The following is a 144179-nucleotide window of genomic DNA, read 5'->3' on the forward strand; positions in this document are numbered from 1 at the left end:
TTGCTACTTTAAAAGCGCAACATATTATAGAGATGTCCTGCGAAGTTGCTGTAAAGTAATTTGCTGCGCAGAAACTTTCAAACTGAATATTCGTTAAATAATTGTATTCTCTATTTTTCTAAAATCCTACTTACAGCGATCCACGACTCCAACTTCGTCAACAGCGGTACATTGCTAAAGCATAAAATCCTTTTTCTTCTCTCTCCCGTTATCCAAATACTAGCTCAACCCTATGGAATTTTAACAAAATGGCAGAGGACGCGGCGGCTGTCGGAATTTTCTTTTCCAAAGCTGCGCTAACGGGAATATCTTGCTTCTGCAGGCGACAGCTCGCAGAAGAATGAGAATAATACAGTGCACTACTTCCTCTTCCCCAGCTGAGCCTGGTTAATGACGACGGCATAGCTTGGCATTTCTCCGAACCGTGGCTATTTTTGTTAAAAGCCACCTCCGAATTGCGTAGGAGAAAATGAGGAAAAGTTGGCAAAACGTTAAACAAGCACAGTTAGATGGCCTCCACTGAGAAAAAAGGTCACTTTTACTAGATACAAGTTTGAAAAGAAGTACATTTTAGTGTCAAATGAAAATATTTCTTACGCTTTAACGTACTCTATTACTCTTAATCCCTTGACTTTCTAATCGTACTTTAAAAACGCTTATTCTAAAAACCAGCCTAAAAATGTTTCTAAATTCTAACTTAAAGTGGACTATTAAATTATTTTGTCTTACTTCCATACGATTTACAGTTATTACTATTGCCTACTTTTTACTTACAAAAATGCTCAAACCGATTACTTGGAGTTTTCTTTGTATCAGCCTGCAACCCAAGGCACGAACACAGTAAGGATTCAAAGCATGAGCAGTATGCCCCTGCCGCCATACTGCTGTTGATCTTGAATTTTAAATCGAGAATCTGCGCAGCAACACCAATGTTTTATAATAACGACACATGTACAAAAGCTTGTCAAGGAAAATGCATTAAAGACTAAATAAAGCCCCAAAAATGTATTTGTTACAATAAATGTTAATGCAATAAATCATTTTTAGTTCCGTGAAATTACTTGTTATACCCGTTGTATTTAGCCTGCCTCATATCGAGTTTGCTCCTTCACTGGGCTTTAAGTTTTGATGCCCTGTATCACTTAAATGGGCTTTAAATAACAGATAATAAATCTAGGCCGAGATGCAGTTCACTGGCCTGTCGCACAGCTGTATACACTTGAAGGCAGTGGTGGGGCTATGAGGAGCAGCTGCAGTACGTTGGGAGGGGTTCATTCCCACAGGAGCTGCAGAGCCCTGAGGACCACCTCAGCCTTGCTGCCCTCTGACAGGCTGCAGCCTGGGAATTCAGGGTGGGTTAGGACTGCAGCACGAGCTGTCCGAATTGACAATTTCATGCAGATTATTTCTTTCTTTTTCCACATCAATGCTGCCATTTATCATGTTTGCACCTACAATTATATTTTTAAAAAATCAAGAGCAAATTTTACCCCGTGAATGGCAGAGAAAAAAAAAGCAGTAAAAGACACCAGTAAAGTAGGAAAGTAGGTTTTGGTTGTGTTTTTTGAAATTCCATGTTAACAGCTGGATCACATATCGGTGAAGGTTCCTCATACATTTTCTAATCCACATTTTTATCGAAATCAGTTCTGTTATTTTCACTAAAACTGTTACCACTGCATTTTACAAAACTCTGAAGCCCCAAACCAAAATGTAAAGTATTGAGGCTATATATATTACAGTATATTGTATGTACAGATAATTTTGAACAAGAAGGAATATACTGTACCCTGACCCTTTAAAAGAGTTTAGTAGAGTTCATGGAGAAGGCAATAGCTGAAGTAAAACAGCCTTTAGTCTGGTGAGGAAAGTCCACTCAGCAGATAACAAATTTGCTTATTGCCACTCCCAATCTCTGTCCCATTACTGTGGCTCTGAATTTCCAAGTTCTCATCTGTACACCACAAAGATCTGACTGGGTTCTTACCAGCACATCTCCTGGTCACTGTTTCCATGAAGATCTGAGAATTTTCCAGAATTTATCAGTCACCAACAGCACACCAGTGACTCAGGCCCAAAACCAGCTCCACGTGCTTTAAGAAGCACCCTACACCATAGCCCATCCCCTTTGCAGTTCAATTCCTGCCAGTATAACTTCACCTTATCACTCACCATCCACTCTTTCCACCTCTGACACTTCTTAATGCGTGTAACGAGCAGGCCTGAAAAGGGAAGTTTACTTGTTGAAGACATCTACAGGGTGCTCACCCCCTCTTCTCATGCCTCTACGCCTGTCGCTCAGTGCTCGGCAGAGGAAGGAAGGTTCTAGTAAAAACGAAGGCGTATGAAATGCAGAACCCGGATAGTTAAGGAACTGTTCCACAGATTAATATTATCATTTCCTTCCACTTACATAGCACTTTTCTGGACACTCCACTCAAAGTGCTTTACAGGTAATGGGGACTCTTCTCCACCACCACCAGTGTGAAGCCCCACCTGGATGATGCGACAGCAGCCATAGTGCGCAGAGTACACTCTTCACACATCAGCTCTAAGCTCTCAGGAGAACAGAGTGATAAAGCCAATTCATAGATGGGGATTATTAGGAAGCCATGTTTGGTAAAGCCCAACAGGAAATTCTGCCTATTCAAATAGACAATTTCACTTATGAAGATCAAGGAGTATAGGTTTTTTTCTTGAAAAACGTTTTTCAGTACTGAAAAATAGTAAAAAGAATTAGCATCTGTGCAATTTGAAGAGATCCTTCTCTATGTAAACCCCAACCCCCCCACCATCAGGGAGCGCCTGGTCTACAGAAGGGCCTCTGTTGCTGTGCTTATATAAGGAAAACAAGAACATGACAGAAGCTCCACACACTGTCACAACCCACCACTGGCAAGGGAGTGGAAGCACTTCTGCAGTTTTCAGCAAGACTGTCAAGAAGTGAGACACATGGATATTATTTTGTCTGCTCCTCATGTGTGCATACAAGGTGTTCCTGGCTTTCTCCAGGGTTATGGAAATAATTATAGGATGCATCACAAACTAGTGATTATCTGCAATGAGAATAGCACAAATGATACAGAGCTTGTTTTTCACACCCCCAGAGACACTGGAGCTGTGAAAGTCAGTTTGAAAGAGATGTTTTGACATGGGTGGGTGGAAACTTCAAGGCTCTTAATCTGGTGTTTTGGGGGGTCTCCAGAGGCCATTCTCCGCAGGGATAATCTCAGGAAGCCAGTGAGAAGAAGACATCTTCCAAACTCTCAGCAGCTGAGCCACATCTGTCAACACCGTCAAAAGGATCTCCTACATTATCACAAATGAGCTAAAGCATAATAAAGATAAAATGAAGCCTAAACAAATGTAATAAAGCAAAACAAACCCACTGCCATGGGATTATTTTTTAAATGTATTAAAACTTCAAATCATAGCAATTTCAATCCATAAAAAGAGCAATTAAGTATTTTTTCTGTTGTTCAAAAAACAAACATGGTTTCCAGGTGGTTTTTGTTTCACTGTTTCTGATTAGACAAAACATCTCATCAGCTGAAACATTTGTGACACATTGAAAAACCTTATTTAATGCATTTACAGTAACATTTAACAAGGCAAGAAAGTCTTTGAAGGCACAATAGAGATGTGCACACAGGCAGTGTGGTGGCATAGCAAGCAGGAACGAATTTCAATTCAGGTTTGTGGTCGGGCAGGCAGTGGACAAAGCAGGTGAATCCTTTGATCCTTGGAAAGGTGAAACACATTACGTAGCAAGTGCAAATCCAGAAGACAGTGTAGTAACAGCAAGTAGATAGATAGATAATACTTTATTTATCCTGTAGGGAAATTGATGAAAGTAGGTTCCGTAGCCAAACATACACAGAGAGATAAGCCAAGGGGTGATCCAGGAACGAGGTACTGTAGTTAACAAGACATGTCAGTATTCCAAGCAAGGCAAAACTAGGGAAATAGGAACAAGGATTAGAGGGGCTCCGAGATAAAACTATTACAGAGCCCTGAGAAGTGTTAGAGCAGTCCTTAAATATTCTGCACCACCTGATACAGGAGTGGAAGTAAATTGCTCGCAGGTGACGCAGATTTCCTGTGGGAATATTTCCATGGTAACCAGTACTCAGTGACAGGTGAGTGGCCAGCTACCATGGCAAACGCTAGCTTTCTCTGCAGCTTTGCAGTGGATGTGAGCCTGAGACAATGAATCAATGTTTCTTTTTGAATTACGGTTCCCAGTTGCATTTCAGTACAATTGCTAATATGTGAGCACCTGTGTTATAGCAACAGCTCTTTCAGAATAGAGAAGGCTATGTACCTGTTGTAAAGCATGTTTGAGAAGACTACATTGTCTGCTATCTGTCTTCCCAAAAATCATTATCTGCATTCCTACCTGGGCAGCGGGTCTCATTGTTTTTTGTCTATCCAACCAAATCCGATTCTTCCAATGCTTAAGGTTATGATTAGACAAAGTGTTTACTGGATGAGCCATTACTATCTTATGAGACTGAACACCAGCTTCCATCAGTGTTTTTCTCACTATAACATGTGCATGTCTTTGCTAGGCAGTACCGGGCTATAATTTGGGTAAAATCTCATTTTAGAACACTCATCCAAGCAAAGACACTGGGTTGCCTGTTTTGTTTTAAAAGCAAGTGCCTATCAGTGGAGTATCAGAGACATCTAAAAAATAAAAATGATCACTAAAGGCTTGTTGCAATTCCATGAAGAGTGATCTCCATATGTTGTTTGTGCACTTTTCATGCTGTTCCAATTTTGGAATGCAGCGGTTTTGTTTTTAAAAAATCCAATGGGATATGTGAATATTTTAACACTGACAGTTGTCCTCCGGTTCAGCAATTTTATGTTTCAGACACTCCAGCTTCACACTGTGGGTATTAAATACTTTTGTTGTTCCCTTTATTCATTTGAGATGTCTCCAGTTACGAATTGCTGAATAATTCACATCTGAACATCCATGTTTAGTGCTGTTGCAGCAATCTGTCAGTTAAACAACATCACATCAGCTTTTACAAGTTGTACCCGCTGTTCCATTAGCTGCTCAAGCAGAATGGATATTTTGGCTTATTAATGACAATTAATTACTTTGTCTTCTCAATTTTCTCCCTTGTTTCCTATTTTAATTAAGGAAACAAGGTGTAAAAAAGCAGCCTTTAACACATTTCTGTTATCTGGATCAAGGACACAATATAAAAATGACAAAGATAACAAAAACAGCAAAAAGGGTTGGCGACAACAGAAGAATTAACTTTGGATTGGATCCCCAGCAGATACCCTAAAGCCTTTAAATTTAGACTGGTCTTATGAAGTTTAAATTTGAACCCTGCCTCCAAAATGTGGAATAGACACTGAGAACAGGCACTATTGTAAAACCATCACGTGTACTAAACATATGGGACATGAACAAAAGCAACTTCTAACTGAAGCAAATATAAATATTCATAGATAAGCTAATTTAAAACCCTAGACCGGAGTTATTTGTGTACAGTCCTTTTAAATAAAAGGACAACTCCAACGAGGGGAAATGAAAGAGCTCCCACTCTGTTTTCTTTAATTTGCTTAAAACTTGGTCCTCTCCCCACTCTCAGGAACTTAATTAAGCAACACTGTTAGAATAACTTATGATTCATGGGTCGTATGCCAAGAATATCCTAAACTACTCATTGTATCTCGAGTGGATGATGAGATTCACTTCAGCCTCCCAGCTAAGTGGGAGAGAGCACTCAAGATAAAGGTTCATACAGCCATTTTTCCAAGAGAAAAAGGTTATCGACTTCATCATCCCACACAGTTAAAGTGTTCAACATTTTGAGAGGATCATATCTCCCCTTACTGACCAATAATAAGAAAAACGTGCATGCAATACTGTAAGTCTCCAAATACATAATTTTATAAGATATTAATCCTATATGTAATGCAGTCAGCTATTGCCAGTAGAAAAACAGCATTAGTGTTATAGCAAGATTCCTTAAATTAGATCCACATACTGCACAAGCATTTTCACTGTCAAGAGGAAGTCAGAGTAAAGATCTTTTAGTGTTGATATACATTTTTGTGAGCATCCTTCAGAGATACTGAGTTTGTTAATTGAGATCTCCATCTGTACCAAAAAATAGTTTCAGTTTCTTGCATGATTTTAGGTACAAAAAACATCCTGCAGTAAGCATTTCAAACAGAATACTGATACCATTTAAGATCATTTTATTTATACCAATTACATACGTAATGACTCACTGAATGGACACAATTGACATGACTGCCAAAGTAAAACCTTTCACTGACTAAAGACATTGTAATGTCTAAAACACAGAACTCTCTAGACGTTTGGCTTTTTGGTAGATAAACATAACTGCATTCAGACTACATAAAATACAATGCTCATAAACTCAACAGAACAAACATTCAACCTTTTAATCTTTTTCACATTACAAAATTAAAAATCAACTCTTTTTTTAAAAAAAGTGCACAGAACAATGAATAGTTACTTTCATCAGGAGTGGAGTGTATGATAAGTCTTCACATCCAATGCTAATTCCTATGGTGTACAATTTCTATGGCAAACACGAGTCAGTCCATATAATGTTTTACACATATACTGTTACAGTGAATAATTCCCAACAGGTATTCCCAACATTCTCGAGATGTTATGAGAGTAATTTAAATGTATTATTTAAGAACATGTCAGACTCAGAGCCGTTATTGGGCTTGCTAAGTGTGCAGTTTTGTTCCAAACTCTTCTCAGAGTAGTGCAGAGGAATAGCTGACTATGGACAGGATAGGGCTACTGAGCAAGGGGAGGCAATATCTAAACAGAAATGGTCATCACACAGGAAACTGCTCCTCCTTCTGTGACCAAATGGTTTAATATTTGATTAAAATGGATTTTCATCATGAAGCAACCACCTTCAAAAGCTATGGCCTTAAGTTCAAGAATGAATCCATCTATACCGAAATTCAGAAAAGAATAAGAGTGCATCCCTTTTAAAGTATGTGAAAGGCAACTTGCGTTTTGGTCTTGCTACTTAGTGATAAAAAAAGGAAAAGAGGATATAAATGTGTCAGAAGGTTACAACTGCCCGCCAGGCTCACTGCAGAACTTCTTTAATTGTAAAACTGTAATTGTAAAATGTCCAAATACATGTATAAAAGCTAAACATTTTCTGAGCAAGTCTCAGAGTTCTAAGTTATAGCAATTTATAATATTTAATTCTGGGCAGTTTAACTTATAACACAGCTCTGTTGTCTGAGACATTTGTTTCGGTTTTGTGGGCCTTAAGACTTCATCTTTGTAGTCTTCAAGTTGTGACATACTGTACCACTGGCTTCTCCACCCTGGGCTTCTCATATAAAAGTGTTTAGATTAAAATCTAATCTCATAAAAACAAACCTTATGTAGAATAAGGAGAAGATGGATTAGCCTTTACTAGCCATTCAGAAACTCAAGACTCCTACACCCCCCTGTGCAACAGAGAACTTGAGTGTGAAAAACTGTGGTAATTTTACACCTACATAAATGAAGGAGAAAACCTCTTCCAGAACTGGCAAAACTATTGGACTTCAAATAACTTGCTAGTAATCCCACTGAATCCATGTCCACAGTGATAAGCTATTCAAGAATTTAATGATAATAAAAACAGTAACTGTTTTGTTTTATCTTTCTCACTTAAAATATTTTTCATACACATTTTATCCCTTTCAGCTTTCATGCTAACTTCCCAGACTAAGCAGATCTCCTCCACATGCAATGTACTGTTTGTGGTCTAAAAGTGAGACCCAGTAAGTTTGGCTCTGCTGACCTAGTTCTTCCAGGCTTTGGCGCTCCGCAGTGTGTGGCTACATCCCACTGGCAAAACCCACTCTCACAGTCAGGGCAAGCTTCTCCCAGTAGCAAAGCACACATCACTGAATTCACCTCGTTGACTGAAAATCTAGCTTCCTCCAGGTCTATAAACAACTGTAACATGTGCTAGACTCCTGATATACTTGGGAAAACAGTTTTTCCCAAAACAAAACAGCTGTATCTTCTTCCTTAGTCGCTATCATAACAGCTGCTTCCTGGATGGAAGGAAGCACTTAACAAAAAGGGACTAAATATATAGAAACAGTTTACTAAGGCAGGACCCTGGCTTTCTGCTCAAATCCCTTCTGCTTTGTGTCGGTTACTGAAGAAGTTTGATCCCTGGTTCCAAGACAGTTCCTCACTGTGCTGTTCTCTCAGCAGGAGGAGGGGATGGTACACCATAATATCCCCCACCTTGCAGCGCAGGCTGGTCCCCCACCTCCTCCACCCTGCTCCAGTTTGTAGGTGCAGCCTGCCTTTGAACCGTCTAGCGACTCTTGTTCTTTTTGGAATTTGCCTATATGAAAAATATAAAAATTAGAAAAAAGGAGGAGAAAGACATTACTATACTAAAAATGAATCAATAAAAAAACACCTACATTTAATTGTAGAATGCATTTGGATTTAACTTCTTCCCCTTATTTATACCTTGTAAAAGCCTTTCATATTTAGAATATGTGTATACATTTTCTCCTTGCATTTCAAGAAACTTTGAGATGGACATATTTTAGAAACAGCTTCATCAAAAAGATTAGAATAAAAAATATCAAAAATAGACATATGTGTTTTTGGGTAGACGTAGACACATGTTTAGTTTCCTACATTGTATAATAGTATTGCATTTGGTATTTAAAAGAATGTATTGCCCCTGCCACAAAACACCCCTTAGGCCTTTCAATCATGAAGAAACTAAAAACTACTTTGAAGCTTTGAATGTAGTTAGAGGTGTGTGATAAGGCAAGATCAAAAGAGATAGTTTATAAAAGCTCACTTCAAACGCATACAAAATTATCTCTCTGATTTTGGCATCATTTGCTTCATTCCCTCCCCAAATTTGATAAAGTGACCAACCTGAATTGCTCTCCCAGCAACAAGCAGGTTTCATACAGAAAGAGTCCAACATGGGTCTACACAAATTGTCCAAAAGACCTCACCCATGCACAGAATTCTAAACCACTCCTGTACCTGTGCTGTGTCTACTGGCTCCCACATGTTGTAGACTTTGATCTTTGGATTTAATACACCACTTGTTTCCAGCTGCCCTTGTATAAACAGAAAAGGTTAACTGCTTCCTTGGGGTTTGAACAGGTGCTTTTCACATCAGCTTGCTTCCTGATACCTCATGCTTTCAGGCAGTAGAGTGCTACAGCTCTGTCAGCTTCCATGAGTTATAAAAGGGACTTCCAGTCCAGTGACTAAAACAATCTGTTTTCCTGAACTGCTGCTATCATCTGCACTTCTGGCAAGGGATCACTATATTTCCACTTTTGTTTCTCATTTAGTTAAAGCTTCTACTTATAAACAAGACAGGAAGACAGCAATGAAACTACAGTCATTACCAGACAAGTTATCTAATAGCACATTTTTACAGAAGAATGTCTTTAAGGTGGATTTGAAACATATCTCTTATTGAGAGGCATTTAATACAACAGTTCAGTAACAGTTACTTCTCTAAACATTAACCACAGGTCAGTCCATCAACACGGCACATGAATGAGGACAAGGTTTGCAGAAGAAGGCTTCAGCTTTCTGGTCAACTGGCAATCTTTCCATGCCAAAGGCCATCTGTACAGATTACATCTAAATGGCATGGGCACCAGTTGTCTCAGCACAAAAGATTGAAATCCAGAAACATTTAAACTAGAATGGAAGGGGACTAAATTAAAAAAAAACACTAGGAAGTTACATGGGTAGCAAAGAAAGGAAGAACAACAGGGGGAAAAAAAGGACCAATTAATTAAGTGCTTATATTTCAATGCTAGGAGTATTAGAAACAGATAATGGGCAGAAGATACCACATTAGCAGAATTTATACAAAGGATGCAATACAAAGCTAGCTTCAGTGTTCCCCACAAAACGTTGATGAATTAGTTACTATCTACTACTAGGGGCTAGACAGGCTGACTAACCTCTTCTCATTAGTAACTGTTCTAATATTCTTACCTTTATAAGAAAGAATAATAAGTCTCACTATTTCAATAGTATAATATAATGTATAATTGAAGATTTATTTTTAAAAAGTAACAGAGCTGAATGTTCCAAAGCCTTACAGTAGCATGGGTTGATAATCAAGTCCTAGTTACAGGGCTCTATTAATTCAATACATCTCAGTGTACTCCTGGTACTGTAAAGCTGATAACACACTTCATTTATTCACTGTATGAAATGAAGTGGGGCGCATCAAGCTCTTCTTTCTGGATGTGTTTTCAGGGGTGCCTGTGCTTCACTCTACGCACCTTGCTTCCCAGTTTTAGAGTGTCGATCTCCTCCCTCTGTTTGCTCAGGGTCTCATTCATGCTGCACAAGTGATCACTCATCATGCTCAGCTGATCTTCATAGCTCCTCTTGGTGGTAGTCAGCTCATCCTGCAAGAGTGTTCACAAACTGAGTGCCAGCTTTTTACTGCTGTCACTATTTGCAACAGTATAAAGATGCCATGATTCGGAGAAATACAGGCTGTCCTCTGTTTTCATTATATTGTAGTATAACACATCTGATGTCACATTAGCTAATTCAGAAGCATAACAAACTCATCTGGTCTTCTTTTAATTAACTGACATTTGTTTTCTCATAATACTAGCATTACATTATTTTTTTTTACAAAACTGAGGATACATGAGGGCTATAACAGAGCAGGGCAGCTTGAGTATGAAAAGATCAAGAAGCAGGTTTGCAAATTTTAGAAAATTTCCCTTTGTAATGTGGACAAGTATTCCAGAGCTCAAACACAGTAGGAAAGTCTACTGTTACATTGGTATGCGGAAACCGAATGAAGCCAGCATTTCTGACCTTCTAATCTCCCCACTAAGAGACATTCCTGGCATCTTTCCCAGCATGCCTGTCAAGCTCCTTTTTAACAGAACAAAAAGACGAGATACCACTTTATGGAGTTTTGGAAAAACAAACACAAAATCTTCTCTTCTAAGCTGCGAACCTTTTTTTTTAAACCCGACTTTTAACAAAAATAAATGCCACAAGAGGTTATAGAAGTGCAGGACCAGATATTTCCCATTTGTTGGACAGGGCATGCCCCAGAGGACCCCACACAACAAGCAATGAAGAATTCCCCCTTTTGAAGATTTTTTATAAGGCTTTTTCCCAAGGTGTTAAATCAAGTTTCATGTTTTTTAAAAACTTTCCTATGCTTGTCACTGTTTTTGCTGGGTTAAATGTATCAGGTTTAAAGTACCATTGATTCAACAATATCATCTTTCGTTTCAAAAGGATTCCTGCTGTGGCTGTTATTTCACGGGTTATAAATTCAGTCTGTCACACTGTTTAGTCACACTGGGTCAGTGCAACAAAGCTCACAACTCCACATTGTCCACAGGGCCTTAGTTAACTCATAGAGCGTTTACAATTTGTTCAAAGTGCAAATAAGACCTAGATTCTCTTCTTGCCATTTGGAACATTGTCAGTGTAAATGCAGAACCACAAAAGATGATGTAAATAAAAAATAACTGTTACAGTAATGTTCTGTGATTCATGTTTGCCAATTTTTATCACCATACCTGTAAACGACTGATATTCTGATTGGCCATTTTCACCTCCTCTGTCATCGTTTCTCTAGATTTCTCAGCCAGTGCCAGTCGCTTAGCCAGTGCTCGGCACTGTGAAGGAAAAACAGGAGAGATGTACAAACCTCAATTCCTTCCAAGACATTCTCCATATTCCAACAAAAATCCATAATGTTGGCAAAGCAAAGTTCAGATAGTGTTGAGGAATTTGTTCTCCACATGGGAAGTGCCTAAAGTTAGTGATCCCTTCCTTACTTCCATCTGGCATCACTTCTATTTCCGACACAGTGAGTAAGAAACAGTCAAACAATGACTCCAGTGATGCAATGCATACAAACAGACCATGTGTTTCCCAGCAACAAAGCCAACAGACTCTCCGGGTATGAATATATATATATAAATCCTTACGTACTGATGCCTGAACAGTGACCTTCCCAGAATACTGCAGATGCTAAACTGAACCTTCCCCTGCTTACTAACTTACAGTGAAACTCTGGAGACAATTAAAACTGATCTTTTAAAGAGAACTGACAACACAATGACACATCTGGATGTACAATCCCCAATGTTCTTCCCATCAGCACATCCTCAGGTTTCCCCACTTTCCATTCTTCTCTTGGAGAGGGGCTTAAGGAAAGAATCTGAGTCTGAACAGGGGGGTGAAGATCTTAAGTACTGACCTCAGCATGGAAATGGACAGCCTTGCTATCAGCCACTTGCAGCTGCGCAGTGAGATCAGCCACGCGGCTCATGTAGTGACTCTTGATGAGCTGCTCCCGGGATTGCTCGTCACCTGCCTGCATACAAAGTACAGAGGTGTGTTTGTCAGTCACATACATTGTATAGCCTTCCAAACAGCTCCCAGGGTGACTGGATAGTGCACATGATCACAGCTGGGTTTGAGTGCACTTGCTTTGTTAAACAATTTAAAATAGATTTGTTCCCAATGTGACACCGAATCATACAGGATAAGATCAAACTGCTCGGAAACAAGAACACAAGGTTCCAGCCTGGCTGCCTGATGCTACTGTATGTACCTTCACATGCACAATGATTCTCTACCATAAAACACCTCATGTTTACATGCACCTGACACTGACCATTGTGGGTCATTACACTAGATAACAGGTGTGAATAAAACATTATTAATGAGGAGTTAGAAAGGGCATGAATAAGCCATGTAAAAAAAATCAAGTGAATAAAGAATGACCTAAGCAAGCTGACACACATCTGTTGCATAACCCACTGCTTATCCCTTCGGGCATGTGATTAGGAAGAGCACACTGCTGTTTGACTTATGTCAGCTCAATCACATTAGAAGTCAGATTCATTGCCAGCAGGGTGGGTTAAGAAAGGATTTAATGTGCCTGTCAAGAGTTAAACAGATGATTAAGAAAATATTTTGATATTAATAACTATAAGTTAGTATTCTCCTAAAGACAAAACTACCTACAATAACTGTAATGATAGTAGATGCAAAATCCTAGATGAAAACAGACATTTGAAAAAATCTAAGTTTTTATTGTTTCAAGGTGAACATAGTAAAAGTATGCATCCACAGATAAGAGAGAAAACATTTATGAAATCTAAATCACACTGACAGAATAATGAAAGCATGCTTTTTACCATTTTACAGGTTATCAAATCCCCAAATCATTTGGTTTTATTACAATATTTATTACCTGTTACTGAGCTTACTTTGGGTGCTTCTCCTTTAACATAAGCATTAGACTAGTGGAAAACAACAAGAAGAAAAGTCTAGTTGCAGTAATTATTAACAAACTGACTTACTTCTTCACTAATCTGTGTTGTAGTCAACATGCCCACCTAAAAATAAGGGGGAGAAAGGGTGTAAAGATTTAATACAAAAACAAACTTTATGTTATGGCTCCAAGATTAAAAATGACAAAACAAGCAATCAATTATAGACTAGCATTTGCTTGCTTCACTTTATAATTTAAGAACTACTAGCCCCAGTTGACAAACTATAGCATTCCTTTATGGTTTGTAAGTAAGAAAATAAATTACTACACATTTTCCCCTTACTTAGCTTTCACTGTTTCACGATAGAATTGGGGTTCTAGTCAGTCAGCAGTTTCGTACAAGATAGTGAGCTACTGAAAAGTTAAAGCTATTTTATTCATCTTCCTATTACAGAACTCTGGATTAGATTAGAGAACATGTCCTACGACACCATAAAACTTTCTCTTTTCTACTAGTAAACAGATCAATATCGTTTAGCTCAACTTTGTACATCTGTCAAGATCTAACATTTTCTTAGAAATCTGTACATTCCCATTATGTGTTGGGTTGCTCATGTTAAGTTGTCAGGACTCGCCAAATTAAAGCAATAAAAAGCTGAGGATGACAGAAGGCAGGGCAGCATTCGTCTCTAACCAGGCTAGTGGTGGGTACAGGCTCCTTTGGGTCACACTCCACGGACTCCGCCCCCTCCTGGCCAGGCCTGGGAGCAGCAGGGCTGGACTGGGCAGCTGAGGGCGGCTGTCCAGCTAGGGCCATGCTCAGCTGCCTCTCCAGGTCAGCAATGCGCTGGGTCTCCTTCTCCAGTTTGATGCGGCTGAGCTGGGCCTCCAGAAGCCAGTGCTCCTTCTCCTGCTCCAGCCGAGCGATCTTCTCCTGGTTCTGCTGGACCTGACAGGAGCACCCCACCAGTCAGCAAACACCTAGGAGCTGTAGCCTTACAACACGAGGGATGAATTCTCCAGCAGCACGTTTCAGTTTTCTTGTTATAGTACATAATATGGAAGCTTGCAGGCAGATTTCATAGGAGGCAAGAGCAACCATAAAGCAAATCTCCTACAAATACATTTGGTAGTATAAAGACAAACATCTAATGCAAAGCTCATATCAGAAGGAGAAATAAAAGAGATAGAAATACATTTTCTTTCTTTCAGGGTTAGCCAGGAGCTTTTTAGTATCAGTGAGAGAAAGTAAAATCCAGGACGCTGGGTGTGTGTCGGGACTCAACTGCACAACTTGAAAACGAGAAGCAAGCACTGGAGTTACTGTAGGTTGGGTGTACCCCGAAAATGTCTTGGCAGGAGCAGGAAGCAATGAAGGGAAGCAAGAAGGGGTACCTGCTGTGTGAGGCCTTCCCGACTCTCCGTGGAGCTGGTTAGCACTCTGCGGTTGGACAGTGCCTCCAAGTAGGGTACAGACTCTGGCCTTGGCTGGCGCCCCAGAACAAACACAACAACAGGGGGGGGGTAATGAGTCAAGGATAAACTGTTATTCAGCAGAAGACAGGATATCTTTTTACATTCTTATGTACTTCAATTATTGCTGATAATGTGTACCTAAAGATGAGATTCACTTAGGGACACAGCACTTAGACTTGTCACACTTCCTCAGTCGATTTAATACCAACACTTTGCTGTAAGCCAGAAACACTAAGTAGGTTAGTAAAGAAGGTCTTATCTCGCCTTAACACACCCCCAGTCCAACTAATGAGCTCTAACTGTTTTAAACAGAAGCCCAGCTTGGATGCAGGCGGACAGGCTGACTGACCTTCCTGAGCCTGAGGATGTAGGCTGCAGCTCTCCTCTTGTTCTGCAGCATGCACTCTGCCTGGAGAGGGTTCAGCAGCCCGAGGCCGCCCCTCGGCCCGTACCCTGCCGAGGCCGTGAAGAAATCCAGGTTGTTGCTAAAAAATGTGGCAATCTAAATAAACCAAAAGAAAAACAGCACATTTTGTTTCTGCCACAATCTGGTTGCAAATAGAGAAAGAAAACAGTAATTCAGCTAGATTAATTCTATCTAGAGCTACTATACCGCTCAGCCCATATTTCTGCACAGTGAGAAGTTCAAAATCTCTTCCTTTTCAGACTCAAATTGTTTATCTTTTTTAACACACTACATTTTTGCACAGTTCTATCGCAAAATCATGATTAATCAAAAAGGAAAACGGCAGGTTCAGTACTTCAATATAACAATGTGCTCGTTTGCATGCTTAATTTCATACACTGAGCAGGTGATTGGGAACTGACTTGTACAGCTCAAATATACAAACATAGAATTAACTGGCCTGCAGCTACTGTATATCACCCTGTAACTCACAACTGGCAGCCCACTGAAGCTCAGCAGGTGTGAGCCTGGTCATTGTCTGGATGGGAGACCTCCTGGGAAAGCTAAGGTTGCTGCTGGAAGAGGTGTTAGTGGGGCCAGTAGGGAGTGCCATCCTTCAGATGAGACATAAAACCGAGGACCTGACTATCAGTGGTCATTAAAAATTCCTGGGTGTTTCATGAAAAAAGTAGTGGTGTTACCCCGGCATCCTGGACAAATTTCCCCCTGGCCTATACCAATCATGGCCTCCTAATAATCCCCATGCACATCGAGAGATAGCTACACTGGATGCAGGATACTGGTTCATAGTACAGTACTCCAGTTAATATAGCTCAGCTATTGGGTTGGCAGTACATTGTTGAAGTCACTGGTTTTTGACACATTCCTGGACTTTAGACCTTCCTTGCACAGGACTGTGCACAGCCTATTCCAGTTACCTTTCCTGTGCTGTTGGTGAGGGAACCGAGGGAGGACAGGATGCATTCGTTTGTTGTCCTGAGTTTTTGTGTTACAGTTGGGAGATCCTGTTCCAAAGTGGCTTTCTGACTGTAGTGCTTGGAAACATCTGAGAGAGAGGAGTTGAGGAGTTACAGAGAGCTACGAAACTCACACACAGTGCTCTCTCAAGCACCTCAATAAAAAAAAGAAGTTGTGGTCCCCTTATCAATTGCTTGTCACACAAGGTTCATCTAAGGATACTTTAAAAGCATGTTATTAAAAATGTATTTTTATTTTATTTTATATGGAAATTAGACTCTAAACTGTATGTCTTGGCTCCTCTGCTTTTTTAATCTCCGTCTAAACATAATTAATCGTGTTCTGCAGTGGCAGTATTTGATGCCACTTCAAACAAATAAGTTTAGAACACTTCCCAAGCATTTCAGTAGAACCTAATAAGGGAATGTTATTCTGCATGGTTATAATCCTTATCAGCCTTCATTATGTATCCTACTGTGCTATAACTTTGCTACTCAGGAGCACAGGCCTAAGCAAAGCTGTTGGCTTGTTTACCAAGAATACCACTCGATCCCTTAAAAAGGCAAGCTTGGCAAACACTTCTCTACACCGCAAGATGTCAAGTATCTGAAGTAACTAGGTTTAATAAATAAAGTTAAAAGATGAAGGGAATCTTACTGGCAAAAAAAAGAAGGTATGGACCAAGTGCCCTGACAGCTTCCAGTCAACAGAAAACAAAACTGTCATATTAACACCCTGCTAAACAAGATACCTATTGCAGCAAGTAAAAAAAACACTTTTCACATCTGTAGATCATTGCAGCCAGGCAGAACTATAGTCTAATGAGTGATTTATTTGTTGCTTGTGGTTTTTTTTAAATACATTTTGAATTAAACATACTGTACTAATTGTCATGACCTCCTCAGCATTCTAATGTCAAGAATAAAATAAGAAATGAAACTGCAGGCTTGTCCTTCTGCATTGTTCTTTTGGGAACTATCAATTTTTGTTACCACAAAGCATACGAATGATTTAGAGAAGACATCCAGACTATGGGGTGAAAAAAAAAGTGAAATGTGCATCTTTGCATCTCTGCCTTTGCCATGTGAGAGGGCACACTTACCTTTCATTGCATCCTGCAGGCCATGGAGACATGCAGCTAACTGAGTAAACACAGCACTGAAGCTACTTGGAGGGAGAGCCTCTGGTTTTGTACCTGTGAACACACTGTACATGTTGTAATATGGCCACACTCTGGTCTACACAAACACTCAGACAACTAGCAAGCAGAACATAACAGAATAATATGCAAGATCCCTATTAATTATAAGATAAGAGAGAGATAAGATAAGATCACTTTATTAGCCATATACAATTTCTTGAATTAGGAATTTGCCTTTTCGCATACCCCAGCTTGCTCTCCAAGAGACACACAGACAGGGAGAGACGCTTGGGGTCAAAGCGCAGGGTGAGCCATTGTACAGCGCCCCTGGAGCAGTTGGTGTTAAGGTCTTGCTCTGGGGCCCAACGGAGTAGGATTCCTCTGCCAGCGGAGAGATACGAACAAGCAACCTTCCTGCCACAGGCGAAGATCCTGAGCCACAGAGCCACCGCTCCACCCCAATTCACTCTAATTTCACATTCCATTAGTAAAAACAATGCTGAAACTTCTAGTAATTTAAAAACCCTTGTTGCTAAGGATGTGAGGACTACTTTCAACGCATTCACCTTTAGTGACCTTGTCCATGCTTGCATTAAGCTGTGTCAGAGCAGGAAGTGTCCCCTAGTGATAAGATATGGTAACAGACAAATGTTGCCAAAGAACAGACACTGTGGAAGAGTCCGCTCTCCTTATTTGAAACAACAGTGCTGGCCACTCACTTGGTAAAGACAGAAGACTAATATAATTCTGCAGCTTTTCAAAGACTGATGTCATCTTTCTCATGTCGTCCTGCAGCTCCTTGTTCTTCGATGTTAGAGAGGAGGTGCAAAGAGGAGATTCACACTCCTCCTCCAGACTGTACAGACACAAAAAAAAAACATCATGTTCAGGAACTCACACACAGCTGAGGAAGCCTCCTAACAATGAACAATCTTTAAAGATTTATTGCATTTAGCTCTGATAACATTATTCTCAAACAACAACTGTATGAAGACAGGTGATCAAACAACTTTGTAGAAAAAAGTTGAATAACATTTTACATTTTCTGATAGTCCAGTAAAATGAGGGGAAACTAAACAATGCCTAGACACAGAAAATTACTTTCTAAATGTGCAGTGTCCACTGTCCACTGTCCTTGCTTTTCAATGATAAACTACTCTCATCCTACTGGTGAGCCGTTTAATAAATGTGAACAGCAATAAGTTACATAGCTGTCTTTTATAAAGACCTATTAAAAGACAACGGAAATGAGCAATAAAAAAAATACAGTACAAACAACTAATGTGATAGAAGACTCTAAGCACGGAAATCTTTCTTTTTAGAAAAGCAATCATAAAGACCTTTTCAACTGGTATGGAAGTATCTTCTGCAGAAATCGGGTATAGGAGGTGAAATGGTCAGAAAAGTCTTTAAGTTTCACAGTTGTTTCCTAAAAATAAATAAGACTGCATTGTCAGTTATTCATTCCAATAAACCACATGTAGCATGAGAGAACACAGGGCTGTGACAGAGCAGGGAAGTGTTACATACCAGCGTGGTGATGGTCTCCTCTGTGATGCTTTCGAACAGTTGCTGCAGTCCGTCCTCTAGGGGGCGCACATAACCTGCATTCTCATGCAGGTACTGAGAGAACTGCCAAAGAAACCACAGGCAGCTTTGTCAGGAGCTCCATTGAAAGCAGAAATTTTAACAAAGCAGAGAAAACATGCAAGTTTTTATTTTGGCCGAGGACCAGAATTTTATACATGGTCAATGCATATCTTTACGGATTCAGAACTTCAAAAAAGGCAAAAAAAAAAGGCACTTCAGAAAGGTAAGGCAAAAAAAAGTGTTTCAGATACAACATTCATCAAGATATTTCAGACTACAGAAGACAATGCTTCAAAGGAACACCTTGTGTAACTTGTACATGTATTTTTCACTATTTCCAAGTGATTTAACTACATACATCTACATGCATGGAAACATTTCAGTTGTACTCGGTATCCCAAAACCACGCTCAGCAGGGATTCTCCCTGTTCAGCCCCGGACCCACTTGCCTTCTGGTTGAGTGGTGAAATGGGCTCAATAGCTGAGTCCCGGGGGTAGATGTGGACCCTCTGCTCAGTGTAAGTGTGGAAATTGAGCAACGCAGCCACAAGGTCCTGGACAAATCCCAGTGCCTGGCCAGCCACATCCTGAGCCTTCAGCTGGAGAGAGGAGAGGGCAAAGGCAGTCAGCACAGGGCTCTTCTGGCTGATACCTGCACTAGACACAGCTACTGCAGATAGCACTGGCTTTAACCACGACACTGAAGCTGATTTAAATCCAATCTTTAATATGCTAAGCCATCACAAAATAGCCGTAACAAAAACCATGCCCCTTATCAGACACTGTTACAAGTCACACCAATGTACTGGGGGACTTTGATGGCCCATGTTTTTTTCTGTATTTAAATGATACAGCAACTACCCTGAAAATAAAAAAAAATATGGTAGCCTACATTGCTGTTTAGAACTTACGGGTTCCATCTATAATAACTGTTTTAAAACACCTGTTATTATGTCACACTGCCAATGTGCCAAATAAGTATCATCAGCGCAGCCTTCAGATATGTATTTTGACTGACATCAAAGATGCAAATGAGCTCTTGCTCAGTCAAGAATCAGGCGTGTTCATCATAAAATCCCTGTGGAAACACCTACTAGGTATTGTTAAAACATAATATTCCACCAGCGCTGTGTTAGTGGGTTTAAGGACAAAAATGAAAAGAATAAAATTGTTTTAATTTACAAATTGAATTGGGAAAGAAATCTGTGCAATTCAAATCCCTCTTTGTCTATAAAAGCCATCTCAAGGACATAAAGTGACATACACACACAAATACATTTAAAGTACAATTAGACTGCCTAGAATAAAGGAAGATCAGCTTTCTTGCAATGGAGAATCCACTGCTGTCTGAAGAAGCACAGTGTGGTTCAAGAGCTCCAATAAGCTTGGGAGATAGGATTCAATCAATGGCAAGGAACAAACAGTGCATTACTAAATATATAGTACATGTACTTATATTAACACACACGGTGAACATGCAGTGGTGATGTAAAACACCATTTATTAAATTGCTATTATTTTAGAGAGTTCACAACCCATCCCTCAGTTAAAAAAAGAAAATGAGATTCTGAGCATGACAAAAATACTCTTTGTGTTACATTTAAGAATGTGTATGACTTCTGAATTCGTATTGTAGTTCATGCAACAGCATGTTCTTATAATATTAAACATCTTGTTCGGGATAGTAAACTGAGCATTATTGCATTATGTTTCTGGCGTTTAAATTTATTAAATTAAAGTTAATTACAACGTTTCAAAAACTGCTTGTTTTTGGTACTCAGAGCATATGTACAATGTAAATATTTAACGTTTAATGTATATTCCTTTTCTTTCAAATTGGAACTAAAGTCCATGCTACGGTGAGCTCTCATTACACAACTACTTTGAAACATTACATTTAAGCACAACTGCATTGTGTTTCCACAGTTTTAATGATGCAGCTTATTTTACTTTGAATTAAGTGCATGGTTACTTTAACAATTTATACAACTTACTTTTTCATGTCTAGAGAAATGTGTTGTCCTTAGTCATTTACAGTAGCAACTTCCCCAACCCTCCAATACACTACAGTCTTTTCTCTGCTTTGACACATAGTTAAGCCACACCTTCATGCATACACTTCACAGAGCGGATTTTCTTGACCTCACGATAACAGCTGCCTTCCGACACATGGCAATTCTCTAAATTGTGAAACCATCTGACTAATCAAATAAACCCAACCACAGAGAAGAGAAATAAAACTAAACCATAGCTGGAACTAAATTTGCTTTTAATTTAGAGTAACTAGCAATTCCTTATTCACTCCAAGAAATAAAAAGGTGGCATTTAGCACTTTTTAGTACAAAGTACTACTGCTACATCAGAAGTTTTCCCAGAACACATTTTATGGTCGCACACATAAATATAAATTAAGTGTGGGGAGAACACTGAAGTCATTATGAAAAAACTACAACCATTACCAAGCAGGAAATGAAAGCAGGCTGCTTACCTGATGTCTTCGATTGTGAGGGGGAACGTTCAATGTGTTATAGTGGGCATGCCCTTGGGCAAAGACAAAAGGAAAAATAACGTCATTCCAAAATCAGGAATATTTAAAAAAATATTTTCAATAACCTTGTCAATGACTGTTTAAAAAGAATCACCCAACCAAAAGAGAATCCTGCCCTACAAATACATCTGTAAGATGCATTTTATTTTCAACTTAATTATTACTAATTCAAACTGCAAGAGATGATTGAAGGGCCGTACTTAGATATAAATGCTGTATGTGTATGTAGTTGTGTATGTAGTTGAAATCAACACAAAATGTTGAAGAGTTTGGAAATCAAATCTCTGTTTTGGAAAACAGACAAAGCACTGATCAAATTCTGAATTCTAAAAGAACAATGTACATTAAGTGTTCGGATAAGTGATGCAGAAATAAGGACATCAGCATCTTATGTCAATTCACTTTTATTACATCCGGAAAGCTGGCTTCTTATTTATAGACACGTTGCTCAACAAGGTCTACCAATATAATTTTGGTTCCTATGCAGTAACCCACAGCCCCTTTCGTTAATGGAAGGTAAAGTTACTGTATCAACCCACCCAATACAGCTACAGTTTGACACTGTGTATGTGTCTGATACCAGAAGGCATTACCTTTTCATTAAACAAAAACAGAATTACAAAAACATGTCTTCCACTCTAATAATGTCAGAGATATATTTTTACTCTTATCTTTTACTCTCTCTTTATGAAAATCAAAATTTGCTACATTAGAAAACAAAAAGCTGAGCAGTGTAGCTGTGTGCAAATGTTACTCACTAGTGTCATTGAAGGGCACTTTTTCCTTAATGATGTTGGTGGTGTGCTCCAGCTGACTGCTCAGCTCAGTCTGGAACTTCCTCAGCTGCTGCTGGCTGTTGGCAGAGACAGCACAGTGTAGGCAGACCCTTTGTATCAACATGTAAACTCACTTTAGGAACAATTCACATTTCAGTAGTATTTCAATGACAGGAGTCTTTCCACTGTAGTAAAATAGCCTAGAATACTGACTTTCCAAACTCCCTGCACGGGAGGAATAAGCTGTTCTATTTTAAGATCAAGAGCTTTCAGTCTCCTTCTAAATCTGTTGAAACCCAAACTTTATTCAAATACATTGATCTTTTTTTTTTGCTATTAAACTAGGCTGCAATAAATCTCTCATCAGGTCTAGTAACACTCAAGAGGTCCTGACATGTTCTGATCTCACTACAAAGCTGAGACACCTGCAGCACTTTAGCAACTCTACCAACACCTGCTCCATGCAACTGCTAGATGTTTAATGAAACTACTAAAAAAAACTGTTCCACAGGATTTCCAGCACTATTGCTCCACTGCAGTACACAATTCCACATTATATTGTAACAGATTATAACTTTCCCATCCTGTGATTGTCTTGTCTTCTGTTCTGGGAAAAAAAAAAGAAAAGAAAAATGCGTTTTGTTTACCATTCTTCAGTTCGGAGTCTGCATTCCTTTGCCTCTCTTTCCAAGGTCTGGGATTTTACCTGTAATAATTTTTTAAAAAATAAGAAGAATCATCTAATCCTTTTCAGTCACTATTAGTTGAAAAATGTTCCCAAGACAGAAGAAAAGTTACATAATGCTGAGGTGCTCAGAATGCACCTCCTAATACCTTAATCCAGAACATACATTTAATCCAGGATCCCATCTGAGTGGTAACGCACAGATGGAAGGGTGACAGACAAAGGGTGTGTCAGTGGTGTAATTACTGCTTTACTGCGACTCATTGATTCATGTATTAATAGGAAAGTGGATCCTAGATCCATATTTACTGCCTTCAGTCGACTCCTAATGGTTCAGGCAGGCCAGCTGAATTCCCAGCCCTAGCCCTAGTCTCTTGGGAAAGTTGAGAAAACAGCAGGTGTTTTTTTGTGTGTGTCCGCAGGACTAACTTCCAGCTTGGCCTTGTCGTTCTGCAGCTTCTCGATAGTCTCCATGTACTTCTGCGTCAGTCCGTCCACAACCGCCTGGTGCTGCGCCGCATCCCGCTCCAGGACCTCCAGCTGCTCCCTCAGCTGGGCTTCCCTGTGCCGGTGCTGCTCGTCCGCCTCAAAGAACTGCAACACAGAGAGGCCGCGGCTCACTCCCGCGCCCTGCCGGCAGCTCCCCCCCAGCGGGCGCGGCGCTCACCTGGATGTGCAGCCGCTCGTTCTCTTCGATCTTCTTCTGCAGGTCCTCGTCGAACACGCTGGGGTGCTGCAGGGCATGCTGGGAGGGAGAGTCCCCAGTCTTCTGCTGGCAGGGAGCAGACGGACAGAAAGAGCGATTTCACACCCAGGCCCCACCACACCAAACTAGCAACCAGACGGACAATGAGCCACCGGGGGTCAGGAAAGCTCCAGCTGCTGGAACGTGTTCCCCAGGACGCCGAAAACAATAAGAAAATCGGTGCGTTATCCCAGAAGCGCTCTTACTTATAATCAATTTATCCATTATAAATGTTGATATTTTCATCTTTAATATCACAGACAGTAACAAAAGATATCAAATACAAAAATTCGAATAAAGCATTACTATAAAAACTTTCTACTTAATTAAACAAAATCACAGCAAATAGTACTATTTCATGTAATGTAATAAATAAGTAGAATTACACCTACTCGTGCACGGGTGTAGTGATTGGTAAGGGAAGTGTAAGAGTCTGCTCACAGTTCATTTACATTTGGAATCTCCTTTCTCTGAGGCCATAACAGCTCTACATTAATACATTAATGACTGCAGCTGCATAGAAACAGCCTGGTGCAGCCCAGCAGGACTGCTCCATTCTGCACTCACTCAGACTACAACCGCAATCCCCCAAATTCCACTTTTATTTGGTCATAAAATATAAAGCAATATAATGTAATTTAGGACAATCCATATGCTTTCTCTATTGAACGGGCATCTACAGAAAAACATTCTGTGGGAAATAATTCTTAACTCAGGCAAAGGACTGTATTCTGCAGACTTTCCGGTTTATAAAGAGACAGCTACATCTCTTGCAAATCTACATAAATATTTATTTTAAAACATGCCACGATACAGATAATAATGTTCACATTACACAAACTCTAAGGGTTGTACAAGTTTGTAAGGTTTCTACTTAAGAGATAAGAACAAGTGTACACTCTATGGGTAGTAAGGCTTTTCTTTTTTTGCTATGCCCCAAAGCTGTGGAAAACCATCGCAGAAGAAATCCTTATTATTAGTACTACAAGCCTGAGAGGCTGTGAGAGCTAACTATAGTGATTCTCTGACAAAATTGATCAAATTCCATACTGCTAATATCATACTGTGACTATATTCTTGGTTAACAAAGCCCAGAATCCTGCAGTGAAGTACTCTAGTCAATTTAGAAAACTACTACTAAAACTTTAAAAGAAAACTAGAGAACAGCTCTGCCTTAATTACAGCAGTAAGAAAAAGGAAAATTTAACTTCAGCTTAAAAGAATAATTCCTTTTGTTTGCAGTTACCAATACACCTGAAAAACTAAATCTGCCTGGTTCAAGTAAATCAGTGAAGTAAAGTCAAAATTCAGAAGACAGTTATTATACTAGCCCACATGTAACTGCAAGCTAATCCTGTTGCTCCTTGAGCTGGTCAGTTGTGCTCTTTTGTAGCACTAAGAACTAAAGACCTGTGAAAACCACCTGCTCGGGCACCGGAGTGCCTCAGAAAGGCAATGGGCTTGATTGGCATGCTTAGAAAAAGACCTTCGTCGATCAGATGTCACCAGTTTGAGAGTATGTATGACATCTGAGATATGCATCTATCTAATGCAAACAGCAGCACACAACAGAGTATCACGAGAGTAAAACTGGGATTACAAAACTATATCAATGGAGAAACAGCACAGCAGAAGGGCACGTTAGAGGTATGTCAGAAACTCAGTCAAGTTTCAGGCATAGGATTCACTGCAGGACAGCTGAGTCTCAAGTCTTACCTCCAAATTGGGTGGATTTTTTAAAAGAAAAAAATAAGCAATTTTACATGTGAGAAAAGAAGGAAAATATCACTCATTTGACGTATGAATATCTTATGAGAATGACTCGGTACAGAACAGCCTTCACATCTTGAATGGTTGTACTTCTTTTTACACACATCTATACAAACATATGTTTTATCATATGCTTCCTCGCGGGCCTAGATTAATTTGAACATTTTTCAGCCTAGAGCACCTAATGTAAGCTGCACTGTACTCTCCCAGTACTCTGCCCAGGACTGCGGTGTGTACACTGGGCGGCCACACTGCCCTCAAACCCTTCCCCCAGGGGGATGCAGCTCTACCTTACTCTTCTTGCCCCGCGCCTCGCTGTTCGCCAGCTCTTCCTGCAGCAGCTCCACGCGCTTGGCCAGCTGCTGGTTTCTGAAGGACAGGCTGTCCATCTCCTGCTCCACCTTGCGTAGGCTCTGCTCTCTCTGCTTCAGCTGCTCCTGCGAGTGACACACAAGGGAAACAATACTGTCTCCTCACTATCCACAATGTGATGCAGCCTAACCTAAGAGGCACAGTACACATGGCAGGGTTGAACTCTGGACAGGATTTCAGTCAATCGCAGGATACGCACACATGCACAAGGGGGATTTGAGAGGCACCAGTTAACATGGACAGCATGAAAGAAAAACTGAAGTCCTCAGATCTGTGATCCGTCATCCGGGAGAGAAACAAAAAACAGAGTTAAGCTACAAAAGAGCAGTAATGCACCCCAGAGCAATACCGAGTACTCCTGCAGAGGCTGCCATTGGCTGCCATTGTAAAGCCATGGACCCTTCTGTAACAAGGGTGGCAGGCCAAGAGTGGTGATGTTATCGCCTACCTTGAAAGAGCTCGAGTTGGCCTGCTCATCCACCACTGCCTTCTTCAACACCTGGTTCTGTGCACGGAGCTGGAGGAAACAAAACTACAGTGAATCCCAGGCACACATACACACAGGCATGACATGAGTAGTTCAAGCAGATAGCTATGTCAGCATGTGTAGGCTGCAAAGAAACAAGTAAAGGTTTATTCCATACTGAAAAGAGAAGAAAAGAAACCCACCCGAAGAAGGCTCCACAGCCAAAATGTTGTTTCTTTTCATTGAATAGACTTTTACTTGCGACACTACATAAGGCTGCACTCAAACAAATGGCTCAGTGTATATGGGCAGATTTAGACATTTCAATTGTTTTCCTACAATTTATTTCTTAACCATTTAAAAGTGTAAGTCTGCTAAACTGCCTAACACCGTAAACTTCATTGTCTTTTGCAGATGATGCACATTCCTCTAGCTGTTCAAGAAACACTATCGAGGCCTCATTTGCATTAGCTCATTAACTAAGCCGTTACTTGTTAACTTTTTAACAAGTAACAAGGCAAAGGTAAAATTACTGTAGCAGAAAAGCAGCACTGTATTTCATAAAATGAACAACAGATCCGTAAAACTTTCGTGATCGGATTCACTAAATGAGATAAATTACAAGAGACTCTAATGTATGTTTAGACCTAATGGTTTACTAAGGTTCAAACATGGGCTTGACTAGACTCTGGTGTTGCTTTTCTAAAACAGCAACAGTAGGCCTCCTGAGTGACAACCTCACCAGTCACGCTATTCATATAAGACTGTAAAACAGTCTTCTGGTGGACAAGTGAAGGAATGTAGACTGTCTACTTAAATTTTAAAACGTTCTGATTAAATGGATGAACTGCAGCTTTTCTGTGCTGCTCTGCCCTGTCCTAAAGAGTCCTAGCACTCTGTAACCCACTGAGCTCAGAAACTGTACACATGTGTGACTGCAGGCATTCCATCACCCTGACCTGCATGTCCTGAGTCTCCAGGCATACTACATACATATAACACAATGCTACTGCCTGAGCACTAGGGCCAGGCAATAAACTTCATCTGAACAGAAAAAAATCAATATCACTTTAGTTAGGGCTGGACTTGCACATTTCACGCACCTCTACTACTGATTAACTGCCTAAAAAAAGCCTAATCCTGACTATCGCCCGAATTTAGATTCCAATTGTTATATTTACAATACTATTAAGACATGTATGTAAACAGATATAACCAAGACGCGAACTAAAATGTTATTTAAATAAGACCTACCTAATTGGGTTGGGGAAACATTTATCAAAGCGCGCATATCCACCAAGTAAAAAAGCTCTTAAAAACAGCCACAATTCTTAAATCTTCCATCACTTGGTTCTTATTTACTCTGCGAAAGTGATGTATATCCTGCACTTCTATGCATAACTTCATTAATGCAGTCTGAAGAGTGAGCCAGTAAATAAGGAAGTTTCCATTCATGCTCGGTGCTTTCATTACAGCGCTTAACCAAAATGATTTCACGGCACCGTTAAAACGTTGAAGTAAATAAAACATCATCAGTTAACATGAAGTGGTAATGAATGTTAGCTCTATACAGAGAGATATCAAGTCACCCGACTGATCCTATACTCTCCACACCGGTAAATTAGCTCGTAAACTAAATGTTAAAGTATATACTAAACGTATGCTCACCTTTGAGTACTCCTGAGCCAGCTTTGTATATTTGGCTTGCAAATCGGTGGCCATCCTTTCCCCCTTTAAAAAGCTGAATATGAATATCAGCAGTCTAACGAGTCAATCTGCGCTTTGACAGCAGCCACTGTCACTCAGAGAATGTACGGCGCTGACAGTACGTCTACCCTGCTTCTTATCGTCCTGTCACGAAACTCAGACAATCCATCTTCATAACATAATAGCGTCCAACAAGAGTTTTAAACATTAATACCGGAATTGCCCTGCAGAATGGCGTCTCCTTTCAAGCAGGGTTCGCCTCCTATGTCGCTAGGACTGTCTGCCTTCTTAAATCTCGGCTAACGAGTGCAACGCGTTAATATCAATGACAGCTTTTCTTCTACTGTTTACGTTTTTCAGCGCTAAAAAGGCATTTACTAGAACTAATCACACATAAAAAAAAATCCATCATCACTTGCACGATCAGGCTATCCCAAACATTCTCATACAAATTCGCTCGGCACAACACTACAGGCCTCAGCTTCCGGCTTCTAGTTCAAAGTTCAACAAAACACACGTGTGAAACCACGGAAGCCCGTCAGGCTCTATAGGTGGCTAGTACGATTCTGCCCCCTAGTGGACGGGTGTGTAAAAGACACATTTAATTCATTTCGATGTACCATTTGCTGTTTACTAATTTAACTTTCCTCGGTTTATTTTTATTTATTTAGAATAAAAAGTTGACATTGTTCTGAATCCAGCCTCATCATCAGCTGAATGCCAGTTACAAATGAGAATAGGTCATTTGGGTTAATTGGGTTCATTTGGTTTCTGAGGAGAAGGATATCATGCCTTTTATGAACAAATTAGGACCTTTTTTAGTCACCAGTAAAGTTCAGACTGTGTGACACAGCAACTATTCCATGCCAGAATCTGCACTACATAGCAGATTGGGAGGAGAAGTGAGAAATTTCTTCACCAACTGAATTAAGGGGGAACTTCAGACAAGACAGGTATTGTGCAAGCCTGGCTAGGCAGCAATTTAACCAGGGCACAGCAATCAAAATACTAGCTCTTACAAACAGTGCTATAGAATTATTAACAACTAAGCAGTCTCTTTAATGCCTCCTCCAAAGAACTACCGTTCTATCAGCATACTCATTGTACTGGTGTATTAGCTTGCCAATTCTGGTCCAGAGAGAAGAACACCATCTAGTGGTTCAGCAGCACCATTTATAGAAGCTATCTGGTTCACTTTACAAGATTTTCAATCTACTGATCCTTCCCAGCCTTGCTTAGCTTCCAGATTAGATCAAGCTATAGGGTGGCAATGCCACTGTACCAGCTAGTAGATTCAAGCTTCATCAATCTATTTCCTGAAGGATCTAAAATCTATACCTTTGGTACCCAATTCGAGCTGACTTTGATGTCAGTCCTTTTTTTGGTTAAGCTACCCACAAACAAAATCATTTGGTTGTGCTACTGTTCACTTTCCAATTTATTAAGGTGAAACTAAGGTGTTGTTCAAAAGCTGTTACTTACATGACCATGTCAAAGAAACCCAGGTCAAGCTCCATAGAACCAAAAAGACCGTATGACAAAAACACGTAAGCAATGGTACCTTATTCTGCTGGACTTATAATGGACTTATCTCACATATCCATGAACCAAATCTGGAACAAGAGGCTTTTATCATATAATTATCCAATAAGACCTCTGTAGAAGACCATTCACACCTATCCCTCCAAGACTCTCACAGCAGACCTGAGACTGGCTTAGGGTGCAGAACCCAGCTAAAATACGAATCCCGCTAGTATCTCTTTCCTGCATAGATTTTAAACCCAGAGAAACAAGTTTAGTAGGATCAGTGTTAGGTAGCCCTTGTGTTTATTCGTTGCACTTGACAGTGTGCAGCGAGGGCACTGGTGACCTGTGTGAAAAGATAATGCATACCTTTACCTGTGTGAGCCTCCGTACCCGATTGATAAATCTGGAATCAATGCTAATAGGCTACCATAAGATTAATAATCTGCATCTGTCTGGGGCATTATTACAGCCCCAAACTAATCAGCAACAAGGAAATCCCCCCAGACCTGTCCTGTAGCTGTTAGTAATGTGTATCCTCCTGGCTGTCATGCTGTCCTTATACACACGCCACTGCGCTGCCGGGGGCTCTGTCTGGTTGCCTGGTAACTGTTGGCGTGGTGCAGTTGCCAGGGCGGTGTGTGGGGGGAGGGGTGGGCTGCACTCCTGCGGGATTGCGACTGTTGGTTGAAGGAGAGGCCGGGGTGGGCTCCACCAGCAGTTCCGCTAAACTAAATAATTTGGGTTAGATAATTGGATTTAGGGCATGTCTGGACAACCAGCATTTGGAGGTTGTGCTGTTCAAACATCCCCCACTGATTAACAGACGCACGTGACAACTAACGAAGCCACTGTCAAAGGCCGTCTGCCATTGACACAAAGCAAATAATGAAAAAAGTAAAGCTCAGTGGTGTCATCACAAGCCATGTTAGGTTTTTTTTTACCATTCGGGCATTACAGTGATTCTTCATTTATTTCTACTGTAAAACTAAAACATGGAAAATGCTCTTCCACATGGCTGGGCAGGGTTTGAACACATCCATTAAGTCGTTCTCGGGATTTTCTTATACACTGCGGACCTGCTGCGCCTTTGACAAGAAGTGATTAAGAGCGAGTATATGCCATCTTGACATTCTCACTACACCACTCTGAAAGCTAAATGCAGGCACATTTACAAGTGAGAACAAGGGGACGCGTTGATTCTACACAGGGCTGTGGGAGTTTGGAACACGCTGTGCAGCCATGTTGACGACAGTGGTTCCCAACTCAAGCTCATTCTCACCAGCCACCAGACAGGCCAGGCTGAATGGGTCCCATCTCTTTGGTAACCTTTCTTGAGGTTTCTTTCTTCTTAAGGGGTTTTCCTTATTGCTGCACACAGCACAGGGCAGGAAACTGTTGTGCTGCAGTCGCACAGTATCAAAGAGCTCCTCAAAAACAAAGCTCCGACATTCTAAAATAAGGCTGTTTTCTTGTCTTTTTGATCATGCATGTCAGGCCTCTTCACACCCCTGTTTTACCGTATTGGTCGAAAGCTGGTGCGCCTTATTGAAAACATCAGTGCTGAAATGTAGCTGAAGGAGGATGAACATGACAATTCTAACTCTTGTCACTAACACATGAGTTAGATGGCTTGGCACAACACCACACATCAGCACAGGAGGCACGGTGGGTGAGCTTAGCTGAGGCATTGCTTCCTGAACTACTATTCTTGCTGGGTTCAAAAGAAAGGGGAACTGCAACAGTGCTATGCGGGTTCCTCTGCAGATTGTGACTCCTGCCCAGTGAATATCAAAAGCCTCTGCAGACTCATCAGTTGCCATGGACAACTATCTGACAGAAGGTTCTGATAGCTTATTAACCCCTCTGTTCTTTTCAATTGCTAAGATTTCTTTCCATTCCTTTTCTTTAAGGTAAATGTGTCACTGCTCACTATTCTTGTGCAATGTCCTCCATTAAATAATGGGAAATGAACAAAAGCACACAAAATGTGTTCGGGATATTTACTTTTTCAGGCATTTCACTGAAATAATTATTTCTCATATTTTCTTATTTCCAGGTCCTTTTGATGTTACAGTTAATAGGGATGCAGTCACGCTGGGGCTGGTCTCAATATCACTACTACTCACAGTGTCTTTCATTGTGTCACTTTGGATCTTTCTCTGCTTGTAGCCGTCTAAAATTACAAAGATACCTCTTACAAAAGGTGTTAAGCTGTTTAGACGAGCCGTCATTTAGTTTGCAGAATTGAGTTAGTGCAGAACTTGTCTCAGCCCTCACTAGGACAAGCAGTGAATGGATCGTTTGGTAATTCAGTCTTAAAGCAATTTGAGTTGGGTGATTGAATGGAAAAGAAGTGCTGAAGATTAAAAATTATTTCTGAAGAAGCACACTTTGCTTACGTGTTAGTTACTGTTTTTAACTCCACTAAACAGTTAAAATTGTCTCAAGTTTACACTGTGGATGGGGTGAATTTGCTGTGTGATTTTCTTCTAAACTCACTAGGATACCAGGTTTTTGTCAGGAGCCTTTGAAAACCTCCAACTCCGGCCCTGACAGTGAGGCTGGGGCTGACCATCCTGGGAAACCAGCAGGCTTTTACTACTGAGGCTCACTGAGAAGGTTACAGCTGTGCAACTCCAAGAGAAACCATCACTGTGTTTTCTCCCCAATAAGAATGATGAAAGATCACTGAGGAAGACAAATATTGGAATGCTCATTCCTAGACAGGTTTCTTCCAAATCCTGCTGATTAATGACTGAGCGAATGAAGACATCAAGAACACGAGAGACATTACCCAGGGACTAAGAAGTGAGACATTGATTTATATATCAGAGACTTTCGCAGGCACATTCCCTTCGAGGCTCGATGTCTGCGTTTTGAGGTACACTCTACCATGGCTGCCACAGCACTGCCTCCTGTCAACCAGGCCTGTTTCTGTTACAGTTTAGTCCAAAGGCAGCTGTGTAAAGAGGCTCTGTCTCTGTGACACTGACCTGGCACACAGCAAAGCTATGACAATACGCTACTGGTTTATGTTTCGCTATTATTTCAAAGAAATACACTTACAACACCCTGAAGGGTGTAAGAGTGTATAGTGTGGCAGTTAATGCTTGAGAGCCTCTCCATTGACTACGCTTGTTAGCAAATGGGAGAACAAAGCTGCTGAATAATACATAAACCACTTTCACCTGATGCACTCTGGCTAATTAAAGGAAGGCCCTAGTTTTTACTGCCCATATTCAATGGCATTAATTATGAATACTGCAAGAGAAGACATCTGCATATTTCTAAATGGCACTGTTTAAAAGCACTTCTTTGTTGACAAATAAGACAAACACATTTAATTTTTCTATATGCATTTTGTATGATACAAATCCATCCTCGTGTCCCCTAGGTGGTACAGTGCAAAGGTATTGAGAGATGTCTCTTTGGTAACAGGAGCAATTTTGGCTCAGTGTTGCTGCTTTACTTACCACAACACTTTCTCTTGCTTAGATCAAGAGCCCCTGATCCTCGGTGGAGTATGACAAAAACACTGGTGAAAAAACGTGATGCAGTCCCGGTATTTGCAAGAAAATGTGTATTTTACTGTATAGCTCTGGCCATTCTTACACTTTGAACTTGAGTCCCTCACTGTTCACTATCCTAACTGCAGGTTCCTCTACAACCAAGTTCACAGAAGAGGGACTTTTAGCCCAGGCCTAGAAAATGTTCCAGGCCTAGAAAAAGTTGTATTAAAGTCTGGAAAACTCCACAATTGTGAAATAATTTGCTTTTCATCATTAAACAGAAGTATTTGTTTCAGTTCCTTTGTAAAACTGTACCATTCAGCCACTAGCAAAACCACTAGCCCTCAGGTTGAGTATTTGTTATTCAAAAATTCGCGATGTAGTTTTTGTTCAATACTCAGTTGAAATTAAAATAATTTAAGTTATTTTCAACATTAACATCTATATAGTTGTCATGAGAAATGCTAGACTCTACCTACCAATCTGTTGAATCTATTAATCTATTAAAGTAATTAATTCACTCAAGTACATTAAGTACATCTTGCCAGAATGAATGAGGTCCTAATAAATGTAGAAGGTTATTAATAAAATAAGAACAATAAAACATTTAATTATTTAATAACTATATTTCAGATACAGTGTGTCAATTCTTGTGTCTGCAACTATACATTATTTATTAGGTTCACAAAGGCATCTTACAATGAAAATATGATGTGTTGTAAAGAGCCTGTTATATCAGAGACATACATTACTGCATGCTGATGTGTGAATAAGTGCAGAAGATGTTATAGCCCAGTATAGGAGATCACACAAAGGGCAACAAAAAGAACATGCATAAAAATGATAGAGAAAGACAAATATTTCAATGGTTCCCAATTGCTGAAATTGTCTGACACCACTATTAATAAATGTAAGGCTATTGGAATTTTTATTTCCCTGCTTGTTTCAGAACAAGAACAGTCCTTTAATTAAAATGTGGAAAGAAGTTATTAATCATAGTCATGTTAAACTGTTTCTGGTTAATACCCCGATTGAATTTGTTTTTTCAGAGTACAGAAAAAGAAGGCGTTTGTCTCAGGTTCGAACAAGGTAAATGTAATTGTTTTGAACAAAATCATTAATCTACAGCTGCTTTTTTATCATGTAAAAAAAGAGTACGATGGCATGCAAGTACAGACAGACAGGTGCAGGCGAGCAAACACAAACACTTAAGCTCTTTTCGGTACCCGGTCTAATTCAGTACCACACACTTGACATTATAATCTTCAACCTTGCTAGCTGTATAAATCTCTATGTTTTGCTAGTTTGCTAGTTTTTTAATATACTTAAGACTCAAAAGAGTTTGATATTTCCAAATACACTTTGGCATCTTCCTCAAATTTGTAAAGCTTGCTAATTTTACAAGGGTCTAGGTCACAGATGCAAATTCAGACAAGCATTGGCACAGTGATTCCTAAATACCTCTATTAATCCTAAACATTTGTAACATTTTTTTCCAATGGTACTTCATACCGTGCTTTGGCATTATCAATGCTATATACAATAGTACCTTAAATGTTGGTTTGACAGTGTTCAGTGCTATATTGAGTGGTACTCGGAGGTATGACAGGGGTTTACAGTGTGAAATTCAATGGTACTTTCCTTAATAAACTGTATTGTCTTCTACATGGTATGTGTGATAATATTTTCAATATAAAATATGGTATTTTTCACAGTGGACTAAATGATAAACTAAATGGGAAATGATATATGTGATTGCACAATGAGTGGTATTTTTAGCATTGTGCGTTGTATTGTTTAATTAGCTAGAGACAGAGAAGTGTGGGGATATTTAAAGCTGTTCCTGCTTTTGGGGGACATGTGCAAACACATATAAAGTATATATATGTTTCTATTTGAAAATATATTAAAATGTATTACAGCTTGATGAATTAACCAACCTACTAGCCAAAGACAAAATAAAAACTTGATAGAAATAGCTTGTGGCCCTAGCTGTGACTGTCAAAGCTAGGTGTGTACAAACAATGGTGGAATTGTTAATTTATCTCCGCAGTGCACAGAAGACAAGCAGCCCACATTGAGCTGCAGACAGAAACATCACTGTTTTCCACTAGCAATGCAATGTCATGAAACAAATGTGTTAACAAACTGATGGCACAATAACTAAAGTGATATGGCACAGATGTCTTTTATTAGGAAATGGAAGTCCGCAATGACAGTGGTACAAGACAAGATGCATGGTAAGTCAATAAATAAAGTTAATTTGAAAATTTTGTGCTTCACAGTCAGGGAAGACTTAATTTCTCAACTTAGTACTGTTTCCTATTCACACATATATAATGGGTGCCTTCATAATAAATTATCCTGAGCAATTCATGCAACCTGATTTGGACCCCTTGGTCATCATTGAATTTCTGACCTCAGCACAGGTGCTGCTCTGAGGAAGAAAGCAGCCCTTGTAGTTATAGAAGGACATAGAGCAGCAGGACAAGAAGAGTGCCTATATACAGTGAGCTTACGAACCTTGCGGTGTGGATCTTGTACTGCAGATTTGCATATTGTGTGGTAAAATTGAAGGAGTTCTCCAAGGTTAAAGTATGATTACAAGGTCATGTTGTGGTGCAGGAATGGCTTGAGAGAGCAGCCAATATCATTTTATTACAAAGCCCTAGTGAAGCAGTGGTGAAAGCCTAGTCTGGAAGACATGTTGAAAAATGAAAGTTTTACCCACCTGTAAATTTGGCCAATACTTTACAAATTATCTTTGTTTACTGACTTTAGTTTATGCTGGACACTACAACATTTTATATGGGTTTAAGTCAGGATTGTTACTGTTGTAAAATACCTGAATATTTCCATCAACTGTCCACGATACTGTTCATTTCTTTCGAAATATAAGGCATTGTGGGTAAATGTAAGTGATGTGAATGAACTACCACAGGTAGAGAGCCAAGCTTCATAAGGAAATAAGATACTGCCGAAAAAAAAAATGTATTTTAAGTTCAAGAGGGAAGATAGCAGCTGATTTCATTTTATTTGGTGTTTTAAATGTTTTCATTTGACTTAAACAAGTCCGCTCTTTAAATTTCGCATGATTTTTTACCTGAGAAGTGTGGCAGATCCCTCCTTTAGGATAGCTGTTTCAACAGCACTTCAACAAACATATAAACTCAGAAATTCCTGGGTCCTGTATTTATCAAAGGTTGAATTGAATATAATAATGAAATCATACAAAAGTCTTTTCTCTTTGCTACCCCCACCCTTACTAGGTGTGTTTACTCTATATATAGGTTACCTACTGTATATCTGACTCCACCTCTACCTACTATATCTTACTCTACTAAGCACTATTGACAAATAGCACACATTGTCTACTGACAACAGGGAAGGAAAGACTCACCTTTTATGCACAAACCCACATGTGCAAATCACTTTCAAAACACTTAATAATTCATTTATATACAATTACACACTGCAAGTTAACTATTTACTGTGAAGTGTATAAACCACCTCACTGGCGGCCTCTAATGGCGATCCCATTGTCATTACAGCTTCTGAGCGTTATTCAATGGATAAACCACACAGGTCAGGCATAATTCTATAACACCACCAGAGCTTAATAATGACAGAAATATGTTGTCTCAACATTTAATCTGGGCTGATTCTATACACTATTTTTCATTTGAAATATTGTCATAACTTTTACCAATAATATTTTAGTAATTTCACATCCACAGTACGTTTTTGCTAATGGCGTGCACCGATTTAACTTTTAAGAAATTTTACAACTGGAGTTTTTTTATGCAATTTTAGCGCTCATGTGGACAGCTGGAATATGTATAAATGAATATTTCACAGCTTCTGGATATTGAAGGACTTTGAAACAGTTGAAAAAAAACTGCAGATGGAATTTATTGATCATACTGTGTATTTCTGAATTTATTAAAAATTTGTGAGAAGTAAAATCACATCTATTTCTACATTGCATTAAGAGTATAAAACTGCCTTGGAGGAACCCTTTTTCCAATACAGCACAGCTGTATTATACTAAAATATTAAAAAATAATTATAAAAACAACTAAAGCGACTTTAATCTGCACATTCTCTCATCATATAAAACTGATTATTTGACGATATTCATTATATAACGCCTACCGCTGCAGGATTTTATGAGCTTATCCTTTTTTATTTTGTAGGGAAAAATCACAGAATTTAAAGCAGATTACAGTACATCTATATACTGTACATGCCACATCACTACTCACTTTAAACTTATAATGCTCGATCAAACTAATGACGAATGCCATTCTTCTGAAATTAATAAGACAAACCGAAGAGTTGTGGGACATGTTACTTGTTGAATGTCTGGGATCTCTCCCGTATCACCTGTTGGAGCAGGGTTAGGATGAGGTAACCACATTGTCCTCGCATTTCGTCAGAGAAGCAGCAATACCAGCAACTTCCCAGGCACCTCCAGGGACACCGTGCAAAAGGCACCCCAGCTCTGATCACTGCTAACTTTCCGCTCGTGCCCTGAGGAGCTTGTTCTCATTCTCCATGTGTAGTACAGGAGTTGTATCTGAGCTGAGATGCAAAGAAATAAATGGAGATTCCACAGGTGGGAAATGTAAAATGAAAAAAAAAAGTCTGCTCACTATACACCAGCTATCAGTGGGGAGAACAGAGCAATTTCATAGATGAGGATTATTAGTAGATCATAATTGGTACAGGCCAATGGGAAATTTGACCAGGACCAGGTTACACCCCTACTCTTTTCAAGAAACACCCTGTGATTTCTCCACGGAGAGTCAGGACCTCAGTTCTACATCTCACCCAACAGTGACTTTGTTTTACAGCATAGTGTTCCCGTCAATATACCGGTATATTAGGACCCACACAGACCGCAGGGTGAGCTCTCCCTACTGGTCCCACTAACACCTCTTCCAGAAGCGACCACAGCTCTGCCAGGAGGTCTCCCACCCAGGTACTGGCCAGGCTCACACCTGCTGACCTTCCGGGGTTCTGGGTGATATAGCTGCAAGCTTGACCGTCTCAACATTAACTGAAAGGCAAGCAAATATCCTGGTCACTCCCTTCAGAGAATGTACTGACTGGCAACAGCTGTTTACTTGGTAAAAGTGCCCTACTTTTTTATTCCACACCGTCACAGGTCTCAGTGCAGTAGGTGGAAAAACCTGATTTACAAGAAAAGCAGAGTAAATCACATGAGAATGGAAGCTAAAAAGAGCAAACAAAAAAAAAACATACAAAACGTGTATAACAAGAACATTTTATTCAGTAATACCATATATAATGCAATTGCATATCTTTGGCGAAAATAAACTTTATAAACATTTTATTAACAGAGGTTAGCATACAAAAACCAAAGGTTTGTCTGTCTAACAGACATGGCAGACAACAGACGCAAACTGATACTGGATTGGCAGCTTTTAATTAAATGTTAAAAAAAATATCAATCTTTGATTAAATTATAGAATAGATTCAAAAGATTCAGTATGCCAACCCTATATCACTTAACCAGCTTCTAATGTCACCTGGCAAATACTGTCTATGACAAAGTCACCCTGGTTCTTCTGGCTAGTTGGCTAGAAAATACTCAAAGCTTACAATACACTGGTATGTACCACCCCCCCACACACACATGCCTTCAATATCTTTTCACATTGAAGTCCTCTGTGATGATCCTACAGAATGTTCTTCTATAATCTATAGATTTCTACATTTACATTCATAGGGATATTTCCTATTATGTAAATTAACCCTAGAATCATAATGAATATTCACTGTATGTTCCAAAGATAACCAAACTTTCTACTTTTACCTATGGATTTAAGGCTGGTATCACCTTGCTTAGGCAGTCATTTTCAATGAACTTTTAATGAAAACAATAACTGAAAGAGCTTAAGCTCAGAAGTCTGTCCAGGATCCTCATCCTCTGATGGCACTACAATCTGATGGATACTTAATACTAACCCTGGAAGCCAAAATCAAGACCTGGGATGTCTCCCCCACCACAGATGTCCTGGCCAGTTTGGTTTAATTGTTCTAATTGAAAGTGGATTTCTAGGTTGGCAGCTTAAAACTGAAGTTGTGCGGTTACACACATTTATCTTTTATTTAAGTACCCATAAGGAACTAACAATGATTATTATACTTTTCATTTCAAACAGTTAATAAGCAGGTGCACAACCCCAGTCCTGAGGGCTTACATCTCAGACTATCATAAAGGGTCTCTTTATACCTCTAGCAGAACGGTGTCAAACTGGTCCAAATAAGCCTATTACTTTATTAACTGGATAGTTCAGAGTTCAGATAGAAGAAAAACCTGCAGATACTGAGGCTTTCCAGGACTGGACCTGTGCACCTCTGACGTATAAAAGTCATCGTCAATTCTTAAACACGAATTTTGATATCCATAGTAATGACACAGATAGATACAGCTCTCTTTATAAGGGTTGGTCGGTAAGTTCAAGCAACACATCTACTTTGACTTTTCAGCAGATCTCCTTGACTTCAGTTCACTTCACCTACTTCTGAAGTTATCTAAGTCAGCCAAACAAAAGAGCTCTAGAGGTTGCCCTCGCTTGCCTCTTCGTGTTTTGCCTGGAGCACAAACGGGAGTTTTACAGTTGTGTCTCAGGGTCACAACTAGTGGTGAACACTGGTGATCTAGTTGGCTAGATGATAACCAGCAGCTGAGAGTCTGATTCCTTTCATTGAAGCAAAATCACGAGCACCGATATTTCATAGCACGCTTTCTGCATTCTTGACAATACTCATATCCACACCAATTATCATCAAAACTCTTCCAAAGAGGCTTCTGAGATAATCTGGTGACACTAACCCTCCACACATGAACTCAGCAGACATGATGACGTCAAATATAAGGGAATTCCATCACTACATACAACCATCCTATATTGATACATTTTAGTGGGTTTGCCATCTTCTTTGACAAGGGTCAGTTTGTAATGAGCTCCACATTTTATACGGGTGGCAGCTTTACCTCGAAATGTGTACTGTGGCCAAGTAGACAAACATCTCCCATCTCTACCAAATGTCATCTAACAGCCGTTACAGACTTGATGAACAATGTCCGCATGATTCGCACATTTCAATTTATACTTTATCAATCGTTTCCGTCTATACATACAGATCTTTAAAATCCAGGAGAATGGCAAATATAAATATACAAAAGGAAGAGCACCCTAAAAATCATATGAAATTAAAACAACAGCAAATAAAAAAAACATTTATACATAATGTTATCACCCATCCCACCTCAGTAGAGGTGAAGTATATGGCAGTGAGAATGTCACCGACAGCTCTAATCAGAACACTGTCATATCCGTTCCTCGGAGAGAGGGCCAATCACCCCCTGACACACAGGGGCTCAGTAAGTGCTGCAGTCCTCCCTGTGTGATTAATCACCTGTCTTAGCTCAAGCACCGGAGCTGCCAGCTCTTTCTCTGAACACGTTATTCGCCCCTTTCAGCAAAGGGTCAAGGGCAGTATGAGTTATTACAACTTCTGCATCTTCTGTTACCACACTTATGTAACCACTTGGAAAATGTAACAAGGCAGGAAAACAGCTGCAAGGGTGGAGTGGACAGAGGGGTTTGTGGCCTAGGGAAGCCAAGAGGATAAAAGGTACTTCCACTGGGGACCTGGTCAGCTACCAATGGAGTTTCCACATTTGGGCTCCTCTGAGGGACAGGGGTCCACAGGGAAGGGCTATTTCCTAGATCCAAAGCATACATTTTGTTACTCACACTGCTTAAGTACTTCGACCCTGTTTTCCCTGATTTCCTTTATTTTTCTCTGCATTTCTGTTCAGAACTGACCGTGTAACAGCGAGCTGTCTATACATCGTGCAGGTAGTGCACTTTGTGCCATTTCCTCTGGCACCTCAATGACACTATTCCAAAGCCCACGTCAGCTGGCACCTGGGTCTGCATTAAAGCACATGCCGCATGTGACCTCCAGCTGACCGATTCAGGGCTAGTTTCACCTGACCCTCAAACAGTGGGGGCAGCTATATGCGTGAGATGCTTGTGCAAAGGAGAGGAGTGACAACCTACTACCTACACTGGGACAGAGTGCAAAAAAGCTTTCACATAAACTGAAAAAATACTGCGGTTTGTCACGATTTGGCCTTAGAAATCAAAGAACAACAGTAAAGAAGACATTAGCGCATATGAACACAGCTTGTTCACCTAGGGAAACTAAAGAAAGAACTGAGGTCTGCCATGCATGTACAGAATCAACCTGTGGGAATGACGACTTGCCCTGGAACCTTTCATATATTTGCATATATTACAGGCATCCCAAACACTCGAACTGCATGATGGGTAGACAACTAAAAGAAACTTCAGTGAAGATCAACACTCAACCCATAACTTAACTAAACTTTCAGAATTTTTTGTGAACGGGAGAAATCAACAATTGTTTTTCTGCTTTCGACAGTGTCTTTGTAAGCTCCTGTCACTATCTCTGTGGTACTTCTCATTACACCGGGATCTCTGCGTCTCTTGTCCATGTATCTCGCTCTGTAGCCCACACGCACACACGCACAGTCACACGCGCTCAAAAGGCAGAGGGGCCGGCGTGTTGTCACCACAGGGATAGCCACTCCACCTCCAACACACCTTGCATAGGATCTGAGCTGAAATCGTCTGAAAGGCTGCCACGATTAACCTGTTTCAGTTTGCACAAAGAAATATGAAAATGAACAAAAACAATGACAACAACAGCCACAATAACAGGGTCTGTTTCTGCTGAAGAAGTTGCGGATGGCCCGTTGAATTCTGAACAGTGGCAGACTCGCTCCCAAATGCACTTTCCAAGATTTGTTTTAAACTTCCTGCTTTAAGTGTCAGGTTTTCAGTATCCGCACGTCCGTCGGGTTATTTCGTTTCTGCTGCCAAGTCCACTTGTTCCTTTGAAGTTCAAACATGAGGCATTTAACTGCTGAAAATGGTTTTGTTAGGAAGCCGAGGTTTAATTGAGGTTTCATTCCGTCTGACAAAGTCCTGCTTCAAGTCACCTCTGCTGCTTCTCTATCATCAGCTCAGACTTTGCATCAACTACCAAACTGCATCTTTCAAGAAAAAGGAAACCCAAAAATTACAATAAAAAAATAAAACGAGAAGTTTTGGAATAATTATTGCATTTCTCTTTGTCTCATAATTATATAACAAAAGTCTTCTAACAAAAACGATGGCAATTGGCAACTTTTTTTTTTCTTTTTTACACCTTGGTAGAAGAAACCGAACTACGACTACAAGATGGATAGGTGTTCCAATTTGTATTTTACATCCATGCACTCATCCTTAGTATAAATATTTTCACTTGTATACGGACAGACTTGAATGGGAAGGAAGCATGCAACTGTCCAATTTCTGAAAACTCCTTTAGGTTTCTGAAGCCTTGAACTGCTCCGACTTCTAAAACCAATTCAAGTCGGCAGCGTTTCTGGAGCCGTTTCCAGTAGCAAAAGTCTCAATATGGCTTTGATCTCCTGTGTGAATGATAATATTGCCATGTGGGGGATATTTTGTGTCAAACAAATGAGATTGATTCACCAAACGTAAGAAAACACTGGGGGGAAGGGAGGAGAGAGGCGCCCTATTTTTTGCTTTTTCTACTCTTGCTCTTGGCTGTGCGTCTGGAGGCATCCAGGCAGGTGCGGATCCCAGCCAGGTGAAGCAACGACCCAGCGGCCTCCTTCAGCTCCTCGTCGATCTCTGGCTTGGCTTCCCTGCGGGCTTTCTTCCCTGGGGGGCCCTTGGCACGGGGCCGGGGGGCACTGCCGCCGCCGCCGCCGCGCTGGGACGCCCCGTACCCGCTGTCCCCCAGCCGCCCCTGCGCCTCCTCCGGCTCCTCCGCCAGGTCGGAGTCCTCGTCGCTGTGGAATCCCTCGCTGCCCGCCCGCCGGGCCTGGGAGGCCGGCTGGTAGCCCTCGTCCAGCGAGGAGAGGGAGGAGGTGCTGCAGCGCGAGACACAGCGCTGGAAGGATGCGCTGTAGTTGTGGTCCTCCTTGGGGTCGCTGCTGACCACTGCCACCTCCGGCCGAGACAGGTCCATCGGCCGGTCCTGTACCGCTCGGCCTGCAGCACACAAACACAGACAAAGTGCGTGTGAGCGCTCGCCGTCTATCACTCTCACTGATGCAACGCTTTCTATCCCTCAAGGAACCCACAGGACCAGAGTGAGGCTTAACAAGTGGCAATCCTTACTGTCCAGGAGTCCATCACAGGTCAAATCAACACACAAGCACTCAGGGAGAATTTAGAGACACCACTGGCTAGCACGTTTTTGGAAGCTGGAAGCAAACTGGAGCAATAGCTGAAAACTACAGGGGTAGCATGTAAACTTCTCAGGGTAGGCACCCCAGTCTGGAATCGAGCCCTGGACTCAAGAACACAAGCTATATGAAATAAAATGGATGGCATCAATGCATGTGCCAGCACCAAAGATAACATATTCAACTTCTCAATCTGTACCAGGCCAAGAAGCAGTTTGAAGTCAACCAGCACAAACGGAAAGCTTGCAAACCCAGTGCAGTAACATTTTATTCTCTCTGCCCTTGATCGGTGTCTATTCACTACAGAAAGCAGACAGCTATTATCCAAGACAGATTTGTTCATTAACCAAAATTACAAAGAGGTCCACATGAACTATCAAATTAAATATGATCAAATTATCTTTCCATGGTTTCAAAGAGACAGCTAAGCTGAAGACCACAAAATGAAGACAAAATGTCTTAAAGCTCTTTCATTGATATGCCAATAGCCCAGACTGTCTGTAAATAGAAAAAGCTTTAGTTAAAGTAAGCTACATAGTATTATCAGAGACGGTTTCTCTGTAGACAGTATGCAATTCACTGTCAAAAAGAAACGTCTCAAGGGTTTATGCAGTAATATAAAGCGGAAATATTTTCAGAAAAATTAAGAAATAGTCAAGTGACTCCTAGAAAAAAACCTATGTAAAAATATTTGCTTTAAACTCAAGACAAATTCAAGATATAAACATGATAAAAATCATGTGGAGCACCCTAAATCAGTTTTGGCTTTCACTGTGGATTTGGTCAGGAGGTGAAAACCAGACAGTTCATTTCTCTTTCGATTCCCTCTCCCCTGGACTGCCAGCTATGGCAATGCACATGGACAGTGTGGTACAGACTGTAGCCCTTGTAAGCTAAATAGCGGAATACAGACTAGAATATTAGGCAATGCTAGAGCAATTACCAGGCTTTCTCTTTATCTCTTCAAGGAACAGACACTGTCAGTGGATTAAAATGACATTACATCCAAACAGAAGCAACATAGACCCCTGTGTGTAATATCCATAACAACTGCAGATCATTCTGGTGAGAAGAGTAAAGCTATGGCAGTTAGCACTTAACATAATCACAGGACAGCTCATTTCGTTCTACATAAATAAATACAAGACAACATCATTCCTAAGTAGCACTACATTTTTTTAATCTTAAAGAGAATGTACTGGAAACAGCCTTCTAATACAGTGTGCACCTGAAAATCAGTACTGCATTCTTCTGTGGATGCAATGATTTTAACATTCAGGAATATTGTTTATGCTTTCAGAACCAGAGGACAATGCATCTTTAATAGCTATAGTAACAAAGGCCTTACATTCCATTCTGTGCTGCTCTGGGGCTGAATTTAAAAGCATCATGGCTGTGGCAGCATCAATATCAGACTCTGCAAAGACAGGGAGAGAACATGCATTAAAGAATATTTACTGTTAGCTCTTAATAAACTGAAGAGAGCTGCTATTCTGTCATAATCCCCAGCTGTGTTGAGAGCTCTTGGGCCCCACGGAGGACAGAAGAGTATAAATTATTAATCTCTATCTGAAAGAGCGAATATTCTTCACTATCAACACTTACACTGGCTGGTGGTGTTCCTGTAGTCAAGGTTACAAAAAGGATAGAGAGAGGGAGAAAGATGGATAGAGTGAAATTCTATACCATAAGGGCTGCTCTGATTGAACTTGGAAACATTGATTATTTGATGGAAGGTGTTGTTATAGTGACATAGGATACATTTTATGAAAAAATATAAAAAACAGATTTAATTGTCACCATATTTAATGTTATCAGTGCACATCCAGTAACTCTGCAGAAAGTATATTACACATCATGTTTGTAGCTGCTCATTTTGAAAACACTGTGCAAACACCATATCTATATGCAAGTTAAAACCGAGCATGTGTGCGAGTCTATTTCAGTTCCCTGGCCAGGTAAATCCTTTGCTATTAGCACAGAGGTCTTCTTAAAAGTGACCTGATGTGCCAATGTACTAAATCACACAGCTCGGACTCATCCATTCCAGATGTGGACAGTGTGCATTTATTTAAAATTGGCTGCCTTGTGGACTGTCCCTTACCGTAAGCTACCAATTCAGTCATGACCTCCTGAGTCTAAAGCTACAGACCTAGTTTTTGTGTTCTACCAGAAGCCCACCTAAAGGTGTATGAATGTATAGGAAGAATTGTCTACAATAGAGTAACCAGGTCCGTGTCTCTTATCCACTAAATCTTCTAGCATTACCTATAACACTATCAATTTAACTTCAAGCGAGATTGAGCACAACTCTGCCCATTTTCAACTACAGCTGGATGAGCAGGAAAAAATAACACATCTCAGGACCAGAAGAACTTAGTAAGGTAAAAATGGCATGTTCCCTTGTTGAGCTTTATCATGTTCAATATCTCAGATGTGCCACGAAGCGACCAGCCTTGTAAAGTGATGACAGAGAAATGTGTGTGTTGGGGCCTCACCTTTCAGAGAGCAGCTCTGGTCCTGAGGGATGAGGTGGCGAGGAGGTGAAGATGCACTGCAAGATAAACAGGAAACACAAGCTATAAGGCAGGGTAAGGTTGGGGTAATTTACAAAGACATACACACTGGTTCACTCCAGCATCAATTACTTACACTCAGTGATTTATTCAAATCGCTTTTTACAGTTTTTTGGTTATTTGCATGCCCATGAACTTATAGACAACCGACAAGACTGTAAATACCCAGATCTGTGCCCAGATCTGACAGCAAGCAGTTTTCACCCAGACCTGGTTTCTGAGCAGCAGGCCACAGCCCCACACCCAGGTCCTTCTGCATGAATGAATGCACAAGGGAACACACCAGCCTCAGCACTGCTCTGTCCCTGCTCTCACACTGCACTGCCTGACACCCGGGAAGCACTGTACAGTAGCTCCCTAATTAAGATGCATTTTTGTCTTATATCCTATCCTTTGAAGACATGTGAAAGAATGTCTCTAAAGCAAATATTCCTGCCTTTTGTAAATTGCAGCAATAACACTTAAAGTACTACAGACAAGAATTGAGTATCTAGTACCTACAGGGTGCTAGTAAAGGTAGCTGGTCTAATTAAAGAGCTATAAAAGGGGAAACTGCAGACTGTGGACCAATGAACTTTGGCACTCGTGTGAATGGGACCATAGAAAAAGCTTCCCCAGGGACAATAACAGTAGAACAGGGCTCAGTGTTCTAACCAATTGCATCCATGATGGCTTGCAGAGATGAAAGGATGGTAAACAACTATATGACTGCGTTCAGTGTTCACTGTCATTGTCCACATGTTCCCTCTGGTCCTATCTGTGTATGTGCAAATTTACAAAGATCCACACTTTTCCGTCTTTAAGACTCCCATATATGTTAGAGTTCAAATTTTTGACTCCACCACAGTCAGGAGGGATCTGCATGTCCTCCAGGCTAACAGACCAGTCAGTTTATTCTAATGTGTACAGATATTCGACAGGCAGTCAAACCACAACCCGTAATGTTGCAGATGAGCAGAGTTATTGATACATTTTATGTTAGAGTATTTGATGACTTAAACAACTGCAGCCCTGACTTGTTATACTGCCTTAGGCATAAGCTAGGTGGTTGGGGTCTATCCTACAAGCATCCTGCATACATTAATAGAATGATCGACTGCACTGAGAGCACAAGATTAGAGCCTCCTTTACCTGTTGCTCCTCATGCAAGGTTTCTGGGGGAGCACAGTGCAGCATTATTAAACACTGCCACTGCAGCTCACTCTCCCTGCTCCGCACGGTTCACATCAAATATACAACAGAGACACAGCAATAGGCAGACACCCGTGCATTCTAGTGAGCACAGGCTTCAAGTCACACAATACAAGATGGTGACAACATGTATACAGACACCTGCCAAAGACACAGGAAGTCGACCCCAAAGATGTGTCTGTAGAGGCACTGTGCTTCTCCAACCATCAAAAGCAGCTTTGCATTCTCAACCTGGGCACATGTCTCACACTAGAAATACATTTCACACTATTTCTTGCAAAGACCATAATGAGGAAGATCCTACATGTACAAACTGACATGACCACATTGACACATTAATACCAATTTACAACAAGACTAACAAGTCCTTGGCTACGAACACAAACAGATAGCATGACATTTCCAACACATGGAAACTCTATGTGACAAAACATAAACACCTACAGAAAAAAAGATAAACAAATCTTAAGCTGGGCCCAGACAACAGCCAGATATTGTTCTGAAGAAAATGGAGGCACATTTCTACAATACTTAGTATTATTTAAGCTTGTTTTTTTAAAGAAAACAACATGATTTAGTTACAAAAGGTCACACAGATTTCAGGATACAAAATATCAGACTACTTGTAGGCTGTTTCAAGGTGTTGTTTCTTCATGTCTGAGCCTGTGCTGTGGTGCTGCAGTACCTGGGTGGGGAGGCAGGAGGCGTGCAGAAGGCATGGGCACTGGGAAAGTGCTGCTTCTTCAGGGCCTGGATCAGATTGGGTCGGTATTCCGGGTCCACGCACCACAAGGAGCCCTTCCCATTCGCCTGGAAGACAAAAGATAGAAATTACGAGCTCCTCGACAGCAGGAAAGGGCAGCTGTGCACTGTGAGAGCAGCATGACCTGCGATCTACAGTAACGCTGCTTTGCATCAGTCCGTTCTCCGTCTTGGACCATACCAGTGAGGCCTCAGTAGTGGGATTGTTCCACTACCTGGAAGATAAGTTGGAGTGAAGAACGGGCATGGCCAAGACCACAGCCCCTGTGTTTACCTTGCAGCTGCTACCCTTTGCTAGCTTGACTGTCTGGAGGACTATGGGTAGCTGTTGATTAAAGGTAACGCACTGTGAATGCTAAACAAAATCTCCTATTATTACTCCACACAAACTGCATACAAATAAGGGCTATCAGGTGCCTCCTCGTTGGGCAAGAGGGACACGCTCAGACGCAATTTACACACAGAAGGGGCCACAGAGAGAGGGAAATCTGGGTTCACACACAGGACAAGCAGGACAAAAAAACGGGCACGGTGCAACAACCTTGCAAAATAAATGAACACCAGTTTCAGGTACGCTACTGCAGATTAGACTGGAAAAGACAAGCTGAAAAACAGATTCTAGTTCTTGTTGAATAACCACACCAGTGAAGCAGAAATGGCAAGGTTGCAAAAATGGAACAAACTGAAAATGTCTCTGTGCATGTGTAGCACAACCCACTTAAGTTTCCAGCCCAAAGCAAAAAAAAGACTCACACAATGACACCATTATGGTGGTAAACAGTACTGGAAATTTCCTTCACCCTTCCTCTCTGACACAGACAGCTGAGCATCCTCTCCGCGTAGCACCAACCATCACACCACAGGGTCAATTAATCGGTTGAGCTTCTACTGTACTATATTTGTTCTATAAACGTATATTCAGACCCATACTGAAATAAGCACCCGCTAAATATGCTACTTCTGTTTCACATTTCACCAAAACGCTGCTATGATCACAACTTAAATATTCATGTTCTACATGAACATCAACATTGCGTATTGCACAAAGATTAAGACCAGGTAAAGAGACTACTACATCTAGGCCCAGAATGTCACCTACACATTTTATATTTAAACAACACAAAAGGGGCTATAAGTAAGTAAATGCAAACATAATTTAAAATATATAATGGCCAGAACACATATCTCACTGTGTTCTGATATTTGGTTTGACTGTGAAAGACAGGAAGCGGGGGGGATTGTTTTTTTTTGTTGAGCAATCTGAAAGAGCCCTGCAGATGAAGAGGAATATAACCTTGACTCATATTACCAGCCGCTCATAAACAGGAAGGAGGAAACATCACCATGGCAACAGAAACCAGGCTGTCATCTGACACCAACGCTGCTCAGACACAAGCTGACTGCTGGGAAACTTGCTGCTTTCAAATTAAGGGTAAAAGAGCTGTTCAATTAAACAGCTGTACAAAAATGACTACGCAGGGAACATGTCAGCTCTTCACTGTACTGGAAGTCACACAGAAAACCAAATGCATTAGCATCCTGGTATAAGATGAAGCCTCCAATTATTATTAACTTGAGCAATCTGATCACAGGGAAAGCCCCTGCTCGGGGTTGGCCACTGCTTCACTGTGCTGGATGGAAACCAGCCACACATGAAATATAAACTGATGAATGTCCGAGCCATGGCCTGTGATTTACTGCACACTGGTGACCTGCTGCAGTCTGCCCTGCCTCACACTGTGCCTGCAGTTCATGCTGCAGCAGCTGCAAACACATGGGAGCAGGGGCGATCCTATTTCAGGCAGTTTCACAGATCCGGGCAGAAAACCTCACGGTGCTTTACATAACTTAAATCATTTGTAACAGCGGTGTACTGAAATACTGCCGTAGTCATTTTTTTTAATAAGGAAGTTGACCTTGACAGAATTCCTTTGTTATCGGGAAGCACTGAAGTCAGAGGCATATGACTTATTTTAACACTAAAAGGCATGTGAGACACAATGGCACCGGATATAGTGGCACAGATGTATCTCCTGCTGTCTGTTGCTGTTCACAGCAGTCACTAATCACTTTCACTTTTATGTTTTTGTTCATTTTTCAGCTTTCAAAATTACCCACGTTTTCTCCTGGATTAAATATTCATATGATGAATATTCAGAAAGATTGTTTGGAAAACTATTCCTTTTTTGATAAAGGTATATATTACATTTACTTTTAACTGTTTAATAATGTAATACAAAAATATTAATCTAAAAGCACTCTTGATCTCTCAATCACACCAAATAAGCTAAGAAAGCAGCTGCACAGTGCAGTGGTGCCTCTGGACTTTGCAAATCCTTCAGGCAGTAGCAGCCCTGGAGAATGTCCTGTTTAAGACAGGTGAAACTACATCTCTTTTGTCTTGAGGTTAGGACATATCAGATATCTTTAGAACACAAGAGAAAGTTCAAAGGAAGAGCATTTAGGACTGAAAACGGGAACTTGTTATGCAGTTGAGAGTGTCTTGATCAGATCACCTAGCCATTGCACAATCTTTCAGAAAATGACTTAATGACCTCCCCAGATCAATCCCAGCAACTAAATAACCAACAGAGGCCAGGTGGGCTCCTCTCAGTAACACTCTTTCTGATGCTTTTAAATGAGGCACAGAGGTGTTGCTATGAGCTTAGCAAGCAGCCCAATGGACCGGTACTGCGGACTCTCTCCTCACCTTTCCCAGGCTCCTCTCCACCTTGCGGAAGCACTTGTTAAGGGACAGGTTGTGACGCACAGAGTTCTTCCACCCCGTGGGGGCGCTCGAGAAGTAGGGGAAGTGCTCTAGGATCCAGCTGTAGATCTCCTTCACGGGCAGACACTTGTTGGGGGACTGCTCGATGGCCATGTAGATGAGCAGGCTGAAGGAGTACGGGGGCTTGGATTTGAGCGAGTCCTTCTCCCTTCCAGCGAGGGAGGAAGAGGAGGAGGAGGAGGAGGAGGAGGAGAAGGAGGGAGGCGGCACTCCGTCGCCCTCGATGTCGAAGAGCGGGCTGACGCTGGGCTGAGCCTCGGACCCCAGCGTGAAGTTCTGCAGCAGGTTCTCGTGCAGCCAGTTGAGGTTGGTGAGCTCCTCGTCGTCCCCCGGGCCCCGGTCCAGGCTGGTGGCGCGGGGGCTGGCGGCGCTCTCGGCCTCGGGCAGCGTGCCCGTCCCGCAGGGAGCCGGCCGCAGCCCCGCCCGCTCCTGCAGTCCCGGCGTTTCTGCTTTCTTATCTGGAGTCATTCCGATTATCGGACCCATTAAACCAGGGGGCTCTGCAAACACAGAGAAGGAAATGGGCATGCAGCAGAGATTTAGTCCACATGCTAGACTGTTAATTTCATTGCCTGCACTCAGATCCTTTCACAATCCTATTAAGCATGCAGGAGAGAAGCAGCTGTAGACTAGACAGACATAGGGGCCGACAGACCTGCAGAATAAAGCTTCTGATGATAAGAATGGCAGCAGGAGCGCTGCTCAGCCACAGTTCAGATGACACTGCCACACCTTACTGGAGAGTTGTGCTTAAATTACACTGCTCCTCTACAGCTTCACACCGGCACTCCGGCAAATGCACAAAGTTAACTAACGCACAGCACAGTTCGACTCCAGAGGCCGCACATACAAAAACAGGACTCCTCTGCAGAGCTGGTATCGAGGAGCCTAAGTAAAGAATCCCAACCACCTGCTGCAACTCTCCCTGTCTGAGGACTTGATCACGCTCTCAGCTCAGGCTGCTGTCTGATCTCACAGTTGCTCTGACTTGGGATCAAGAGGCACTTCATTTGGCGCGGCTCTCGAAGTTCAAACGAAGGACATCTGAGAAATGTTTAAGTATCTGAGATAATATGCATCCTTCAAAAACCCTCAGAACGACTGACACGAGATATTATAAGAAAACAATGTGGTTGGGAGACGATTTATATACGGAAGAGGAATGCTAACCAGAAGACGTACAAAACATATGAAGTGACAATTGAAATCACTTGCAGCTAATTGAAGGCCCATAAAGCATTTAGACACAGCTCTCATGATTGAAATGGAAGGGACAAATCACTGATATTCTTCTCACTAAATCAGATTTCAACACTGAGCTTTGTGTCAAATTTGAATTATGACTCAACATCTGACTCATAATTTCCACAATGACAAGCCATGTCATTTAAAAAAAAACCTCAGGATCAGGTCCCATTTCTAAATGTTAATTTCTAAAAGAAACACCCACACTTCGACCCCAGCAGCCCTTCAATTTATTTTCTATTAAAGTCCCCTGAATGGAAGGGATCCTCGTGCCTGCAGTCCAACAGTATTTGTGGTAAATGAGAAGCTATGAAAAGAGTGGTGCAAGCTGTAATCGGTTACGTTTTTATCCATTTTTGAAGTCCGCTCAGTTTTCAGCAAAACTGAAATAAAAGTTAATAACTGAAAACGAGTCTGTAACCATGGGAACAGCACACACCATAACACCACTGTATACAACCATGACAAATATGCAGAATACAGCAGTTTACATACTAATTACTTTATAGAAGTAGTTATAGAAGTAGCCAACAGCAAGGTAATAAAATAAAGTATTAGACAAACATTTCTAATTGTTTTATGTCTCTTGTGCACTTATTTGCTGCTACAGCTCACTGGAACATGTAAATCACACCTAAAATATGTCTGAATAGAAATGAAGATTTACCAATGGCGTCCTTTTCTGTACTTTTAACTTAACAACAGTCTACCTGCTTTTAATACTACTACCCATTAATCAGAGCCTTTTCATCTCTGGACGTCAGTCTAACTTGAAGTGCCAGTCCCAGCTGAGATCACAAAACACAGTAACACTCCCACACGACTGATCACAGCCAGCAGCTGACTTGTGCTGATGAGCAAAGGTGACGGAGAATCCTTCCCTAAGGAATGCCCCCACTCCTTTCCTCCATTCACAGCGACAGTGCATTCCCTTTCCTGCGTCACCTGGGCCCACACCACACCGACATACAAGAACGGCAAAGAGGGGGGGGCGGGGGAAACACGCAGAATTTAAAAAGCAAATCTCTCTCCAGCCGTCTTCCAGGAAAGGAGAACGAGTGCTGTGTCTAAAGAAAGGCCCACATGGACCGCGTCAACAGAGGAACGGCTTCAGCTGCGGCAGTGGGGTCCGTGAGCTGCCTGGAGCCCAGCCGTGCCGCCGCGCAGCGCGCATCTCCACCGCAGGGTCACACAATGCACAGCGGCCCCGCCGGCCCACGTGGCCCTGCCCCACTTCTCCATGGCAACCGCCTGTCACTTTAACTTAAAAACGGCAAAAGGAGAGAGAAAAATTAAAACCCTGAGAAGTGTATGATAATAATACTATCAGGGCTGTCTGGCAGCAAACCAGAGTGAGGGCTGCAGTGGGGGAGGGTGGAAGCAGGGAACAGCGCTCTGGAACTGGGTCAATCTGAGGCCAGACTGGGAGACTGCAGAATGGACACCGACAGACAGGACGCCCCGAACACATTCGGGCAGTGTGCAGGGAGACACTGGGGTAGGCCTCTTAGCAAGGGCGTTTTGAAGTACTCCTTCAAAGTTCAAGGTTGAGCAGCGCACAGGACAGAGGCAGACACACAAACTCATTTTTCATTTTGTCGGGCGTATTCCTAAAAGTTCATAAACAGGCTAAAGACATAACCAATACAGGGACCACAGTGCAGTGGGTCCCTGAGAGGACAGAACATTGTGAGCGTGCTCCCGGAAGACACTCTTCTAACCCGGGCAGGAAGCAGGAAGAGGAGGACTCCTGTTTCTCTCTTCTAAACAAACAAAAAGGCTCCGATATGACTGTGGCAGGTATCGAGAAGCAAAGCAACCACAAACAGCAAAGAGCAGTCTCACCCAGCAATGATTCATAGCACTTAGAAAATCAGAGCAATCAAGATGTCATCTACTGAAAGGTTAACCTGGACTCCACTTATAGCACAACCAGAAATTCTTTTCTCCACAGAAGGATCATGCCTCTCAGAAAAATTGCAATAAAAAATGTATCTAGGCTTAAAATGCCAACCCCCCAAAATATTACCAGCCTGTTTCATGAAAAGGAGTGAAGTGCTTTAAAATATCACCGAGGAAAGATTAATTTACCTACATAAATACCTAAGACACATGAGATGGATGGATGTTTCTTGATCAAAACGTGAAAGTTGGAACAATGACTACAACAAATCAAACTCCCGGGAGGCTTCAAAGTCTTTCTTTGAGTAGTGTTGAGTTTTTCTTCTGCCCTGGCATGATGAAGATGATTCTCCAGCACAGACATCTCGTTAGACCTACTGTGTGGGTGCTGTACTGCTTCACTGGTTCCAGTCAGTTCAATCTCAGGCTGCCTTCTTCTTCAGAGCCATAATAGCTGAGTTTCCAAAAGTCACATATCCAATACTGCGAATATTTCTATCCAGTTCATGTTGATTCATTTTCCCCATTATTAACTATTTGTCTTAAGTAAAACTTTTTTTTTATGTTACTGTTCGGCTTTATATGAACTAACAATAAATGTACTATACTGTTCTAAAAATACATGCTGTAAGAATATATACCTATGCTTCACAAAGTCAACCATTCAATCAGATACCACCTACAATAACTGGTACACAGAATAAGGAGAACGTGATGATAAGAATTGTAGTGGGAGTTGTGTGTACCTCACTGTAGATAATGCGTCTTAGCTGCCACAGGGAATGTCACACAATACTGAAATGTTTAAGAGTGTTTATATGGCACTTTAATTTTATATCTTACACACACAAAAGAGCAAGACTAAGCCTCTTCAGGCAGCAGTTTACAGATCGCAGCACTTCAACATTTTTAAGGTGATATTGTCATTTATCATGTATTATAAACAGGTGATTTAAGCAGCATAGCAATTTAGTATGGCAAAGAGTCATAGCAGGAGCTGTACTGCACAAGGCCGAGAAAGGAAATTTTAAATATTAAGTGCCATTAAAAATGGTCTCAACCTACATAAAATGCACCCATCCTATAAAAGACACAGATTCACACAAATACTTAAATGTAAGCTGAGGGCTGTGCTGACACAGCTGTCCATCTGAGACAGGTCGAGTACCATCTCATTTGTGGGCTTAAAAACAATGTGGTTACTAAACAATAGAAAAAAATAACTGGTTAAATTAAGGATTAAGATGAGAACTAATTTTAAAGGTTATGTAACAGCTAACAACAATTGCAGGCCACAGCTCTATACTCTCGCTGGCCAAGAAACTAAGATCTGTCCAATGAGGGGATGGGTAATGAACTCCTGTTCCAACTGGGGTTTCTCCTCACAGGGGGCCAACGCAGTGTTCAGTGTGTGATTCACAATGTGCACCACTGAGGGGAGGAGAAAGGATTTGTAAACTGGGAAACGGTGTGCAGGAACACAATGCCTGATACAAAGCAGCAGTGGGAAGCACAGGATCGGTCAACACTCCTCCGGAACCCATTTACAGACACTTGGACATTTACTGGGTACAGTACCGAAGTGTGAAGAGCCGGAGCTCCTATCCTCATCTATGAAGACTAAGCATACAGATTATCCACTTATACCCAGCAAGGTGCAAGCTGGGTGGTGGCTCACATTACCAATGCATTCAGCCTAGCAGACAGCTCTCAGAATGGGCCAGGCGGAGAGCTTAATTAACCCCAATTACCAACACAAAGCTCACCTGCCTCAGCCTCTCCATCAGCCAGGGCTTTACAGCTAACACACCCATTTCATTGCAAATTACACAGGCTGGGGGACATTAAAGAGCTCTCAGGCCAACAAAAACACACAGGTGATTTGAATATCTATAGAAAGCAGAGAATTCAACTTCCCACTGAAGTGTTTAATATTGTTACTGGTATTGTTATGCCAAACATCAAAGCCACGGCTCTGAAATGATCCAGTCTTTAATGGCCCACTCCAGGGAAAAAGAAAGGGGATAAATTTAAGCCAAAGTGAAAGCCCAGGTTACTGGTAGTCCATTCCTATGCCTTTCCACAGGTGTCTGCATATTGCTGGAATGTCATTCCAGAGAAACAGAACACATGATAAGAAATGACTTTAAACAAGTCTTAGTTCTCTGCTACAACTGAACATGGATACTAAACTAAAAAGGGTTTCCCCTACTGTTCTTCCCACCATTATACTGCAGTTCCCAAAATGCAATGTGATACATATTAAAACTGGTTAGTATCAGTTCTTGGACTCGGAAGTGTAAAAGATTGTGTATTATCTGTGGCAACTGAAAGACATAAAATATCTGGATTTGTGGTACCACTTATTCTGATCTGCTGCCGGAAAAAAAAAACATTTGTAATTTTTTAATTGAACATCAAACAGAACCATGGCCCAGTTCAACCCCACCTGCAGTGCTGCAGCCCCTGACCTCTAGAGAATGTGGGGGCTCTCCTGCAGGAGGAGGCAGAGCCTGATGTGCTGCGATCAATATCTGCAGCGAAGCGCTGAGACCAGCATTACAGGGAAAAGTACGAGTGAAGCCTGATCCTCCTCCTCCTCTCCCATCCCATCCCCAGGGCCCTTCCAGCACGTCGGAGGAACGGAGTGAACTGGACAGAACATCCGCCGTGGAAAAGCTCTCTTCCCAGACTAGGGTGCACAGCTCATCACATGCGTCCGACACAGTTAGGCTCAAAACTACCCTTCTTGTGAAACCTCTGAAAGCTCTGAAAACACCCGCAGCTAAAATCAAAATTAGAGCTGGCAGACTTTCCAGAAAGTTTTCACACTGAGGTAATGTCAATGTGAAGGGGGATTACTAAACAATTGCATGTCGTGTGAAACTTCTGACTGAAAAGCACCGAACCCATTCATCCAGATGTAGCTTGTATCAATATCTATGTTTCATTTGCACGTATGGGTTCAAGTGTTTCAGGAGCAAATGAGAAGAAAAAAAACATCTGAACAATATGCTGCATCAATGCGCAATACAGTACAGTCAGAAACAGCACGTGCATTAAGAAAAGCTTTCACACAGGCATCTTAGCTAAAAGTCACTTTCACTATAAAAGCACCAACCTCATCAAACCAGATCACACTACCCTTGGAAAACAGAGATGTGCACCAATACTCTCTGGGCCACACTGAGAAAATCAGAGCCTGATGATAAACACTACAATCCGCTATCTGTGACCACTGTGGCTCAGGACCTGCAACAATCGAAACGCAGGGCAAAATCAGAACCTATTGTTTTAGTCGTAAATGAAAAACAAGGATCATAGTCAAATATTTCTCTTGTTAACTTCCTGAAAAGTGCATGAGATGCCCCGTCATAAAATGAAAACCCGTGGTCTGTGAATAGTCGAGTGCACTCGTACCTAGGAATAGTGGGATGTGACTGACAGGAAAGCGCAGTGGTGATAAGCCTTTTTTACTGTGACCAGGGCCAGTTTCAGAACACTGCGCCATGACTGCAACTGCACCCGGGCCCAGCCTCGAGGTGGGTCCAGGGATGGATCGTGTGGGATGATCTTTAGCCCTGACTAACTCACCGACCCCTCCACCCCTCCAGAAAGTGGGGCTACATTAACAACTTCAACCAGAGCCCATGGAAATGTAGCCCCAGCTCTAAAGTGATTAACGGGGATTGCGACGCGGGAGCCGTTCACACTGGCCATGTGCTACAGCCTGAACAGTGTCTGTTCCCGTTCTGCAGTCCAGGGTCTGTGTCAGCGCACTGTTTCTCCCGGTCAAGTCTCGAAAACCCTCGGGTGGGGAGGCTTGCCATCTGTTTGCGCGGGAGTTTCCAAACGTTTGTGCACCGCTGCCTGTAAATAACCACCTTGAGGCAGGGGTGGAGCCCCGTGAATTATACATTAGAGCAAGTGCTATCGGTTAGGGATTGAAAAGCATGCCATTTGACGCATCGCGGCGTGCTAGTGGTCCGCTCGCTCACGCCCCGCACGCCACGTGGGCGCTGCGCAAACGAGCTGCTGGCTGGCTCAGCGGCTCCTGTTGTGAGCAATCTGCACTCTTCCTCTCCCCGGCCTGCGTCTGTCTGTCTGCCCCGCGCGAGCCCACGGCGCGAGCAGCGACCGTGAAGAAAGCACCCCGGCGCTGAGAAAGACAGCGGTGCTCTTGCCGAATTCTGCAAAGTCAGTCACCTTTAGGCTTCCCCTATGTGGGCAAAAAGTCACAAACACCCAGACCGTGCAAAGAAACGCACCACTCAGTTTGAGCCAAAACCCCAAAAAACACATGTCATGAAATCAGTGCTACCTCACCCATTCTAGAAACATGAGGCCATACCATATCAACTCTGGGTGTATAAAGATGCCAGTAAGTTTTTCGACAATTGTTTTGGTATCCGAGCCCAATAAGCATATTTCTTTTCTCAGCCTTCTGAAATTATATTAACTTTGAGTGCCAGTACTGACTCCCGAGTTGCATGCTGTGTCACATTTCCGAAAACAAACGTAGTGTTTCAGACACGGTGAAACTGCAAGTGGAGACATTCTGACAGCCAGACAGCAAGGTCACGCGGATTTGTTTGGAAACATGGGGAAAAAGAAAAGAAAACAGAACAAAACAAAATAACCTGTTTTACTTTTGTGTTTTTGAACCCTGAGACGGAAGAAATGATACCTGTATGAAATGCGAAAGAGCAATTTCACAGACAGTAATTAATTTATCGAACACTAGTTAACAAATGCGCCCAACTCTGATTTTAAGCTAAACTTAGGTGGGGGATTGCAAAATATTATCCATTCTGTGAAAAGAGGGATTTTTTAAATATATATATATATTTTCAGTCTCATTTCTATGTGATAAACAGAAAATGAAAACAATAGGACCAAGGTGTGCAGAAGTCATATTCCCAAAAAACCCAGAATTATCAATGAGTCCCACTAACTCAGGCTAGAAATTGCAGAGATATTTGCGAGAAATGTTTTAATGGAATTAAAACTGTGAATTATCCTATCATAAGCAAACATGTTTTTTTTCCCCCTCACATGCAGACTTAAACAGACATGGAACCTTTGGTACACGGACTTCTCAACTTCCCGAGAAATCGAAGGCACAGGGAAAACAGGGTAAACACTGACTTCGTAAACATTTTTGGACAACCCTACTGTTTTATGTTTCAAATCCAAATACTGAAGCCTTTCTGCTGAGAATTCAAAAACACATGAGGTGTTTTGTAGCAACTGTAGCAGAGAATAAATGAGTGATTAAGTGAAATAAAATGACTAAGAGTGGGAAAAGTTAGGCAGTAGTGTGGAGTAGTGGTTGTGGACTCATAACTGGAAGGTTGTGAGTTCAAATCCTGGGCAGGGAATGCTGTTTGCACCCTCACACCAGGCACATCACTCAAAATTGCTTGAGTAAAAAGCTCAGCTGTATAAATGGGTATAAACATGAGCTTATCTGTGCAAAAGAATTCAAATAAGTTAGGGATAATAAACTCAAAGAGCTGGGTTTATTTGCCTCTGAGGAAAATACATAAAGAATCTCTCTGTGAGACGGTTTGACAGTACTGACTGTGGAGGAACCTGCTCTATATGCTCTCAGTCACTGATCACCCAGGCAGAGAGGTGATATGATCTGCACCAAAAGTACCTGAGGGGAACATAATTTTGAACAGTGGGCACTTCATGTTGAACACAGACAAAAAACATTTGATTTCACTAAAATGCTCAAATTCACCACTGAATACCAGCTCTTGTTATTAAGTGTGAATGCAATATGTAAACTTCACCTGAGAATAAGATGTAAAATTTTTAGCTAAATTCAATAAACTTTCAGGGTATCTGAATTACATATAGACTACAAAATGAGAGCTTCCTCTCATACCAACAAGTTTTTTTTTAGTTTAGACTGTCATACAAAAAAAAAGAAAAAAGGTGTTTAACACCCATTTAATTCAATTTCCTCTTTGCAAAACCCAAACCGCCTTCGTTTGAAAGCAGAGCTCAGAAAAACACAACTGTAAAACAAAAAACTCACACGTATTAAAAAATCTATATGTCACACACCATAAGAATCCCTTTGTGTTGGCCTGTATGTCAATATACAGTGTGTTGTGTGACAACTGCTTGAGCACATGTAGGACGTGCCAGGAAGGACATGCCTCTCATATCCTGAACTGTCTGATCGCCTGTCAGTCCTCCACTGCCCAAAGCCTGCTTAACTGTAACACTGCCATCTTAATTAAACAAACCTCGTTTATTTAGCCAGGAGTGTCCCACACAAAGCTCTATTGTTTCCCTGACACTAGGAGTTGGCAGACCTCTTTTCTCAATTAAGGCCAGGGACCATTAGCATCCTTTTCAACACAAAGAAGACTCTAATGGCACACCATTAACTGAAAGGGACTTTAAATCCCTATCCACAAAAAAGGAGGGGGGAGGGGGGAGCTAGAAAGACTTTAGCACAATGATTCTGACCAATTATCACCGAAACCCAAAACCACGCAGCTTAGTGGCAGTCAGTAGGGGTCAGTGTGTGGAGCTGTATTCACTCCCTTGTCATCCCTCTGCGAGGAGCCCAGGGTCCCCCCTCACGCCCCACAGCTCCACTCCATCTCCGAGTAAAGAGGGGGAGGGCTAGAGGGAGGCTCCAAGGCCAGATAGGAGCTCACATTTGCAACCCAAATTCAGAGCAGCCGCCTATATTTGATTACCACGCTCTGATGTCACGTATCCAAGACAACTAAAGCATTATGGTCTCCTGGGGATAGTCCGCCTCCTGGTCACAGCTTTAGGCACAAATAAAAGTGAGGGGGAAAGCGAGCACGAGATGTGTTGTCTCCAGATGAAAAATGTGTGCAGCTGGAGTCATTATGAAAAAGCACAGTCAGAAAACAAAGGCCATATAATTATTTAGCAAGCATGGAGACGCGGAGAGCATGCAGGAAAGGGGCTAAGGGAAGACTCGAGCTATTCAATTCAAACCACCAACCAGGCTTTCTTATGGATCAGAACCAATCTGCTCACAGTTTCAGCACAGCCGCGGGAGGGGACAACAAAGGGAAAAGGAGCCCATGAGAATGTTTTCGCTGCATTAAAATAAGCTAAATGTGCACCCAGTGGTCTTGCTCCTAAATGATAGTGCAGTGCCTTTCTAAAAACAGCCATCTTCATCTATTTTTAGCACCTTGTGCAAAGCGGAATTGTAAAATGACAGGAATTTCAAAATACAATATTCCCAGCCCAGCATTTAAAACAGACAACCTCTACAGCAAGGGCCTGTTTTGCTCAACCATTTAGCTGATGAGCACAGGAGATGTTAACAACAGGAGAAGCCAGCAGGAAAAGTCCTGAAGAGAAAGCAGGTCACACATTCACTCTACCCTCTGTGGTGGAGATGACCTCCCAGTAAAATCTCTAATTATTCTCTGGAAATCCTTACTCTTCACTTGAGTCTTAATCGGTATAAGCAAATGTGTGGAAAATGAGCAATATACCCCTGGATCTCAAGGGGAACGTGTGCTGTTTATGGTAATTTAACAAACATCTTCCTTCATTTAAAACACATCTGGTACAGATTGGTCAAGGTCTGTGTGACTAAAGCTCAATTAGCAAGATAGTCTGTGGTTTCTAAAAAAACAAAATCTAAATATTTAAACTGGGCAAACCTGGTATCAAAAACCTTCCAAGCATCTGTAAAGTAACACACAAGGTCTCATTTCACTGATTGTCCATATAAACTAGAAATTCACACCACCTTAACCATGTTGACAAAACAGACTGGTTTTCTTTTTTTAGAAAGCCCGAAAACATGTTGTTTAAGATGTGTCCCACAAATCTTTCACAACAGTTTATCATATATCAAGGAACTACAAACAAACAAGAGACAAAATTAAAACTCAGTCCAGGTTCTGCTGAATAGGGTCTAGTTGCTTGTGCTCTTTTTTAAGAGAGGAAAAAAACACATTAGTTTATGCCTAAAATGGATATGCTGGGAAGAAATGTTTCGTTTTGCAAAGTTCCCCTTTTCAAAGAATTAAAGCCATAATGACAAATCACACACTTTGTAGCTGGTATTTTCACAGTTTTACCATGAAGGAAGATGTGATTTGCATAATCTGCTATGAAGAGAGTATGGGGGCCAGACCATTTACACAATTAAAGTGGCTTCAACTACAGTTTTATACCATCTTGGAGAACCAACCAAAAAAAAAACGGATCCAAAAATGACAAAAATTACACAACGGCCAAAGTGCTCACAAAAAGTACAATTTCACTTAATTTTAATTTGTTTTTGTGCCATATGACAATGAATGAATCTGCTTACAGTGCCAAAAACTTACTTTGCTAAATGCAATACAGCTGAATTCATTCGGGCCAGCATCAGCAAAAAGAGCATAACTTACATGGCATGTTTTATTTTTAGTATTGGGACAAACTAGGATAAGGCACACATTTTGTTCCTATCTCTGCAACGGCTAACATTTTAACTTTCACTGGTACACACCTTAAATAAAATAATTGACTGTTAAACAAGGGCACACACACCAGACAGTAACCAACTCCACTGATGGTTGAAACGAAAAGCCATTCTAGTCTATATAGCATTCTCAGAGACCGGATTCCATGTAATTAAAAGACAGGTTGTTATATTTTCTGGCTTCTTTGTTTTTATTTATCTACGTAGGTGCCAGCAAACAGCATCTGCTAGACCAACTGGGTGACTGAGCACACCTGATGCACAGAAACTTCAACAGAATAAAGAGCAAACCAGTCTTACAGTCCAGTTCAAAGGTATTCCAGTAACTGTCTTTACGCAATCGCTACAAACATGACAGTAAAGAGACAGGAGAATCCCATATTGATGCAATTCTTCGAAAAGACACTAAAACCACTGGTAACAGCCATGCGTGGCAATGAAACTCTGCCAATGTGCACAGGCCATCTACCACACAGCTCAGAGAGAAACACTTTGATTGGAATGCACTGCAGATCTGGGACATGCTTTTGCTGTTACCTACTACATCATGTGTTCAGAGATTACCCACTTCCAGAGCTAAAGATCAACCTTTGCACTGCTTTTGTGGGATCACCGGGCCTGTCGGCTAAAACCTTCACAACACTTTTGCAAAAGACAAGAAAAATAAACCGAAAGTAAGCCGATTAAACTTCACCGCAATAAACAGCCCGTTGATGCATGATAGTGATTGTTCACGTACTTTCCTGAACAGACAGACAAACTAACGGGATGATATCATCTTGTTACAGGACAGAGGCTGTGGTGGACAAATCTGTTGGAATGTGGTCAGATCCCCACTCCGAGTCAGTGTGACACATGGGGACATACTGAAAGGTACATTAAGTGACGGAATCGGGAAAATGTCGAAAAAAAGCCCCTGGAATCCTTACTGTAGCAGGACTGGGTGCACCATCAATTCTTGTAAACGAGCAACTAAGGGACGCCCAGTACACTTTCCGAGTTATTATCGTCTTTTAGTTTATGGCTATTTCCATACAAGTTCAACAAAAACGCAATGCCAACGGGGGAAAGCAGACTTCGATCCCGGCTGCCGCTGCCTCTCAGACCCTCACCGGGGCTCGCTGATCTTCGCACACAAATCGAAAATCCATTGTTTGGGAGGTGGGGGGGGAAGACAGCGTCTACCCGTCTAGACTACTCCGCGTTGTGTTTATTCGAGAAAAATGCCTAAATTAAAAACACTACGCCGAGATGTCGGCCAGTGCTAAGTATAGAATCGTGTGGGATTCCTCGGGTCCGCACGGCAGGAGCTCTCGCTCTGTGTCTGGCACGGCGCCCTGCAATTTTTTTTTTTCGAAGCAGGGTGCATGGGCGACAAACAAGAGCACCGTCAAACCAGAAACACACCTCATGTGACGAGCGCGACGGAGAGAAGTTGTCGGTACAGCCCTTCCCGAAACCTTTTCTAGCTCGGCCCGGCTCCCCCTGACCACGTGTCTCTGTCACTCAGCGATACAATCTAGCCCCCGATTCACCGGAAACAATGCGCACGGCTCCCTCCTTATACCCACGTTATCTTTATTGGATTTCAACGTGAAATAAAAGTTAAAGCTGTGCGTTCCGGAACGGCCGCGCCGCAGACGTGAGCACGCGAACGGCTGGTTTGCCCACGCGGCACAGCTGCCCTACATTCGAGCCGAGGCGAGTGTTTCCTGATTCCCGTACCGTTTGAGAATGTGCTGGTGAGCACTGCGAGCATTTTCCAAATATGAAGTGCATTCAGCTCGGCTAGTCCTCAAGAAAGTCTCCCAAATAAATACAATGCGAAGCCCGACCCTGCCAGGACTTCTCGGAATGGCATGACTCGTTACAGGAACACGATAAGGGCTCGCTAAGACGAAACGCATTCAATGACCCTGCCTTCTGTTTTGTGGATATACAATCTATCTACACAGTCCATTCTTGGGTAAGGAAGGGGATTACATATAAACGATCCTTTGTGTTTTGTATTACTGGTTCACAATAATACTGTATACTAACAAAAGAACGCTAAGACAGAGGCGTTTCAACTATCTCCCCAACAATGTTGCGTAAACATGTCAAATCCGTCAACTTTATTTCTTCCAATACACCACATTAACTTGCTCTGACCGGGACCGAAGTTAAACCAAATCGAAGCCCAACTCGGAGAACGAAATAACTTACACACAACACACACATTTTTCTTTTTAAAAAAAAAACTGGACCACAGAAGTGGGGAGTCAAGTGTCCCTCCAAATCCTACCATACGTCCTTAAAAGATATATGGAGGGGAAATAAATATTCATCGCGTCACGTTATTAATTCATATAACCCATTTTCTCTTCAGTGCACAGGATAAAGAGGGAGAACTACCCAAAGGCATTGTTAAGCATAAAAAATGAATTCACGTTTGTACTTACATGCATGCACGCTGTGCCTGTTTAGCAATATGGCAGTGAATCTGTATACAGTATGTGCATATAGATGCCTGTCTCTCTCACTGTGTCAGAGATCAGCAGCTGCTTCCTCCATCCACGCAGCGCAGAAATCACACCGCACGGCAACGCTACCAAACCCCCTGCCGTCGCCACGGCAACAAGGCTACTTCAGCCAATCACGCCCCCTCCCCTCCGACGTCCCCTGGCAACTGCCGCAGCGCAGCAACATTTTTAGAAAAGCGCAAGCAACTGCGACCCCTTCCGTACGCCATTTGGGCTCACCGAGCATCTGGCCTTCAAGGGAGAAACGGCCGGCAGTGTAGAAACGGAATGGCGTCAGTTTCAAATCCTGTCCCACACTAAGAACCCCAGCTAGGTAAGGCAGCGCAGAGAACCCGTTTTCATTCAGTAACTTTTCACTTGAGATGCCGTCCTTCACCTTGTGTTCTCTTTTTAGTCTGCACTGAACTCGCACGCTGCAAATGCTTGCGGCGCCGGGAAGGATGGAGCGATGTAGCAGAACACGCTCCGCTTCCCGCGGAGGGAGTGAACCCGGCAAGGGAACGGCGGCGCGTGGCAGAATAGAGGCCAATCGAAAGGTGGGATTTAGAATTTGTGTGCGTCATTTTGGCGGGGAAGTCCTGCCGGCGGGTCTTTGAGCCGTGCGGTCTGCGAAGCGGATGACAGAAGTAGTTAATCTGATACAATGTCGAGCAGTTCACTTATACAGCGCATCTCAAAGAAGAGCCTGATGTGTAACGTACTCGAGTTTATTTAAGATCAATTTCGCCATGCCAAAATAACGAGTATGATAATTACTTGAGTTTATATGGCGCTTTACATCCTAAAGAATCACTATTCCCTTTGCATCAAGGAAGGGACTGTTTTCGTCAACCTCTGAAAATTATGTCTAAAAGCTCCACTAACTATACTGTAGATCAGCCAGAGAAGTGAAAAAAATGCTTCTCAAATTGAATTAAGTGATAAGGAGGCTAGGTGGTGCAGGACCAGAGTATTCAGTTATCCAGGGCATCAGAGCTCATACCCCTACTCTTCCACACAGTGCAGTGCGAACGACTACCTACTGCTCCACAAAACAACCCTTACAGGAGCATTCTGGTTTTCCTTGGAAGTCTCTCATCCCAGAACTGACTAGCTTTTCCTTGATCCTGAGATCGCTCAAGATCAGAAGAGAATTTGCTAACACTGCTGTTGGAATAAGGCTGTGAACAAAAAAATAAAGTGTTTTAGTACATTCCCTTAACCATATGTAAAATGTATTTGGTTCTTTTTCTGGAGACAGTTGTTCGCATAACAGCTACAACCTTTGTCCTGGAGTTACTCAGTGACACAATGGGGCATTTTCTACTGTTATGTTTGCGTTTATACTGTGTTATGAAATAACTGTAATTAATCATGGGTTGCCTTGGTTAATGTTGTTAGCAAAATAAATATATAAATAATTATTCATTCAAAAACCCAAATCCCTCAGGCCTTTCTTGGTATTATAAACTAAGCCAAATCTCTCAAACATCAGAGAATCCTGTTCTGTTAGCTATGAGTCCTAAAATGTTCAGCTTTTCTTCCCCTTCAGACAGATAGCTACTCCTGAAACTGTATCTGCTCAGCCTACAAGTGGTGCACTGTCAGGTTCATTGATAACTAACACGATTATTCTCTGATTTTATAACCATTTTAATAACCCATGAAAAATTATTTTCTGAAATCTTTTCCTGCTCTTATATCTGGGGACCTACAGAGATAGTCCATGTCTCGTTCCAGTCTGGACTGTATTAGTTCACTCCCTGCTGTCTTTCCACCTATTTTGCTTATTTATTCATCTTCAGCCTGATTGATTTCACTGGCTTGTTAAAAGTGACTGTGGACTTTGCAGTGCAGTTTAAGAAGCAGTTTAATTGCTGATGGGGGCTGTTTCTAGGCAGCAGAGCACCTCTTTTGAAGCTGGGGTGCTGAGCTTTGTTTGGTGAAGCCAACAGCAGAAATCATTCACACTGTTGCTCACAGAGGATTGCCAGTGCACCGTGTACTTTTAGTGTCCTGGCTGTATTCATGACTATATTTCCATGGCTTCGATTTGCTATGGTTTCTTTTATACTTTGTCATGTGACTTGTCTCATGTTAGGTGGAGGAGGGCAGAAAAAGCAGCAGATAATACTTTCTGGTTCAACAAAACACAAGGCTGCTTCCTGGCATAGCTGTGTTTATTACAGGAAAGACAAAGTGTTTTAAGGTAGAAATTGGTTTGAGAATCAGACGTGTTTAGAAATTACACCACTCCAGTCAGACAGCTCTACAGTGCCGTTTAGAATAAAACTCCTGTGATAAAATGTTTATTGTGTAATGTAAATGTTGACTGTATGTTATAAAAATTATAATATAATGTAAAAGTATATATATATATCAATACCAGAGCAAGGCATTGGGCCAGAGCTTATCCTGGATTCTGTAGTGTTAAGCAAACTGGGAGCACTTGATGGGACGGGACACTGGTCTATCACTCTGCACAGTAATGCATATAATGTTCCCATTTGTACAGCTGGGTGGACTGGAACAACGGGGAGCAGTGCCTTCTCACTCTTCCTCACAACTGGATTGTATCTCACAGCTGTTCTTCTGTGTCTGCGTGTGCATTGCTGGTGCATGTCAGGGTGAAATCATAGCAGCAAAAGAGTCACACATGGGTGTCATCTACCTGGTGCCCCAGGGAATTGTACAGGTCACCCTTCACACTTCACCACTGCAAGAATCATCAATGTCCAGCACATTTAAAAGGCTATTCAGCAAGCTGAACTACATGATGTGGCAAATCATGTAAGCAAATCAAAATGGTTTAGGCCCCGGTTGAACTTTCCAATAGCTATGGAGTATTTCTGATCTTGGCAATTGGGTGCAGGGATACATATTTTGAACTAATTACACCCTGGAATTGTGTAGGGGACGATGTATCTTTTCAGGGTTTCCATTTGAGGTATGCAGCCTGTTGTATTTCTGTCATATGCCTGGGTAACTGTCAGGAATTCTGAAAGTAATTCTCAAGCCTCGTGTTTGATATTGTTGAATGAATAGATATATTTTTTAAATATCCATTATTCAGTTTTTGAACAGTTATGTAATGCCTTAATTACCTTTTACAAAAATGAACACCTCACCACACATCCAGCTCAATAAATACATTAATTGCACAACATGTATCAGATTTATAACTACAGATTTGAGTGGCTTGAGTTTGGTGAAAAGCACTCATAAAATTGAATTACTAATTAAGATGGAGAGATCTATCTATCCAGGTTATCTACATACAGTAGACAGATAATTTTATGTTGTAAACTAACTTACTCAAAGGTCAAGTTAACAATAAAGCAGGTACTGGAAGCATACTACGATGCATGAATCATGTCAAAAAATCCTTAAATCCCTGATAATTATTTCCTTTAGTTGTGCTCATTCTAGTCAGAACAATGTTATTTAGACAGAGCTATTTATAGAGGCAGCATGAATGGAATGGCAATGGTTCTGATATCAGTCCTGTAGTGCTGAGACAGCAGGTCATGCAGAAAAATGAAAGACAGCACTCCATGAAAACAGTCAATTCAAGTAGCCTTCCTGCTAAAATGATTTGTTCTGTGCTACTGACAGTAATAATGTGATTTATGTGCTACAGATGGAGGGGATGCAATTTATTTTATCGCGTGCTAAATTGTTAATGATCAATACAACCAGCAGATATTCCAGAGTGTCCTGCATTGGCTGCCATTCGGGTTTACTGGTTTAGCTCATCCACAGACATTCTCTCAGCGCATTATTATCTGAAATGAAGATGGATACTGCAGCCTTGCTAATGCCATTTAATCTCTGAAATTGGTAGGCTTTCAGAACGAAAGGGAAGCGACTGATTTCTGGGAGTACCATCTCCTATGAGAAAGAGAGCGAGTGTTTATGTCTGTGTTAGCTTGCGCCAATATGTAGAAAGCATATAAGAAGCGCACTCAAAGTTTAACAGCATGGCAAGCACCTCCCTGGAGACTGCACTCATTAATGGATCAGAGTGGCTCATATGAATGTTTGCTTAAAGTAGACAGATCAATAGAAGGGTGATGCTGAAGGGGGGCTTATACCCTGTGGACTACTGGAGGAGTGTGTGTTTGGCTATATTCTGTCCCTGCTCTCATCGCTATGAGAACCCCAGCTGTTTTTTTAGCAGAGGCAGGGAAAGAGATACATTAATCTGTGATTTCTGTAAAATGACCATCTTTATGTCCTGTTTATTTTCAGCTGTTCTCAAAAAGGAGCTGGTGTTGTGTGAGCAGTTTGTCATTCCTGAAGCTGATGCACAACAGATCCAAAGCAAAATATACATGATCGGGAGAATATAGTTGTGCATTTCATTTGTGCAGGAGGGCAGACCTCCGCTACCCAGGTTTGCTGCTGTTTATCAGGATTCTAATTCTCTTCCTCAGTGCAGATGGATTATCCAGATTCATTGCAGCCAAATCCTTGCCCATCATTGTCTCGAGAAACAGTCTGCTGGTCGGGGGTTCCATTGAGATCACGATGTCCTCATCTCCTGAGAAGGGGTTAAGGAAGAAGATGCCTCTGTCCATGCTGAGCACAATCACAACGTAAAAAACAACAATGAGAAATTCCAGATCCTGCTTTGTATGGTAGAAAAATGGACTGATGAATAAACAGACAAACAGTGGCTCTGTTAGCGTGCTGCTCGGTGATGGAAAGGGAGGTGCTTGGAGGAGAGGGGGAGTGTGGCTCTGAGAGACTCACACAGGCTCAGCAGGCTGTTCCATGGCGGCCAGGAGCCCTGCTATTTTAATTGCCAATAAATCAGCATGTCCTCCTCCTCCGCCTGCCAGTTTCCTACAATGAGCTTTTCAGGCAGAAAATGAAGCGGCTGATTTTTACAGTGTGTATGAGTGCCTCCGCTCGCCCTGCCCGGGGTAAGATAAGAGCAGTGACACATGCAGCCTACTCCATTTCACTGCGGCACAGCTAATAAAGCACTCTATTAATGACATCCTCTATTTGTTCACAGGTTACCCCCCACCACCTCTTGTTGCATTAGAATAATATCCACATACACACACGCCTGCTATTGTTGAAAGCTTTGCATTTGTCCACTTGCAGGGCAGTAATTATTGAATTAATCAGAGGATATCGCTCTTTATTTAGGATGCCGTAATGGATTTCTGCTCAAGTCTAAAGACTGCATTATTCTGTTGCTGTGTGGTAATTTTATTTCTAGAAAAATAGTCCTGCATTCCCAGTTGTCGGGCACTCTGCTAATTGCAAAGAGCAATATAATTAAGGCACGTTCTGGAGCTCCAGTGACATAAATGAGAAATCATTGCTGTTTGGAGGCAAGGCTGTTCCCCAGCCCATTTTTGCAGCTGAAGGGACTGGGAACTGGAAGCCCATTAAAGATGGGAGAAACAGGCCAGGGGCTTTTCCCTGTGGAGTCTCTCCCTGTCTTTATTTAGATCCAGATTAACATTCATCTTTTTTTAGCCATTTCCAGTTGTCATTGACTTATCATTCCTCTACCCCCTTTAAAGCATTTTGTGGTGAAAGTTGAATAGGCAGACTTTGACTTTCTTTCAAGAAATTGCCACATGTATAAATTGTTTTCTGGAATTCCATTTTTGTTTAATAACAGTGATCTACAGTGTCGGAGAGCAAAAGAAACCATTTTTCTTTTGGAAGAAGTTAAGGGAGAGCTGCATTGAATGTGGATGTGCAAGTGTGCTTCAGATCCCTCAGATCTCAGACAAGGTGGTCTGCTTCGATAAAAGAGTCCATCAGCTTGTGTGAACCTTGCAAGATTAACTTATGTATTTAAAGAACAATATTTAGATGCCGGAGTCATTGCAAAGATAAGAAGCAGGAGCTAGGGATTAAAAATATACCAACACGTGATTGACTCAAATGAGCTTTAACTTGTCTGTTGACTTGTCCCCTGAGGTGGACAGGTTAAACCAATAAATGATGTCTAACAAAACATGCAATTTTAAGCCTCTCATTCACAGCCCCACATAGTCCTAAGCAATTTTGGCAGCCGACAAGACAATTGCATGCTCACGGTATTAAACAGGCACTGTGGCATTATACTATAATTATTTTAATGGGACGGGTGGTTTCAGAGCAGGCTGGCTGCCAAGACCATCACACTACAAGTGCTTGTGTTAAAGCAAACTAGGAGGAGCTAGAGGAGAGAGTGAACCAACAGGAAGGAGATGAGATGATCTATCCCTCCTCCTCAGGTGTTTTTTTTATTTGATGTTATCTACAGAAGTACTCCACTTCACTTCATAGGCGATATACAATTTCTTGTATTAGGAATTTGTCTTTTTGTATACTCCAGCCTGCTCTCCATGAGACACACAGACAGGAAGAGAATCCTGGGGTCAGAGTGCAGGGCCAGCCATTTATACGGCACCCCTGGTGCAGTTGGGGTTAAGGGCCTTGCTCTGGGGCCCAATGGAGTAGGATTCCTCTGCCGGCTGGGCGATATGAACTGGCAACCTCCCACCCACGGGCACAGATCCTGAGCCACAGAGCCACCACACCGCCCCATGCTCTTTATCCTAGAGAATCATCCCTGAATTGCTACATCCTCTTGTTTTTACCCTTGTGTGTCTGGGGGAGGTCACAATGGCAGCAAACGTCACCCTTGTCTTTCATTAAATATCACACCATGCATTCAGCAAAATAGCACCTCTTGAGGTACATGACATACATTTACATTTTATGAGCACGGGTTTCTTTTAATGATAGTATGGACAATATATAATTCCAATAATGAGGACACTATCCTTGATATTGACTGCTCAAACTGTGCAGATGTGTGTCATCAAGACTGAATGGAGCCTTTAAAGGTACTAATTACACTAAGATTATAAATATAGTCTAAAATTAATGCTATAAGTACAGCAGACTAAGGAGCTGTTGCAGGTTTTATGTAGTTCATTTTAGTGCAGTTTGTGGCCTCAGTCCAGAGTGCATTGGGTTCATTTCCATAGATAAGAACCTCAAGGACAGCTGACTGTGTAAACAAGATATGTTTGCATTTAACCCAAGGGCAAGTACCATGTGTTTGTAAAGCAGCCATTTACAAAGTGATAACTTGTCTGCCATGTGAGAATGTTACTACATAAGCCTGAATGCTCATTTTTCAGTTATTTTCTTCATATATGTTAACTAATTACCACTTCTATTCACACAGATACATTGGGTGATATTGTATAATATTGAAAAATCAGAAGCATGCAGTGCACTACGTTTCCTGAAAACGTTTTTTTCAAAGTAATAGATGATTTAAAATGTGCACGTTTGATTACGTATGACTAGATTGCAAGGAGGTACGGTGACTACTGTGTCCTGAGTTCAAATTCAGGTGGGGCTGCACATTGGTGGTGGTGGAGGGGATCCCCATTACCTGTAGAGCTCTTTGAGTGGGGTGTCCAGAAAAGCGCTATATAAGTGTAAGCAATTATTATTATTATTATTATTATTATTATTATTATTATTATTATTATTATTATTATTATTATTATTATTATTATTATTATTATTATTATTATTATTATTAATTCTGGCCTCAGTCATCTGTCTGCCACAAGACCTTTAAAAAAGGAATACAATTTCTTTTATCTCTTTCCTTTTCCAAGTACTGGCCAAGTAGCCCTGGGAGTGTGATTGTGTGTAAACTGACATATTACCTCTAAGGTAGAAGCAAGGGAGCTGACAATGAAGTAGAGCAGAATGATCTAATTAGCTCTGTCTCTTCTCTGTGTGTAAACCAGCCTCTTTTGTAAAGGTAAAAGGGACTACAGGAGGTTGTTTGGAGACATTAATGCACTGAATGGGACAGAGAGACTGGTCTGTATAAACTAGTAAATGTTTGTGAGGTCTATCGGCACCTCTGCAGACAGGATTGAATGCCTTGTTGAGTGTGTTTGCATACAGAATGACTGTATTTACAGTGCATTTGAGAAAGGCTGTGTCTTTATGAATTGAGTCAATAGGTCTTTTTACCTTATCTCTGAGTGATAAAGGCCCTCATCTCTTCAGAGCTCTGACTATTTAATAAGGAAGGAAAGGCATGAAACAGAGGGGGAAGCCAAATAATTTCATGCTGTAGTTATACTGCTTTCACTCATTTAGATTAAATAAAAGCATGATTGGTTTTATGAAGTACCAATGTGTTTCCACAAATAAGCATGCCTAAATAAAATAAATCTACAGTGTTTAGGGTGGAAAATGTGGTGTGAAAATATAAATCAAAATATATAAGTGTTTAGTGCTTATGTTTAACATGATTTAGAAATGATAGTGTATTATTTGGATTATAACATATATACCACAATAGTTTATTTCAAGCATTTAGAGCACGTTGATTTCAAATATTGATGTATTATAGCCACTGTTGTTTTCAACCTATTTGGGCAAATAAACATTTGTAAGGAAAGCTTGCAAAGTCATAACTAATATTTGAACATGGGCTTATGCATTTGCTAACCATTTTGAAAGCGGGAATTATGATTATGAAGTTCCAAGCAGATAATCCATTTCAGACATAAGATGCACTCAACAGAGCACAAGATGGTAAGCAATTCAGAGGTGCTTGGTCTGATGGGGTAGGAAGCCTTTATTTGAGTGCATCCCTCTATTCACAGCAGAAATGCTATTGTCTAGGCCAGCAAGGCATGACTGATTTATCAATAGATAAGTCAGGAGACGAGCACTAATGAAAGGGCTTTATACCTAATCTACTACCATCAAGCGCTGGGGAGACATGCAGGACAATCTGTAAAAGGTGTCCCTGTTTCGCTGGGCTACTTAGACACCACCGCCCTTTCAGCACATGTACTATGTCACGAGAGCAGTACTCCATTTTTAACACAGGCTGAGTTCATTGTTTTGTAAACTTGCTGGTGCTGTAATGACAGGAATGACAAAGCCAGAGTTAAGGCTTTGTCGTATGGTATGGTCATGAGTGGTTTTGTGTAGCCTTAGGTATTCATTTGTAGCCCTTTGATGCAGTGCTTGTTCTCTCATTGCTAACTGTGTGTGGAGCACAGGGAGGGGACATGTTTCTCTGTGTGGCAGTAAAAAAGATAGCAGAACCCACTCTGTTCCCCTGTCTTATTGACAATTTTTCAGTCTCTGGCAAGATCTCTTACCCATGTTGGGCATTATGAAGGGCACAAACTATTATGCTGTCTTGTACAGAATGTCAATAGTGTGGCAAAAATGTTCTGTGTTTAAGAATGCCCTTTAGCAAAATAAACTGTTCTGATCACAAAATGCCTTTCAGCTGGCAATCTTACCATTTATTTTTAGGACAATGCACAAAGAATTTCTATTCCTGTGCAAAGTTTGCACCATTTTTTCTCTATTTTTTAGAGGCCATTTTTAAATCCCAAAACTATATTTAAGAAAACAATCTATTTTGTTTTGCCTGTTTTGCCAGGATCTTGTTTGACATATTTATACTATAACATTTAATATCAGAAAATTTGACTCTGGAGCAAAACAACTTTGATAACCCTGTTGTATGTGATTCTGCTGCAGTTTCAGTGTGATGTTTGAAGAACTGCAGTGTATCAGTCTTCACAATGTGAAGGAATTGTATTTGAAATTTGAAACTGTGTTAACTGTGTTCATAATTGTCCATTTTTAAAGGGAGAGTTCCAGTATAGGTGCAGGGCATTCTCTTAGAAAGTTTCCAGATTTGACCTCAAGGTCTAGCATGTTCACGTATCAGTTTCTTTGAAATAACAACCAAAGTAAATATTGTTTATTGCCTTTATAGTTTTTAAATTATGCCTTAAGTTGAAACTTCCCTGGTTAAATCAGACAATCAAACTATCAGCACACAGATGGCAGAGTTATACTCTTTGCTTAGAGACTTGATTTACAATAGTATAAACACAGAGACAAATTGCCCTTACAACTAGTCTCATAGACTCCAAAGTGCTTTTGATGTTTAGACTCCATCCTATAGGCAATGAAAGCTATTAAGAATACAAGAATAGTTACAAGTCAGAGGAGTCTATTCAACCCATTTGGCCTGTTTTAAGAAGTCAATAAAAAATTACTGAAAGAAACAAAAGCCAACAATGACAAAAGTAAAAGTCATGAACTTTAATGAATTACCTTGCAAAAGCCACTTTAAAACTAAACCTAAGACTCTAAACCAAACCTGAATCTTAAGTTCTGGATTTTTTAGCCCTTGCAGTTCCCCTTCTCCTTGATGATAAGATATAATGAATACATTTTGTTCTTGATATGAATTAAAATAGTGTTTCTTTAAAACACACAATGAATACAGTTCTCATGGATGCAATGTGAATGTGTGATGAATCAGTAATACTCAAAAGCTCAAAGACCAACAGTAAGCACTTTGTCAGAGCAAAGCTTCCTTTGCTGTTTTCATTGCTCTGGCAGCATAAGTGAACTTTTGTTTAGCAGACAATTAGTGTGCTGTACCCAGTAATGCAATCTGGCACCAACTTCCCTATTGTGGGTTATCACACATGTAGAGAGAGGCTATTGTTCGGAATAACAATTTATACCACAGTAGGGAGTCATGTATGAAGTATCTAGGGGCAAAGAGGAGTAAGTTTGTTAACTTCCAACTGAGAGAGTAGAATCATACAAGTCTCTGCCTGGTACTCAGCATGGCACTGCGAACAGGACTGCTCAGAGACTCAGGATTTGATGAGAGTAACACAAGTTTTTGAAGGGGAATTAAGAAACGAAATGAGTATGCCCTAAACACACAATGTGGAAGAGATAGACTAGTGGTTACCAAACCTTTGTGCTGGGACCCCTTTTCAATTTTCCAAACATTTCACATGCTGCTAGTTGTTTTTTAACCTCTGTTATATGTGGAAATCTAATGTAATAATGAAGAATTATTATTCACTCAGAAAATACTCACCATACATTTTATGACAATCGTATTAATTACCTCAATAAAAACTGTATTTTTGTAGCATACTGTATTTATGAAGCATAGCAGTCCAGGGGTTGAGTAACTAACCTGATGAGATGGCTGATACTTTTCCTTGGACTACAAAGACGGAATGTCAAGTAGGAATGATTACAGTTGTAGCTTAAATCTGATTCCACTTCACATTTGTCTTTTCCATGAACCTACTGTAGTAGCTTCATGGAGCCCCAGGTCCGTCAGCGGTCTGTGGACAGCAGGTTTGTGGTAGACTCAGTGCTTAACAACAACTGAGACCACCGACTCCATGAAAAGATATATATATCAGTAACATCCTAGACCTGTAAAGGTTCTAAAAATGAAGAATAATTTCAAGAAGGTCTGCCGTTTTGTTTGTAACACACATTCTCAATCTGATTTAATTTGGCAAAACAGGCGTCTTTTTCTGTACAGCATTATTAACAAGGCCCAACTTTTATATTTAGACAGCTTAAAAATAATAACACCTGGAAGACTTGGAGCTTTTTTGCTGCACTAGTCCCTCTTACTCAAAGCAGTACTGGCCATTTCAACAAAGAACACACAGAAAATAATGTGTAGACACAAATCTGTCCCTTGAACCATCTTCTGCATTAAAACAGTTCATAGTCTTAGTACTGGACTGTATAGAACTGTGGAAATATAGAAGCACAATGCAGAGCCCCATCTAACAGATACCACAAAGAGCTGATGATGAATTCTCTCCTGGTAATTTACAGGTCTTCAAATGGGATGGTACTTCAGGAATATCACTACTTACCATTTTAATAGTAACAAGCTTCAAATAGTGATAGCATAGCTATGATGAAGCACCAGGTACAAAACATCCGGAGACAAAAATAAAACATTTAGTGTCGCACAGAGCCTGATGTAGACACTCATGCAGAGCGTTGATATTTATAACATGGGTTTCGAAGTACAGTAAGGAAACTACACATCACCTATATTTCTGGAAGGATGAGTGTGCTCATTTTAATATGTCAACTATAAGATATTACATGTCAGCTTGGGCTACAATTCAGCCTTTTTAGATCTATAATACGCTGAATGATTTAAAATATGAAAGGGAAGATGTACAGCAGAGGCAGGGGACTGGCCTTTACCACAGTGAGCTCTGGTTTCTGTTGCTGTGATTAATGAAGCACAGCTTTTAAAGCTGTCCACTGGGCAGACCAGGGCCTTGTTCCTAAGCAACCAGGTCTGAGAGTCCATTACTATAGCACAGCAATTCAAAGTGCAAAGAGTCTCCTTTCTTCCATTATCTCCTCTCTACCCATCTCCTCAGGACTTGGCAGGACTCAGGACTCAAACCATCACCACGTCCCACTGCTACTACACTAACCTGTTAGATATAATACACAACACTGTGAACCGATACTGCTTTAAAAGTGGGTAATGGCTAAACGGGCTAATTCAATGTCCTCATTTCTCCTGCTTCCCAACATACTTCCTCTTCTAATATGTTTTATTTTTTTTAGTGAATGCAAAGTACCTGAGCTACACAATAGCTTCTGGTTGGACTCTGTTGAGGGCTCTCCAGTCAATCTCCACTGAGACTGTGGAGCAGCCAGTAGTCTAGGATGTGCTGCATAGTTTCCTCCATCTCAATGGAACAAATAGAACTTGCACGTATTCCCCACCTAGATGCTTGGCAAGTCATTGACCATGACCAGTCCCAAAGCGGCTCAGAGTGGACCACTCGTTTCGTGGAAGGTGAAAGTGGAGTGGCTCCTGGGTTGGGCATGTGATGAGGTGCTTTTCTGTTAAATCCACTGATTCCCAATCTTGAGCCCAGGTGAAATCTGCATTGAAGTCTTGGAAAGGGGTTTTTCCAAGTTGGTGTTGTTGAAGGCAGACGTGTCTTTGCTGGATTAAATATGTCATTGTATAGTGACAGGTAAGGAATGTTTTGGACCTTTTTGAGCATTTTATGGCTTATTGGAAGTAGCTGAATGTGTGGAGGAGGGATGTTTGTTAGGACATGGAGCCAGGGCAGTGGGGTTGGGTGTTTGGTCAGGATTGCACAAGTAATTGAAACACCGACATAAACAGAACTGAGTCATCAATGATACCATCTTGATGTGATAGGGTTGCATAAATAGGTTATGTTGCAGTATAAAAACAAGTTGCTCCTTTTAACATGTCATTTGTTCTTTTTTAACTGAGCACCTAGTTGAGTCCTTGTGTCCTTTCCTCCCAACAGTGAATTTCCTATTCCAAACACTTACATTTCCTTCTTAATCTAGTAATGCTGATAATAAGTTAGGTGTTTTGGTAAGTGTTCAGTAAAAATATATTAAATATATGTATCTCTTTATGTTTGAGGGCGAAAACAGTGCAACTTGCTGCACCTGAACATTTCAGTGTGTATTAGTTGAGGATGTTTTCTAGTGGTTTTTACTGCTATGGTAGATCTCAGGGCCAGTTAGAAAACAATGTTTAACAAGTGTTGTTCTATTCATAGTTCCTACAGAGAAAGAGTCCTCATTCCCCCTCCTTCCTCAGTCCTGTCAGAGAGGTGCTAAATAATTCTTGACAGAGGACTAAGGCTCCGGTGTGGTACAGCTGTTTCTCAGTGGGGCCATCGGCCATCTGTTCCCAGTGATTCTGCCTCTGTGCTGAATCAGTTGAATGCTGGGAGACCCGGGGCAGAGCTGCCTTGCCTAGCTACAGCTGCACTCTGCTTGGTTACGCCGGCGCCTCTGCTCGGCTCCCCACGCAGGCTCCATCCTGTTTATGGTAATTAGCCATCTGCCGGGGCCCATTGCAATTGCAGAGTGGGGAAGGTGACAAGTCAAGCCAAGCCTAGGATGAGCCGGGCCTTGTGGAACAAAAGCTGCAAGTTTTATGAAGATTCCCCAGTCGCTGTTGGCAAGCATGTGTGTGACAGAGGAGTCCCAGAGCTTCAGATCGGGACACAAAGAGAAGGATCTCTGGAAGTGTGGTCCCCTCACCCATTTCCTGACAGTTACTGAAAGACATTGCACAGTAGCCCACTGTCTGTGATTGTCTGGCTTTCTGTGTGGGCAGCGGCAGATTACTAACACAACTCACAGTAGGGTGAGATCATGTGGGTAGATTTACTGGTCTTGTGCAAAGGTTTCCGACAGATGAAGTTTAAAATGAGCTTAATATCTACAGTTATAGAACTGTAGGTCCATACACGCCAGTCTGGTGAACCCTTTATTTCCATCCATTCACCTGCCTGAGTATGAGATGGAACACACAAAGGTGTGTTGGTTTTATTCCAGAACCCGTCCCTGAGAGATGAATGACAGCTTTTCCCTTTCAGGCACTCTTTGGCACACGGCACTATTTGCTCTTGATTCAAAGAGACCTGAGTGCCATTCTAGCTTAAAGGCTCTACACATATTTGCAAAGTCCTTAGCACTGTGCAAAGTGTGGAAAAAAGGGCTTTTGAATGACACCCTGGAGCCTTCAATTAACTGTCATCCCTGGGTCACTGAGCAAGAGACAGAGCAAAAACCCTTCTTTGGCATAAAGAGATACAGGCAACCTGTGACCTTGGAGACATCAGTTTAAAACAGTTTATCTGATAAAATATACTTTAAAGTATTCAAATTACTCTGCATTTTATCTACTATGACCCTTGAGGGTTTGTGTAGCTACAACCCATAAATTGTTCCCCTCCAGACATTTAAGGTTGCTCATCACTAAAAGAGATATAGGAAAGAAGCAATTAATTTGAATAAAATGGCAGCGAGTCAAAAGCAGACAGTTCTTCTGCAATGGTGGTGACATCTTAATGCTTTAAATGTTTCACTCCACGCATACAAAAGCTTTAAATGGTTGAAACCATTGACCACAGATAATCCTGCGGAATCTGTTGAAGGATTTTAAACGTGGCACTGGCAAGAGGACAGAGAAAGAGACTGAACTGTAGCAGTGCGAGAGACTGTCATACAGGCTGAGCTTCATACCCACCTGATCAGCAGCAGTTCTCCAAGGGGGCTGTATCACTGGGAGGGGAAATTGTCCAGATTGAGCAAAACAAAGACTAACATGCTTCAAGTTCAAATAGCAGTGCTGTTAACCTCATCTGACCCTGCACAGCAAGAGCAGTGCCGCTGCGAGCAGGATCTGATTGAGCCCAGCCCTGCAGGAGGCCGACAGAGGATGCCAACACTACAGCTCTCCAAGGTGCTGGCAGAAAGCTGGGGGACCCCAGGACCTTCTCAGAAAATAGACGCTCTGCAAAATACAACTGACACAATGTTTGTATTATACCCGAGAAAATAAGAAGCAGTGTAGAAGAGGCTCAGACAACACTGACACCTCACTGATCACTGGGATGACATCTCTAAAGGGCCTGCTTCACAGGTGAATAAATATGAACACCTGCACTGACCTCTGAGCAGATTCAGAAGGAAGAATATTAGACAAATACCCCTCATCATCTCTGACATCCACATATATGCATCCACACAACCTGAATGTAAAGTGAAGATAATTTTTGCTGTAACAAGGGCTGTCATGAAAGCTGCTATATTCTGTAAAAGTATGTCATCAATGATTTTTTTTTAATCAATAGGAAAATGTGAGTTCAAGATGCATTTCCCCATAACAGTACACCCATATTAATGAAGACAATAGAATAATAACAGATTTCAAGGGCTTAGGCTGGTGAGAAACTACCTTACTACCTTACTGGGCACCTGGTTCACAATCTATGCCAGCCCACGGGAAAGTGAGTTTGTTTCTTGGTCTCACTCATTCCTAATTAGGCAATATGATTTTTTTTAAATAGAATTATGTTTCAAAGTCACCTTTTGGCGCGGCACGCAGATCCCGGCGGGATTTGCTCCGGCCCTGTTTCAGGCCGGGCAGATGCGTGCCGCGGTTGTCATGGAGGCAACATCTTCCACGGGTCAGCGGCTGCGCCTGGTGGGGGGGGGGGGGGAGGGGCAGCACGCAGCCCACTCCTGTGTCTGCCAGGGGAGGAAAGGGTCAAAGAGGTCAGGTTGGCAACACGCCCTGCAGTCCCCTCCCCGGGGACGAGGCCGAAAGAGACAGCGCGGCCGTCAGCAGGGAGGAGGTGGGGTGGGGGGGTCCTCTTGAGGGGAGGGTTAGGGTGCTGACCAGGCGGTACAGCTGACGGGGAGAGCGCCTGGAAGAGAAAGCAATCTGGAGAGGCACTAGCAGTGTCTCTGTGGATGTAGCACACACGTCAAACACCTTACCTCACCTGTCACAACAGCACACCTCAACTCGCAGACACAGCGATGTCAATTCCAGTATCAGACACCAAACGGGATTTTAAAAGTAGGCCCTGATGGTTTAAACAGGCACAACTGCACGCCCAGCGTGTGCTCCCAGGGTGCTCCTCAGAAAGGAGCACTGCTCGGTGAGTAGGGCCAGCTCACCATCACAGACACTTGGGACTCTCTGTCACCAGCACATCCCACATGGCATCCCACAGCTCTGCAGAAATTCCCTTGAACTCACAGATGTGGTTTGTCAATTTCAATGTCTCCTGCAAATCTGAATTGTTGTCCCTGGGGAAGAGGGAGAAAATAACACTAAACTCCAAAGCTATTGATGTTTGTTTGCTTTGTGTGTCAGATGTTGATTACATTTCTGACCCTTTCTCCTGTGCTTGTGTGCAGCAGGTCTTTTGGAGTACTCATACTACCATGCTAGTCAGTATTGCTGAATGTCTTCCCTTTTGGTCCCCATTCCTTTTATGCCTAAACTAACAGCCTTAAACTTGTTTTCCATTAATTCTATTGATTGCAAGACAGTGATGTATTTATAAAGCAAAAAAAGATTGAGTTTCAAGCCAGGTACCTACTAATGAGTAGCAACCCCCCCACCTCCCAGTATCAACGTCTGGATGGAATCAATAGATTTAATTGCAGAAATATGTTAAGTAAAGTCATAAGTGTTGTCAACATTGACCATTGAAATAGCCAGAGAAGGTGCAATATGGAGTTGAGTAATACAGAGCAACACAATGTAGACTGAACTAGCGAAATAAAGTGTGGAGTGAGAGAAGGACTGCCTGACAGTCAGTGAATTTGATCAGCTAATGTAGAAAGGATTAAAAGTCTTTGAATGTTTGTGTCATAAATAGAAAAAAAGATCGTTTCATGGTATACAGTAGGCCAACCACAGCAGAAGGCTTTGACATATGCTGACATGAAGATCTTGGGAGGAGAGGAGAGGGAAGCAGAGACCAAACTTTGATTATCAATAACATAAAAGCAAAAGGAGAGCCGGGCCTAACATTTAATATCAGTGTCCTCCTATGAAAAACACGTGCAAATAGCACATTCTACCACACGTTCACAGGAGCTTTCCTGAATATGCACTCAGTAACAACATCAATCAGCAGAAAATAAAGAGTACATGTAGTCTGAAACTGCTGCGATTTTAAGACTGCAATTCATAAAAGGCTTCTGAGTTATGAATTTCTAGACTGTGGATGAACATTCATCCATCTTCTACTCACTTTATCCAGTACAGGGGCATGGGGATCGCAGGGCACACACAGACACAAACACACACGCTCACACCTGGGCCAATTTACAACCAGTATGTCTTTTGACTGTGAGAGGAAACCAGAGCATTTGGAAGAAACCCATGTGAACACAGGGAGAACAGGCTTCAGTGCTGTGAGACACAAATGCTAACCATTGCACTGTCATGCTGCCCTATAAGTGGCATAATTAAAAATGTAGATGTTAATCGGATACGTTTATGGAATGTAAATGCATATTTCAGAGTTAATATCGTATGAAGGAATCCATGAATGAATTAAATTATCATGGATTCATAAGTGATGTTTTCCTTTTACACATCCAAGAAGTGCTTGCTACAGTAAAGCATATTTTGTTCAAAAGGAACTGTAGTTATAACTTTCTTATACAAACAGTACTGCATAGAGCAGATTTTGAAACAACATTCAATGAAGCCCAAACACCCACTGAAGTCATGTCTCCACTGCAAATGTCTTCTCTGAAGGTCTCAATTATTGCATCTTGAGAGTTTGACCATTTCCTGAGCCCTGGCAATCCACAATCCATTTACAGGATGTTGAAGACTGAGCATGAGTCACAGTGCAGTCATGGATTTTAATAACACCACAGTTATTTCTGTGGAGCTGTGCCAATATTTTTTGACCTAAATTCTGCAGTTTTACATAGTACAGAACAACCGGGAGATGGATTTTTGATTGCTTGGTTGACCTATTATAAGACATCGCCACCTACTGAGTGGTTACAGTACTACGTCTTTGTAACTATTCTTGGAAAAGAGTTAAGTGAAAGAGTGCAAACTTTTCTTAAAAAGTATGTAATTATCTAGGAATCTTACTTACCATTTTCTACGATGAATTATTGTTCAATAATCTTAGCACTGTTATCATTGTCAGTGGGTAACCAAATGAGCCTTTTTAAACCAAATTCCCATTTTGAAACTTTTCTTACGATTTACATCACAATATAACCCAAAGTATGAATTGCTTATATTCACTCCACCCAATGTGTCACCGAATAACAATTTTGGAGACGAAGTATATAATAAATTGATAATTACACGTGTATGCCATTTTATTTTTCACTCGGTTTATTTCAGACAGGAAGAATTAGAAAATATATAAATTAAGAAGCCACAGAACATACTGCAAAAAATGCATACATAATATTGCAATGCACACAGCAATTACAGAAACGCCCGTAACAGTACTTTAATTTTCCTTTTAAAAAAAGCCATTGGAGTTGTGAATTCATATTAAAAGTAAAAACTGCAAGACCTTACATTTCAAACGCCACTGTCAATCCCACCATTAAATCGAAGGAATAGAAGATACATTCAATTTTCCCCACTTCGTTTTTCTGTTTGATAATTAAGTTTGTTTCGTCTTTACATTTTTATCATCTATAAATTTTTTGACAAATTATCATATTCAGTCAAAAACATTTCATAACAGAAAGAGGTGGGGATAGGGAGGTCGTAGCTTTCATTTGACAAAACGCCTGCTTCTCAATCGCAGTGTCACGGGAAACATCGCCCTCTAACGCGCTAGATAATTATTTTTTTTCCGAGGCTGTGGTATGTGGGAGAGGCCTGGATATCAGAAGTGTATAGACAGAACCAATCGTAATATCCCATTACGTAATTACAAATGTAGGAAGATGTTTAGGTATAGGAGTAGAGTTCAGGTGAGTTGAACATGTTTTGTAAAATAACCCAGCAGCATATATACTGTGAAATTGCTCTCCTTACATGTACTCTTTTGCAAGAAGCCATACATAAACGTATTGTATTATAACTGCATTACACTTACACATCTGTTTGTTTTTATTGTTCAAGTTAATGGATTTACTTAAGGAGCTGCAAAAAAACAGACAACAGAATGACTTTCGTTGTTTTAACCCTATGACAAATACTTTTCCAGCAGAAACTATAGTTACAGCGGAAGTATCACTGCTAGTTATAGACAGGAAAGCGTCTGCATCCTAGATTGTTTATACACAAAACATACAGCTGATCCACTGACGGTCATTTTTAAAGCAGAAACTTCCCGTTCCTGTTCACTGTGACAAAAAAAAAGCTGTATTAAGGAAAACAACTAAATTTAAAAGGTGAGGATTCTGTGAAAAATGTTTTTTTGTGCAGCGAAAATATAAATGTCAAAAAATACCAAACCCAGTTATGGGTTATCATTAGGTTAAGTACTGCTAGTGTAACCTTTTCCTTCACTCTGAATGTAATTAAAGTCCAAGAAATAAACTGTAACTCTAATCAGCAATTAGGATCCTTAACATACATGGGTAGGGTGTGTATTTGAGATTGTCAGAAGACAGCATTCACATTATTAGTGTTTGATACTGAAAAGAAAGTGTAGGTTAAATAAACAGTTCAAAAGTAGGTTTTAAATGGACATACATCTCCTTTTAAATATATTAGGGAGTTGCATATGACGGTTTAAAAGGGGTTTAAAGGAAATTTGTTCAGAAATCCCTTTAGCTATGGTCTGTCCAACCTTAGCAACTCTGGGTCTCTTGTTAGGGTCACAGGTAGGTATCAGGCTGTAGAGGGGGGTTTATGGCGGGACAAGGAAAAGGTCAGGCTGGGCTGGGTTTAGGATTACAGTACATGTCACTTCTCCAGGAAGGATTAAGGCTAGGGACAGGATAAAGCCCAAAGTGAAGCTTAAGTGTTTGTTCACTTCCTGGGGGAAAAGGCAAGACTTCCTTTGCCTTGTATCCAGCGATGTCTAGCCTTGGGCTAACATCATTTTGCTTCGGTGCTAATGTGATTTGGACTCAAGGCAAAAAAGGACTTGGAATAAGCACTAATATGGCCTAGTCTAATATAGTTGGAATTTGGGGTTAATGTGATCTGGATTTGAGGGTGGTGTATTTTGGACTTGGGGTCAGGGATAATGTGATTTGGATTTAGAGATAATTGGATTTGGACTCGGGACAAATATTATTTAGATTCAATGCTAATATGTTTTGGACTGTTGGCTAATGTGATTGGAACTGAGGGCTAACAAGATTGAGATTTGGGGCAAACATGATTTTGACATGGGGCTAACTGGGCTTATTTTTTTGGTGAAAGTATGAAATAAGGGTGCAATTTCTTGATTGTTTACTTTCAGTGAAATGGGTTGAGACTACTTGTGGTTTGGATTCAAGTCTGGATTGGCATCAGGGCTGGGCTTAAGATCAGTAGAATTAAGTTTAGACTTTGGGGTTAAGATCTGAATTAGCATTTGAGTTTTTTTAACAGTAGGATTAGTGTTCTTCTTGAGTCACAGGTGTTAAGGTTTGAATTAGAGCTTGGGTTTTGAGGTTTCATGGAGACTGTCTTGGGTCGTGATTGAGCATATGTATAAGATTTTATGAAGTTAACAACCATCAATTACAGATAACCTCCACTGAGTTTCAGGTGTTGAACAAGTGAATGAACCAGCAGTTTTGTACACATTTAGGTACTACAGTTACATACACAGACATATCACCTAGTTTCCTTCTCAGCTTCTGTCTCTCCAGACAGAGTTTTACAACATCTAATTGGAATTGGCTGCCTTTATTTGGATGTACTAATCAGAAAAACAATTACAGATCAGATGTAATTTAACTGACTTTCTGCAGTGAAGAATTGCGTATCATGGACCACAATTTAGACAATGTTTTGATAAGGCCTTTAATAGGTGTTTCATTAATTATCAGTTTATTATTTACAGATCTTCTGTATAATGTTAATGCAGCATACTGTACATAGATACACTGCAGTGCTGAGGTTAGACAAGGATGGATGGATGTGTTATTAATAGAATATCTATTAACCCTCTATTTATCCAACTTAATCTAAGGAGTTACTGTAACAGGAAGTGTTAGGAGAGATATCAATATTTCCTTAACCCATCCCAGAATTATTACTAGGCTGCCTATGTTCCAAGTCTTGGTACATGTCTCAGGCTCATAAAGTCTAACCATGTACAGTGATCAGATACTGAGCTGTTATTGCGGAATATATGTCTATTGCAAGACATGCTGGCATATTGAGTTTGAATATATATTTAATTTTTTAACTTATTGGAGAAGATTAAGGTTGAATTTTAAGTACTTTTCTGCTACAGAGTACAGTTCTGTGGCTTCTGAAATCTAACAACATGGATATGGATATTAATGACTAAGTATTGATACAATTAATATGTGCCGAACTCAACTAATAAAGTGACAAAAGTTAAATCTGTAGAGTAAAGATTTCCATTCTTCAGAGTGTTAGTCAGAATACTAACACTCTGAGGTCACTGCAGCCAGTGGCACAAGAATAAAGAGGCATTGGATGAAATTCCTTCATGGAAAATTCATGGAATGCTGGTACTCACAATTGTGTCTTTCATCAGCACAATCATGTAAAGAAAAGATTCGCTGGTAGGCAGCAGTAAGTGTACACTAGAATGCTACTCTGTACTTTAATGCCAATGAAATGCAAGGAATGAGTACATAGTTGGTGCTGTTCCCTGGTTTCCCAGCAGGTGGTACTATTTTGCAATGACAATGCTGCCCAGTTGATCATGAGTTGGAAAGACAATTATTGTAACTGAAACACAATATGTGTCTGTAGTATTTAAGAAATGCACAGTAAATGTAATTAAAGGATTTATTTCTTTTTGTGCCAAACAGTATACTACAAATATTTACACTAATATTGCAATTACTAGCTTTAGTAGTAGTATTTTAAAGGCTTGCAAGTTTAAAATTGTGCAAGAAAGCCACACAGCATATGCACATCAACAAGAAAATGTATTACTTTGGAAAATAGAATAGTTTATTTCATTGATTGTCGAACCACGCTTATTTGTCACTTAAGCAGGGTATTGTTTCAGTCTCTTATTAGAAAATAACGTGGCCGAAGTTGATGAATATGGGTGGCTGAGCTGTACTATGACAGGAAAGCAGTGAGGGTGAAGGGTGTGTTGAGAGAGGAGAGACCAGCAAGGTCTTGGTGGTGATGGGGGGTCGAGGCAGTACAAACGTTTGATCAGCAGGGCACGGATCTTTTTCTTTTTAATTGCTGGAGTAGGAGGGCTGCGCCCAGTTAACCCACGACAACAGCAAAGCCACAGTCAGCTCCTGATGACACGGGCTGACTTGTTGCGAAGGAAACGTGTGTGAGAAACAGAGTGGTGGCTTTGTGCCAGCCCAGAGCCACGGAAACGCACACTCTGCAGGGGCAGACAACCGAGAAGCAGCTCTCCTTCACAGGTGCAGTTTGCCAGTTCTTCCAATAATAAATTCCCCAGACGTGTCTGAATGTATGCAGCTTCAGCAGCCTGTACGCACAATTGAGAGCCAAAGCTGGGGTTATGCTTAGGGATAGAGGTTAGGGTTGAGTAGTAGTAGTACAGAGGGGGGCTTCTGGAAAGTTAGCAAGCCATCATAAACAGCTTCTTAACCAAATTCCTTTTACTGTCTGGAAAATTCACAGCATATTCTTTCACTGGAAGGGCTAATCAGTGTTTATTTAACTTTCAAAAGGGAGACGTTAATCTAAACTGTATGAAAACCATTCTTCATTTTTCAGACAGGAATTGACTTTATTATACTGTAGAAAAAGAAATGAGTGCCTGAGAGATTATGCAATTAAAAACTCTAATAATCTGATAATCTAGATATCATCCACTAATGAGAATCCCCAAGTGGCAGTGTGCATTTGGGCAAGCACTGTCTGGGTTTTTGAAAAAGAGAGCTGCAGCATTTTGAGCTGCACAGTTGTGTCTACCTGTGCTGCATACACTTGGGTTAACCTGTCAATAGGCAAAGTGAAAGAGTCGGGCTTGTTATCATTTGGCAGATCCAAAATGTGGACAATATAAACAGAGACGTAATAGGTGGTTCCCAAAATATGAAATGATAAAAGTAAGCATTCAAGGGGTCCTCCTTCACCAGAACGTTTGTTTAGGGGATAGCAACCTGAGCAGATTTTTTTTTCCCTAAAAAGTCTCTGCAATAATTTACTGAAAGGTGCACCTCTGTCTCTTCTACCATGAAGCAAAACTCTGTGGTTACTTGAGTTGCTGGTTTAACAAAGGACACACCCAAAATGTGATGCAATCAGTGTTTTGCTGTATTATATTTTGGGAAAGATATTGAGTATTCTACCTGGATCCCACACCATCATCAGCTTCTTTTGGTGCCAAGATACAATTTAACAAGCCTGTGAATACTGTTATTTGCTTTAAATTTGCCCCCCAAAAAACAAAACATAAATATACAAGATCAGACTCACTGATAAATCATTCATTCTAGCATTGTCCCAGAGGTTTTAATTGTGACTCTTTAGTAGTGGGATATAGTAAACCGTTCTACATCTAGGACCCAAAACAAGATAAAAAAAACTTATTTCTCTCACATGCTGAAGTTGGAGAAGTTAATTTGTGTCTCTAAACTATCAATGTTTATACTGTACACACATGCTTTAATATTAGTGTGTGTCCTGCAAAGGAATAGTGTTTGGTTTGGGACATATATATTTTTTAATCATTCTATGCTTCTGGGATAGTTTCCCAGATAAGTAGCTTCCTGATAATGGATAGATGTTTGGATTTCCTTATTTTTGGATCGCATTGTAACACATACCTTTCCAGAAATGGGAAGGGCTCAAATTATGGTATGGACCTTCGTGAGGTCAGCCCTGTCATAAATTGAGCAGTCAAATAATAATAATAATAATAATAATAATAATAATAATAATAATAATAATAATAATCTGGCCATAGCGCGCCAGAACACTCACCACACATCAGCTATCAGTGGGGAAGAGAGCAGAGTAATGAAGCCAATTCATAGAGGGGGATTATTAGGAGGCCATGATTGGTAAGGGCCAATGGGAAACTTGGCTAGGACGCCGGGGTTACACTCCTACTCTTTTCGAGAAACGCCCTGGGATTTTTTAATGACCACAGAGAGTGGTCATTAAAATTTAATGACCATTAAAATCCATTGGTCCACATATTTCATACAGGTGTGAATCAGGTATGAATTTACAGTGAGCATTATCAATGTCAAAAAAAGTTAAAACAATATGTGATGGAGACATTTCACCAAAAGCTCTTACATACTGTATTTATACTGTTTTTAAATCATGTAAACAACTGGAGATTATTAAACCTGTACAAAGTCACTGAATATATCCACTGTGTCTATGTACCAACTACATGCTAAAGCTATTAGCTATTAGTCTGGGAAAAGCAGCTGTAATTAAAAATACATACTAGAAACACAGGCAAATTGCCATTGGACTGTTAAGATAAGTGCAGTTAATGTTTAGCCAGATATTAACAACTGGGACAGTTGGTTGGTTGGATTAATAAGAACCTGGTGGTGTTTTAGTACATGCAAGTAATTTCAAACCTATGAGTCTTTAAACAAATGCCCTTGGCACAGAAACCATTGTAAAAACTAACAGAAGAATTAAACTGAGAAAAATTAAATGAAATTCTAACTCAGCCCCATAAGGGTGAAGTGCAGAAAGCCATTTTGCAGAAGGGTTTGGAGTGGAAAGAGGCTGAAATGGCTCAGGATCTTCTTATCAACTAAATCATAATCTTGTAGTTTTAGGGTTGGGCTTAGAGATCACCTTTCAGGGGAGAAGAAATGTTTTCTTGCATCAGGCCTTCTATGTTTACAATTAGAAAACACAAATCTCTCCTCATGTTTACTCCAGCATTTGTGTGAACATGTTGCTATTAACCGGTGCTTAGTACCCATTACACTTTGTGTCATTCCAGGGGCTGTGTTAGTGCTACACTTCACAGTACAGTATGTACAGTACAGAGTATTACCATGGGAGGTGCAGTGGATCTGTGGCTGGAAGGATCTGCACCTGTGGCTGGAAGGTTGCTGGTTCAAATCCAGCGTCCGGCAGAGGAGTCCTACTTCGTTGGGCCCCTACGTAAGGCCCTTAACCCAAACTGCTCCAGGGGTGCTGACCCTGTGCTCTGACCCCAAGCTTCTCTCCCTGTCTGTGTGTCTCATGGAGAGCAAGTTGGGATATGTGAAAAAGACAAATTCCTAATGCAAGAAATTGTGTATGGCCAATAGTGATCTTATCGTATCTTACATTGAAACAGACAGTGAGGAAACAACATATTTTTATTTTAAGAAACAAGTTAAGGTTTATTTCATGCTGAAAAAAGAAGAAAGGAAACACAGCATTTCAGCTGTGGAATCTTCTTCAGGTATCAACGCTCTTCAATGTACACCCAAAGAAGGCTCCACAGCCGAAATGTTGTTTCCTTCCTTTTCTTTTCAGCAGGAAATAAACCTTTACTTGTTTCTTTGCAGCCTACGCATGCTGATGCATCTACCTACTTGAACTATATTGATTTTAATTTGAGTGACCACACTTCTTCAATTCATTGTCCTTCATTACATTGTATTGTTTGTAATTATTTTCTACAGTCTTTATCAAGGCATAAAAGGTCAAGTGACATGGTGTCTACTCCTTGCCTCCTGGGCTTTATTTCTGCTTGGGCACCTGTCTCGGTAGAATTTGCATGTTCACGTGGGATTTCGCTGGGTGCTTCAGTTTTCTCCCACCTCACAAAGATTTCAGGTTATATCAGAGTTTTCAAATTGTCCCTTTAAAGGACAATGTTACGGAGGAGTTTCAAAGTGATTTCAAACAGCCCCATTTCATTTGTGATCTTCCTGATGTGTTTGGCCCAGGTGAGTGAGTCATCTTATAGGATCAAGTAATTTTTTCAAGTTTCTTGTATAGAATATTGTTTTGTAGATGGAGATTCTAAGTAAATAAAATGAACAAAACCAACAACCCAAAATAAGCTATTATAAATACTGGTGCCTTTATTTCCTCCGTGACTAAACCTTTGTTCCTATTATTAAACGACCCCCCTCCCCCCATACTATGAAATGGCTGTATTGTTCCCTAATGACTAATTATTATGTAGAGGCATACCAGTAAAATAAATATTGCATGCGTACAGAACTCATTAAGACTTTCTCATACGTCATACTAATTATCCGTGGTTTTGGTCAGCATGCAAATATTTTTTTTGAATATACATAAGGAAAGCATACATCGCATTATCTTATTTAAAAAAAAATCCTTAAATCTACACAGACGAGACATAATCTAAAATGATGAAAATATGGAATGCAACGAATGCTGAGTCTATGCACCTTTAAATGCAACAACGGTTTGTGCATTAATAACATGCAAGTATATCATGGCTGTAACTAATGATGACTCTTTCCACGCATTTGATTTAGAAATCAGTTTCCTGTCAGCTGAAAGTGATAACAAGACTATATTGCCTAGCTGGCCCAGCTAAGGCGATGGTGTATTTCACCGAACTGCGCTTTAACGATTTTGTGGTACCTTTTTATTTCCACTCTCCGGCATCCAAGTCAGAACCCTACTAAGTATTTTAAAAGAGGCATTCCTATTTGCAGTGGCTTCTAAAAACTATGAACCGTTGCCTGCGATTGGTGGAGAGTCTTCCCGTGTGATATTTTTTTGTGAGTGTGTCTCTCTGTGAGTAAATGGCTCCTCCTGCCAGAGTGAGACGGAGCTGAGACAGAGGAGTACAGGGGGAGCATTAAGAAAAACATAAATAACATCCAAAAAATAACGATTCCGAGACGGGATAAGCATTTTTTTTACATTAGGGGGAAAACGGAATTTTAAATTGGGTTGAACGTTAAGAAAATTTAGGCAAATTATAGGGAAGGGTTCGAATTTTTTAAAAAATAATAAACTCCCCAAATGAACTCCGTCAGAGCAACCAACAGAAGACCCAGGCGAGTGTCGAGGCCGCGCCCGGTGCAGCCGGAAAGGAACAACGGAGAAAGAGGTAAGAATTAGTCTTTATATATTACCGGTGAAAGGTTGTGTTTTTGAAAGATATTACTGTAGTGTTACGTACAATGCAAAACGATTTCGCCTTGTGCCCTGTTTACAGCCGGTGGGCTGTGGGCCGTACTGTTTGGTAGACTCACATTAGGAAAACGCGAGGCTTCGCTTTAGTGGCCGATAGGATAGGCCGCGCTTTGTTTGGCTTGGCTTGCTCCTAATCCCTGCTGATGTGAGTACTGTTTGGGGATCGTCGTTTCCAGTGTAACTATGATAACATTTATTTTAAACAATGAAAGAATTTCTCCCCCCCAAAATTATTATTAACACATCGTGTTTTACTAAATAGTTACTTGCGTTGTGTTTTTCGTCTTAGTGTTCTTCCCTGTTTGAGGGGGTGTAGTGTTTAATGTTAACTTACTTGGCAACCCCCTTAGCAATCATTTGTCTTTTAAATGGTATCCCTGATAGCAAGCAGTACTATGGTGTATGTTTACGGTGGGTTTACTGCGTAGTTGAGGCTGTACTTAGCTACAGGAGCTTACTAAACACTAGAATCGACCTAGTGACGGGTGGAAATGTTAATAATCTAAACATGTAATTGATTTGTGTTTGGTTTATTTTTGTGCATAACCGCAGTATATCATGCCTTTCATGGGGTCTTTCGTATATTCAGGCCTTGGGTTGGGTGCCGATTGGCATCTGTGATGATCAATCACGCACCATTGTCTTCAGAAGTAGGCATTTTAAAACAACGCGTAGACAAAAGTCTGTTTTTTTACGTAAACACATTTTCGGTTTCGAAGTGACGTACAGTGAGAGGCCCAGTGTCTTACATTACGCAGGAAAAAAAGGTTTTTTAGTATATTGGTAAATGTTGATCAAGCTATTCCTGAATATTGGGTCATGTCTTGCAACTCAAGCAGGAGGTGTCAATAAGGGATTTTCATTTGTGCAGTTTGACTTTTAGTGACAGCAGGGCCGAGGTTGATTAAGTTCTCAGGAATTTCCATGTTTTTCAGCCTTTTAGTTTCTTGAGAGGTTGTTACAGTCTGATCATATAGACTCTATTATATTATTTATCTCTTCAGTCATGTCACAAAAAGCAGTAAAATGTTATGAAATTCCTGAAAAAGAAACATGATCAGAAAGCACATAAAAACTCCACATACAAAGTTTATAGAAATTTCAAATTTAGGTCAACTTTTACAAATGCTTTAGGAACATAATCCAAACTGCTACCAGTCTACCAGTAGTCTTTTACAGACATGGGGGGGAATTATATATATTTTTACTTAAAATAATTTGTAAGTGCCAATACCTGCTAATGGTATGTTAGTTTTGCTATTTTTTATGCGGGCACATGTTGATTTCTGGAAAACAATTTTTTTTTGTTCTTGTGTGTATTTCTCCATAGCTAGAGAGAGATCAATGTACTGGGGGAGAGAAATAAAAACATGTTTTGACATTTCCTGTAGTCCAGTGTCATGTTTTGCCAAAATGTAAACTATAGTAGTAAAACTGTTACTATGACACAAATGGGCAGTGAAATCTGTATGGTGACACTTGCTAAATTTGAGTCTGTCAGGATTTAAAATGCTTTACCAAACAATTTACAGTTTAGAAAAAAATCAAATGGTGAACGTCTTTTGTGGTGGCTGGCATGGTGGCTGTAGAAGTTGGTTAGCATAGCTGTTTCGCAGCAGTGTGGCCCGGTGTTCAATTCCAGACCTAGGCTGCTATCTGTGTGGAGTTTATATGTTCTCTCTGTGTTCATGTGGGTTTCCTCTGGGTGTTCTGGTTTCTTCCCATAGCCCATAAACCTAAAGATGAGTTAATTGGCTTCTAGAAAAATTCTGGTGTGAGTGTGTGCCCTACAATGGACTAGCATCCTGTCCAAGATCTATCCTGTTTTGCGCCCCCTGCTTGCTGGGTTAGGTCCCCCCGCAGCCTTGAACTGGATGAAGAGGTTAGAGAATGGATGGGTGTCTTTTGTGCACAGATGGCGCAGTGGTGCAGAGGTTAGCATTGCTGCATCATAGCACTGGAGCCCTGGGTTCAGTGTCTGGGGAACTATCTGCATGGCGTTTTATATTCTCCCTGCATTCATGTGAGTTTCTGCCTGGTGCTCTGGTTTCCTACCATGGTCCGGGGACATACTTGCGTCCCGTCCAGGGTATATCTTGTCTTGTGTCCATTGTTTGCCAGATAGGCTATAACTCCGTTGCACATCAAAGTATGGAGGAGCATTACCATCTTGTAGCCTGATCTCATCCTATCTTGTTGGACATTGTCAAATTCGGGATGGAAGACCAGGTTGCCACTGTAAGTGGTATTGATAGACCAGTAGGTGGCACTTTTCCTTCTGTACAGTGATGTCAAAGCCTATTATGGCAACTGGACAGTGTAATGTAAGAGGTGCTGACCTTTGTATAGAGCATTAAACTGAAGTCCTGACTACATGACTTTTAAGTATCACGTGTTGCTGTTTGTAAGAGAAGTGTCATTCTGCTTTTGGCTTGCACAATCGGCCCTCTCTGAATTGCCCCCTCAACTCAATTGAAGTCATTTTCACTTCTCTGCCTCATCTGCTATGTAGTGAGCCTTCTGGTGCATAATGGCTGCTGCGTGTCACTCAGTTGGACGCTACATTTTAGTGGTGGATGAAGTGGTTCCCCTGAAATATGTGGAACACTGGGGTTTTGGGGGATGAAAAGCACTGTAGAGATGTAAGAAATTGTTTAATACTTTCCATCAGTTTCCATTGTAGTGAGTGATGCTCATTCAAAAAGATGGGGGGTGGGGAGGGAATAGGGATGTAAGCATTGTTGACACTATTTCTGATAAGAAATAACCAAAGATGGCCCATCCGAGCACAGCAGACAGTTAACGTTTTGATTGAGATAACTGCGTAGACAGTGTGTGGCAATCCGTCTTGGCATGGTAGGCCTTTGTCAAGTTTCCAGCAAAAGCCAATCAAGGTGTCATGCCCCACACCCCATGCAAAAGAGCGTGTGATTTAAGCTGCAGGAATGCATAGGTGGTTTTCCTTTGTGGGAGCGGCATTTGTGCTTCTTATATCCATTTTACTCTCTGACCTGGTGCTGTTAATGGCAGGTAAAGGACTCATGAAAGCACAGCAATGCTATTCTTTGCAACTGAAGAATTAACAATGTTGGGCTAAAGAATAATTCTGATTTGAAATACAATTATTGAATCTGTTGGTTAAAATGCATCAAAACATCAAGGAAGAAATAGGAATGTCTTGTCTAATTGTTACTTTTTAGTTAGTTCCTAGTCCTGTGTTTTTTTTTAATTCATTTACATGGCCGAATACAGATCTCTTTCTCTGTTTTCATGATTTGTTTAATTGCTAACATTGCTTTTCTTTACAAGTATAGTTGGTACAAGAGCCTGCAGCCTGGAATACCTGATGAAGCTGCAAGCAGTGGGAGGCTTTTCTTCACCTGTTTATATGTAGTACATAGTATTGGTGTTGTACCATGGATGTTGACATTCTTGTCAGATCATTATCTTAATGCATTTTATGTGAACAGGACATTTGAATTAATATCAGGTTTGCTGGAACGTGGATGAGAGTCTAGACTATATAGTTCTTATGCGTGCAAACATCAATGTATTCTTAATATTACTAATTTGTCTGTTTCTTTGACATCTTATTGTTGTACTACAGTCTACAGAGTGGTGGTATGGCCTAACAGTTGAGGCAACTACTGAAGTGCCATTTTGGTGACCTTGTGACATTTTCACAAAATGTCTTCAGAGCATCTTAATTGTTTGTGCCCCAGTCATTGTTTTATATAAGCTTCTATGAGAGAAATCCAATAATAGACCTGTATGATGAAATTTAAATATGAGCTTTAATTCTGCATAACAGTAGAACAGGGATTACCTGATTGGCTGTCAGTAAGCAAGATGCTGTTGCTTGCTTGTGCTCTCTGTGTGATGTTACCATAGCATATAAAATGAGCTACTGGACATCTGAAAGCAGAGTCAGAGTTGGAGCTCGGAAAAGTTCATTGTTAAGGAAAACTTGTAGGATGTGATTTACTTACTGAGTCTGAAGAATGGTGGTCCTGAACAGGCACCTTTTGATTCTTCCATAAACAGTTTTCAGTGGCTGTCAAGACTTAACATAGAGGGTTCCAGTGTGAAACGTGATTGGAGTGCATAAGACTGGTTGTGGTGGAGAATAACACATCTGCTGGTAGATCCAAAGCACAGCCGGGCAGTTTGTGCTCGAAATACTGTACTATACACAAGCAGACGTAAATGGAACAATTCTCTGAATCTTTCAGCATTTCAACAGAAATATCTACAGTTTATTTCCTTGTCATGATATTTCCCCTAAAGAAATAAGACTGGTGTCTGTATAGTTTCCTCTATCAGGATGACTGGGTCATTGGTAGGCCTTACCAGGGAAGATGATTCAACCTGAGTATTGTATTCTAGTAAGCATATTTGTTGAGCACTACTGTGAAAATGTGCTATGCAGTTGATCTTTTCGATTTATTTTTGCGCATAACAGCAACGTATCATGATTTTCATGGGCTCTTATCAATAACCAGGTCTTGCTTTGGGTGTTGATGGGCATCTGTAATGATTAATCTGGCACCACTGTTTACATCTCTAGGCATTTATCATCCTAGACAAGAAGTCTTTATTTTTATACCTATTTTCAGAGTGAAATTTAATGGTAGCCAAAACAGCTTATTAGTTTGTAAAAATGTTGAGATATTTTGAAATATGGAATGAATTTGACATCCTCAGTCTAAGTCAAAACAATACTTTGGGTTATTTGACATGGGTTAGATTCATTAGGATCTCAAGAAGCGTCAGTTTTGTTTTTTTAGATATGTGGTCTGCAATTGCATTGCTATTATCTGATATAGGCTATTGCAGCATATTAATTAACATCTCTCTCACTATTTATTTCAGTCATGTTATAACGGACCATAAATTTCCTGAAATGAGAAACATGATTACAAAACAATGAAAATGTCACACACAGATTATGCTGCATAACTTCCATTAATATGAATTAGTTGTTCTGAGTGAATATTTAAATTTAATACAAATGTAATTGATTTCAATTTGTGTACATTTTATTCTTCTGTTGAGTGATGCAGAAAAGAACTCCCCAGATGTGGTTTGGTTGTCTTATTTTATTGATGGGTTTAAGAGTGTTAAACCAGTCACCATTACATACTGACAGTTTACATTGTTCTGTTTATTAAATTTACTTGCTTAATTTTGTACAATGCAAAAATAACTTAACCATATAATGTGTGTGTGCCTGGGGCTGATTAACCAAAGATCTAAGCTATTTTAAAACAATTATATAAAGTAATATGTCACTACTTGATATGTAATCATGCTACACATAACCTAATTAGCAATTTTCTGGTGAGTGTGATTGTTCCTTTGTTATGGCTGATGTACTCATGTTCAGATAACTGTAGTTCAAGGGTTGCTTTTGAATATTTTGGAAGCAATTTTAAAACCTAAGGGTCTAATGACTTTCTGTAATTGAAATGTTCCCTTTTATTACAGGTGAAGGCATGTATTTGATTGCTTCCTTACCATGTGATCTCTAGAGAGCACCAATATTAAGCATTTCAACTTCAGTACCATTTTCTACAAGAAGTTCTTGTGTAATTTTAAAAAATGCTTTAGTGGTTAATGGTGGCTCCCTCAGATTATCCATTTAAATGTTATGTTAATGTAACTGATATAAAATGCATTAAACATCCTCTCAGAGGGCACCAAGTAAGTTTAATTTCTAAAAAAATGAGTTTTATATAGAGCCATAAATATACAATGAATATATTTAAAGAATATGCAGAACTTTAGGAGATGAACACAGTGAATTTTTGTCAGCAGTATTAAATGAAACTTGAAGGGATGCATGCTAGGGGTTTATTTCATAGTAAAAAAGCAAATACTACAAAACAGATTTTATCATCAACAGTGATGGTAGTATCATTAGCATCCAAATGTAAGGATATTTGGTTTTAATTTTACAATAGTTAAAAAACATTATGGCAATTGTTTATAGTCTGCCTGTGATCTCGACATTTGCTGGTGAATTGCTTTCTAAAGAAATTATGTAGTATGTATCTTATTGAACAGACTTTTTGAATATGAGTAAAATGAACATGAATGTAATTACAATATTTTTCAAAGTAATTTGTGTGATAGAAATAGCATGTAGCATGAGTGTGTACATACTGTATAGTTAATAACACGGAAGTTTTAAAAGGAAATATAACATTAATGGGAATACTGGGGTCCCAATAAGAACTTCTGTATTAAAATCATGTGGACTCATGTAATTGGATTATCCTTGCTCTAATGGGAATCTTTTTAAAATACTTGAAGATTATGCTCATGATGAAAATGTGCTGTATAACATGAAGGCTAATCCTTGCAGACTGTATGGTTGTTTTATCAGTCCCATTGGATTTATAAATCTGTTTTTAGCAAAGGAAACACTTTCTCTATTCCTCCATTGTATCAGAAGACATACTGAGTTTTTCCACATGGATTTTATGTTTATAAAACAGGCTGTTATACATTGAACAAATGGTCTGATTTACAAGAAACTACTTTGTTGTTTTAATCGCAATGTGTGGCCTTTAACATACAACGCATTAAAACATGTTTCATAAATATTTGTATTCTGAGATGCTTCTAACCTAATTAATCACTTTGGTTCAAAGATTTAAAAGTAATTGAGAAGGTAAATATGCATGTTGACATTCAACTTCAGGACCAAATTAACTAAGGTTTTGGTAGAGATTTGCTGCCATAGTGTTAGTCATTTAGTAAAGCACAGTTTTGTTGCTATGCTATTTTTGGAGGAGTACATGTCTGTCCTGCTGATATGCTAAAGCATTAAAAAAAATCCAAAGTCAAATTAAACTGAAGAGTCTTCTTTTTGGGTACTCACTGCTCTGTATGGCACATGCATTAAGACAAATGCAAATTAAAACACCCTAACCCCTCTCTGATTAACACAAGATGACACCCATTACAATAATCCTTTGAACCAGAGCTGGTTGTCAGCCCACTAGCTTCTACTGAGAACTGTGCCAAAAATAAATGAAATGGCTCAGTAACTTGACTGAGATTTGACCCTACTTTGATCCACTTCTTTAGGTTTAGGTTTAAATTCACTTCTCTTAGTGTAGTTTACTAGTTGTTGCCTTCTTCATGATTGTGCATATTTTAAGTAGGCTGACCCTTTACCTTGCAGACTTGTTTTGAAACCATGGAATGTGGTGGTCTTTATACTCTTTGCTGGCCTCTGCTTTGTGATTGTTTGAAGTAGCCAGCCATTGTATTATCATTTTTACAAGTACTGTAATTCATGAATGAAATGCTTCTGGAAAAAACAATTTTTGTAATCTGTAAAAATAAGATATGTAATACGCTGTTTTAAATAATTTTTCCTCCGTCTTAATTTTGTCTAAAACTTTACTCTTTGTACTCTCAGCTGCAAAGACCTTATCTGTGTACTGTGTTCAAATGATCAGGGCCATTATTTAGACTTGTCTACCCTCTTGACTTTTTTTCATGGAACACTTTGTGTTTTGCACTACCTAGCAGATTGTCCAGAAATTTAGAACCATAGCAATCAGATTTTAATAACGTTCAGCAGTGTCACACTTATGCCACAGCTGTTCAGTTAATAAAATGTATAATTTGTCCAGTTTGCCTTAATAGGTGATATTAAATATTTTTTTCTTGTGAGTTTGTGGTCTAATATAAACAGGGGCATGTTCATGTTTTGAAAAAGTTTCACAATTGTCTTGTAGGGAAGTTGTGTGTGGGTGTTTTGCTGATGAGGTAGGAAAAGTAGTATGGAATCCAGGAAACAGTAATTACTGTGTGATAGGACAAGGTGAAGTTTCATCAGACCACAAGGTGAAGCTGTTACAGGATTGTGTGTTCTAAAGGTGAAGTAAGGTAATAGCCTACATTTTTATCACACACAGTCAGGGAATGCTGTATCTATAGATTTTAGAAACCTTAGCAGGTCATTCTGTGTTCATGTAAGGATGGATACAAAATTTCATGTAATGGTAAAAGTTAAGAATAGATGTGAAAGATGGTTCTCTCCATTTCATCCTAATCTTCTAGTGTTTGCAGTTTTAACAGAAACTTAAACTTTTAAAACTGGATTTATAATGTCAGAAAATACTTTATAATTTCAGTACTGGCAGTTTCTTTCTGAGATGCAGTAGATTCTGTAAATTTCTCAGGGTGCTTCTGACATGATTTTGAGTTTTGCTGAAGTTATTGTGGCTCAGGTTTAAACGGATTTATGTGCAATTTACATTATATAGGAAAAAATATGTAGTCTGAATTTAAGTGCAGTCCATTCTGTGAATATAAAAACTCCATGATCATAAATGTATTCTTTCTTGTTTGTGTTGGAAGACTGGGAGTCACGACATTTTCCAACAGAAGATAATGGAAACGAATGATTCTGCAAGGGTTTGTGTACTATAGCTGGCTCAGTTTGTTTAGGTGAACATATTCACATTCATTTTCTGGCATTTCTTTGGAACATGGAGAACACTTTCCCAAAGGAAACATGTAATGCAGCTGCGAAAATGTTTCTTGGTTCATTAAGGCAGTGCAACATACCTTCTTTGTGGACAGGGGGAGACATGCAGCTTGCTGCTGCTTGACTTCGAAACCCAGCCCTTCATGACTTAGCAAAGACTCTGCAAGAATTCAACCCCTATTAGATGCTTTCCCAAACTTAGATTTTAGAAGAAGTAGCTCTTTTGCTTTGTATTTGCTTCATTTTTTCAGTTCTCAATGTAGATAGCATCTGAAAAGTAATACATATAATTGCACTTCATTTCTTTCTGTCTGACAGTTAAATGTTCTTAGCCACCCGTGAATAAAAGACCATTTGCCTGACTGTGTTGATGGCATCTTGTGAGGCAACTGGTTCTGGAGTTACTGTTTGCTGCCCCAGGGTGGTGGTTCTGTCACATGTGGCCCTTACCCACAGCCTGCAGTTTTGTGCTTCCATGTGGATGAGGATGGCTGTTGTCATGTGCTGATTTTTCTCACTCTTTGCAAACAAAAAGGCACTTTTTAATCAAAGTTTCTGAACGACGCCACTTTGTCACCTGGTTTAGAATAATTGGCCGTGTTGTCTAGGTGCCATTGGGGAGCACTGTCTCCTGTGTTAGTTTCAGGTTGATTGGTTTTTGCTGTACTGCTGTGACCGCTGTTGTAGGTCAGAGCCTGGCTGAACAGAGCCCCTTCCTGGTCATGTTCACTTGGTGAAAGGAAGATTCATGCAAGAAATAAAATCAGGAATGAACTTTCATTTATTTTGACTGTCGCAAGTTAATATGCTATTAAAGATTGGTATACCTGCTTAAGTAATTTGTATACTTAATTACAAAATTGTTGAATGTGGCTTTGTAAACAGTTATCCATTTGAATTTTTTCCATTATGCTTGATTTGTGTTCAGCAACAGAGAAAATATGAATATCATCTGAGAACAATATGATGATACTACTGAGTGTATAAAGAGAACAATAAAAGAGGGCTGCAGTATGCCCTCTGAGTGTGCAATCAGAAGTTAGGACAAGTTCGAAAGAATACAGATGTCTTTCAAACATTGGGGAATCAATGTGCGTTGCCGAAATCATGATTTTCTTTATTTGCTGGTTTGTTCTTTTGTTGTCTGTAATTATACCCTGCAGATTAAGAAGTGTGCTGTCAGCTGGATGTGTGTTCTGCCCTGAGAGTGTGTGGCAGGGAGCAGCAGGGCTGTAGCCCAGTGTGCATTCCTGAAAAACTGGGTCAGGCATCTAATGAAAACAGGTTTGTTTTAAACAAGTGCGTCTTTAATGTTTGGTCAACTTGTTTTCCAAACTGACAGCCTAAGAGCAATGTTTAAGGTGGGAATCATTTTGGTGAAGATCAACTTTTATAGGACATGGTCTTGTGAAATATGGTTGCAATGTTAAATTGTCTTGTTTTGCTAATAGTTCATAGTACTAGGTAACCTAGCAAAATGTCAAATAAAAGAACAAAAGACAATCTGAAATAATTTTTTGGAGTATTATAGACTTAATCTTAGGAACAAATCTTGTAACTCATCTTTTGTTTGTAATGGCTTTTGTACATGAAAAATTAGATTTTTTTTATTTTCCTAAATCACCTTTCTGTATGTAGCCTGTAGGCTAATTATACATGAGTTTCTCCAGAAAATAAAATTGCAGCCCAGTGCTGCAAGTACAGTATGACTTGCAGGCCAGTGTGATTCATCCAGATTCTTAAATTGTACAGCATTTTAAATTCAGATTTTGCTTGATGAAAAGAAAGGGTACAGTGGTAAAATGGCATGAAATTTACCTCCTCTCACTGCTTGTGCAGTGCACTGCAGTGAATATTAGAGGGTTACAGGGATCACTGTTGTCACTTGTACTGGATCAAAGGTGTAGTCATCATTTTGAGGGAGTATTTAACCCTTAGGTGTTGAGAACAGAAAATTTCCATTGCAAGAAGCCAGCGGTTAGACCTTTGTGTTTCTAATTGTTTAGTGTTTTCAAATAATGCAACCAGACATTTTGGCGATTGTGGTTAGTTTAGTAAGTGGTTCACATCCACAATTCTGGGCCTAATTAGGTGGACAGTTTGCCCATGTAGTACAACAAATGGTCAACGTGCACTGTTCTATTTGCAAAGTTTGTTTTAAATAAATGAAATGCTTCAAGACCATTTTCTGTAGCAGTGAGTGCTTCTGTAGTAGAGCTCTTTGGTGTAGTGGCTCTGTGGCTAACCATCTGTGGTTGGAAGTTTGCAGGTTCGTATCCTGCAGCCAGCAGCGGAACCCTACTCTGTTGGGCCCCTGAACGAGGCCCTAAACCCCAACCGCTCCTGGGACGTCGTATAAATTGCTGACCACGTGCTCTGACCCCAGCGTTCTCTTCCTGTCTGTGTGTCTCATGGAGAGCAAGCTGGGGTATGCAAAAATACAAATTCCTAATACGAGGAATTGTATATGGCCAATAAAGTGATCTTGTATATAAGGTCACTTTCTTTTTTTTTTAGTTTTGGCATTGCACCCTTGAACAAGGCACTCTTAATTTGATCAGAGTGAAAGGTAAACATTGCAGTGGCAGAAATTACTGAAATCCCATTTGTTAGTCGACACTAATGGTAGACTAGCCCTGTATTATTTGCTATGGCTATACATACTTTTAGTTAGATTGGAGAGTGAGAATGTGGTGACTGACATTACTAATTAAGGTGTATCAATGCGTTTCCAATTCTGTACCTGGGGTGTATAGGAAATTTAGAATGCTCCCCTGTTGCTTATAGGTGCATATGCAAATAATCAAAACTGCTTAAGAGTTGGAATTTAAGTCATTAAAGGTTCTTTATTGCTTGTGCACACACGTGGATTTACTTGTGAAAGTTATTTCAAACTGTAGCTCTTGCTGCTATTGTAGTTGTGAAATCCTTACTTTTGGAGACTTAAGAGACAAAGTTCCTCTAGCCATTTCTCATTAATATATGACTCAGAGAATCTCTGGAGTCTTGGTTACCCTAGTGATTTATTATCCTGTTTCATTAAGTTTCTCAACTTTGGTTCTTCTTGTAAGATGTCAGGTGTCTGAATCTTGGAGTTTTTTTGTTGTAAAAAGTGCTAAAGGTCCAAAAATCCAGGGAACGTGTTTTAAGCAGGGTGTTGGAACTCTCTGTACTGAGCACAGTTCCAATCTTCTGTACACCATTCACAGGAGACTTCCATGTCATGTAGTGGCTGTATTGCTGAAGTAAGGTGGGTGTCAGTAATTTTCCATAAATTGCAGGTTCCTGCATTCCAGCAGAAACGACAGTCAGCACTGAATGATAATCAGGATGTTCTCTTGAACAAAAGTGGCTTGTTACTTTTTTGTGTTTTAGTCATTTAAATGTTTTGCTTCTATTGTTAACATGGTATGCTAAACTTGCTGTAATTATTCATCCTTAATTACAACTAGGCGGTTGTCTAAGAGAAGGTTTTAATCTGTGGGGCCTCCTTTAAATGGATTAGGGCTGCCATGTTTATATGCTTGTTTAGTTCAGATGGTCAGTTTATTTTTTTTATCTTCTCTTACGCCTCTCTTTGCAGAGAAAGCCTGCTTCAAATAAGGCTGTCTTGCTGCATCACAGGGAGATTTCTTACTACAGAAGAGAACTTTGTGCATTGTAGTTTTGCTGAGCTTCTAATTTACAACTGTAAAAATGCTAATGAGTGTGTTTTGTAACTTGTCCCTACACTAGATTAGTCACATGTAGTCTACTTCTCAGTAAAAGGGCAGGTGACTTATATCAGTGAATTCATTAATCCCCCTCTCACCTCCACACACAGATACCATGAAATCTGTTTTTGCAGATGGCAGCACAACATCAGGCAGCAGTGACTGTCTGATGTTGTACCCCTCTTTTCTTTCTGTTCTGTTGAATTGATAAGCTAAATTAATTTCTTTTGCATTATAGCTTTTGATTTACTGGCATAATTACACTCTAATCGTCACTTAATACGTTTTTTTGGAAGAGTCTCTTATGGAGTTGTGAAATACTCAATATATATATTTCACATTGTAGGTCCAGTGTGAAGTGCATGGAAAGAGCAGACCTCATACCCTGTCGTCCCTAGCTTGGGTGCCAGGGCTGTATTGGCAGGGAATGAGTGAGACAGACTTAATCTCAGATCCAGAACAGTCTTCTCAGTGCCTTTTCTGGAATTGTAACATTAAATGCATTTTTCCTCCCCACCAAACTGGGAAATGCTTGTTCCAAGTTTTGTAGAACATTTATTTCAGTTTATAATCAATATAGCACATATTGTACTCAAAATGTTGCTGCTTATGTATTCCTACTTTGTATGTATCGCTGTTTGACAGACTTTTCAATAGTTCGAATGTGAGATCCACAAACACAGACTCAGTGCTTATTTGGTGGAAATTAACATTTAAAGAAAATCGGGTGTTAATTGTTCCTGAAATGTCAATATAGTTAAACCAAATCTCCAGACATTTCTGAAAGAAGAAAAGAACTGAGTAAAGTCTCTGTTAAACACAGGTAACCAAATACTGATAATTTTTTCTCTACCTACATGCAATCTAAATATGACCCTCGTTTTCAGAATTGATGCAGGGGAGAACATCTTTACATAGCTAATGTTGGATTTTCCTTGTGTTCGCTGAATGTGTCGGAGAGCTCTGCAGATGCTAGGAGGCTGGTTTTAGTTATTGAATAAGCTGGAATTGGAGATTTTGAGTTATTTTATTATAACGGTCGTATAAACATTAATGCATACTTTAATGAAAGTTTTTTAGTCATGAAATGGATTGGGAGTACTGAAAGTATATAAAGACTCGGAGCCTTTTAGCCTGGCTACATTATACATCCTTAATTATAGCAATAATATATTGGTAGTATCATTATATACCATAGTTTAAGATGGATTTGGTTGTGAAATGAATTTGTACTTTAATATGCAGATGTTAATGGCATTTACAAGTCATAACATAGGAGGAGTCTGTGATTATAATTAGTATACAGAGCCTGTGATGAATTCAGATTTGCAGTATTAGTGCATCCTCGTCTGTGATTTGTGTACTGCAAAGTATCATGACTGATTTTGACAATTCTTATCTCCAATAAAATATAATAAACTTGTATATGTGTACCAAGCATGAAAATAATCTTACACTACACGAAGATTCACACATCAATATCCAAATGTAGAATTTTGTTATGTTTTTGGCATCATTTTGGTTAAATATTGATCTTTCATGACTGACAATGATGTGATGACGTGACTTTGTTGCTTTCCCACTCAGTGTCCCTGTTAGTGGGAGAGTTGACTGGGCTTAGGTCTTTAGGTGATTTACCCTGTTTAATTTATTAGCCTGTTTAATTTATTAGCCTGGTGCTAATACATAAAGGACTGTGTTGACTTATCAAGAGAACAATGCCATTGTGCCTTGAGTATGGTAGAGACTACAGTAAGCCTACATGCTGTTGCTTGGCATCTGGGTTGTTCATAGACTGCAGTTCCTAACTTGGGAAGGTGTTACAAATGGAGAACTAGAATTTGGGATACTCATGTGGTGCTCCTTGGTTTGTGTTTCAAGTAGAGAGTTCTATGGTTTGTGAGATGTCGGTCGGAGAGAGTGGTAGAAGGACGGAGGGTGAATGAAAGCCTCTGTGATAACCTTGTATTTTGTTGTTTTTATATTAAAACTGTTCCAGATTAAAAAGAAATAACTTATTAACCGAACCCAATATTTCAAGGGATTCAATCATCATGCAGCTAAGCACGATCTTTCAATCACAGGCCATAATAATCTGAGAGATCATGAATTGATTCTCAATAAGATGACAAGACAACGTGTGTTCTCAATGTGCTCATGTAAAACCCATTTTTTGCAAGATGAGTGTTCTTGCCAGACGAGTGGCATCTAGGAATTAACACTAGTAAATTGACACGTTTATTATGGCCTTACGAGAGTAATGGGACAATCTTGCAACATAACCAGCAGTGACGATTAGCCTGGGATTTTTACAGGAGACCCCCGTTTTCAGAACTGTTTGAGAAATGACCGTGTTTGCGCTGTGCGCACACCTGCAACAGAACGTTTTTCTGATAATTTCTGAATTTGTTGCTGTTATAAGTGATAGGCCGAAGTTTATTTTGGTCATACAGAGGAAGCAAGCAGACCGGCATGCTGCATGTGTTTGTAGTGGTTACATGCCAGTAGCCTGGTAGCCCCCTGCTACCAGAGCAACAGTCAGTGTTACTGAAGCAGTCACTGCAGGTTGCTTGGATTTTAAGTTCTTTGTTCACAGAGGAAGCATGAGTGTATTCAGCTCCAAGGGTAAGTGGGTACTGTTTAGTTTTAAACGAATGTTAAAAATATAAATGTGACTATCATTGTCTACCCAATTTAGGTTTTAAATTGCTTTAGATGTAATGGTGTAGTTTTGCATGGTTTTTCTTCATTTTTGTATTTTCATTTTTTTGTATTTTCAAAGACCAGGTGAATTATCAAAATGTTGTTTAGCCACAAGCTCATAGGCATACTTACAAATGAACGTATCTGTACTTAGATCTGGTCACCCTTGTTAGTGCAGACAATCTGTAGTTTAGTGCAGCTGCAGTCATTTTTTAGTCACGTTTAGAATTCTTTGCTGTAAAGTTTATGTAAGCTGCCAGTGAAGATTTGATTGTTAATTACTGTCGTATGGCTTTTTACCTTTCTTACAGCCAATGTCACATTCTTAAATCCGAGATTGATTTATTAAGCCTGGAGAGATCTATCAGTAAAAGCTTGGGCATTTTCATTTTATTGCTTCTATTATACAATATAGAGCTGTTGCGAGGGGGGAAGGAAATTGAACAAAGTAAGGAAATTGAACTTCTTGTTGGTAGCTTAATCTACAGAGTAAATTCTTATGTTTTCTAAACATGTGACTAACTTATTCATTTTATGGCTTTTATATAGGACCTAGTGCCTACTTGATATGCATTAGGTCCCCCTGTTTCTAACTAGGAGATTGAAAAATCCTGTGTGTTGGCGAATAGCTGGTACAGCTGAATTTCTGAGGAAATTGGAAAAGCTTTGCGTTTGTATCTTATGATTTCTAAAATGTAGCAGGGAATTTAGAAATCTGCATTGATTATATCGAAAAAGAGCTTTACTTTGACCGCTTTCTATCTAAAAAAAATGGCAATACATATTTTGATCATAAGAAACTTTGTTCTTCATTTTTTTTTATTTGGTGCGATTGTCTCATGGATGTGCTCATTTGATCAAATTAGCTGATTTCATTACTTGCAAGCCTGTATTACAAAAAGTACTTTTTAAAAGCGCTGTCGCACATTGCTGAAGCTTTCAGATTTAAATGTATGACTTGTACTTTGCCGTCTTCGTATTTTTCCCTGTTGTGACTGTCTGATGTTGTACTGAGTTTGCAAACCTGGTCTTGGACCTCTTCTGCATCTGTTTTTTAGGGTCCGCTTTCTCTCAGATATGAACATTTGCAATATGGAATGGCAGGCCTGGTATCACCTACACTTCGGTTGCCTTCTTGACCCAGTCCAGGGTTGGCATCTGCTTTTCCTCAAGTTAATCTTGTCTGCTTTAATAACTAAACTGGCATTTAAAATGGACAGATGACCATAGTTAGCTTTTCAGAATTATACAAATTCTTGTGTGGATATTGGGGTTTTAAACCAGATGACTTTTATTTCATAGTACATTACATTCTATCAAACATGATGTCGAGAATGAAAATGCATGGAGATACATGTGCATCTCCCGCACAAAGTTCCCGTGAAATGGCAAGTAATGCGTACAATACTTGTCTGGTGATCTAACTTACTCATCTAACTAGTCACATTAGAAGTATTGTTTATTTTACTTTGCATTTGCGAGTTGGCTGCCAGAATGTATAGTATAGTTGACTGGTAATGAATGTAAATTAGTCTTCCATCACTTCATTTTACCTTTCAGGATTTGTTATGTTTATATTCATTGTAATTCTTACAAATGGGGACAAATGGCCTACTAGATGCAAAAGGTGTCTCAGGTTTTATCCTAATGCTGTATCATTACTTAGTAGCAGAAGTAGGTGCACTCTAAAGCATGTACACTTATGTACACAGAATTATAAAATGGAATGTAACAAATTGCATTTTGTTTCTGGGATGTGTTTTCTGTGCTTCCATACCTGAATTCTTTGAATGATCTGGTTCAAGATCAGTCCTGGTTTTAGTTCTGGCTTTTTTAACAAACTTGTCACATTAGCTCTTTTGATCTAAAATATGACTCTCTCTAAAACATTGCTTATTATACCATTTTGTTTCAGAGAGACAGTAAAAGATTGAGTATGGTATGCTATACTTCTGAAATTACTTCAAGGGAAAATGTCTGCCTGAGTGAAAATGTAGGAGTAGTGGTATTATTACATTTAATGATAAAGCATATACATTTTAGCAGTGATATAAGTGAACAGGAGGCAACACTGATCTGTGATAAGTAAAAGGAGAGCAAGAGTGGTGCTCTCTTTCATACAGGAAGGTCTGTTGTTCCTGAAAAATATTGCATCACCCTGGCCTGTGCAATACCCATTTTCTTCTGATAGATGTTTTTCCTTACATTTTTACAAGGGATTGAAGAAAAACTTTAATCGCTTTGTTTCTGCATACTGTAAATGCCAAAAGACGTTAAGTAAAGTGATACAACAGCAACTTTTATAGTTACCAAAGGAGGTACTGAACTGATTTCATTGATTAAATACTAAGTGGTTTTTTTATCATGTTTTAGTCTTAGGTGAAACAGAAAATCAGCTTTCTTAAAAATTAAAAAAATGGTGATCATGCCATGTGAATAGTGATTTAACATTTAAAAGCTTTGTGTTTTTTTCACATTTACAATGGAGAGGATATGGTTAACAGTAATTGGTTTAAATGTTATTCTACCTTGTTAACATGAGCTTATTACTACCGTCATTCCCACTGTGGAATAGACCACTAGAATGTACTTTCAATGCCTCTTACCAATGACGCAAGTTTAATTGAAAACATTTGGTTTGGAATAGTTTCCTTTCACTGTATTATGATGGGTAAGAAATGATGTCGGTAACGTGTAAGTGCCAGGCACAGTTACTGTTCTAGTCAGAAATGCTTTTTTTAACCATAATGCAATAGAGATGGCAATATGACAGAAAATGGGTTATCAGTTTGAATTTGTCTCATGCTTTCCTCGGACATACTCTTGTTCTGTAGTCTAGCTCTGTGTGTAGGAGTATATTGTTGATGTGGTCAGGTTTTCCCTGCCAGTGACCTTTTAAATTTCATTCAAATCAGACTAAATATGCATTAATACAGCTTATTTATTGCATTTGTAGCTGTACATCAAGTAAGGAGCCGTCTGTGGGGAAAAGACCTATGTTTACGTCAATTATTTTTTTAAAGTGTCTTCTGGTTCCTACGGAAAATGATAAAATAATTTGCTTTACTGCTTTACTATACTATGCGAAGACTACTGTATGCTTGCAGGTTTACTATAAACATCCAGCCTTTGATGGCTGTAGAAGGTTATTTTAATTTCTTCCCTAACTCTTGTATAAATGTGGTTCTTATCTCCTTCGCAGTAAGCCTGGAGTAAGAGAGAGGGCTAATTGTGAGGTGATAAAGATGCCTTCACACTCAAAAATGTTTTTAATAAAGCATGAAGGAAATAGCACAACATGCTAATAATTCAGAAATTAGGGTTATTAAATAGTTCTGTATGTGCTAGTTCAGAGTCATTTGTTACGTTTCCATGATGCTAGAAAGCCATTCTGGAGCTGTTGTCACTGCTGTAAAAGCATACCTTATGGTTTCCATGAATCTAGTAAGAGGTTGTGCCAGGACCTTTTCTACTTAATGCTAGCACGGCACGTTGGTGTTTGGTGTGTGTAAGGCATTCACTTCACTTGCATAACAGACAGCTGTACTGGAGTGTTAGAAATTAAAGCACTGAAAAAAGAGGGAGAATATAATGTTCTGAAGCAGCCAATCTCTGCTGTCTGACACATGGAAGGTGTATAGACAAATATCTATAACAAAATGTGGAGTTTCAGACAGTTGTCTTTAGCTTTGGAGGTTTATTAAGTAAAATTGGAAAACTTATTTTAAAATTCCCATCTTGATCTCTCTGAATCAATAGCTACCATGATGATGGTTATTTATCTGTAGTTTCGCTTCTCTACAAGGTTGTTCAGTTTCTGTGAGGATATCCTGGCTTGGTTTCATCACTTTGCAGTTTGTAAGCCATGTTGGCATGGTATGGAAATTTGTGTTAATAGTGATTGTTGTAGCTTCCAGTTCAATACACCTCTTGCACACCTAGTTATAGCTCAAAATGAAGTTTTCATGTTGCATATTTCTGAGGAAGCAGCACAGCTGTTTCACACTTAAAATTTGTTCTCTGTGTTGGAACTTTTCAAGTGCAGTTAGCAGAGGGAAATTAGATGAGTTTTTTCTTAATTAAAATAGAATTGATATGCAAGTAGCATTGCCACTGTTACATAGACTCTCCTGGAGTTGTACCTGAATATATATATATAATACATGTATTATAATGCGTTGAAAGGTATCCATGCACATGGCTTGTGTTTGGGTATATATGTAATACAATGTGATACAAGAAAGGATAATGAATAAGTTCATTCAGTGTGCTGACAATCAGTGTCCAGATAATTGCTTTGAAGGAAGCCTTCTTAATGAATGCATGGGGTTTTCAGCATAATGACTGGGACTCACCTCTGGTCAGTCCACCTTGCACCCTCTCCCACCTAGTTAATTATTTAAGAATTGTGTTTAAAAGTATACATTACCATGTATCTGAGTGTGGTGGTTTTGAGGCAGGGATTCCCATTTTGTTCTGGCTTTTTGCAGGCCATTAGTTTAAATTAAGACCTAGAAACTGAGTTAGGAAGCAGATGACAATATACAAATGCAAACAACAGTTTGACAAATTGACAGGCAGTTAAGAGACCAGTGCTTGAAGCTGATTGACAATGTTTCTGTTATGCTACTTAAATCCCAAGATATGATCTTGGCCTTCAAGATTTTCCATGAATAGCTTGGGTGTTTCTGGGTTTCTCCAGTTGGGGTGCTGCTGATTTCCATCTGACAGGTCAATAGTGCTCTTCAGTAGCACTTGGGTTTAACTAACAGGATTATAGTGATCAAACCTGAATTGGGGGAGAGGCTAATCCTAAGAAACTGCTATCTCATTCCGTTTATTCTGCATAGGCTGGACCTTGCCAAGATATTGCTGCCTGAGACCATATACATGAAAGCCTAGAGTAACTTTTGTACTGGCCAGTTCGGAGGCATGGAAGTTGTTGTTGGTGTTTGTTAGCAGTGAGGCCCTTGCTTGGCAGAGGAATGTGCCATTAACCTGTATGCCTGGGTTCTAATACCCACTATGGATGGGAATCTGCCTGGAAAATCCTTGAGAAAGTTAGATCAGGAATTTACCTTGCTTGTTTTATTAGACTCCTTGTCTTTTCTGCCTATGCATTTTAGCTACCTGATATCTTTTAAAACAGATTGTTACATGTTTTATTATGCATGTATGACTATCATATGGCTTGTGTAGATAAGGTAGATTATACCACTAAGTCTTTGATGCCTAAGAAAAACTATGGTAAAGCTAGTTTTGGTGATTTACCAAAGATAGTCAGTGAAGTCCTTAAAGTGATTTTTTGTCAATTTGGAGACAAGTCTATAAAGATCTAACTTGCAGTGACTTGTATCTTTACATACCATATACCAGGATTTAAGCTTTATGGATCTGATTCTGTCTGTGGTGACCTACTGGTCATTTTCTAAAAGCTCTAAAAATTGCTTAGTTTTTACCAAAAGCTTTTTCAGCAATGAAGGTTGGTTTTGTGCACATTATCTTGCTTATGTAAATGTCCTGGCCAACGGTTGTTTTCATGATGTTGAGAACTTCCTTTAGTAAGATTATCAGATATAAGCAAATTGAGTGAACTACCTAGATAAGACTCAAGATGTTATGCATGTCTTATTGTAATTACATTTAGCTTAAGTCAAAGAGCCAGTAGGCTTTCTGCAAAAGTCTGAGCTTCAGTTTTATGTTGTGAGGACATCATTTTATTGTCATGATGTCTGATTAAGTTGTCTGCCAAATAAGCTGTTCTTAGTGACAGACAGCCTGTAATGGTTATTATTCATAGGTGTATTTTATAAATGGAAAGTATTCATTTTCAGAGGTATCCTGTTTGAAAAAATTGTAAAAGGCTTGTGAATTTAAATCACATTACTGAATGTCACACTAATGGATTTATACAACTTATGATTCATTGAGTTTGTTCTGATTGTACCTCTGGCTGACACTTTAAAGCTTTGGCATTTTTTTACATTTGTTTTCGTCTCTCTGGTATACAGACAATTGGTGTAAATTAGAAACCTTAACCAAGAGTTACCATCAGTTTTGAAATGTCAGTATATAAAACCGTTAAGTCTTCTATCTCAAAGGTGCCTGGCAACTCAAACATGGTCTTTAGCGATTACTCTGACAGATCAGACCTTACCTCACCTTGGTGGTGTTCAGCCTTTTGCACACTCTTTGGGAATCATAGTTAGTCAGCCAGTGCCATAGCCCAGATGCCAGCTGGTGATGTAGGTCATTGGCTATCTCTAGGTTTCTGCCTGTACTCCTAAGCAGCACCACTACTGACTGAACCACTTGTGCATGTATTGAATTAAAGTTTAATCATGACGTTTTCATTGCAGATGAGGATGTTCCAGCAGATATGGTTGCAGAAGAATCTGGTCCAGGAGCTCAGAACAGTCCCTACCAACTCCGCAGAAAGTCTCTGTTACCAAAGCGAACAGCTTGTCCTGCAAAGAGCAGCATGGAGGTATAGTATTTACAGAGTGACTGCTAAGGGATGCTCTTATAAAGTGGATGCTTTGAGGCTCTCACAACCTGTGGCAAGTTTCATTACAAGGACCTGTGGGGCAGATAGTCTGTTTTAAAGAATAAAATTACAGAAGGCAGCATGTAAAGTGCTTTTTTATAGTTCTGGGTGATTAAACTTTTTCCTCTCAATCTAAAAAAAATAAATACCATAGCCCTGAAAATGGTCAATATTGTAACATGCATATTTACTGTCTCACTTATCAAAGTTAGCTACATCACTATATGTACTAATAATGGTAAAACAAGACTCGGTGGCTACCAATTGTCTTTATATTCGTAAAGTGAAATAAGTCTGTTTCTATTCTATTTTATAGTGTCTTCCTATAATTCATAGCTACTGCTTGTTCTTGTGAAAAAAAAGTCTAATCTGCACTTGTAACAGTAGCAAGTGAAACTACTGCTGCTGCATGGCTCTTACCCTCAAGCTCCTTAATTGCATCGATATGTGTAATAAAACTTCCACTATAAAATAAACTGGAATGACTTGACATTGAGTAGCTTGGTAATGTATTAAGCATCATAATTGCTCATTGTATACATGCTCTCATCTTTGGTTTAGGATGTTCATACAGTAATTGATCTGTAAAGAGCTTTAATGGTTCTGATAAATGAGATGAATTGGAATTGTTTAATCTTTTTTTATAGGGTGCTTCCACATCTACTACGGAAAACTTTGGCCACCGTGCTAAACGTGCTAGAGTATCAGGAAAGTCACAAGACCTACCAGGTATGTTGGATCTTCTAAATGCTATATATTTTTAACTTTTCTGTTGATGAATAAGGAATATTATTATAACACTTTGTTAGTGGGAATGTTATTTTGAGCAGTGTTGAAAATTATATATCTGTATTGCCAGTCTTGTAAGTAACTGGAGACACCACTCATATGGAGACCTTTTGATTTGTACGTGACGACTGGAAGACATCCTGCCTTTGTGCTCATGCTGGCTTGTTTGTTACAAAAATATTTTGTGGATATGTTCTTTACAAAAACAGACTGCAAACAAAAGTTACAGGTCTCTGATTGTACATTACTTTTCTGCAATGTATATAGTATCAGAGAAACATGCAAATCTTTAATGCAGAAAGTCCTAAATATGCCTTTTGCAGTTCTTACCAACAGTTTAGTACTTGGACTGTTGAACACTTGGATGCAGCGTAGTTTTCATAAGTTCTATGCAAATACCAACACCACTGGTTTCTATCTATACCTGTTTTCACTGTATACAAAATAGGAAAACTTAATCCTGAAACACCATTTCCGTTTTACAGCTGCCCCAGCTGAACAATATCTCCAAGAAAAGCTACCAGATGAGGTGGTTCTGAAAATCTTCTCATACCTGCTAGAGCAGGATCTGTGTCGAGCGGCCTGTGTGTGTAAACGCTTCAGTGAGCTAGCTAATGATCCAATTTTGTGGTAAGTGATTGGCTGTTTGCTATTACTTTCTCTTAGTTTTTTCAAATGTTTAGGAAGTCTATGGGATTTGAAATCTTCAAAAATGCTTAAAGGTGCTTTGCTCACACCTGGCAAATTGTATCTTGTTTGTTTGCAGGAAAAGGCTATACATGGAAGTGTTTGAATACACGCGTCCAATGATGCATCCTGAAACTGGTAAATTCTATCAGATTAACCCGGAGGAATACGAGCAGCCAAATCCCTGGAAAGAAAGCTTTCAGCAGTTGGTATGTTCCAAGTTGCCTTTTAGAACTCTGCAAGTTGTCATCAGAAGATGGAAAGTTATAGGTTCTCGGTGTACGTGATCCAACTTCATATAAGCTGCTTTACTGTAGTTGATATGTATGTGAACCTTGTGATCATGTCTTTGATATATATTTTTGCTCTTTGAACTTGCTTTTGGAGAAAACCTTAAGAGTTAAAAACTTTTCTCTTTGTTTTGCAAACAAATTTTTTTTTTGCTTCGTAAATATGACTCTTCTAGTTTTCTCTTTGATAAAATGAAGCTATCCATCCTTCTGACTGGATATTTTGCTTGACAGGCATCCAATATCGGAAGTACTCAAGAATGTGGCTGGTAACATGAATAATTAAAAAGCATAAATGGATTGTGTAACAGTTTTTCAGAATGGATATTTTGTGAAGTGGCAATTGCACAGTGACAATAAAAATGTGTAGTGTATGTTTGAATGAGTACATGTGATTCATAGATTGAAAATAGTTTAATACATGAATGACCTTTTCTGTTTCCAGTATAAAGGGGCACATGTAAAACCTGGATTTGCAGAACACTTTTACAGTAACCCTGCCAGATACAAAGGGAGAGAAAATATGTTGGTATGTTTTTTCATTTTCATGCCATTCATTGATAGTTCCTGTGATTAAGGTCTTTATAAAATTCATTTTAATTATTGCTGTTTTCTTTAGGAGCGTGATCATTAATTGTAAAGCTTAAAATGTTATTGCTAAAAATACTGCCTTAAAAATGTGTTGGTTTGAGATAAGTGTTTGCAAAATAGTATAACATAACATTTAAATAAGGGTTGCACTGTGATAAAGCTATAGTGGGTTTTTGAAGTTAATGTTGTGTACTACATTTTATTCAGCATTTTCCTGCTTTAATTTTTCCTCAGTATTATGACACAATTGAAGATGCATTGGGTGGAGTTCAGGAAGCACATTTTGATGGTCTGATATTTGTTCACTCTGGAATCTACACTGATGAATGGATCTACATTGAATCACCAATCACAATGATCGGTGCAGGTACACTCCACATGCATTTTTGTAATTGCAGAAAAGACTTAACAATATAGTTAACTTGTTTTGCAGCCCAGATTATTATAACAGCTATGGTTTAGTAGCGTATCATTTTACAAGACATGTTCTTAAGTGATAGTTCAGTCAGCCATGCTTAGGTGTGTGCATGTATAAGAGCAGTTTGCTTTAACTATCTTGTAAACTGAGCATGATATGCTTTAGTACCTAGCCATCTTGTATGGAAACATTTAATTAAATTTCCTTAAAGATTTATGAAAGTTTTGAGTGGGGAACTGTCTGCAGGCAAGTTGCAAAGAAATACATAGAGGCTAATTCTGTGCTCAAAATATGCCTATGTCGTGGAATTAACCTGGACTTGTTTCTTTAAAGAAATCCAAGCACTGTTTTAAAACCTGTCGTGAAACGTGCAGTATAAATCACTATATTGGTACAGCATTGTCTAAGACATGTAAACATACCGAACGTTTTCAAATCTTCAGTTTTTCTACTATGTAAGCTGAATTCTTTAGGTAGCAGTTTTCTTTTGCAACAAAATATACTATTTTCTAGTCAGTTTAGCAGCCACTTTGCAAAGCCAGAATACATTTCAGACCAACACTATAATGAATACATGTTTTTAAATTTAAAAACTCAAGTTTGAAATAACCTTGCTTTTCTTTCTTTCTCTGTTTTTCAGCACCTGGGAAAGTAGCAGACAAAGTGATAATTGAGAACACTAGAGACTCCACGTTTGTCTTTATGGAGGGGTCTGAGGATGCCTATGTGGGCTACATGACTATCCGGGTACAGAGTTCTCCTGTGATACATTAATCATTTCCCCCTCTTTAAAAAATTATTTAAATAAGATTGAATTTAGAATTACCAATTTTTTTTAAATACTTGCATGATGACAAATTGTTTTTCATATCTTGGCTCATGGCTATGCACTGTATTAACTCATATAGGAGAGGTAATGGAAGTAAAGGTACATTTCTGTGACCCACCCACTTTTGAGCCATTCGTCTTTGACCCTCACCAGAGGTTCAGCGCTGTTCAGAATAGAGGCATGTCCTTTGCCGACAGTACTACAGTCTTTTGAAAGGCCACAGGGTTGGCTGCATTTGCAGAGAGCTACAGAAACTGTGGCCAATTATTTCAACCCTACTATTGGTGGCTAGTGACTATCACAGGCCTGGATTGTAGCACTCAGCCTGTGATTGGCCATGTGTCTGTACCAGGCACCAATTTGCTGAGCATGTTGCTCCTCTTTCCAGGGCCATTCTGGGTTCTACCTCCATTTCACACTTAACCATGAAATGTCAGTGTTCATGTGGGGGTACATTTCTAAAGCTTTAGACCTAATATATTAATTTTCTTTTCTATTAATGCAGATAAACTAATATTTTGGTAGAAAACTGCTTTAACTTCTTGAGGTCAAAGTTAATTCTTTAAAACGTCAAAGACCTGTGTGTGTTCCTGGCGGTGACTGAACTATTCAAGGATTATGCTGACTTTATCTTTCTTTATTTTGCTTGTAGCTGTGCTATTCTTGTTTTAAACACTCAATGTCCTGAAGTATTTTGTTTGACATTTAAAGTATTTGAAATTATATCATACAGGTTACTTCCTCAGGCTACAAAAGTCTCTAAACTGTTCAGTCTTTTACATGTAAACTAAGATTCTACTACATGTAAACATTGGCTGTCTAATAGCTATTGTGTTGCTGTTTTTGTAGTTTAACCCGGATGACAAATCGGCCCAGCATCACAATGCACACCACTGCCTGGAGATCACAGTCAACTGTAGCCCCATTATAGATCACTGCATCATTCGCAGCACATGCACAGGTGAGTGACACCCTAAGCAAGCTTTGACTCTGGCATCTGGTGCTTAACATTTTGTATGATATTCTGTGGCATTCAGTGCTCTAATTACATCCTTAATATTCAGATGCTTAAGAACATAATGTTCCTTTATGAAACCTAAGAAATATTTGAAAAGAACATACTGTATCCTTTAAGTCTTAAAACAACTCTTTGTGAAAATAGTTTAAAGCTACTCAATCCATTTTAATCATTTTGTTCTTTAGTAGTTCCATTCTGTTGCAGGAAGGAGCCCAGGGTTTAGGCCTAAACCACCCAGCTGAGATACCCTGTTGTGTAAAGAAGCATTCCTACTCTCAGTACTTAGTGAATTCCCTATTATTTTAAAGTTGTAACCTGAGTCTGAGATAGTTCTCTGGGTTGATCTTATCTGAACCTTTTAGGATGTTCTATATTTGCATCAAATCTCCTCTCATTTTCCTTTGTTCTAGACTAGGGATCTAGGTGCTGTAACCTGTTTCCCGTTTTTCTTTAACAAAACCAAGATGGCAAGAAGAATGATTCCCTGTCTTACAGCATTGTGAAGCCTGAGTGTGCTCTCCTTCAGTTGTAAATTGTGCACTTAACTATATACCCAAACATTGTTTGCTTTTTTAATCTTTCCCTGTACTGTCTTAATGAGGACATAAATGTAGCTACCTGTAGCTGAGAATCACCCATGTGATCTGTATGTTCATACTTCTCTGAGGTGAATCATTTACAAATTCTGATTCATTAATTCATAAGTCCACTGTTGCTATTTTTGTTTTCCAATCCCTCCATTCAGTAGGTTTAAGCTTTAATTGGCATTTCAAGTTGCACCAAATCTAGTACCTCATTAATTGTAAAATCTGGGTTAAAACGCCTGACCTTGTGGTTCCATCACAGCAGCATTTCACTACATTTAGCTGAAGAATGTTTAATCTTTTCTCAAATCATTATATGTACCAGTATTTATATGTACAGTAGACCCGTGTTTTACTAGGTAGTTCAGTTCCTGACTTTGCACCTATACCCAAAATTGTGTATAATCGGAACATTCCTCTTATACCCTCCTATTCACTTTCCTTAAACAAGTAAAATCAATTGTATCAGTATGTGTATGTATTATAAAACGGTAATTCAGCAAATACTGAATTTTTAATAATAGAATGCAGGGAACACTCACCATAACCTCCTAGTGATGATGAATATGAAAGGAGTGTGCAGCTGATGGAGATCATGATGGTGAAGGTGCTGCACACTTGACTTATCTCTATTCAGAGTTATTTGGGGAAATAGTTGGGGAGGGGGTTCCATTTGTAAATGTTCATTTCCCCTTCATACTCGTTTTTAGTTTACAAGCCATATTGAGGGGATGCTGCACAATAAAGAAAGCACAGGCGTGTTATAGCCTCCCTAGCTAGTTCCCAAAGTGTAGCTCAGATGCATGCCATGCTATATTTGAGTTTGTGACATTTCCTACATTCTTTGATTTTTCATTTATTTTTTGTTGCCTTCCACATGTATACAGATTTGTGTAAAAATGTTCTGCATAAATATGAGTCTATGGTGTTCTTAATAGAATGCTAAAACATTAAAAGCAAATTTAGAGATTGTTTTATAATATGGCAGGGCATCTAGTTTAAAAAAACTGGGAAACTGTTCGTCTTTACTTATTTCCTGATGAGGTATAGAATATTTTTCTGGCAACTTTTTGGGAAAGATCAGCCTTAGGCACTTGGCTGGCTTTGTAATTCTAAACAATGAAGTTATTCATTTAGCAGTATGTTTTTCTGTTCTGCTGCACTACTTTAAGACCCAAGCTGAGCATTTTGACTTTTTTTCTTTGAGATGTTTTCTTCTCTTTTTGGTGTGAAAGTGTGCCTTTTTTCTCCTAGTTGGTTCAGCAGTCTGCGTCAGCGGTCAGGGCGCTTGTCCTACCATCAAACACTGTAACATCAGTGATTGTGAAAACGTGGGATTGTACATAACGGATCATGCACAGGTAAAAACGGCAGCTTGTAACTTTAAAAAAAAGTTTTGAGTAGTGTACTGTAAAATGAAACATGCAGTTAGCTTGGTAGCTACTGGATATAGTGGGTGTAGATGGAGAATTGAAAATGAAATGTTGGCTTACTAACTTTATAGTTTATAGTGCTCTGCAGTGTGCTTAAGTTGCACTCTAAACCTTTTTTTAAGCTGACTAATACTGTGCACTAAATTAATTTTTAGGTAGATTGGGTTACCTTAGTCTGGAGTTTTTAGTAAAATGGTCTGGGTTTCAAGCATCCTTTCAAACATAAATACACCTTCATTTAGAGTTAGAGATCAGGATCAGTGAAATCAAGTATTTAAAAGACTAGCGAAATACTTATGTAGTTTTAGGCAAGGCAGGGGGTAAAATGTTTTTCTGCCAGTTCTGAAGATGCATGGAGGTTCTGTAAAGGTAATATAATGCAATTTTCCCTCAGGGCATATACGAGGATAATGAGATCTCCAATAATGCTTTAGCTGGAATTTGGGTGAAAAACCATGGGAATCCCATCATCAGAAGGAATCATATTCACCATGGGAGAGATGTTGGTGTTTTCACTTTTGATCATGGCATGGTAATTGAACTACACAACTTGGTTAATTTGTAATTTGTCTGTAAACTGTTATTACAAAATTCTGTTCAAATCAAACTTCAAGGCCTGACTGAAATGATAACGGAGGTGTGATGTGTTGGTAGGCCATTTACTTTTTGCTCAGCTTAAAAGTTGTTTTATGTAATGTAATTTATTTTCTTGCAGTTTTTATTAAGTACCACAATAATAAATTCAATATTTACATCTCCTAAAAGGACTTTTTGAAATGTTGAAAAACCAACAATACTTGTCTTAAGAGGTCAAACTGTAAATACTGGATGTCATCTAAAATATTTAAAGCAACAATTATTTTTGAATAGCTGCTTGCTTGTAGATGTGTACAGGAGATAGTTGTATTACCTTGATTTAACAGGTTGTTGTCGGGGCTCTCGCCGTGAACACGGTATGAGACCTTTAACCTGATTGATCTTTCCATAGGGCTACTTTGAAAGCTGCAACATCCACAGGAACAGGATAGCGGGGTTCGAAGTCAAAGCCTACGCAAACCCTACAGTGGTCCGATGTGAAATCCACCACGGTCAGACTGGGGGTATCTATGTGCACGAGAAAGGAAGAGGCCAGTTCATAGAGAACAAAATCTATGCAAACAACTTTGCGGGTGTATGGATAACTTCCAACAGTGACCCCACTATTAGGTAAGTTCCAGCATGTCTTGGATCTTGGAAGTGCAGAAATAAAGTGCTGTGTTAAACAGTATTAAATAATCCATACTTGAAAAGTGGTAGAGGTTGAAAGAATTTCATAAAGGTCTCAGGAATGCGATGGTATGTATTCCTAAAATGCTTGTTTTTATGTAATGTTTTGAAGGCGTCTGTGTCATTTTGGCAGTCTGGTGTCTCCATATGATTGGCTTTGATAAATCACCATTTTGTTTCCCAGCTCTTGATATTGCCGTATAAGTGACACTGCAAGTTCCCTTTTAAAATCAGTTATATGCAAAGCAAAATACGTATTATAAGGTTTAATACCTAACCTTATTTTCTGTAATTCGGCTTACTGACAAATATTACTACACTACTGTAATGATTAAAGTATAATTTTTTATAATTTTATTTAAGCAAGACAGTGTAATTTTTTTGTTGTCATCAGGGTTATCAATAAATATGGAGGACATTGTTTGGTGCTCATCGGATACCACTTTCAGGATTATTCTCAAAATTCTTGAAGAAGTATACAAGACCTTCCAACTCAGAATATATTACCAAAGGAAAATAGTTATGTCATGCTATATGTTTTTTTTCAAATAAGCATTGGTTCACAGAATAAAATATTCTGATGTATAATATAGAAGGTTTTAGCAGCCATATCACCCTGCAACTCACAACTGGCAACCCACTGAAGCTAAGCAGGTGTGAGCCTGGTCAGTACCTGGATGAGAGACCTCCTGGGAAAAACTAAGGTTGCTGCTGGAAGAGGTGTTAGTGGGGCCAGCATGGGTCCATGTGAGTCCTAATGCCCCAGTATAGTGACGGGGACACTATACTGTAAACAGGCACCGTCCTTCGGATGAGACGTAAAACAGAGGTCCTAACTCTCTATGGTCATTACAAATCCCAGGGTGTTTCTCGAAAAGAGTAGGGGTGTAACCCCGGCGTCCTGGACAAATTTCCCACTGACTCTTACCAATCATGGCCTCCTAATAATCCCCATCTATGAATTGGCTTCATTACTCTGCTCTCCTCCCCACTGAGAGCTGATGTGTGGTGAGTGTTCTGGTGCACTAGGGCTGCTATCACATCATCTGGGTGGATGCTGCACATTGGTGGTGGTGGAGGGGGAGTCCCCATTACATGTAAAGCGCTTTGAGTGGAGTGTCCAGAAAAGCACTATATAAGTGGAAGTTAATAATATTATTATACTTAATTATGGAAATACTTTTTGCAGGGGCAATGCCATCTTTAATGGCAATCAAGGTGGAGTGTACATATTTGGTGATGGAAGAGGCCTTATTGAAGGAAATGACATTTATGGCAATGCACTGGCGGGTATACAGATCCGAACAAACAGCTGCCCTATTGTCCGACACAATAAAATTCATGATGGGCAGCACGGAGGCATTTATGTGGTAAGCAGATTTTTGGTCTTTTTAGCATAACATGTTTTTGTAGCCATCTAAAGTTCATAGTAAAAATGCCAGTTGCCAGTGTATTCCATCAGAAAATGGAGTTAAACCAGTGTCATTCCCATTTTTTGATTCAGCCATTGTGTTAGCTGTAATCTAACTTGGTATTTTTATTTACAGAATAAAATACATGTTTATTCAAGCTAGCCTGCGTTCAGCTGTCTAGAAGTTCCTGAAAGTGTATTTTAAATACTGGCACTGTATAAACTAATGTAGACTTTTATTTTGTGAACAATCAGTGGAAGCTTGAAGAGAGGCATGTCTTATATGTGTCATATATTAAAGTATTAATTGTCCTAATCCTTGGATAAATAGCGTACTCTTGCAGTGCTTTTGAAGGTTCATGGATGTGTTCTGTTACAGCACGAGAAAGGACAAGGTGTAATTGAGGAAAACGAAGTATACAGCAATACGCTGGCAGGCGTGTGGGTTACAACAGGAAGCACACCAGTTTTACGTAGAAACCGAATACACAGTGGGAAGCAGGTACAGAATCTAGATAGGAATTTTGATTTGTGAATCAAAACTACTTAATCCTCTGAAACTGAAAATCATAAACATGTCTTTATTCTTGAACAGGTGGGGGTTTACTTTTATGACAATGGCCATGGAGTGCTTGAAGACAATGACATCTACAACCACATGTACTCTGGAGTCCAGATCAGGTAAATACCACATGTACAGGAACATGGACTGCAGAAGAACATAAGATTACAGACAAGAGGAGGGCCATTTAGCCCGTTTGGTAAATGGTAGATAATTGATCAAAGGATCTTTTCTAGATGTTTGTTTGTAAGAAGCCAGTGTATTGGCTTCAACAGTATGCCTGGGTAGCTTGTTTTTATACTCTTGCAACCCATTGGGAAAGGAATTCAATGGAACTGTTTTACTGTAATACAGGTTGGTGTTATCACTTGGTAACAGCACTCGTCTAAAATTTAGGTGTGGGTATTACCTAATGCCTCCTATAACGAATTACTGTTATTAATTACTGTGTGACTCTTGTTTTATCTCTATTAGCAGGGAATGTGAGCTAGTTTCAGCTCATTAGATTCACTTTTTCACTTATTGGTTGTCCGTTGCAGTCAAGGATGATCTCTTCCATGAATCCAAAGCTGAATATATTGTCATCTTTGTTTATTTGTGTGATGGCTTTCATCACCTCCTAAAGTAATGGTAAAGTTCAAAGATTGTCTTTAACTGGGTGTTGTGGGCTAATCTTTTATTTACAGTTGGAGCATTTTCTTCCACATGTTAATTGCTTCCCCTTTTCTGTTCAGGGCTGGTACGTGGGTACTCAGACATGCCCATTACTTGTGGCATAACCATAAATATGGTTTGCATGGTTACTTTGCTTTACTGTTGATGTATGTGTATCATTGCTTCTAACAATGTGTTTTCTGTCAGAACTGGAAGTAACCCGAAGATCAGAAGGAATAAAATCTGGGGAGGGCAAAATGGTGGAATCCTTGTTTACAACTCTGGTAAGTCCCTGAAAAAAAATGCTTTTTTAAAGAGGTTTCAGTTTTTACCTTTTTATAGCCGATAGCAATGGGTCATTCAACCTGAAAATCCAGGGGGACCTATGTAAAATATTTTTTTTTAAATACAGGTTTAGGATTTATAGAAGACAATGAGATTTTTGATAATGCAATGGCGGGTGTCTGGATTAAAACGGACAGTAATCCTACTCTGCGAAGAAACAAAATTCATGATGGGAGAGATGGAGGAATCTGCATATTTAACGGCGGAAGAGGTATGTCTTGGTTTGTGTGTTCAGTGTCATTAGAAAAAGGTTCATGTAAAGTTCGGTATCTGTGTGGAATAAATCATTTCTAAAGCAAAATAATTATGGTACAGAAAACGTTGTTAGAGTTCTTGTGCTGGAGGTATAGTACAGGTTGTCAGTAAACATGGGCTGAGTGATTGGTGAAGGCACTGTCAGTTTTATATTCAAATTTGTAGCTGGAACTGTTGCATGTGACTGATAGTTACTTGTAGGTCCTGATTAATTTGAGTTGGTTTTTTGAATGTTGTAGGACTCCTAGAGGAGAATGATATCTTCAGAAACGCCCAGGCAGGTGTCCTCATTAGCACTAACAGCCATCCTGTCTTGCGCAAGAACAGAATATTCGACGGCTTTGCAGCAGGTCTGTATTATAACAATGATTTTAAAAAATGTAGGATAGAAGAATAAGGTGTTTTTAGTTTTACCGTCAGCGTTTGTTCACATTTTTAATCAGTTCATAATCCAGGTACTGTAATTTTACCTCTTTGGGTTAACCTTTATCGAACATGTATTTGTGGTCTTTATTTTTACCAGGTATTGAAATCACAAATCATGCCACAGCGACTCTAGAAGGCAATCAAATTTTCAACAACCGGTTTGGTGGCTTGTTTCTAGCATCTGGTGTTAACGTTACAATGAAAGGTAAAACACTATTGCAGTTTTAATTTGTGTAATATTTCCTTTGTAATGTTGCTGTCAAGCTTTTGTTCTGTTGGGTCTGTAATTCAGACCCCTTTGAATGAAAGCTAACATTTCCCTGACTAATTAATGACCCAGGTAACACGTTCATGCAGCCAGAAAGGTTAAATAATTAATCTTGTTAATTATCCAGGGGAAGTGTTTACCTTACCGCATCAAGTAGCTGTGTAGAAGAACTTTCATTGGAGACTTGCTGCCTGTGTCCCTTTGACCTTGGTCGCTGTGTGACAGCCAACTGCTTTAATTGTGCTCATACGTGTCCTTAATCATAGCAGAAGGGGAGACATGGTGACACTGCTCTTCAAGTACTCTTTCATACAGGACCCCAGACCTTTCTAACCTGGACAGTGTTTAACAATGAAAAGCATTTTGTTTTTAATTTTAATTTTGGTTTTATTTTTCCCCAGTCTAGAATCATTATATATTTGGCCTTTGTGGGCTAAAACACTCCCTGCTTAAAGAATGATGCTCATTTAACACCCTGCTCCTCATACCACCCAGGGTGATGAGATGTATAATTGATAGAAATGTTCTGAAGTTACTTCTGTGATTCAGAGCTGGGCTTAGCTTCGTGCCTACTACTGATTTGTGAAGAAGCAAACCTATACAAGACTGTTCAGCAGCAGATTTTGAGAACCAAAACATGAATTTATTTTTATTGCAATAAAAGGCAACTGAAGGAATCTGAAACCATTTAATGTAACAAACCTGTTTTGCTGTAGATAACAAAATAATGAACAATCAAGATGCCATCGAAAAGGCTGTAAGCAGAGGTCAGTGCCTGTACAAGATTTCAAGTTACACCAGCTATCCAATGCACGATTTTTACAGGTAAACTCCCTTTTTTTATAATTTTAGATTGAACTTGTGTACTTCAGGAAAGTCTAATACTTGTTTTGTTTTTTCTCATAGGTGTCACACCTGTAACACAACAGACCGCAATGCAATTTGCGTGAACTGCATCAAGAAGTGCCATCAAGGGCATGATGTAGAGTTTATAAGGCATGATAGGTCAGTGAAGTTCTTCTTGGTTTGAATTAAGATTTGAGAGGTCAAAAATTGTATTATTGCTAACCAGCCTCATGAAAAAGGCATCATTCCTTCTTAACATTTTCTTAATTGTTTGCAAAGTGCTTTATACTGAGAATTGGTAGAATGTTCTCCACCTATGCATGTATGTTTTAAGCCGTTTATTGGATTTGAATTAAGTGTTTAATGTTTGGTCATTCACCACCGAGACTTTAGTATTGCAGTGAGTTAGAGTATGGGCGATCAGCTGATTGAACCCATTGAATGTGAAGTCTAAAAATTATGAAAAATAAGAAAAAATGAACCATGTACCCCTCTTAGTAGCAACTACAGAGTCCTGTTCTGTTGATGTTTAGTTACAGGAGCCAGTAGAGTAGCACTTACCATTTGGAGTGAGACGCTTCAGTCAAATGCTTTCTGTAAATTGAGCACAATATAAGAGATGGTGAATGACAGCACCTTGGCAATACTGATAGACAGGTACAGCTGTGATGGAATGGGCTAGTGTGTCTTATTGGTAGAGGTTCACTATGTGTGATTGTTGGCAACCTGCCTGCACAGTGCTACATGAAACAACCTGGACTTGATTAATTGGATGCTCAGTATATTTGATCAACTAAGATTTCCTCAAAACTGCTGTAAGGGTTAGGTTTGCAAGGAAACCCTGCTGACAAGCTAAGCTACACCAGAAAACTTGACAGCAGATTTTGTACTTATTCTCTCTGGTCTAGCATTGGATAGTGTGTGCAGTGTGTAACAACCTTTCTCTTGTCCCTTTTTAGGTTTTTCTGTGACTGTGGTGCTGGAACATTGTCTAACCCTTGCACATTAGCTGGAGAGCCTACACATGATACAGACACACTGTATGACTCGGCTCCACCTATAGAATCAAATACATTGCAGCACAACTGAACTCAATGAAAATCGAGAGCTTCTGCCATTCTCTAGTTAGTGACTCCATGTGTAAAGTTAAAGTTTGTGGAGAAAAACTAAAATGAAACACGGACAACACAGCTGCCCAGTTCCGAAGGAAGATTGCATTAAAAGAGTCCCAGTGTCTGGATGTGAAGCTTTTTTGCAGCCTCAGTTTGTTCCTGCAATGTGTTAAAAGGACTTTAAAGTGAAGAGAAGCAATATGTTGACTCAGGATTAATGAAAGTACTGGGCAGTCGAGCATTACTGTGGAAAACGAGAGACTTCCTATGCCTGAAGTGGAACGTTAAGCTGCAGTTTTGTACAGATCCAACTTCCTAAGAGCTGGTGTTTTTACAAGTAGCATCGAGCCATAGTCCTCCCAGCAGCACTACTATTCTCTTAAGGAGCAGAGCTATACCCATCTTGCTGCCGTTGATGGATATATGGGTACTGAGTGCATCGGTATATATGTATGGTAAAATGTGATCTAGCACTTCTGCTTTGTTTGTTTTTTAAATATGTACTCTGATTGAGAAATATGATTTTAATGCTTTCTCATGTAGTTTTGTATTTTCAAGCAAAAATCTTACTGTACTTGAATGTCTTTTTTTTGGTTAGCACACCTTAGACTTGCTGTAATTGTACTCATGTCCCAGTATCTAAAGTTCTTTCTGTGAAAGAGGAAAAAAACAAAAAACACTAAAATTACCTCCAGTAATGTTGTTTTAATGTAAAAAGTTTAAGTTTGGTTTAAGCATTAGTGTTTTCATGAGACTGGTTATTGTAGAAGTGTATTTAGACCTTGCTGACTTATTTTCCTTCTGTAATGTATTTATATAGAAAGAATTGACTTTTACTATGGAACATTTACCTTCAGCGTGTAAGATGCTCCTGCCCATTTGGTTTTAATTGAACATTACAGCAAGGTAATGTTAGGTAACTTTAAAAATGTTGAGGAATGAAAATGGAAACACTATAACAGGTCTCATGGAAACACTGCTCAAGCAGGCTCGGTTGTTCATTATCTTCTGAGCAATGCGGTGCTTGTCTAAGTATGTAACATTACTGGAGATTATAAATAGATAAGCTTCTTGCTATATTGAAGCTGAGACAAGTATATATACAGCCGTATACAGTTTCATAGCTTTTTCATTCATGTGTATTGGTGACAGTGGGTTATCATACAGCCTGAAAGTGTATGCATGTACCATAACATCTAGACTTAATATATTGTGGAGTATTCAATAACCATTATGTAGATGCTAGTATGAATTAAAAGGGTTTAATTTCCTAGAAAAAACAAGGAAACTGGTCATTTTTAAAAATAAACTTTATTAGATCATTACAGTATTGAAGAACATTTTATGGGGGGTAATGGGATGGTTGAGACTGCGTGAAGCTGTTTAAACTGCAATCATTTTCTTCATCAGTGTAGAGAAGCAAATTGAGTCAGCATTTACGTCTTCAGCAAAAGAACAGAGCTGCCTACAAGAGAATAGAGTCTTTGTTCATATGATCCTGGTACTTATATTTAGAACCCCCCTTAAGGTGCACAATAAGCGTTTCAATTTATGACTAGCATGAGGCTTGATCCCAAAAGCTCCTACTTGATACTAACGTTTTAGGTTTATCCTGGATTCCCCAACTTCTCTATGCATTGTAATGGTATAGAAATATACAGACTTGTCATTTAAATGCCCCTAAATCATAAAGAAATCCTTGGGATTAAAGCAAATAACAGGTCTTATATGAGCCTGAATCCTGTAGCTCTTTGGGGAATGACTTGCTGTATAAAATACCTTTAAGAAAGACGTTATTCTTGCTGTATTAGCAGGTACCAATTCAACAAGGCAGAAGCCATGAATGTCTATCAGGGAAAAAAAAACACCTGTCCTAAAACTTACTCCCAAACCATAAGTCTTATGCTTTATGAGGCCTCAAGTTCACTAGGATTCAGTGATAAAATAATCACTTCCTTCAAGTCAGGCTAAAAGGGGAAAAACAAATATAAAACTGCATCATCCCAGTTCATCTTGAGAAACAGAAGTTAACTACTTACTTAAAAATCCGAAGGGAGGTGGTGGTCCTCTCAAATTCCTTTGCCTTCCTATGGCCAGTCTGAATGACGTCCTCTGGGATGTTAGCGAGTCTGGCAGCATTGAATCCATAGCTCTTTGGGCAGGCTCCACAAATGAATTTGTACAGGAATGTGATAGTTTCCTGGCTTGGGTCTTCGCACTCATTCTCAACCATGCATGCCTGCAAACAAAGCAAGGTCACAGGCTGGCATAAATAGGACTGATCGTGTTACCATGGTAGAATGGAAATGAGAATTTTAAATCACTACTGTAATTTATCCTTGCATGCCAACTGCATCACAGTCAGCTATAACATACAAAGCAGGAAAATGAATGAGTTGTTTAAACTGTTGTATCTCCTTTAACCTACACAAAGTGAGTAGAAAACTGCTCACTACTGCAATCTCCTCTGTTCAGGGATTTAACAACTACTTTTCAGTTTTGAAAAAGATCTGCCCAAGGTTCTCAAGTGATTAGTGGCACAGATAACTGGTTAGTCTCCTTTTGGTTAAAGGAGACTTTAGGCTAAGTTGTAGATCAGCAGCAAAATGGCCTCTTGTGGCATTCGCAGCACTCTCCATAGAGATGGCAGACTTGAATATGAAAACAGCACTTCCCCTCCATACCAGTGCAGGATTTACTCACGCTGTAATTACTTGACTCTGCTACTGACGAATGGTTAACCAAAAATGAGAGGAAAACGAAGCTGGAACCGAAGAGCGATATTGGGAGACTGCACCTACCATGTGGCCCAGGCGCACTGCGGGGTAGTGTGAGAAATCTTCCACAAGGGAGTGGTAGTGGGTGGAAAACAAAGTGCGACATTTGATGTTTGCTGCCAGTTCTTTAACCACAGCACTTGCAATTGCAGTTCCATCATAAGTAGCTGTGCCCCTTCCTGGAAAGAAAGGATTAAAATGAGGCTTTTAATGTTTTAAAACACTTAACACTATACATTTCATAATGCAGCTGGTAGAATAGCTCTTCTCCAGAGAAGTCACAAGTATCATATACCACTAGCAAGCTGCTGGATCTTCTTCAATCTCTGCAGAAGCACAGCAACTGAAGGATTAACAGAACAAGAAGTCAGTTACCTAATTCATCAAGGAGCACAAGGGAATGGCATGTTCCGTGGTGAAGAATGCTTGCAGTCTCACTTAGCTCCACAAAGAAAGTACTTTCACCTAAAAGGGAAATTAGAAAGGTGACCAAAGATCTAAATTCTCCCCGACTGTAACAGTGACCCGTATTTAGAGAGATGTGAGCCTCCCAGCCTCTCACCTGCCATGATCCTGTCCGATGCTCCCAGCCTAGTGAAGACCCTGTCAACTGGTGTCAGCTTAAAGCTCTCTGCAGGAACGTAGCAGCCAAGCTGGGCCAAAATGACCACAAGACCACACTGCAGAGAGCACACAGCATAGGATCAGGTGCATCAGTATCTTAGTATACCACACTAAAATATAATACAAGTGCACAAAAAGGGAACATAGCTAAGTGGTGCAGACTGTCCACGAAACCAATGCTCTGCATTCTGCAAGATATAATTTGACTTTTCTATTTACTATAATATGCAAGGCTGCATTTGTTTAATTAGGTATGGATGTCTTGGGCCTTGCAGCATCAACTGCCAAAAGAGTTAGACTAGTGCTCATTCAGTTTTTAACTGAGAAAGTCGTTAAAAGAAAAAGCAGTACACTATCAGCTGTTTTACATCTGCTGTACCACTTCCTGTAAAAACCATCTGCAGGTGAACAATGGCAGCAGCTGCCCCCCTCAGTCACACAGCAGGAAGTGGAACTACACTTGCACCCTGCAATGGTGGCTCCTCTGACTTCCTACCCAACTTGTTCTTCAGTCATTTCACAGGGCAGCACTGTAAATCACAGGATTACTCCTGCTTCTGGCTTGCGGTATAATTAATTTTAAGTAATCACAGAATTACGTATCAAGCAAACTTCCCCATTTACAATCTGATCTCTCTATAACAGCGGTCCTCAGTCCTGGAATACCTCATTTCTGCTGGTCTGTTCAAACTGGGTCCTCACCACTGCTAACTGCTGTCACTTAAACGCTGTCTTGTTCATCCATTTTCCCCGCACTCAGGCCTTGCTTTCACAAATACTACAGTATGGTGCTTCTTATCCTTGTTACTGGGTAACACTGGTAGCTTTTGGTTTTTGAGGTCTTATTTTAAAATCTATTTTGAGCTCTTAATGAGATTTCTAATTGGCAGCAACCCTCACTGAGCTGTGCAAGCTGAAATATAAGCACTTGGATTTAAGCAGGAGGAAAAACAGTGATTCACTATAGGAGTGTTTCCAATACTGTTTTCAATCCTACCCATCTGTTAATCATCAATTGATCACTTATCAAGAGCTGATCAATGGGAAATAGTGGAGGAAATTATTAGCAATGTGAAGAAAGACTACCAATGTTCTGCTTTCTCAAGATCTTGGAAATAAACAAGGGTAATGGTAAAACATAAAATGAGTATTTAAAAAAGAACATAAGCCGGAAAGCATCAATTAAAATTTTTTTAAGTTCCCATTTGAAACAAAAACCTGCAGACTCAGGGGTACTCCAGCACCAGCATTGGGAACCACTGCTTGAGCATGCAAGTGCTCAGTCACAGCTCGTTTCAATACGAGCAAGGTCTGCATTACCTGGATATTGGACTTCGTTTAAAAGAAGTATCTTGCATTTCCTCTCAAAGAGCACTTCCAAATGCATCAAGACACTTGAGGTACCTTTTCCAAGCGGTTTTCTTTTAAAAGGCAGGATCCTGCTGTGATCGGAACATAGACCTGGCAGGGGGCTCACCTGTCTCATGAGGGTGGACTTGCCACCCATGTTCGGCCCGGTAACCAGCACGCAGGACGCCTGCCCGTCCTCCCCCTCCTCCCCGCCAGCACAGCCAATGCAGACGTCGTTGGGGATGAAGTCGTCTCCGAAGAACGTCTTGGCGATGCAGGGGTGGCGGGAGCCGCTCAGCAGGAGGAAGGGCTGCGAGCCGGAGTCCTCGGGTAAGAGCACGTCCGGGCGGCACATGGGCCCGTCTCCCCCCTGACTGTACCGGGCCAAGCAGAGCAGCACATCTGGGGGCAGAGTCGGCCTGCTGTCAGTTCTGCTACTCTATAATCCACACTCAGGGTTACTGAGGGCACCTCAGCAATGTGTGCTTATAAACTTGGTGGGTGCAAGAAGAGTTTTTTTAGTGGATCTCCAAATTCATTAAAAAAAATAACCTTCCTATCCTGCCAGACCCAATTATGCACTTATTACTCTATAAAATATTACCTGTTTAATTTGGAATCTGTGCTACTATTCAAACTTAAAATTAATCTCTTTATATTCTGGAATTAAGGCTTCTCAAAGAAGTGCCCAGAGGAATTTTTGTCCTTTAAAGTTTTAATGCGAGATAAGCACAAAGTGATATAACCATATCTACACTACCTGCATATAATGGAAGAAACCAACAACCCAGAAAGTCAATGACGGAGAAAAACACTATCAAGACTTCGGGCACAAACAAGTCTTATCGGTTTTTACTCCTTGAACACCACAGATCAATATTTAATCATGAAAAGTTCTCTCCTTCAGGAAAAACTACATGTAGGCTTTGCGGTACCCCTGTGAAGGTATTTGACAAGGTAAAAGGAGGAACACGCACACATTTATCAATCATGAAAACAGAAGGTCCAGACAAAGTATAAGCCATCACATGACTCAGATCCCTTAAACCCTCAAATATTCTTATCGGATTATTCCGATATGCATGTCTTTGTTCGAACCACCTTACTATTGCACATAATCATTTACATCTTGAAAGTTTAGGATGTTAGATGCAAATGCAAATTCTTCATCTTTAGGCTGGAAAGTGGGGTGTAAATACTATTCTTAGCATAGGGCTGCAGCATGTAAACCTGCACTTCCTGCTGTTCCAATATGCATCTCTAGAGTGGGAGAATTGTGAAGCGCTACACTTAAGAGGTAAACTCCCACACTAAAAGGATGGGTCATGAGAATGCAGCAAGCCAACAAATTTGGATCCTAAACCTATTCTAGATAACCACGTCACAGAGGTTAACTATAGCAGAATTTGGTATACTTATTATTGTGACCACATGTAGATGCGTGCGAGTTTACCTAGGACCGCCATGCACTCCACTGCAGTCTGCCAGTCTTTGTGATTCTTGTCAAAGTTGTAGAAGAGCCTCCTCATGCAGTCTTTCAGTGCTCCATCCCTCTTCTCTTCCCAGCTCACCAAGTCCCCCAGCAGTCGCTCAATGTCCTTGCTCCAGTAGCGCTTGCAACCCTTCTTGGTGGACTTGACCTCGTAGTCTTCAGGCACATACCTGTCCGTGACGCTGTCTGGAATTTCCATCTGGTAGCGATTCCTGCCAGTGCCCCAGTATACTATAGCCTTGCAGCCCAGACGTTTGCGTTGCCGGTCAAGATACTCCTGCAGGGAGGCCTCTGTTTGCTTGATTCCAATCAGAGCCTGGTCAAATTCTGGGTCAAAGCCACTCTTGGGAGTTATGATGCCAGTGTTGCGAGCCTTCTGGTGGTCAAAGGCCGTGTCCCACCTGTTTAGCTCCCCAGACAGGTCTGGGAAAAGCCCCTCTTCACTTTCAGCTTTAAAGGTGACCACCTGCCTCAGCAGCTTAGACCGGAAGTCCTTCACAGCTGGCTGAAAGGCTGAAATAATCTGCTGCATGATTTTGAAGCCTTCTAGGGCAGAAAGGAAGTCTGCAATCTTACGCTTGCTATAGGTAGTCTCCTCGTACAGGATGGCCTTACTGTCAGGGTGATCTTTGCTTTTCAGGGGAGAGCCCATGCTATGGATCTTGCTCAGTAGTCTTTCCAGGTCAGGAAGCTTCTTTAACAACTCAGTAGATTCTGCCATTTTGTCAGGGACAGCCATGAGATCCTCCAGGGCATCCAGTCGGTCACTAATGGAGAAGGGATTGCACAGCGGAGCACATAACCATTGTTTCAGGAGCCTTTTACCAAAGGGTGTGCAACAAGTATCCAGCCTCTCCAGCAGGGTGCCCTCTGCTGTGCCTGTTGCTGCATTCTGCAAGATCTCCAGGTTAGTCAGTGCAACACCATCTAACACCATGCGCTGCTGGGTCTTGGCAAAGAAGCTGGTGGATCCCCCAGCCTGGTTCATTTCCACATCAAGGGGAACATACTCCTCAAATTTACCCATAGACAGCAGCTCTTGGTCCACCAGACACTTCTTCAGGTAGAACACACAGCCGCCAAGCGCAGACAAGGCCAGCTCATACCCCTCCCCAGGTGTGAGGCCCAGAGTGTCACTCTCCGAGGTCATGGCTCTGAGCACAGCAGGCAGTGTCTCCTTAGCATCTCCATTTTTTGTACCGTTCTCTTTAAAGTAGTCCTCCTCAGCGAGGACTTTTAGTGTTTTAGAAGCATCCCAGAACTGAGATCCAGGATGCAAACCCTCCTGCATGGCAGAAGCCAGGGAAGCTTTCAAAATCTTTCTAGTTTCGGCGGAGGGGTTTCCCTTTTCAAAAAGCACTTGAGCTGGATTGTAGTGTGCAACTAGAGTCCTGAAACGGGAACAGTGGCGATCGTCTTGAAACTGACCTACGTAGAACTTGCCCACCGAAGTGTCCACGAAACTCACCCCGTAGGTGTGCTGGCACCCAGAGGTCTCCTCTACCGCCTTCTCCTTGATACACAGCAGGTACTTGCTGTGGCTCTCTGAAGGTGCACCATCCAGGACACTGTAGGTCTGGGTGCCTTTGGTGATCACCCTGCACACTTCCCTGCGCACCACCCTGTCAAACTTAGTGGGACGTACCATGCTTTTGCATCTAGCCTCCATCATCTCTGGGGTCTCCAGCTGCTCCACTCTTGCCACTTTGTACCCCTTTTGGACGAGAACATCAGAGAAGCGAGCAAATCCAATCTCAGGGAAGCCGGAGTGAGCCCAGGTACCCTTCATGAAGGTCAGCCCTAGCTCGTTCACCCCTATAACAGCATCCATGTGGTACAGCTCATAGAATTTACCCACTTTGTAGAAAAGCACAGCATCAAACATCTCAGACTTGAGCTGCCACCACCTGCGCATGCCAGGAGTGGCTTTGTTGAAGAAGTCCTCTGGGACAAAGAGAGTACAGGGATCATAGTCGGGGTCTGTCTGTTTCCGTCTCTTGGCATCTTTTCTTTTGCCATCCTGAAGCCAGTCCAATTTTTCGTGGTCCCAGACTGTGGCGCCACTGCCAGCAGCTCCCCCAGAACTTGTCTGGCTTTCGAAAGTCTCTGGAGCAGAAAAGGCCGACAGCCTGGACCTGGTATCCACAGACACGGACGGGGATCTCTTTGGCGTCTCGGAGGAACTGCCCATCTTCGAGGCTCTTTCAGGCTCCCTCTTGCGCTTGACGGGTTTGACGGGGCTCTCCGGCTCGGACTCCGTTTCGGGTTCGCTGACCTCGTGTTCGTCCACCCCGCTGCTGCTGGCCTCGTCGCTGCTGGCCTCCGCCTCCTCGGGCCGGAACTCTTCGTCCGAGTTCTCGCTGTCCGACGCCACCGTGATCCGGCGCCTCTTGGTCTTCTGCTCAGACTCCTGACTCCTCCTCTTGGTCCTCCGGCTGGGCTTCACCTCCTCCTCATCGCTGTCTGATGATTTGTCCACCTAGGAAGTACATCAAAGTCTTTAATGTGACCTTTCCCCTACCAATTTTGCAAAAACAAAATTATTTCCATAGTGTTTCACTTATCTGGGGGGTATTTAACCAAAAAAAATGGTTAAATGGTTTGATGGTTTGGGCACAAGCCATTTTCATCATCGGACGTAAAAGGATTCTTTTTGCAACTTCCTTCCTTCACCTTTAAATACCTGCCTTGTTGCTCTGGTAAGGTGTGGCCTTTTACATCTCAGAGCAAATAAACAAATGACATTTCAAGAAAATAGTAATGGGTACTACATCAACTCCAGCCTACACAAACAGAGCAGCTCACCTCCATCTCTTCCTCGTCTTCATCGTCAGAGGGCTCTGTGCACACCGCAAGCTGCAATCTCTTCCCTGGGTCGTCTTTCATGGCACTGTCTGCCATCTCCATCGCCCTCCGGATCACCGGCTTCCCACTGAAGAACGTGCCACCCACCTTTGCATCACTGGAGTCTGAGCCTGAAGCAGGGAACAGGATCTTGAGCAGACTCAGGAGCATGGCAGTACATGACAGAATATGTACTGGACATTTTAAACAGAAACAGTCCGACAGAAACAGAGAAAAAAAAACGTGTACTTACAAGCTAAACTATATAAAAACACTACAAGCTATGTTATACTATCAGAATTCAAATGCATGTTTAACTATCCAAACTAATATTTTTTTGCTTTGGGTAGTGGGTTTTTCATTGAATTGCAAAGGCGGATTCAATGTTTTTGATTGAAAGCAAGCGTGGGCGTCCTCACCCTCATACTCCCGGATGTACTTTGTGCTGACCCAGCCCCTGCTGGGGGGCTCGTCGAAGAACTGCACGTGCAGGCGCTGCGCCTGGCCTCGTCCCCGCAGCTGCTCCCCGCTCACAGGGTGGGGGTACACCAGGCACGGCCACCAGGGGTGCCCCTCCAGCTTCGCCCATACCAGAGCCCCCGCGCGGAACTGGCACGACTCACTGCAATAATAAGACGTCTTACACTCGTGCAGCGTTTTCCTGGACACTCCTCTCACAACACTTTACAGGTAATGGGGATCCCCTCCACCACCACCTGGATGATGCGCCAGTACACTCACCTATCAGTGGGGAGGAGAACGGAGTGATGAAGCCAGTTCAGAGATGGGGATCATTAGGAGGCCATGATTGGTAAAGGCCAGGACGCTGGGGTAACACCACTACTCTTTTCAAGAAATGCCCCAAGATTTTTAATGACCAGAGAGTCGGGCCCTCAGTTTTATGCATCATCCAAAGGATGGGGCCTATAGTTGTCCCCGTTACTATACTGGGGCATCAGGACCCACACAGACTGCAGGGTGAGCGCAGCCTACTGGCCCCACTAACACCTTTTCCAGTTTCCCCCCCCTCTCAGGAGGTCTCCCATACAGGTACTGGCCAGGCTCACACCTGCTGAGCTTGACTGGGTTGCCAGTTGTGAGTTGTGGTGATATGGCTGCTGGCAGCAAGAACAAAACAGCCACAGGCAGGCTCACAGACATGGGACTTTACAACATAATGACTTAGGAACAGTCAAGGTCCTCAAATGCCTCTAGTGTCACACTGTTAGTTCTTCTGGGTTCAATAACTGTCACATACAACTGATTCAAATGGCAGTGGCTTTAATATTTTATTAAAGCCTAAACACTTTACAGGAACATACTCTTCCCTTCTCTGCCACAGTACCTGAGCCCCTGACCCCTTATCAACAGCAACAGTTCAGCCTTGAAGGAACACATTGTAATCCAACACCACAAAAAGTACCTCTAACCTCTGTAGTTCTTTTCCTTTCCGAAATCTCAAGATGAAGGTAACTCTTTTGAACTCGGGAGAGCTGCCCCAATTTTAGACCTTGTTCACATAACATCTTTAAAGACGCTATTATTCACTGGGCATTTTCTCTGCTCCTCAGTTTATTTTGATTCACAGATTAAGGATACCACCTTGTATTCGGTTAGGATATTGGGAGTAGGGATGCGGATACCTACTGAGGATTTGGCACTTGAAAACACTGAATACAGATCATCTAGAGCAGATTTATTTTTTATTTATCCAATGTACGAATGTCACTGCACATCTCATCGGTTAAACAATGCATGCATTTCAATTGTAAACTCCGAACTGGACTGCGCGGACTTCCTCCACCGCGCCCTTTCTTCCAGCACAGTTACCGACTTTATTGCACACGCTGGAAATTACAGCCCCCAGACACAAATTCTCCTCTGGGAGAGCAGTAGAGCCCGGATTGCGATTACAGGCAAGTCCCAACAGGCGTGCCAGAACATGGCGGGAGACGTGAACGTCTACGCAGCAAGAGAAGCCATCCACACTTCAGGAAGTTACACTGATTTACTGTAGGGACAGAGCACGCCAATCAAGCCAGATTTCTGCAGCTGCCCTCAGTGGGGCGGTTGTACTCAACTAGCATTACAAGGTTTCCCGCCATATTCTGGACCATAGTCTTTTGCGCTCAGGACATGAGATTTTACAGGACGTTACTGACGATCAGTAACGGAATGATGGTAATCAGCACCGTTGAAATTGTACATGTGCCAAGTTTAAAAAGAATAACTCTCTTACGAGGCACGTATGCGGTTGTTTGAAAGAACAGGACAGCACACACAAACTAATACTACAACGCTGTGAAGGACTTCAGATGATCTTCACTTATTCTCACTGTAATTATTATTATCCCCCCCCCTCAATGACAAAGCACAACACAACCAAATATTGCTTGTAAACACCAGCAAATATTATTAACAGTAGAAAGAAAAGTTGGATATTCACCTTTCTTTAACTGCAGGCTTTTTCTCTGCAAAAAGCTTACTGACCCCAGCTTTCACTGTTGTTTTGCTGGACTTCGCCGGGGCTTTCTTGCTGCTTGCAGAACTTGCTTGTTTCGCTTCTTCTTTGGGGGAAGTGTTAGATTTGCGCACCGCAGACGGTAGATCCGCTTCAACAGGAGACGCGTTAGTCTTCTGCTTACTGGAAATAGGTGGTGACTTAGTAAAGAACTTGAAAATATTGCTCTGCTTGGCCATGCTAGCTTATTGTTGGCTTGTTACTAGGAGTCTCTGAATCAAACCTACTATTACAAATCTAGACTTGCATCCCTGACGCTATCTATCCGCCTCTCCGCTCCACCGAGGGTCAAATGGAGTATTGGCGCTCGCGGGAAATACCCAAGGAGGAAGGTAAAGGGTCACAAGGAGGAGGTGTCTAGTCAGAACGCAGCCAATGGGAGGGCGCGCTGCTTGCGTAGGCCTGTTTCCAGCGAATGACGAATCGAGTGTTGTGATCAGCGCGGCGAGCACATGGCTGCGGAGTCAGTGCTGACTCAGCTACCAAACACATGGAGCGGTGCACTGGTTAGGAGCTAGGGAGAGTACTAGCATAGCACCTAGAGGCCCAGTGTGTATCAGTATCATTTACTATTCGTAGTTCTCACTGCTACTTGAAAACTGCTCATTGTAAAATGGGTTTTAGTGTTCGCTAGGCGGGATAGTGTTCTGGCCGATTCTGCCGCCCGTCGGTAAGCACTATTATGTGCGCTGTCATGAAACTGATTTGTTAACAATTGATATAATTCATATCAATTATAAAATATAAATTAAGGGATCAACAAGTCATCAATATAATTTAAAAAAATATCATCGTGAAACTAGAATGTCTATCTTCCTATGCCCTGTAGTCTACAGTCTACACATTTGGATATACAGTAGTAGAAGCATTTCAGATTATTTATAATTTATGATTATAGTGTCTCATTGGGTATTGATTTATTGCTAAACATTCAAATTTGTGCTTACATTGTGATATGAATATGACCCTCAGTGCGTTGCTTTAGAGCATCTGTGTAGGCCTGAGGTTTTCAGCCAGGAGTCCCAGAAAGCAATGCGAGACTTTAGCACTGCAGCCAGTGTAAAAGCAGCACGCTAGCCCAGGAACTATCTTGACAGAGCAGGCAGCTTGAGGTCTTTTCTACATATATTTTGTTATATGTAGTAAAATATAGCAGGACTGATAATCATAGCTGTAGACCTCAATTTGTTTGTTTTTTTAAATGGGTATGCATTATTCTTGATGGGGAATTCTTGTGGAGGGTTCACCCTGGCTGGAAAATACCCCTGAAATCTGCTGACTGAAGTCTTGCAAACTTTTTTTTCAGCAGCAGAGGGAGCCAAAATCCATCTGAAGAGCCGAGAAGGGGTTAGTGGAGGGAGTCTTTGCATAGGTGTTAAATCCTCCATCAACTGGATCCAGGTAACATCCCTAAAATGAACTTCCTCTCAGACCCCAGTGCTGTACTTCGAAACCATTGTTTTATACGAGTGTCATACATTTTGGTAATGTTATATGATGTGCATTGTTTCAACCTACTGCTGCTGTTTTGATAAGTTAAAAAAATAAAAATCTTCCCCTTTATTTTATGCTTTACCAGGATAAAAAGTGTATCCAAGTGTAATAAAACTACCATTAATTCATGATATCCAATAGTATGGTAAAGTAATTATAATTAATAAGACCTGTTTGCTTTAGGATAGTATTTTACATCCCAATGTACCAAATAGTGCATATAGTTCTGGTCTCTACATTATAAAAGAGCTGAACAACCGATGGAAAACAATCACTAGAGATCATTCCAAGGTTAAGATATGAAGGAACATATATTTTTCCTCCTCAGTGAACGACATTGAGAAATGGAATGTAGGATTACTGAGTCACAGTAATCCTGTATTCCTTTTCTCTATCATCAATAATATTCCAAAACCAGCTATTAATTTTGCTTTGCTCCTGAACAATTTATCACATTCATTTAACAAAGTTGATCTCACCTCTTGACAACAATGCAGTCATGACAGCTACATTCTCTTACTCTTTAATAGATTGGAATTTCTCTAATTTGGCTGCTATCGATGCTGGTACTAGCCTTTAAATGATCAAGATTAGAGTACGTGAACACTTTACTTACTAAGGTGTTTTTTAGGAATATTGGTATATTTGTGATTCTGTTACCTTTCAAACTGGCTGTGAATCTTTATAGCCCATCACTCTGTCTTATTTATAAGCTAACGCCTAGCTCCCTCTCTGGTGGGCTGCTGACATTAGTTCCCGATGGAGCTAGCTAGCCCTTGCAGTAAACTTTCATATCAATATTGTTTGTAAGATGTTTTCTGTGCCTTCTGGGATGGCATGTCAGATGTTGAAGCTGTTTGAAAGTGGCAGTAAATTGCTGTCAGAGGAGAATGTCAACGGGAGTCTTTTATCTCCAGCATAAAGAGAGTCCATTTTCATTCTTTACCAGATTCCTGTTGCTTGGCTCGTAGCCAGAATAAAAGACTGATGGGCGTGTGAGAAACTGGGAGAATGAAAAAAAAATGCCTTAAGGTCAAAAGTAAGGACAAAAAATGGAAAGAAGGATTCCAGTCCTGATTCTAAGAGAAACTGGGCTTGTCATGTGCAGGAATGTTTTCTTCACTACTGTGCAAATTGAATGCTGTTCAGTTTACATGGATGGGAAAGATATGTTGAATTCACTTGTAGCAGGAAATGTATCTTAGTCTTTATCTTAATCTACTTATAAGATAAAGCAAGCTCAATCAAAGAACTGTTGCAAACATTTGAAAGTTTACAAAGTTTTTGACTGCAGAGTTTGGTTATGTTAGAGCAAAATAGCCCCAGTGTTAAACATGCTATGATGTCACCTTTCTGATGTTTAAAAATGTTGCATTAGAAAACAAAATGACACAAAAAATTGAAAGAGCTGAACAGTTGATCATGGATTAAATCAAAGTTATTTAAGAATAATAATGGCAACTGTATGAATATTATATTGTTAAATGATAATGAGAACCTATATAGGACTAACTGGTTACTGAAAATGGATAGATGGGTGTAAATGTACACACGCATCTTAATTTTATAACAATGTGATATTTGTTTATTTATATAGTGTTTTATTATATTGCATTGTACTGTGAAAGTGTGTTTACTCTGAATCCGAATAAAACCTGACACCACTTGGAGCACAGTCCCAGTGTATCCAGTAGATGCTGCTAGTGATACATACAAAACTGTATGCTGAAATCTGCTGCATTTTTGGAACTTCAAGGTAGTAGTAACAATAATAATTAATAATTGCTTACACTTATATAGCACTTTTCTGGACACTCCACTCAAAGCACTTTACAAGTAATGGGGATCCCCTCCACCACCACCAATGTGCAGCATCCACCTGGCAGCCATAGTGCACCAGAACGCTCACCACACATCAGCTATTAGTGGGAAGGAGAACTGAGTTATGAAGCCAATTCAAAGATGGGGATTATTAGGAGGCCATGAGTGATAAGGGGCTTTTTTTTTACAGTATAGTGTCCCCGTCACTATACTGGGGCATTAGGACCCACACAGACCACAGATTGAGTGCCACCTGCTGGACTCACTAACACCTCTTCCAGCAGCAACCTTAGTTTTTCCCAGGAGGTCTCCCATCCAGGTACTGACCAGGCTCACACCTGCTGAGCTGCCAGTTGTGAGTTGCAGGGTTGATAGCATGCATGGATGGAGGGACATCGTGGACAGGTGGTATACCCTGTTGTTTGTACTATCATTGACCCCAGCAATTAAGTCCTTGTTGTCCCTTAATTATTTGTACCAGAATTGTTTGTTGCTGTACATTGTGCAAAATGTTCTATAGCAAATTAATTTGATCAGCACCTGTATTTATAGCAGAGGTATTGAGCTCCTAGAGCCACAGGTATTTTTAGTTGTCACTGATCTCTTAATTCTATATTAAGAGATAAGATAAGATAAGATCACTTTATTAGCCATATACAATTTCTTGCATTAGGAATTAATCTTTTCGCAGACCCCAGCTTTCTCTCCATGAGACACACAGACACACAGACAGGGAGATAGCCTGGGGTCAGAGCGCAGGGTCTGCCTTTGTACAGCGCCCCTGGAGCAGTTGGGGTTAAGGGCCTTGCTCAGGGGCCCAACAGAGAAGGATTCCTCTGCCGGCCACGGGATTTGAACCGGCAAGATCCTTAGCCACAGTGCCACCGCTCCGCCCCCCTGTTAAGTTAATAATGAGACCGATATTATTGGTCTCATTATTAACTTATGAATAAATTAATTTCCCTTTCTAGGTTAAAGGCAGTATAAAACCTGTTGGACAGCATCGCCCAAGAGCTGTAGTTCATGACCCATGATTTTTCTCTTTTTTAAATTACTTTGTAAGACTGATGGTTTGTACGAACCTTAAGTTATATCGGCAAAATGGTTATGCCAGAAACAGAGCTAATTATGATACCTTCTGTTTACTCAGGTGAGGAAACAAATACATTAGTGCCACTAGTCAGTATCTGGGGTTCCAGGAGGCAATCAAGCAAAACAATTAGAAATGTGCTTTAGCCAAGAGTTTTAATACAAATGTAGTCTTCCTACACTGCCATCAGTTACATTGCAAAATGCCCCGATGTCTGTTTCTGTCAGAAGCATTCTCTGCTGTCATGGAAGCACATCAAAATCTATCCAATAAGGGTTCTACTCATAAGGCTGCCTATTCGGAGAGCACTGCAGATTCCTGGTGAAATTAACTTACATTATTGCAGACAGCATGATGGCAAAGTGTTTAGCATTACCAAAAACTGGCCTGGAAAAATTGGCCCTGGTGTAAATGTGTGCATGGCTGTAAGGTCATCTCAGGATAACCACTTTATGAACTCTGGGGGTTACAGCAGCCTTAACAGAACCCCAGTGGGCACCAGGTTTATTAGCTCAAGCTTGAGGTCTGTTTTAGTTTTGCTCAAAATGCTTCATGTTCATGTTTAATATTCTGAAGAGTCATACGCAGCACTCAAGATGTAGCACCAGGCACTGGCTGATTAAATCTGACAGATAACTGCATTGACTGCTTTACCTCTGCACTGGGAACTGAGTACCCAGCAGGAAACTCAGTAACAACA

At 40.4% G+C, this 144179-nt stretch overlaps 5 protein-coding genes and 1 long non-coding RNA gene across 14 annotated transcripts in view; 2 read left to right on the plus strand and 4 right to left on the minus strand.

Annotated features, from left to right (window-relative positions):
• The window catches only part of ston1 (stonin 1), a 27042-nt gene extending 26581 nt beyond the window's left edge, over positions 1-461 (minus strand). Inside the window, exon 1 of the mRNA XM_006638776.3 lies at positions 135-461. The gene's annotated coding sequence lies outside the window, so the exon portion shown is untranslated. The remainder of the gene's footprint in view (positions 1-134) is intronic.
• Positions 462-6211: 5750 nt separating this feature from the next.
• Positions 6212-28462, minus strand: ppp1r21 (protein phosphatase 1, regulatory subunit 21). 4 transcript variants are annotated; one of them, XM_015363250.2, is made up of 22 exons: positions 27929-28462; positions 26243-26311; positions 25713-25859; positions 23575-23676; positions 23337-23501; positions 22870-22928; positions 22205-22299; positions 21387-21439; positions 19348-19497; positions 18839-18940; positions 18649-18737; positions 18028-18164; positions 17270-17362; positions 16128-16255; positions 15133-15285; positions 14703-14795; positions 14002-14256; positions 13396-13431; positions 12285-12401; positions 11599-11697; positions 10324-10452; positions 6212-8384 (listed from the first exon to the last, which is right to left on the minus strand). In XM_015363250.2, the coding sequence occupies exons 1-22, from the start codon at positions 27980-27982 to the stop codon at positions 8355-8357; spliced, it is 2355 nt and encodes a 784-aa protein (XP_015218736.2). In that variant the 5' UTR covers positions 27983-28462; the 3' UTR covers positions 6212-8354. The 4 variants fall into 4 exon arrangements, with proteins under 4 accessions (XP_015218736.2, XP_015218734.2, XP_015218735.2 ...); XM_015363248.2 differs by having other exon boundaries at positions 22205-22332; XM_015363249.2 differs by having other exon boundaries at positions 23575-23679.
• A 9817-nt stretch (positions 28463-38279) lies between these two features.
• On the minus strand, positions 38280-65265 carry LOC102692775 (forkhead box protein N2). Of its 4 annotated transcripts, none has more exons than XM_015363081.2 (6): positions 65184-65265; positions 50570-51147; positions 47783-47907; positions 45829-45884; positions 44679-44747; positions 38280-43133 (listed from the first exon to the last, which is right to left on the minus strand). In XM_015363081.2, exons 2-6 carry the CDS (start codon positions 51131-51133, stop codon positions 42652-42654), a joined length of 1296 nt encoding a protein of 431 aa, XP_015218567.1. In that variant the 5' UTR covers positions 51134-51147; positions 65184-65265; the 3' UTR covers positions 38280-42651. The 4 variants fall into 4 exon arrangements, with proteins under 4 accessions (XP_015218567.1, XP_015218563.1, XP_015218564.1 ...); XM_015363077.2 differs by lacking the exon at positions 65184-65265 and adding an exon at positions 65027-65103; XM_015363078.2 differs by lacking the exon at positions 65184-65265 and adding an exon at positions 64727-64835.
• LOC107079385 (uncharacterized) lies at positions 65030-69464 on the plus strand. Of its 2 annotated transcripts, none has more exons than XR_001480347.2 (3): positions 65030-65120; positions 65202-65343; positions 69223-69464. It is a non-coding gene; the product is annotated as an uncharacterized lncRNA (long non-coding RNA). The 2 variants fall into 2 exon arrangements; XR_011182268.1 differs by having other exon boundaries at positions 69228-69464.
• A 22317-nt stretch (positions 69465-91781) lies between these two features.
• Positions 91782-128788, plus strand: fbxo11b (F-box protein 11b). Of its 2 annotated transcripts, none has more exons than XM_006638629.3 (22): positions 91782-92124; positions 113495-113622; positions 114330-114411; positions 114957-115101; positions 115238-115367; positions 115894-115977; positions 116274-116406; positions 117098-117204; positions 118136-118247; positions 120143-120249; positions 120716-120853; positions 121310-121527; positions 122777-122957; positions 123378-123500; positions 123594-123679; positions 124422-124498; positions 124627-124770; positions 125054-125164; positions 125338-125445; positions 126225-126333; positions 126415-126513; positions 127314-128788. In XM_006638629.3, exons 1-22 carry the CDS (start codon positions 92037-92039, stop codon positions 127441-127443), a joined length of 2640 nt encoding a protein of 879 aa, XP_006638692.2. In that variant the 5' UTR covers positions 91782-92036; the 3' UTR covers positions 127444-128788. The 2 variants fall into 2 exon arrangements, with proteins under 2 accessions (XP_006638692.2, XP_015218441.1); XM_015362955.2 differs by lacking the exon at positions 91782-92124 and adding an exon at positions 101924-102003.
• On the minus strand, positions 128759-139388 carry msh6 (mutS homolog 6 (E. coli)). Its single transcript, XM_015362954.2, has 10 exons — positions 139000-139388; positions 136973-137175; positions 136515-136684; positions 133671-136188; positions 132345-132619; positions 130806-130923; positions 130619-130708; positions 130268-130422; positions 129506-129705; positions 128759-128931 (listed from the first exon to the last, which is right to left on the minus strand). The coding sequence occupies exons 1-10, from the start codon at positions 139251-139253 to the stop codon at positions 128850-128852; spliced, it is 4065 nt and encodes a 1354-aa protein (XP_015218440.1). The 5' UTR covers positions 139254-139388; the 3' UTR covers positions 128759-128849.
• Between the last annotated feature and the right edge of the window lie 4791 nt (positions 139389-144179).

Source organism: Lepisosteus oculatus, chromosome 17, assembly GCF_040954835.1.
Source record: "Lepisosteus oculatus isolate fLepOcu1 chromosome 17, fLepOcu1.hap2, whole genome shotgun sequence".
In the NCBI taxonomy this organism is placed as follows: Eukaryota; Metazoa; Chordata; class Actinopteri; order Semionotiformes; family Lepisosteidae; genus Lepisosteus; species Lepisosteus oculatus.

Coding starts and splice junctions, on each gene's coding strand:
- fbxo11b (XM_006638629.3), top strand. CDS start 92,037: ATGAACTCCGTCAGAGCAACCAACAGAAGACCCAGGCGAGTGTCGAGG. Junction 114,412..114,956: donor AAAGTCACAAGACCTACCAG/GTATGTTGGATC, acceptor TCCGTTTTACAG/CTGCCCCAGCTGAACAATAT. Junction 115,102..115,237: donor GCTAATGATCCAATTTTGTG/GTAAGTGATTGG, acceptor GTTTGTTTGCAG/GAAAAGGCTATACATGGAAG.
- LOC102692775 (XM_015363077.2), bottom strand. Junction 44,748..45,828: donor CCAGAGCTGCTCTCTGAAAG/GTGAGGCCCCAA, acceptor CTGTCTTTGCAG/AGTCTGATATTGATGCTGCC. Junction 43,134..44,678: donor AGAGCAGCACAGAATGGAAT/GTAAGGCCTTTG, acceptor TGTGTGCTGCAG/GCCGAGCGGTACAGGACCGG.
- ppp1r21 (XM_015363247.2), bottom strand. CDS start 27,982: ATGGCCACCGATTTGCAAGCCAAATATACAAAGCTGGCTCAGGAGTAC. Junction 19,498..21,386: donor CTCACAATCGAAGACATCAG/GTAAGCAGCCTG, acceptor TCCTCTCTCCAG/CTGAAGGCTCAGGATGTGGC. Junction 8,385..10,323: donor CTCTAAAACTGGGAAGCAAG/GTGCGTAGAGTG, acceptor TTTTTCATATAG/GCAAATTCCAAAAAGAACAA.
- msh6 (XM_015362954.2), bottom strand. CDS start 139,253: ATGGCCAAGCAGAGCAATATTTTCAAGTTCTTTACTAAGTCACCACCT. Junction 136,685..136,972: donor GTACATCCGGGAGTATGAGG/GTGAGGACGCCC, acceptor TCCCTGCTTCAG/GCTCAGACTCCAGTGATGCA. Junction 130,423..130,618: donor TGTGCTCCTTGATGAATTAG/GTAACTGACTTC, acceptor CTTTCTTTCCAG/GAAGGGGCACAGCTACTTAT.